General features: G+C 35.7%; 1 protein-coding gene across 5 annotated transcripts; it reads left to right on the plus strand.

The window, feature by feature from the left end:
* Window positions 1-10287: 10287 nt before the first annotated feature.
* kif13ba (kinesin family member 13Ba) lies at window positions 10288-101603 on the plus strand. Of its 5 annotated transcripts, none has more exons than XM_005169867.5 (40): window positions 10288-11415; window positions 21037-21121; window positions 46083-46098; window positions 46225-46285; window positions 47584-47676; window positions 47825-48005; window positions 48098-48185; window positions 51761-51895; window positions 61876-61988; window positions 63480-63591; window positions 65235-65447; window positions 66708-66818; window positions 66950-67084; window positions 67600-67730; window positions 69922-70008; window positions 70105-70292; window positions 72425-72683; window positions 73868-74030; window positions 76830-76976; window positions 77091-77240; window positions 77468-77593; window positions 79976-80149; window positions 80570-80727; window positions 81986-82118; window positions 82601-82747; window positions 82840-82869; window positions 84493-84592; window positions 85245-85371; window positions 86647-86702; window positions 86826-86950; window positions 87046-87222; window positions 87969-88061; window positions 91184-91339; window positions 91894-91971; window positions 92083-92136; window positions 92238-92352; window positions 93306-93439; window positions 95550-95615; window positions 95877-96549; window positions 97672-101603. In XM_005169867.5, exons 1-40 carry the CDS (start codon window positions 11346-11348, stop codon window positions 97878-97880), a joined length of 5469 nt encoding a protein of 1822 aa, XP_005169924.1. In that variant the 5' UTR covers window positions 10288-11345; the 3' UTR covers window positions 97881-101603. The 5 variants fall into 5 exon arrangements, with proteins under 5 accessions (XP_005169924.1, XP_005169926.1, XP_700210.2 ...); XM_005169869.5 differs by having other exon boundaries at window positions 93342-93439; XM_695118.8 differs by having other exon boundaries at window positions 91187-91339.
* Window positions 101604-112779: the final 11176 nt, after the last annotated feature.

Consider the following 112779-nt stretch of genomic DNA (forward strand, 5'->3'; position numbering starts at 1 on the left):
TAAGTATTTCTGTTTAAAACATTGATAATAATAAGCCATGTCTCTGAAATACCAAATCATCATGTTAAAATGATTTCTGAAGGATCGCGTGACCCTGGGGACTGGGGTAATGATACTAAAAGCACTACACTGACATTTAAAAAAGTATATTGAACTGGATAAAGGTTATCATAAATTGTATTGTTTCACAATATTACTGTTTTACTGTGTTTCTGATCAAGTAAATGCACCTTTAATAATCATACATTCATTTTTCTTCAGCTTAGTCCCTTATTTATCAGGGGTCGCCACAGTGGAATGAACCGACAACTATTCCAGCATATGTTTTACACAGCGGATGCCCTTTCAGCCGCAACAGTACTGGGAAACACCCAAACACTGTCACAGTTACACCACTTATACATTACAGCCAATTTTGTTTACCCAATTCACCTATAGCCCATGTCTTTGGACTGTGGGGGAAATTGGAGCACATGGAGGAAACCCACACGAGCATGTGAAGAACATGCAAACTCCACATAGAAATACCAACTGGCACAGCAGCGACTCGAACCAGCGACCATCTTACTGTAAGGCAACAGTGCTAACCACAGAGCCACCGTGCCGCCCTAGCCTTAATGTTAAAGCCAGTTTTTCTAAACAATAGTTTTATGTATATTATATCATTGTGGCTTGACAATTATGGCATTGTGAATTGACCTAATTTTGTTTTTTTTCTGTTATCTTGATAAGAAAACACAGAGCAGTACTATATTCAGTTTATGCAGTCAGTTCATGACCTCTTTAGGACAATGTAAAAATATAGCTTGTTCTTGCATATTGCGAGCTGGCTATTCACTCAACATCACTTATCTTGTTTGTTTTTCCACACATTAAATGCTGCCTAGTCACGGTGATGATTTCGATGTCTCGATCCTAAATAAGATAAACCAATAACACAACAAGTGTAAACACCCGCAATGGGAACTTTATGTTGTCTTTTCCTCAACTTAATTCATCTTTATTATGAAGGGCGATAAGGGACAGTATTCCATGTAGGCGAAGGTCTTCTAGATTACTGGCCCCAAGGCGGCTTATCGTAGGGGTTCGTTAAGATGACACGATTAAGATAATTGTTCCGGCAGCTAATCAGACGGAAGCGTGGCAGGCAGAGGGTTCGATTTCAGGGACGACACTTATCTTAACAGAGAGGGTTCAGAGGGGGTAGTTGGCATGGGTAATCAATTAACTGTTCCCGGCCCTTGGAGAAGTGCTGTCTTATGAATGATCCTGTCCACAGCATTACTGAGAGAAGAGCATCTAAATCTAAAGCGGGACGCTTGACATGAAGCGCCACAGATGCTCTCAAATTGCACAATAATTGCTTATCGCACATGAAAATGTGTTCTGTGGTCTGTTGATGAATTTAACACCATCAAATATGCAGCACACAAAATAGCCAAGTATGAATCGCAAACCTGAAAGGGTTAAAGCCGAAGTTTAAAAAAAGTGGAATATCAGCAGGGTTTTATGAGAAACCTAAATTAAATACAATTTAATATTTGGTTATAAGAGTCATATAGCAAATCCCATCACCAAATAAGAGGTTTAAAAACAATTTTCACTTGTTGCATCATTATAAAATATAGGGCTAATACCAATGCCTCTATCTAAAAAACGATAATTATGGGAGTCCATAAAGAACTGATTCTGCATTTCAAAGACATTGAGAAGAGAGGCATTTAAGAATCGAGAGTTGGACATATTAAAAGAAATAATTCATAACTTGACTCTCTTGCTAATAATGATCAGAAATCACTAATAACACAAGCATAACCATGAACAGATTTGGGTGATTTCCTTGAATGAATTGGTTCAAAATAACCATGTCTGCGATTCACTTATATCATTTCTATGGTATGTCATGCTGCAGTATCTAAATTAAAGACCATATTAACGGATGTGATACATTTTCTTCAGGATTCTTTGATAAAAAAAAGTAAAAAAGAACAGCCTTTACATGAAATACAAATGTTTTGCAACATTGCAACACTTTCGCTGTGATTTTTGCTATTTTAAATAAAATAAATAAGAAATACCAGTCAAAGACATTTTGGTAAAACATATACATTCTCTCACCTACAGTAATAAGATAATGAAAATTTTGTTTGTTAAAACGCAAAAACAAAATGGTAACAAACATACTTTTTATCTACTAATAAGACAATAATCTATTTAATGAAGAAAGGTGTTATTTTTCTGACCTACAATAATCTATTTAATCAGACAATATAAGTAAATAATAGAAAATAAAATAAATAATACATAATAAAATGTATAAAACTGAATAAAATAATTTTTTAATTAATTTGTTAAATTAGTTTTTTTTCTCACCTAAACTAATCTATTTAAAATTATTTTAGGTGAGAAATTCTAATTTGTAAAAAATAAAATAATAATAATAATACCAAACCAAAATATTTAAATGATAACAAATAAAGCCTTTTTTTCTCACCTAAACCATTCATTCATTAATTTTCTTTTAGGCTTAGTCGCTTTATTAATCTGGGGTCGTCACAGTGGAATGAACTGCCAACTTATCCAGCATATGTTTTACACAGCAGATGCCCTTCCAGCTGCAACCCATCACTGGGAAACACCCATACACTCTTGCACACATACACTACTGCCAGTTTAGTTTATTCAATTCACCTATACAGTATATGTCTTTGGACTGTAGGAGAAACCGGAGCACCCGGAGGAAACCCACGTGAACACGGGGAGAAACTCCACACTAAAAAAAATGACAACTGTTACACCTGGCTCAGGGATGTAACATAGTAAGGGAGACGACAAGGAGAAGTATAATCAAAAAGAAGATTTATTTAACTCAATTTAAATTATATAATCAAAATATCAGTATCAGTATGTTCAATCAGTGTGAAATGCAAGTGTATGGATGCGGTAAATGTTGTCAGTGATAATATATGGATGCAAAACAAAGCATAATGTCCAAATTGAAGCGCAGCTCAGGCCAACTGCCAAGTAAATGGACAGCGGCCCCGACAAGCTCTCTGCCGGGGTTTAAATAAGGACGCCGACCAGCATCAGGTGCGCTAAAGGCACGCCCCCAATCTAGAAATCAAATCAACACACAAACACAACAATGCAGTCCTAACACAACTGACCCAGCCGGGGCTCAAACCAGCGACCTTCTTGCTGTGAGGTAATTGTGCTACCCACTGCACCACCCGTGACGCCCTCACCTAAACCAATCTATTTAATATCATTTTAGGTGAGAAATTCTTGTGTTACAAAAATAATAATAATACCAGACCAAGATGTTTAAATGACAAGTAACGTTTTTTTCATCACCAGTTCTACGGTATGTAATGTAATGTGTATTTATATAGCACATTCATTGTGTATGGCCATACACCCAAAGCGCTTCACAATCATGAGAGGGGTCTCTCCACACCACCACAAGTGTGCAGCATCCAACTGGATGATGCAACGGCAGCCACAGGACAACGGCGCCAGTGCGCTGACCACACACCAGCTATTGGTGGAGTGAAGAGACAGTGATAGAGCCAATTCGGTGGATGGGGATTATTGGGAGGCCATGAAGGGCCGATTAAGGGACTTTGGCCAGGGCACCAGGGTTACACCTCTGCTCTTTACGACAAGTGCCATGGGAATTTTCATGACCACAGAGAGTCAGGACCTTGGTTTAACGTCTCATCCGAAAGACGCCGCCCACTGACACTATAGTGTCCCCTTCACTTTTACCGGGGCATTAGGACTCACACAGACCACAGGTTACGCGCCCCCTGCTGGCCTAACTAACACCAACCTAGTGTTCACATGTGGTCTCCCATCCAGGTACTGACCAGGCTCAGCCCTGCTTAGCTTCAGTGAGTAACCGGTCTTGGGCTGCAGGGTGACATGGCTGTGGGGTAATAACATATGCTATTGGCAAATATTATTTATTATTTCTTTGACCTTATGATCAGGGGCCTGTTTCAGTAAGGAGGTTCAAACAACTCAGAGTTTAAACTTGAACTCTGAGTTGATTTACCGAGAGATTAAAAACTCAGAGTTTTCGGTTTCAGAATAGCTGATCTGAGTTGGGTCAATCAACTTCGAGTAGACCAACTCAGAGTTAAGCGCGCACACCGTGACTTTAAAAAGGCATTATCAATGGAGCGCAGACATTACGAGTGACTATGGCAATATCTTATAAAAGAGATCACCATTTCTTTCTCCAGCTGAACTTGATGTTCTCATGCAAAGTTATAGCAAATATGAGTGTATATATTTGAAAAGAAGCAACCATCAGTGAAGAAGAGACAGTTAGAGTGGGAAAACAGCTGCTCAAGTTAATGCCTAATTTCACTTTTTAAGTATTTAAATATTTAAGTATAATAAAATAAGTAATGTAATTTGTGACGTTTATATTTTTTTTCTAAACTTTTTTATACATTTATTAGTTTTAAATGATTTAACAGTGCACTTGTGTGTCTGCCTTTTCTATTGATTAAGTGATAGAGGTTAATATATAAATAATTTTTCGAAAGAATAATAATTCCATTAATCTAGTTACAGTGCATGTCGAAGGTGAATTTAATTTAATTATTTATTAAAAAAGGATAAGCCATTCTAGTACAGTTCTTCTGTGTGTGACTAAAATGTAGGCAATATGTTTCCATCCAAATATATTACATAAATGTATGTGCAAAACTGGAATATTGCATAAAAGATGCAAATAAAATTCCATCCAACGAGTCAAAGAGAAAAAAATTGTCACTTCCTGATTAAACTGGCACCAAATATCAACAGTAAAAACAGAATTTACTGTGGTAGAAGAAGCTGCGTCAATTAATTCTTTATTTAGCCTAATTAATGTACTTGCGCCACGATGTCAGAAGACAATGCTGTCAGAAGACAATGAAGCCATGAGACTCGGAGACTCTTGACACGCACCAGACGTTCGGAGGTAATTAATAATATACACTAATACTGAAACAGTTAAGGCATTTTAGAATGACTAAAACAATATTTAAGACGTGTTACAGTGTGCTCAGCCTGCTGGTTTGTTCATTACACACATTTTCATTATCATATGATCATGATCTTTTTTTTAATGTACATACTGTAATTTGTTCAGTAAAAGTGTTTCCATCGTAGTTTATGCGCACATTTTCTATCGAATAAAAGTTTATCCAACTCAGTTATGCGCGTTTTTTATACATATTTTAAAAAGTTATGTGCATTATGACGTTTCTATCAATCGTTTTTATGCACGTATCCAAAATGAGCATTAAAATAGGTGGGTGGAAACGTAAGGCTAAAGCGAGAAATACCGCTTTATCTTTAAAAAGGGGAGGAGACCAACAGAAACTCTGAGTTTAGAGAATAAAACCTGCTTCTGACCAGGTTAGATTCACAGAGTGAGTTACCACAGTAACTGACTCTGAGTTAAAGTTACCTCTCTTTCAGAAACAGGCTTCACTTACCCTGCTTTCTTGAGTTTAACAAACCTGCCATTTTGAAACGGAAAACCCAGAGTTTCTCTCATTTCAGGGTTAAAATACTCTGAGTTTTCAGTTAACCGCCATTCTGAAACAGGCCCCAGGTATTTGTCTAACCACAATAAATAAACAACCCATAGTAATGCAATGAGCTCATTAAAATTACTCTGAGATGGATGTGGTTTGTTGCTCTTCTCTAATAGTGTCTTCAGGTATGAGAGGAGGTAAAAGCGTAACAGTGGGGTGGAGGCTGCCCGTGTGGAGGGATTCAAAGCAGATGCCCTTTCCCCTGGAAGACCCTCCTCCTGCAGCCACACAGATCACAGGAGTCCTCCGTCAGACCCCTCACGCTCTAACATTTACACTAAATTGCCAAGCTTCAAAGTGCACTGTATGTACCCAGACTGAAATGATTAAGTCATAGATCTTGAAAAAAGAAACATGCATAAGGATTCAATTTCACAGTGGAATTTTGCTTACGCTGTGATTAATGCTTTGTTCAGTAAGCTGATCTAAATCTAATTTAGACTTTATTAGAGCCAATGATTGCACAATTGCGGCGGCCCCAAATTAATGACATAATCAGCAAACGTCAAATCCTATTTACATTTCAACCCTAATCACCACAGACGGCTGTTTAAATTGTAGTTTGTTTTCTCCGTATTGTGACTCTGTGTGTTTTTTTTGGAGCAGACGTATTTTCTCTGCGTACAACTTTTTCCTTTTACTGAAAGGACAGTCAAATTAAACTCACAACAGAAGAGGCACTTCTTCATCTGTAATTATTCTACCTATTTTCAACCTTTATGTGCAGGGTGGAGCATGACATTTCAGTTACAGACAACTTACTCATGTAAGTGCAGTGGGTGTGACTGTACGCCAATGGTGACTCAGCTTTAAGTAAACTCAAGTGAGAGACTTGATCAAACTTTTTGGAGACTTTGTTTTTTTACAGTAATGCTAAAGTATGCAAACTATTTTTGTGAGAGCAAAGAATGTAAGTGTAGAACACCTGCCTTAACTGTTATTTTATAATGCTCTGACCTTAAAAGTAAATTCGAGGGGTTTTATTTAGGAATTCGGCATCCTCTAGTGGGATATGTATGTATTACATAACCAATAAATACAGGATCATTCATTCATTTTCTTTTCAGCTTAGTCCCTTTGTTAATCAGGGGCTGTCACAGCGGAATGAACCGCCAACTTATCTAGCATATGTTTTACGCAGCGGATGCCCTTCCAACTGCAACCCATCACTGGGAAACACCCATACACTTTCATTCGCTCACACATACACGACAGACAATTTAGTTTATTTAATTCATGTCCTTGCACTTGGGGAAACCGGAGCACCTGGAGGAAACCCACCTGAACACCGGGAGTACATGCAAACTGGGGCTCGAACCAGGGACCTTCTTGCTGTGAGGTGACAGCGTTAGCCACCGCACCTCCCTAAATACAGGATCATCATCATATAAAGTTCGCACTGTCACCTCACAGCTAGAAGGTAACTGGTTTGAGTCCCGGCTGGGCCAGTAGGCATTTCTCTGTGGAGTTTGCATGTTCTCCCCATCTTCGTGTAGGTTTCTGCTGGGCAGGGCTGGACTGGGGCAAAAAATCAGCCCTGGCATTTTGGGCCAGAGCGGCCCACTAAATTCAATCAAAATGCTATCTATTTATGCATGTCCAATATTTTTATCAACTCATATTCTATAAAACACAAAAGCCATATATATGAAACAAATAAATAAATAAATACAAACTTTAGTCTCAATTTAATTTCTGTATACTGTCCATAAAGATATTTGTTGAGTTCTAAAAAATACACTATTCATTCATTTATTTTTCTTCGCATTAGTCCCTTATTTATCAGTTATTTATCCCTTATTTATCGGTGCTCTTGTTTCCCCCAAAGTCCCAAGACATGCGCTTTAAGTGAATTGGATGAACTAATTTGATTGTAGTGTATATGTGTGCATGTGAGAGTGTATGGGTGTTTCCAGTACTGAGTTGCATCTAGAAGGGCATCCGCTGTGTAAAGTTGGCCGTTCATTCCACTGTGGTGACCTCTGATGAATAAAGGGACAAAGCCGAAGGAAAATTATTGAATGAACATGATGAACATAGTATATGTTCAAATTACAATTACAACACATTCATTCCATAATACACAATGTACATTCATAGGGGTTTTTGCATTAACAAAAAAGCAATTATTTACAATTACATAACAAAGGTACCTTTTTTAAGGTTTGACCTAAATAAAGATGCTAACAAAATGAGATAGGATAGTAAAAAAGTTGAAAAAGAAAGTTGTATAAATATATTTAATAATATTTAAAATTATAGTCCACTTTCATTTTTTGGAAACAACCATAGACTGTAAAAAAAGAAAAGAAAAAGAAAAAAGAAGACAGTCTTTATTTATCTGTAGAAAAGTGAAGCCAAAGGCTGCATCCAAAATCTTACATAAGCAAGCTACATCTGTATAACAGTATGTGACAAAATAACTATATCTAAATTCACAAGATTGTTTCAAAATGGTGACATCACTCGTAGAAGAAGTGCAAAAAGGTGGAGCTCAAGCTTAAGCTCCCCCTCCTTGGAGCTCAGCTCTTCTCAAATGGCTCTGCAGCGAGCACCACTTGAAAAGTCATGCAGGTTGGTCATTTTAACAACATTGTTGTTCATATTTCATTAGCACAACATACAATAATATTGTAAAATCGTGCTTTATGTACATAAGTAATTATGTATTAAGCTACCTTCTAAAGAGAATGGCGGCTGTCATCTTGTAATTGTCATTCGGAGTGCGAGTCTGCGCAGTCTTGATCATCCGCCGCTGTATCAAGTTCCCGCCAAAACAGAACCAATCACAATCACACAATTATGAAGCCGCAGTCAATTATAAAACAACAACAACAAAAAACACTAATAAAAGTACATAAACCATAAGAACACATCGACACGATAAGTGGTAGTCTAACTGATTAACTGGTTTGAAGTGTAATTTGATTATTCAAATTTTGTCTAAAGTTCAATTATTTTACACGGAGAAAAAAAATCACAAAATCTATCTTTTTTTTTTTTTGAAGGTGAAAAAATGGCAGCACATTCAAAACTGCATTTAGAAAAAGTGAAGCTGAAGTGGTGAACAAAAAATGCAATTTATTTGACAACGATCTGACTTTTTTTTTACTTTTTACATCCATATGCTTTTTCTTATTTTTCAGAGTATATTTTTGTTTGTTTTCACAAAAATATTTATGTTTGTCACAACAAGATTAGACCCTTATAGGAGGAGAATTTTTAAACTGTTCTACAGCACGCCGCCAGGGGGCGGTCAAAGTTTTCTGTAATATAAGTACATGTATGGAAAGTGTGATTTAATAATCTAGATGCGACCAGCAGATGTCGCACAACATGAACAAATAACGGGTTTATGTTAAAACCCTCTGTATTTAACCTCCTAAAATGAGTGGTATGAAAGAATATTGTACATTTCAAAAGCTAGTTGCAGTGCGTTTACGTGAGGACTGGAATGTGCATCATTGCAAATGATATAAAAAGTCTGTACACCATTAAAATATTAGACTAAAAGAGACAATTCTCCCAAAAATGAAAATTTACACACCCCCAAGTGTTTCCAAAACTTAAAAAAAAAAAAATTCAATAGTTACAGGTTTCCAGCATTTTTCAAAATATCTTCTTTTGTGTTCAACAGCAGAAAGAAACTTATAAATGTTTGAAACATGAGTAAATGATGACAGAATTTTCTTTTTTAGGTGAACTATCACTTTAAATGGGAACTACCAAAATGAATCTGACAGCACCACAACTTCCAAATCATCATCTTTTTTAAAAGAGGGTTGTGGGGCTTTCCCAGGAGATCAGCTGATCACAAATAAATGACATAGTTTCAGTTCTGATATTTGGTACCTCATAAAATCTACATGTATTTAAAAAAATCTATGTACACTTACTATTAATAGAGTTATTACTTTAATAATGTTTATATCAACATTTCTTTCATATTTTTTGAAAACCATGACAGAATTTACTTTTAATAATTAATTCATGAGTACAAGATTTATTTTAAAGAATATTAAAAACTTATTTTCCTGTCGTCCTTGATCTATTGAATGTGTCCTATAACCTTTTTTTTAAAGCTTTTGAATATTTAATGTCTAACAAATGTTTTGAACAATTATAATAATACATTTTTTTGAACAGCAAATCAGTAAAACAGATTTTACTGTAGATTAAAAATATATAATATATTAATAATATAATGAATAATATTACTGTTGTTAATTATTGTATTTGTGATCAAACAAACCCTGAGCAAGCTTTGGACTGATAGTGTATAATAATAATAATAATAATAATAATAATAATAATAATAATAATAATAATAATAATAATAATAATAATAATAATAAATAATAACAACAACTACATAATAATAATAATAATAATAATAATAATAATAATAATAATAATAATAATAATTATTATTATTATTTTTATTATTTATAATAATAATAGTATAAATGTCAATAATAACAACAACAATAATAATAATAATTAACATTAAAAATTATAAAAGAATAACAACAACAATATTATTATTATTATTATTATTATTATTATTATTATTATTATGTTTGTTGTCTGTTAGTCCCTGTTTATTTATTTACTATTCATGTTTTCGGTACTTTTATTTTAGGGACTTTTACTTTGAAAGACCAACTTCCGCTGGGCTACCCAGATCACCGTTAACATCAGCGGCTTCACGCTGCTCAGTCATGAAATAAAGCGGCTGCTTAATACGACCGTAACATCCACGCTGGAGCCCTTAAATCGGTCCGATCTTAATTTTCTTGGATTCGTTGGTTCTCTAAAAGCCTCGTCTCCGTGATGTTGGATGCTAACTCTGAAGATCTGCTGAACTGGATGGCAATGTAGAGCAGCACCATTGTTTTAATCAGCTCGTGAAGTTGGACCCAGCCTGAAAAGCAACCAAAATTCATCAGATACTGTTGGATCTCCTAATATTTCATCAATAATTCGCACGGAATTAACTGCCATTTTTGGATTTATTTTGTGTGTGTGTGTGTGGTTTTCTCCTGTCGTTGACATTTAACGTTAATTCTTTTTTGGTCCTTAACATTACCCGGTTTGTTTGCCATTTTGTTCATGTTAAATTGCTGCATTGACAGATCACTGTGTGACAGCCTAACATTAGTCTAATAGTCATGCGAAAGCCAAATCAGGCCAATGATTTTGCATAAACACTTCACAGATCTTAGATAAAAAACGATTTCCTAATTGTAAATATTATTATTTGTTTGTTTTTTAATGCAAAGCCAGCTCCTTCAAGCGTAATGTGGTAGTTAGACAACCTCAGTCAGCCATGAATTATTTAAGCCCTGCTAACTTATTAGTTACTCGGTTTCCTGCCGGACAAAAGTCTTGACATTTGCAGTTTGACCCAGTGTGAGTGTGTCAGGAATCCAGGAGGGAGTTGGCTGTTCTCTCAACTCTGTTTTTGATCCAACTAAAGCTCCAGCTGTCAAGACATTCCACCAAACTTTTCTTTTAAACATTTTTAAAAAGCGACCATGTCTCTACTGTGCCGTTCAAAACGCAGAAAAACAACCCGGTAAGGACAATGCTGGCCAATTTTGGACACGACACGCTTCAGATATCACGAATTATCCGGGACTCCGGTGACAGACAAATCTAGATGAGTTTGATTTTATGAACTCGAGGCTGTCAGCAAGCATTTTGGTCGTATTATAACACGTCTCCTCGTGGATATATCGATACATTATGGGTGACGCTAATTTGAACGACTCCAACGTCAAGGTGGCGGTTCGGGTTCGGCCCATGAACCGGAGAGGTGAGTCGAGTTTCAGTTCTGTCACTTGATATCTCCTTGCTGTCTAATACGAGTGTGACTCTTTCCTAGACTTTGAGATCGTTCCCTTGATGCCCTAAAGGCTGTCTAGGTTTTGTGAAATTGTGACACATCCTTTAATCTTGTGGTCAGTAAAGGGGTTTGGCAAAGTCCATCTGACCAAAATATGCCAGCTGGATTTTCAGTATGTGTTTGTGTTAGGTCACATGATCTGATTGAGTTCATTTACCACTGTCTGACATCTTTTTCCTGAGTATCTGTCTGGGTTTTTTTCTTCTTGACTGTATGTTTACATACCTATCATCTTTTTTGTTCATCTGTCTGTCTATCCATTCACCCATTTATTCATCCATCCATCCATCCATCCATCCATCTATCTATCTATCTATCCATCTATCCATCTATCACCAATTTATTCATCCATCCATCCATTCGTGTCCATCCATCCATCCATTCGTGTCCATCCTTCCATCCATCCATCCATCCATCCATCCATCCATCCATCCATCCATCCATCCATCCATCCATCCATCTATCTATCTATCTATCTATCTATCACCCATTTATTCATCCATCCATCCATTCGTGTCTATCTATCTATCTATCTATCTATCTATCTATCTATCTATCTATCTATCTATCTATCTATCTATCTATCTATCTATCTATCTATCTATCTACCCATTTATTCATCTATCTATCTATCTATCTATCTATCTATCTATCTATCTATCTATCTATCTATCTATCTATCTATCTATCTATCTATCTATCCACCCCTCCATCCATCCATCCATCCATCCATCCATCCACCCAATTTCTTGCTTATCTGTTTGTCTATCTCTCTTTTTCTTGACCATATCTTTGTATACCTGTCTGTTTCTTGACTGTATCTATCTGTCTTTCTCTTCCTTTGCATGTTCTCTGTGTTTATGAAAAAGATCTTTCTGTCTCTCTCCATCCCTTAGTCATCCCATCCATCTTTCTAGATCACAATAAGTGTCATGCATACTTTTCATTTCCTTTCACTTTTTCTCCTTCTCCAAGATTATTTGCATGATTGCTTGATTGTCTCTTACATGAACGCATGGCATTAAAGCAGGTCTTGCCGTGGGAGAACATGTGTCTTGGTAAATCCACCAGAGCATGAAATATTTGCTACATTGTAGTGATGTGGTCACGTGTCCCACTGGAGCGTAACATTCAGTCACAAGACTCCAGCACGGATTGTGTGCTGACAGCCTGTGTGAGCTTTCCAAGTCACAAATATTATTCTAAACGCTTGCATGTCTCCATTTGTAGTGTTCGGGAAGTTATCGAACAGTTAAAATTGTTTTTCCAAATCTAAAGTTTTTAGCTGTTACTTTTGTCCTGTTTTAGAGAGACTGCAAATGACACTTAACTTTCTGTTTTACTTGCACTCTCTCTCTTTCTCTCATTCGCTCTCTCTCTGTTTTGGACAAAGGCAGGAAGGGAGTTTGAATGGACTATTTGCCAAAGTTGCATAAGCGAGCATGTTCCCATGGCCAAATGAGTTGAGTCCTTATAAGAAAATGTCCATATTCAATCTTCAGATTATGTGAGGATCACTTTGGGTGGATAAAATGGCTAGTTTGAACAAGTTAATGATTTACTGGTGCCCCACGTCAGTTGAGTACACAAACTGCCTGATTGTTTTCTTGCCTGGCAAGAAGAATGCAGTCAAAGTTTCATATAACTAACCGAAACATGCATTGTTTATAATTTTACTTCCAATAACTCACAGAAACAGTTATAGAAATGAGCCTCAGGGCAGCGGTGTGCCAACACAATCTCACGGCAGTTCGTAACTTTTTGATTTAGTGGCTAGTAACTCGTATGAATTCGTACAATCTAATTCGTACAATTTAGTACAATTTGCTCATCCCCCAATGATGGTTGGGTTTAGGTGTGGGGATAGGTGCCACGCCTCCTGTTTCAAATCATACAATTTCGCACGACTGAACTCGTACGAATTCTTACAAATTAGCCACTAAACTGGCAAAACGTAAAATACCTACGTTTTTTCGTAAGATCAGGCTGGGTGTGCTGCCTTTTAATATCTGTAGGTGTCTAGGTGATCAACGGGGTATGTTCACGGCCAATGTTTTAAGGTTCCTTTTTCAGCATCTATGTTGTAATGCAATTAAAATTCAACAGTTAAACAGACTTAAGCATTTATGTAGTTTGTCAGGTGTAAAACGAGATGAAAGCCTGGCTGTGTGATTTGGGGAAAATATCTACTGTAATTGCTCTTTTTTTTTTTTTTTTTTTTGACCGATATTGTATTTCAATTTGATTTGCAATTTTGATTTTGATGGTAAAGCTTCAGCTCAATAATCTGTATCATAGCTTCTTAATGCTAATTGCAGTGAGTGTTGGTTATAAAAGGAACAGAAAAGATATTAACTTACTACAACATTTATCTGTCTTTAAATGTTCTGAAATTAAATGCTTATTTTTCTCTAGAGCAAACAATAAACCCAAGAAAAATGACCGTACCCTTCTGTAAATAAGTTGAACTCTAATTAGCGAGATGGTGTTGCTTATTACAAACACAAAAAGACAATAATTATAAAATTAGAGAACATTCAGTAAACTAACATGACTAAAACAACTCTGAAACTCTGTTATCACTGGCAATATTTTCAGTTGACTTTTTAGCAAAACACTCCTGTGTATATAGCCACCTGTGGTGCTTTTTTCAGTACTGGTTGTTGTATTTTCTCATGCTGTGGCAACAATTCTTACAAATTACTTGGTTTTATCCGGTGCCTGTGACTTTAAAACCAAAATATTCCCATATTACCGGCATGCAGTTTTTCTTTGAAAGCGGCAAATGCCATCATCCAACTCATTTGTGGTTGGCTCTTTGTTTTTTTGTTTTTTTTGTTGTTGTTTTTTGTCGCAGCTCTGGGCTACTCTAAATTAAATAATACATATTTCATATTACAGCCTCTTGCAGTTTTTAGCTAATCACAACATTTCAAATGGCAATTGCGATTCGATTTCGATTAATCGCACAGCCCTAAAAGACAGTGTAAATGTAAGCACCATCAGTAGCTGAAAATGAAAATACTACAGTAAAATAAATTCCCATATTTTAAAAACTTGGTGTGAAAAAAATGGAATTTACTGCAGTGCTTCTTGTCCAGTTTGAAACCCACTTTATATCGTATATATTAATCAGGCAGTTAAGATCACAGATTTTTAAAGAAATCAAATCTTAAATGTGCCAATTTTGTAATAGTGCGACAGTTCACCCTAAAGCTTGGGCTGGATGATTGAAAATGAAAAGTTTGTGTGCAGAAATACCCCATTGTCACTTGATCTTGGATGATCTATTAGGTTCAGGATTGTGTCAGTCTTTCCAAGCTCATCAATGTTCCTAACATTACACATGCTTTTCTCTCTCACTCGAGTGACATAATGCAGGAAATTCAGATTTTTGGAATAGCTAGTTAGATTGGACCTTGGCCACCAATGCTGAGAGGAAACCAGTTGTTTCCTGCGCTAGCGGGAAGTTGTTGCAGCTAGCGTGGCTTCGGACTGCATCCTTTCCAAGGAATTCTGAGTCAGCTGCAGATGCTTTCTCTCCGCTTCCTTGTTGTTGTCCGCAGAAAAGTTGTGGTGGTTTCAGGCAAGCTTTGGCCTGTTGTTGGGTTGGGAGTGTTAGCAGTAGGCCAAGCCTTTTAGTTTTCATCTGTCGGTGCATCTCAGACTTTCAGCTGACTGAACCACAGAAGTTTATTTGGTATGCATTTATTGGACAGGAAGCTGCTTTGGGGGAATGCTGGTGCAGGTTGTTCTCGCTGTTGCTGCCAGTGCTCCCAGACTGAAATCTGTGCCAATCCCAGGGATTAACTTTAAATGTCCCGTGAAGTGCTTTGAAATATGCTTTTTTTTTTTTTTTTTTGAATGTAATGTTTGATATAATTTCAACTAAAAAACAAAGAGAGGGCGCGACAGAGTAGCTCCTCCCCTTTAAAAAAGCTACCAATAGCATTTTGTTTTATCACAGCTCTGTCAATGAGGGATTACGCTCAAGTGCATCAAATGAAAAGCAAATGAGGAGCGTCTTGAAGCAGGCGAGGCATGTCTGATGCTAGAGAGCATTTGATTGGTCAATACTTGATGAGAAACTGAAGTGTGAAGTGACAAAAGTTGATCCATTTAGGCGGAAGAGACAAACTGTAAGCTTTACATGTTTATATCAGTTTGATCTCTTTTGTACCACTCTAGTTTTTATATCCTTGAAGACTAACATACTGATACTAACATCGAAAAAACATTATTTTAATTTCACTGAACCTTTAAAGATGGCCTGGTGGCACATGTCCAGTGTAAGAGAGTTTCATGGAAGTGTCACTTGAACTTGACACTTCTGCATCTTGTGTTCATTCACTATATATCATCTTCATTCACTAAAAATACCCCTGAAGTCATATGCAAAATGACACGTATAAAAAAATAAAATATGGGGATATTGTGAGCAGAGATAGCTTTGACTGCCTACATTTACATGAACATCAGTAATCAGTTTATTTACCTTAATCTAAACAAGATGATTAAGGGTTTTATGAGTTGGTTTTAGAGTGTTCCTTTCATGTGCCTGTATTATATGTTATACCACATTACAATATTTCGTTTTCTGCAATATGAGTTCCAATTAAGGTTGCATGATATTGGAAAAAACTGACATTGTGATATTTAATTTTTCTATGATATATATTGCGATTATTGAGTATAATGTCAAATTAATAGCTTTATTTAGAAAGAAAATGTATACTTTTCGATATATTGGATTGATTTTACAATTCACGGCCAATCACAGTCATTTCTGTTGAGCACGTGAACACAAGCACAACAGTGCTCAACAGCGCTCAAATGTTTGCTGGAAATGAACGCTTTAAACATTTTAGTACCGATTGGTATTGAATTCCAGTATCGTGAAATCCCTACTACAATTATGACTTCAGTCGGATTAAAGTACTCTGTTAATATAGTTGGGTGGGTTAAAAATACACCAAGCTATAACCCAATTATAAGGTTATTATCGCACCTTCCCAACTATGGGTCATTTTAACTCCTACTTTTAATTTTACAATTATGGCTCTATGAATAAATAAATGTCTCCGCTAGGCCCTTAAGACGAGAATGACGGCCGGAAATCTCAAATACGTGTATCATTTAATTCCTCCAAAGAAAAAATAGTAGAGATAAACATGGGAGGTAGAGAAAGCGTTTTATGTATTTAATATAGATCAGCTATGAAGCGCCCACTTATATCATCAATAATCAAGAGTGCTGGTGAAACGGGTATAAAAAACACGACACAGAGAGGTAATTTAATGAAAAATTAACAACAATAATTTTGTATTAGAGCTTAAATAAACTTTATAACGCAAAGAATTACGCACGCCTATTAATACAGCTGTTCTGTGTCAGTTAAATCAGTTGACTGCTGAAATTCAACTGGTTGAGTTAATATATAAATAACTAAATAAAGGTTAAAATAACAACAAAGCACTAAATATGTTTAACTCAACCATTGGGTTAAATAAATAACTTTTTTTTTTGAGTGTAATCAAAAATCTCTGTTTATATGGTAGATTCTTAATCAGAGTATTGTCTTAATCATATTAAAACTAGAGTATTGCTGTCTATGTAAACACACTCTGTGTTGCTATATGCATAGTGTCTAAGATAAAAACAGAACATTTCCATTTTTAGTATATCATTGAATTGTAACAGGCGAGGCAGTGGCGCAGTAGGTAGTGCTTTCGCCTCACAGCAAAAGGGTCGCTGGTTCGAACCTCGGCTCAGTTGGCGTTTCTGTGTGGAGTTTGCATGTTCTCCCTGCCTTCGAGTAGGTTTCCTCCGGGTGCTCCGGTTTCCCCAACTGTCCAAAGACATGCGGTACAGGTGAATTGGGTAGGATAAATTGTCCATAGTGTATGAGTGTTTATGTGAATGTGTGTGTGGATGTTTCCCAGGGATGGGTTGCAGCTGGAAGGGCATCTGCTGCATAAAAACTTGCTGGATAAGTTGGTGGTTCATTCCGCTGTGGCGACCCCGGATTAATAAAGGGACTAAGCCGACAAGAAAATGAATGAATGAATGAATGAATGAATTGTAAGCACACTACTAAACATTGTCTGTATTAATAAATTGCACGATAAATCATTTCAGCATCTATTTTGCAACGTGCAAATCCTCAATAGTCACATCACAGGATGTGCAATGTCGATTTAAGATTATAAATGGGCAGATATTACAGATCAGGACATAGTGGAGCCTTTTCCGATATTAAGCTTTTTCATTTGCATTTGTTTACAAGGTCTAAGACTGTTTGAGCATTTTAAACTATAATTTAAGCGATTTTTAGGTACAATAAATGAAATATTTAAAGCTAAAAGATTGATATTATATAAGTATACAGTGCTGTTTTGCATTTGATTACTACATTTCTGTTCCTGATTATTGTTAAACTCCCCAGAAAACCATAAAGCAATGTTTATTTAGTTTGTTTCTTTACTCTGTTGTATGCTTGCAATGTGTTTATTATATTGTATGCAGATATACTTTCATACAAAATCAAAAGATAATATTTCAATGACATAATTTTTCTGCAATATCATGCAGCCCTAGCCTGTAATACCAAAAAGATTATCAGAAAATAAAACAAATGGTTTTACATCATTATTTATAATAGTTACTTATTATAACTCACTTTTTTTTCTCTGCTCTCATGCGAACATATTAGCCCTCCTTACCTTTGTTTATATATATATATATATATATATATATATATATATATATATATATATGTATATATATAAATAAATAAATAGTTTTTGTTGTGCAGAGAATATAATTTTGTATGTATATGGAGAAGAAAGTGGGTCATTGCTGATGAGGTCATTGCATTACATTGAAGTGAATTATATTTTGGACAAATCCGGATTTTAGAACTTGCTGTTAAAAACATTCATTAATAAGATTCCCATATGGCATCTAGCATGTGTACAGTTATTTGGTTTCACAGATTTTGGTAATATAGTTAACAGTCTGTCAGGGGAGATCAATTTGATTGTCCTAAAATGGCATTTAATATTCTGTCTGAGGACATGTGTTTGTAAAACTTTTTTTTGAGTTCTTTCCATAACTCTGCGACTATAGATGTCAATAAAACTCTTTTGTGTCACAATAGGCTTCTTCCAGTGTCAAATTGCACAAAACGATTACTTTAGCAGGTATAATAACCCAAAATTGCTTAGTGTATTGATTTATTGCAAATAACTGTTTAGAGTAAAAAAATATTTAAACCAAATTAAATTACAAAAGGATTATAAAGAACAATAAGTAACACTTTATAATACAATCCTATTAGTAAGCAATAGGTAATGCAATAAAATCAGCTGTTAAAAAAATTGCCTATAGTTATGTTTTTGTTTTTAAATAAAACATAATTTTATTAGATATTAACTCCATTTAATAAAAAATGTTTAAAACTTTTCATTTTAGTTTGCTATTAGGCATTAGCTAAGAAATTAATCTGACCTAAAATAAATGTTATATTGCTGGGCGATATGGCAAAAAAAATCTCAATATTTTTTTCATATCAGTCGATAACGATAATTATCACGATAAATGTCAAGTCTTTATATCTCAATTTTATAGAATTTTCAGCATGCCAATCCTTTTTTTGCAGTGAATGTGTGATTTTAACAAATTTTGTAAAATGTTTTAGTTTTCTGACAATATAAATTAAAAAATAATAAACAAACAAAAAAAGGAAAAAAAACAATCTTATTTTTTAACTAATTTTTTAATCTAAGTTTTTAACAACCAAAGACATTACCCTACAAGTTATTGTATTATTGTTCAACATCAAAACAAAGTAAAACAGGTTTGCAACAATAAAAGGTGACTTAATGGTGAAGAATTTTCAGATTTGGATGAACTGTTCTTTTAATGGTGAGCATGATGAATCTAGGGTGAAATCCTTTAATATATTTTATTTAGGGATGCTAACAATTACTTGCACTGTAAAAAATAAATCCGTAAAATTTACGGTAAAAAAACGGCAGCTGTGGTTGCCATTACCATTAAAAACACAGTACAAACCGTTAAAGTAATTTCTCATTTTATTAATTTATAGAGATAATATGTCTTTATTTTGAATGACCAACATCTACACATCTTTTGTTACACAGTTAGACACGTTAGCACATCCACATGGAGGTGGTGATGAGGAAGTTCAATAATGAGCCAATGCTCATCACAATCAACTTTTCCCACAAGCAGAAAGGAATATCAGCATATAGTAGGTGCTCCGTGTCATTCACACAGCTACTAAACACCACTATCGTAGCACGCATAAAATTAAAGTAATTAAATAAACATTGTTTGTCTACATTAGATGTAACATAAATCTCTAATGTACATAACTGATTGGGAAACAACTAAAAAGATCCATATTAATGTCAACAAAATGCATAAAAAGTTATGTGCCATGCAGGGAATTCTGGGAAAGTCAATTTACGGTTATTCGCCATATATATTAAGGTAACATACCGTTAACCAGGTTACGGATTTGTACTGTAGCATTTTTACAGTTTTTTACCGTTGAAATCGCAGCCATTTTTTACAGTGTGATGAACTATCGATTGTCAAAAACCCTTTAATCAACAGACCTTATTGATGACTGATTAAGCAAAGGGTAAAATATGCTTTGCGCTGTAAAATGCATCCACGCATTACATAATCAAGTGTGTACAGCTTACCTTAGGAGTCATCCTCTTTACATTGCATATTGCAGGACTCATAAAACCCTGTTATCCGCAGATCTTGGTTATATCTGCAGGTGTTTTAACCAATTTCATCTGACAGACTGGCATTAAGGGGCCCATGCAGATTCTTATTTTAAAAATCGCACTTTTTGTGTTGGATTGCAGAAACCATGTAGCTCCAGACTACTGAAGTTCTGTAACGTTTCTTGCCAACAATGTCTGTGACCTAATTTTTTATTGTTTTTACTCCTCCAAGTGCAACTAACACCGTATGGCTGTAAACTTATACTACGTGTGGCATTCGGAAGTGCAGGCTGCAAAATTCCTCCGCACAGTGCGCAGTGTTACGCATAGTACATAAATATTATCGTACACTTTGCGAACTGTCATTATCGTTTTATCAACAAAATATATATTGTGATAATTATCGTTATCAAATTATCGCCCAGTCCTAATTGGTTACGGTATTTTAAAGAGCACACAATATCAATATAATACATGTTATTTAAAACTGAATCTATAATTGAATGTCAGCATGTGTATACTCAGAATGCTGGTTTGAATACACTCCTCAAGCATCTTGTACTGCTGTGAAATAAACACTTGCTATTGATTTCAGATCCTTGTTTTGTGTGTTTAAAACAACAATATCTTAATAGTGTCACTTTCATCTAACAAGACAAACACATTTACGATTGAGTTTATGCTTAATATGATCTGTTTTTGAAGATTTTAAATTGTTAGTGAACGATTGTCTTCTTAAACAGCCTTAATGTGCTTTTTTTCACAGAAAAGGACCTGAACACAAAATGCGTTGTGGAAATGGAGGGGAATCAAACATTTCTGTACTCAACAAATCTGGGAAAAGATTCCAGGTAAGCTGAATTTGAAAGTCTGACACACAGTCCAAAAGTTTGGGGTCAGTAAGATTTTTCAGTGACGTTTACATTGTTTCCAAAAAATCAATTTCAGATAAATGTTGTTGTTTTGATCTTTCTATTTATCAAGATCCTGAAAAATAGATCATCGTTTCCACAAAGATATTAAGCAGTAATGGCTTTGCTGTTTTTAGCAATGATGATAAATATTTTATGATTATCAAATTATCAGGTTTAAAATTGTAATAAAATGTTCCCATTGCTCAATTTTTGATTTAATAACTGAAGCTTTCCAGAGAAGTTACAAAATCAAATGAGTTTTGTGTAGGCCTGTCACAATAATCAATATATCAATTTGTCGCACAACACATGGACATGACCTTAATCATTTTGGTGATGCAATATATATCGCCCATACTTAGCAACGCTTTAGCTGATTGCACAGCCTCTGTCATCTCATCCAATCTCTATTTAAGGTGTCAGTGTGGTTTAAAAACTATGGTATGTACTATGGCAGTGGTTCTCAAACTGTGGTACGTGTACCACTAGTGTTATGCGGGCTTCCTTTTAGTGGTACACGGAGGAATGAAATATGTCATGTACATGCTACATATAATTCAAAATGTATTAAAAATGATGTATATAATATGCCATATATTATATAGGCTATATTTCTGAATTAATCTGCCAGGTTTTTTAACTGTGCAGAGTTGTAGCTGCTTTACTGGGCCTACTACGCTACTGTATTTCAATACTTCTTATTTTGGTGGTACTTGGAGAAACAATTTTTTTCTAAGGTTGTACCTGATGAAAAAAGTTTGAGAACCACTGTACTATGGAATTATTTACTACAAATTATTATAGTATATTTGGGTGCATAACAACTGAAAATCCATCTGGTCGAGGATGTGGCCTGTTCAGTGTCCTGTGCCTCATGTTTAACAATGTCAATTTAGACTTTTAAACACAGTTACTTTTTTCCTAGTTCTTGGTATACCTTGCACTTCCTGTTGGCATATTTTATTTAATTGTTTAGGATATAAACATTTTCACATTCTGATTCTAATGCCTAATTGTTGAAGTTGCTATAATTATATTAAATATTCTCAAGAATAAAATATTATCTGTTCTTTGTAAGAGGGTTCTTTTGTTATGATGCTATTACATTCATACTTGCATTATATAAGAGGTATCAATTGATTTTAAAAGGACAATAATATAATTTATCACAATAAATTGTACAACAAAAATTTGATATCATGACAGGTCTAATATTGTGTTGATGTGATGAATAGAATTACAAAATAAACTATATATTTTCATACTACCTACTATTTATTAAGGATACAGTACACTTATTTTCTGACTTGGCGAACCAGAAATAATATCTACAGCTGTTCATAACATGTTTTGTTCACTACACTCTAAAAATGACATTTGCTGTTTGTTCAAGCTGTTTATTTAAAATGAACTAAATCAACGCAGCTCTTGAGGGTTTTTTGCGACAACTTAACTTTCTTGTTTAATCCACTTAAATTTGTAAAAACTAAGTAAACGTAATTCCTTTGTGTCATCACAACACAAATCGATTGTGTGGAACCCAGCATGTTTTACAGTGTTATGAATGCATAATTAGAGCCCTACAAATTTGTTTTATTTTTTTTTATAAATAATGGAAAAATAATTTTTGTTTTAAAACTCCGTTTTAATGTTTACATTACATTTTATTAAACAAAATCATGTCTAATTAAACTGAAATAATGAAACTTCATAGAAAAAGTAGCCCTGTTTAGGATCTTTAGGCATTTCTTTTAGATTTTATTATTTTGTTTTTTATTCCATTTTAATTAGGGGTAAATCAAAACCAAGTTAATTGAATTACTTAAAACAACTTAATATACAGTGCTCCGCATAACTGAGTACACCCCATTTTGAAAATGAATATTTTTATCCATTTTCTCAGTGAAGATAGGAAATGTATTTTGATGCATTTAAACAAAACAGATTAAACGGATATATTTATTAAAATAATGTTTTAGTCACCAAACATATTTAGAAATAGAAAGATAATACAATTCAATTCAAGGTAAATATTGCAAAAATAAATTGCAACCTACAAAATTTCAACTAAATAAAAAATAAGCAATTTTGCCTCTCTCGTTTTTCCTCTTTTTTTAAAAAAAATTTGTATTTAATATTTTTCTATACCATATAAATTTTAATCCAATAGTTTTTGGACTGTTATCGTAAGTTATTTTGTAAGATTAGCTCCAGATTTGGCTTCAGGAGTGACTGATGTAAATGTACAAATATAATATGTATAGCTTTCTATTAAAAAAATAATTTGAAAGATATATTTGTGAGTGGTGTACTTATACATGCTTAACTTGTACACGCTGTGTATATATTTTTCCACTAGCCCATATCTAAATTAGATTAAAGTGCGTGGACCTACTTTGTTTTCATTCATTCATTCAAAATGTAAAATATTCAGTTATTTTTCCTGTCAAAAGTAAAATCCAAATTTTAAAATGAGTTCTGCGATTCAATCCATGTTTTCTACAACGTGAAAATCACCGCCTATTATAACATTCTATTCATTATTTGTCATGCTCATATTTACTGTACACCAGGGGTGTCCAAACTCTGTCCTGGAAGGCCGGTGTCCTGCATATTTTAGTTCCCAGCGCAATTAAACAGTCCTGAACCAGCTAATCAAGCTCTTTCTTTCTAGGTATACTAGAAAATTCCAGGCAGGTGTGTTAAAGGAAGTTGGAGCTAAACTGTGCAGGACACCGGCCCTCCAGAACCAAGTTTATACACCCGTGCTGAACACCCACTAGTATATATCTGCAGTACAGTGGTGTTTCATTTAATTCCGTCTTTTGGTTTCTCTTTCTGTTTCAATCTGATGCTGCATATTTGGGCCCCTCCACGAGATATCTGAGAACTGGGTTTTTGGGAATGCTCGGTTTATTCGTAGTATGGGGGCTGAGGGAGATCAGGAATGTGGACGTGCGGTTCTCTTTAACGCAGCCTGCTGTTCGCTCCGTCCTGCCGTGTGTCGGGGCATAACTCTCCTCCGTCTGACTTCCTCTCTTTTTTCTCCCCTCTCCGTCGTCACGGAAACGCAGAAGGAGGGTTAACCCTAGGTCATCCATAGCCGAGGAGCTCTTGTGTCGGCAAAAAGGGGAAAATACAAGCTAGCTTTAGCATCTGTCGGCCATAAACATTTCCTCTGACGTTTATGGCGGGTAAACAAGAGAGTGCAATTATTTTTTTGCCGCAGCTTTTCTCTGGTCGTGGAGTGCAAACAAAGACAGAGGTTGAACAGGTTTTAAACTTGGAAGTGAATGGTCCAGCCGCCTGCTGCCTTCACACAACAGACAGTTTAATTGCAGCGTTGAGTTCATGTGTCGTGCTGCGCTGAATCACCGGCCCCGTTAATGGCCCCTGCGATGCAGATGCCTCAAATGGCAAGGTTCACATGACCAAAATAGCTTTGCTTATGCAGATTATTGCTGGCATTTCATATTAATTATGATCTGCCAGAATTGCTACAACACCAACCAGTCTTTTATGATGGTTACAGATGCTGTGTTTATATGTCAGTTTAGACTCGTCTTTCAGTGCTTTGTGCAATCGTACAGCTCTCAGCATGTCCAATGGCATCAGGCACTCTGGCTGAATGAATCTTAGAAAAGAAAATGGCATTTTAAAGATTTTACATTTGCACGCAGCTACTTGGGATGCTTTGGATGAAGATCCATGTTTGAGATGGAAGCTTGAGGACAATTCAATAGACTTATAACTGTAAATGTCACTTACAGTAATATGGAGAAATATAATACACCGCTTATACGAATTACAAGTTTCTCTGGATATCCAATATATAGCTGTAGTAAAATTTAATTGCTATAAGTAAATATTAGAGTAATTTAGTTGACATGTTTCTAATAAAATAGAAATGTAATTAAATGGACAACACAATACCAATGATAAAACTTCAGAAGCATTACGAAAATAGCATTTGGTGGAATATGTATAGGTATGTGTGTATATACAGTTGAAGTCAGAATTATTAGCCACCCTGAATTATTAGCACCCCTGTTTATTTTTTTTCCCCAATTTCTGTTTAACAGAGAGAAGATTTCCTAAACACATTTCTAAACATAATAGTTTTAATAACTTATCTCTAATAACAGATTTCTTTTATCTTTTCCTTGATGACAGTAAATAATATTTTACTTGATATTTTTCAAGACACTTCAGTACAGCTTAAAGTGACATTTAAAGGCTTAACTAGGTTAATTAGGGTCACTATGCAGGATAGGCTAATTAGGCAAGTTATTGTATAATGATAGGTTGCTTTATAGAAAAAAGAAAAGAAAAAAAATCAAAAGGGGGCTAATAATTCTGACTTCACCTGTATATATAAAGGAAAAGGAATAATGATGCAGTCATGCAAACATTTTGATGGCTAATATGCCGCTGATTTGATGCTTCACAAATGTTGCAGACACCTTTATTACCTTTACAAAATAAATTTGAACAGCCAGATATGCCTCACACCACATCATTAGGAAACTTGAATAGGCCTAGGTTACTATAATAAAGAAAATCTGCTAAATTGCTAGATACTCGACACATGGAAGTGTAAAGCCTGCAGCCCACAACAAAGGTGGAAAGTTATTGCGTATCATTTTTAACATTTACTATGGATGTTATTTAATTTTGCTCGCATGAAGAATTGAATATTATTTAGAAGATGTTTTATAACGCTGCTGCACCGTCAGCCAATCGTTGCGTTGCTGATCATGATTTCGAGGATCGATAGATCTGTCCTTCACAACACATGCAGCAATCTCAAATCGGTTTATTCAGACATTTTAATCTTATTCGCAAACTTTTTCGAAGAACCAAATTAGGCAGAGATTGTTTATCAACATTAAAAGATCAAGCGTCTGCCAAATCATCTTAGATCATTTAAGCTATGTATGAGGAACGGACCCCAGTTGTCATTTTGTGATAAATAAATGAGAACTTATTCTGTAAATATGCTCTCAAATTCTGTAAAAATGCTCTAAATAGATTTTTATTTAAAATATTTCATTTTTATTCAAAATTTAGACGAAACATTGACACTTTAATAGAATAAAACAAATATAAAAAATTTCCTCAAATATGCCTGTTTATTATCAAACATACCATACCAGAGAAACTGAAGTTTTAAGCATTAAGAATTTCCATGACTGAAAAACATTCAGATACATTTTTCATTTATGCACACTAATAATTGCTTGTCACTACCGTCTGTTTTTAAATTATTAGCATATTACTGCATAGCTGTGACCTTTCAGGAAAGGCGTAGGTTAGACATCTATCTCTCTTATCGCAGATTATGTTGTGTTGCTCATTCAAGGAGTTGCCAGCTCATCAAGACTATGACCATCCCACACATGCATTAAAGAGCACCTCAGACGTGGGTGTGTTTCTGGCTTGCAGGAAATCAATGAGACATACAGTACACTAGTCAGAATCGGTTCAGGTGTGTTGAGGGCTCTGCACTGCATTCTCATACTTTTAAAATCACAATTGTCATTAATTTACAAAATCTAAATGCAGTTCCAACAATGGGTGGGATGGTTGTGTGATGCACATGGATAGGCATCAAGATTTTGTATGCTAGACAATGTCGCTATAAGGCTGACAATATATTGTTTGAGCATTGATAATGCAGTGTGTGTATCTGCAGTATAGTGGCAGGATTAGATTTATTAAAGATTAACAGATAAAGATATTATTAAATATTATTTTTGAATCTTTTATATAATGATGACCATGTTATTTTACATTTGAATATGTATTTCTGTAGTTGAATACGGTTAGGCTTCCCAGAAAATCTCAATCCACTGTTTATTTATTTATTGATTTATTTTTGCTTGTAATTTATTATAATTTATGCAAACGCACTGCAAAGAAAAAGGCTTGATCATCCCAGTCGATCTAAATAAATGAAGTCTTTCCAAATATAGCTGTTCAACTCATCTGTTGAAATTATATTCATATATTGCAGCAAAACAAAATATTGCAATGTCAGATTATTCCAATATTGTGAAGCCCTAGTCACTAAACAGAGTATGCCATTATATTTAACAATATTAGGCACAAAACCAATGTTTTTCAGTTAAATATTTAAAAATAATTTAAAAATAATTTTTTTATCTAAAATTATTTTAGGTATATTTATCTTGTTTCAAATAATTGTAGATATTTTTAGTAGCTGTAAAAAAAAAATACTATTATTAATGTCTTAATGATTTTTAATCAGCCATGCTTTGAACTGTCCTTAACATTTAAAAATTCCAGACAGGTTTTTGTGTTAAGGGTTTATTTATTCTTGCTTTTTAATTTGATTTCGGCCCCCTGAAACACCTTAACTATACCCAGCAAAAATAATTTGACAATCAGTAGCATTGACATTATTGTCTAATGAAAATAAGTTTCTGATGATAACCTACATTTAGGTACACAAAGCAAACATTTTTGCCATTTAAAGTGCAAAGAACACAAATAATTCTAAAGCCCAGAAAACCTTCACATTTAGATGTGTAACATTATTCACACAATGCTCAATGTAATGTGCTTATTAACTGATAATAATCAAAGCGTGTGCTATTTATCATCCACAAAAATATCTGGTTCCAATTTATATTAAGTGTCTTTAACTACTATGTATTTGCATCAAAAAATAAATGCAATGTACTTACTTTGTTCATAATGTATTTGAGAACACTTGTGGATTCGATACCAGTCGGTACTGAAATTTTAAAAACATCCATTTCCCACGGACATTTGAGCCTTGTGTAGCGCTTCCTTAAACCGTTTCTGCCAACACTTGTTTCTAAAACTCCGGCAGACCAGGTGTGTGTGTGGGGGGGGGGTGTTCGGGGGTGAAGTGTCTAAATACCTCTATGGATGGGGTTTTGTTCAGCTGCTGTGATTGGATACTAAACCGAAGTTGGCGGCTCGGGGGTAATGCAGATTGTACCAAAAAGCTGAGGGCTTGGGGGCATGGTTAAAAGTACGGGAGTTTTCTGGGAGAAATAACAAAATGGGAGTGAGGCAGGAGATGGGTCTGAAATACGGGAGACTCCTGGGGAAAAGGGTCTTAAACATGTCTAATTTGCCATTTTGTTCACATGCTTAACAGAAATGACTGTGATTGGCTGTGAAGGTCATCGGTTCAGCAAACTCACCACTGTTTACTTTAGTGTAACCACAGATACAGGGGCTGTTTCTCAATATGCGTTCTTCAGCGGTCTTGCGTCCTCGTGTTCTCGTGCAACGTCATCATCAGCTGCCTAAGTTCAGTTCCAATACTCAAGACCGCAAGTACGGAGGACGCGTGAAACTTCCCGGATGTGATCTTGATATCGAGGACGCACTGATGCAGACTTGAGCACCGAACTCTCACTGGAAGTCCCAGAAGTCATTACGACTGAAGGTGGGAAGCGCAGCATTTTATTTAGATTTATTATTAAAGTTCAGAGATATCACTTATTTACCTCAGGAGTTTCCCTAAATGACACCGTGAAAGTAAACATTACCATGGACATCTTAATAAAGAAATAAACACATTAAGGGTGTTTGTTTGCTGAAATTCGTATTAAAATCAGTTTTATTTATATTGTGCAACATATATTTATAATGTTTTATGCAATTTTGAAAAGGGGAAAAACAATAAATCATTGTATGAAGGCTGTAATGTTTAAATAATTTACCATTTAAAACACGTGAAGGTCATGTGACCATCAGGAAGAACGCAGCATCTCAATTCTCAAAGGACGCGTCCTCTGCCCTCGCGGTCTCCTGAGTTCGTTCTTCCGAGGACACCTGGCAAGACCGCTCTCCACAAGAACACAAGTCCGTTCTCTGCGTTCTTGGAATTGAGAAACAGCAAGGGACTCTGGAGCGTTTTAAAGTCACATGGATCAGCTGGTTTGTCTGTAAACTGAAATAGTGATCTGCTGATGATTCGAGGCTAGAACGCTTCAGTCTTGCTGTATGTGGTTACACTCAATAAACAGCGGTGAGTTTAGTGAACCGATGACCTTCACAGCCAATCACAGACATTTCTGTTGAGCATGTGAACACAATGGCAAATCAGCGCTGTTTAAGAATGTGCTTAACATCACTCAAATGCAGGAAATGGATGTTTTTAAAATTTTAGTACTGATTGGTATCGAATTCCAGTATTTTGACAACCCTATATGGTTATGGACAATTGTGGTGGTATGGGTAGGTTTAATGGTGGGTTAAGGTGTAAGGGATGGTCAACAGGGTAATTAAAAATGTATTTACAGATGTAATTACATGCGGGTATTTAATCAAATTTAAGCACGATGTAAAAACATATGTACACAATAAGTACATTGTAACAAATGATTAATTTTGGTGTAAGTACAAATTAGTTAAAGCCACTTAATATAAAATGGGAACAAATATTGCGTTTGATTTATTGGTTTAATTATGTGCAATTTGACATTATCAAGGATGACACTCATTTCGTTAAACCAATAAAATCTAAAGAGTATAAAACATTCAATGAGTAATGAAGCTAATCTGATGCTCCTGTAACTCAAGATATAAAATCAAAAACAAAAAAAAAGACAGGCCTAATAAAATGAAGGTGCCATCACAAAAACACACTCAGCAAAATACTTTTTAATCATCGTAATTTGAAAGATTCCCCAAAATGCTGAAATATATTTGTTTTGTTTGTATTGCGCATCCCTAGTTGGCTTTACATATGAACTATTGCATTTCATTGAATCAATCAGTAGCAATTTTCATCAACTCCCTGATGAGTTTGCTTGCGCACATTGTACTTTTCATTACGCTTTTGTTTTAATTACCAGGACAAAGAGTCACAGCTGAGAAAAATCATCTTTTGTTATGTGGAGAATGTGTCCTATAGTAAGCCCTTTAGCCCTCGGCCTGCTGGAGAGCATTAAGTTCAGCCTCGTCTGTCAGTGCGCATACATTCATTAGGGCCATATCTAGAGGTTCACAAATTAGGTCAAGAGTACAGAATGTCATTTTTTCCAGTCACGGGCTGCGCATTTGCAAAACAACTGAAGCGGATTTACATTTTTTAAATGACTCGACCTCAGACCCCGTGCATGCTCAGGTTGTCTTTCCGACTGGCCCGTTATGTGAATGCCAAGCATGAGGTGTTAGACAGTGTTTGGCACAGCCCTCGGTCTCTGGCATACTCACACTGACAGCTGTCACCGTACTGTACATCACTAACCCATGAGAAAACTGCAGTGGACCAGAATGAGGCTTTCGTTCCTTCCTCCCTCTTATTCTCAGACTTGAGCCTCTTCAAGAATGCAGACAAAGACACGGGGATTTACAGTCCTGGCCTTGAGTCGACACTTTTGCTCAGGAGTGGTCGATGCGCTCTCGACAGACAGATTTAAATGGTCCGATTTAAATGGTAGGAAATGCTTCTCCTGAAGCACTCCGGCCTATTAGGAATATTAGGATAGTCTGATGGAGCAATGAGGGAATCCATTAACTTGCTGGAAATGGAGTCGCAAGCATGTTTCTGGAATGCTTCCTGAGTTTGCATGAAAGCCTGATTGAGATGTGGTCGGAATTAAATGCGTGTTTGATGCTGTTTGGAGACCGTTTGAGGCCAGTGGCTATCTTTTACCTAAAAAAAGGGGGAAAAAAGGCTTATTTCTGAAATATTAAGTCATTTCCGAGTGCAACTATAATAAAGGTCATACAATATTCCCATTCGCACCAACAGACATTATAGGTGTGCACTGCATGTATGTAGTCTGTCTTTAATTGATCAGGCTCTTTTCAAATTCAGTAGATTAAATCTGACAGTCAACATTTCTCAAAAGTCTAACGGTATATGATATCATATATGAATATCATATTTGTTGTTTTAAAGTGGACCTGTTATTAAAAAGTCCCTTTTAAAAGGGGTTTAAACACAGTTGTGTGGCAACAGTATGTGAATACAACAAACTTCTAATGTTAAACATGGATTAGTTTGATTTACTATAGCAACTCTTCAGGGGCGAGGCGGTGGCGCAGTAGGTAGTGCTGTCGCCTCACAGCAAGAAAGTTGCTGGTTCGAGCCTCAGCTGGGTCAGTCGATGTTTCTGTGTGGAGTTTGCATGTTCTCCCTGTGTTCGCATAGTTTTCCTCCGGGTGCTCCGGTCTCCCAGACAGTCCAAAGACCTGTGGTACAGGTGAATTGGGTACAGGGCCGGCGTGTCCATTGAGGCGTCCTAGGCGGCGGCCGAAAAGAGGTCCGCGACACCTCACGTCATTTTTATAACTGGTCACTTTCGTTTTCACATTGGGGTTGAGGGCGACGTGATCGTCTTCTGCCTAGAGCGGCAGTTCAGCTTGCTCCGGCCCTGGTTGGGTCCATTTGAATTGTCCATTGTGTATGGGTGTGAATGATTGTGTACTCCCAGGGATGGGTTGCAGCTGGAAGGGCACTAAGCATCTGGCCCCATTTACACTCGTTTTAGTTTTGCTACTGTTACGCCCTTTGTCCACACTAAGCCGAGTTTTCGAGTGCTGAAACCAGAGCAATTTGAAAACGCTGAAGAGGCCATTTTCATTATAAAACGCTTCTGCTCCGTGTAAGTGTGGATGGGGGGGGGGAACAGAGACATTTTAAAAAACAGAGGTGGGGCTGCTGACATTCGCCTATCTGATTGGGGCTTTTCACTCAATATTAAGTGGCCTACACACAGTTCAGTCTTGCATCCTCTCCTTGTAAGTTCAGACTGTGCAAGTTTGATATGGAAAGCAAACTCCCGAGGACACGTCTGGTAAATCTTCAAAGGGAACAGTGTACTTTATAACCTCATTCACATCACCCGGGCTACATTGTTTTACTATCTTAATAACAAAATAAAAACATGATATAAGGAACTGCCTATTTTCATTTTGATATCAAGTTCACAGACACCAGAAATGTTGATGCGTCATGTAGCTACTTATTTATACGACCGTCATCTTCACTGTATGCATAACAAAACAGAGCCTATGTACATAACATAACAGCCTCCTTTTATTCTTATTAAAAATACAAAACATACCCTCTCTTTTGCTGAATATCAGTTTTAATAATCAATAAAGGTTATTCTAAAAGTATAACGTATAATATATACTATATTCTTATATGTATACTATATTATTATGTATAATAATTTATACTATATACTTTATATTATAATTTATAATATAATATAGGAAAAAAAGGCAAACAATCAGTCAGATGTGCAGTTAAAAATCGTTACCTGAGAACAAGTAGTAGATTCAAAAGACCAAAGTCAGGGAATTTGTTGTTAGAAATAGACAAGATGAATTAAATATCACGTTTATCAACTATAGTGAGATGAGATCCAGCGGTAGATCCTTGATGAACAGCCTGACCTGCGCTGCGCTACGCTGTTTTAATTTGGAATTGCTGATATTCAGTTTCAGTAAAAATGGACTAAAAGCAGAATTTAAAAAACAGGGGTGCAGCCATTCACAAGCCGTTTTCTGACTGGTTTTCTGGATTATTGCGTATTGTTTCCTGATTTATCAAGACCCTCTCATATGACAATTATGCAACAGATAAAAAGCAAGTATAGATAATGGTAAAATATGTACAGTGGGGGAAATAAGTATTTTACACGTCACCATTTTTCTCAGAAAACGTATTTCTAAAGGTGCTGTTGACTTGAAATTTAGATGACTTAAAGGCGACTCTCATATGCAGACTGAAGTCGCATGCATTACTAGGTGGGATTTGTTTGTTTGTTTATTTATTTATTTTCTTACAGACTTTAACAGTGTAAAAATCTTGATGGTTGTGTGGGTTTTGTCTATCCAAACTGATCTTTGTTTTGTATTCTCTATTGGATTGAAGTCAGGAGATTGACAGCTTGATTTTATTTCTCTGAAAGCATTTGAGAGTTACCTTGGCTGTGATTTGGATTATTGTCTTGCTTAAGTGTCCACCCTGGTTTCATCTTCATCATCCTGCTAAGGTAGAGACTCAAGCAGCTAATATTAATTCGCAATGAGGAAGGGCAGAGGGTTGCTGAATAACTACTGAGAGATTTCAGCTGCAGTCTGGGCTTTTTTCTTCACTGCTTTTCTACACCTTTCTTTCCTCATGTGTTCTAAACTTTTTTCTCTGTTAATTCATTTTATTATGCGTAACTTAATTTGTAAACTAAATAATATTGTTTTTTTTTTTTGTATATTTGGATTTCTTTGGTTGTTACCAACATCTGGTGACAAATTCAAGTCAACAGCACCTTTTAGAAATATGTTTTCTGAGAAAAATGGTGACAAGTTGGATATATATTTCCCCCACTGTACATGACCATTTAGCATGAATGGTTACATATCATGAGATTTAGGCTGTATAAAGTGGATGGAGATTGTTTTTCTGAAACGCATTGAAAGCAACAGTCTGTACTGGTAATGCACTAATGTAAACTCAGCCTAAAATCATTCACTGTGTGCTGAACCCAATCTGCACTACACCTTGACTCGTATTCATTTTTATTTTAGATATTTCTAAGATGATAAGTTCATAAGATAGTACAGGCATGTTTCTGGATTGCTTCTTGAGGTTTTTTGCTTCATGAAAGCCTGATTGAATGTTCCAGAATTAAACGAGTGTCTGATTCCGTTTAAAGACAGATTGAGGCCAGCGGATTGTTTGCTTGTCTGCAGACTTGAATCAACCACCACTTCTTAGCCTGTGTATGGAGGGTTTTCCCTTTAGTGGTGTCAGTGTGGTTTTTATTTTCCGCCTGTGGTGCTTTGGTCTCGGTTTGATTCGTGTACTGTTATAGCAGCAGGCCAGAGTGGTGATTTCCTCATTGTTTGCAGTGCCAGTGGAGTGATGCAGAGAATGGGGGAGGGGAGAAGACACTGTTGACACAGTCTTTCATAGCAGCCTCCTTCCCGACAGACACTTCCTTGGAGAATCAAAGTGTGACTATTAAAAGTGGAGCCCGTTTGTGGTGATTTTACTGTGGTAAATGTGTGGCAAAAACAACATCTAAGTTTCGCTTTGTGGTGGTGTTTGCCAAAATCTTGCCATAACATGTTTTTGTAAGAATGGTAAACACTCAGTTATTAATTTTGTCATTTGGCTTGTTGTTTTGTGCAACATGGGTAAAAGATTTAATGGCTAACTGTGGGTAGTGCTTGATAATAATAGACATTTGAAGTACTTCTTGTTTGCTAATTGCTTTATTATAGCTTTTAAACATGACAAGGATATGACTGATTTGATATGTATTAGTAGCAAAAAATCTGAAAAACATGCATTTCAATAAATCAGTTCTTGCACGTCTTTGCCCCACAGTAATGAGTTGCAATTTACAACCATAGTTGTGATTTATTGACTCAAAAAAAGTTCACAGAAGACTGCATGGTATTTTAAAATGCAAATGTTTTAGTAAAACAGAAAAATAAGTGTGTATAAATTAATAAATAAAAACAGGCTTTTTAAAAAAATTTTGTTTTTAAAATCTTGTTTATTTTTAATAAAATATAAACATTTTTTACAGTGTGTTTGGATTTAAGATTTAGTATTTAATTATTTACATTTTATTTAAGATACTGTAGTTATTTTCTTATCTTGACATGACAACTGACAAATCGTACAATGATAACAATGTTTAAGAGCTGTTAAATTAACAGTAGCATAGCGTAGCATACTTTGTGATTATGTTTGATCTTTCTTTGTAGGGTGTAAAACCCTCAACATCAAACCTGTAGCTCTTTTATGAAATAGCAGTAAATCGCATTTTGAAGTCGCAATTTTGATCAGAAAAATTACAATTTTTTTTTTTCTCCAAATCGTGCAGCTCTAATCCACAATGTTAATGTATCTGTTCATTTACAAAACATCAAAACATGACCACAAAAAAATCTGCGCGAAAAAAATTAGAAAACTTGCATTGTGTTTTTCTGTATTGCCGTATAGGACCTTGATCTCTGTTCTGAAAACTTTTAAATGTTAATAGTAATAGTAATAATTTATTAATTAGTAATACTTGTAACATGTAAATTGTAGTATAAAAACTGGGTAATGAGTGGCCAGACAGAATCTGCTGACATTTTTTGCTATTTCTGCAGAGAATTTTGTAAAAAATCTGCGGATTTACGGGAATGATTTTAGCAGTATCATGACTACAAACTTAATATATGAAATGCAAAAAATGTATTCATACTTTTTAGTTTAATGTTTACAATGTAAATCCTATTAGATCCACTTATTTCATAAAGCATGTCTCAAATAATATATCCACTAAAAGACAGAAATTTTACTTTACAAACTATGTTGAGAATAAATCATATTCCATTTTATTATTACTATTATTCATGCGCAGATTAGTTTTGTTTTTTATACCATTGCTTGTATGCAATTTTTGCTTCAAACATTGTTTCTTTTAAATTTAAATGTAGATGTAGTAATATAAATGCTCAGCCAGCCCTAACAGCATGCTTGCTTCCTGGTTTGGGGGAAGGGTCTCGTGAGCTCGAGGCTGTGCTGCAAGCTGCCAAACCATCACTCTCTAAATGAATGTTTTTGTGTGTGTGATTGCTAAATAAAGCGAGAGTTTGTGTCTTTCCCAGTAGCTGAGGACTCTGCTCAGCCAAATGCTGCCTCATACCAGGAAGACTCTGACTCAGTCTGACAAAAACAGTGTCATAAAGCACGTCCAGGATTTCTCGCGTGGCTGTTCGATGACATCATGAGAGAAACGGTGTGATTAACGGCTTTAGTTTGGGTATCTCTCAGCGATTGGTCTCACCTGTCACTGAGGTATTTTTGGGGGGTAATAACAACCACATGCCTTCTCCATGTCCTGTTGGGAAGGAAGGCGGAGAGGCAGTGTATGTGCATTTTTCTTTTGTACAGTTGGCTTAGGGATGATTCCAGTGCAGATGTACAGGACAGCCGTGTTAGGAGTGATGCATAGTGGGTTTAATCGAGCAGTGTTTGGAAACCAGACTGGGAACTTGGAAGCAGCTGCCAGATTTTTGGAGTTGGTCATTGGGTTGTCATGCCCGCCATCATTGAATGCTCAAAAACCCTAATCTATTTTTGCACTGATAAACCAAATTAGTATTTTAAGCTATTTCGTTAATCATTATAGCTATTTAGGTTTTATTTTTTTAGTTTTAAATATTTTAAATTTAAATTAATATATTTTTGCATTTCTTTTTATATTATTATGGATGCCATCATTGAATGTTTAAATAACTTAATTTGTCTTTGCGCTGAAACTAAATTTATATTTTAAATAATTGTGTTTATATTTATTTAGGTTTTATTTTTTAGTTTGTTGTTTCGTTATTTTTATTTTAAATTATTTTTTAAATAATTTATTTATTAAAGGGTGCATTATACAAGTTTGACACTCAGTGGTTGAGCTAGGTATTACACACCTTGTTTAAAACACAGGCAAGCGCAGGTTGCCAGATTGATGACACTAACTGGAGCGAGCCTGGCTATCGCGATAGAAGGTATATTTTCTATTTTAAAAGGAGTTTTTGTTCTAACCAACACCTAAAATTTATATTTTAGAAACGACTATTTCTTGCACTGACAATGCTCACCTCAGGTACACCTGCTTTATTTAGTGTTAAATGCTAATAATCCGAGTTTGAATGCCATTTTACATGACATTTATTGCCATACTACTGAAAGCAGCAGCAGATAGTTTACCTCAGATCTTAAAAATAAAGTAAACCTTTTAAAGTTAACCTTTAGAACTGTGACTCAGTGCAAGTCAACACATATCAGTGATTCAGCATATACATTTAATAATGTTAAAGAGGTTTAATATGTATTAATTAGGTTATAAACCTTATCATTTTGTTGGAGTGCAGTTAGTGTACTATTCTGTGCTTCTGCATGGCTTTATTTAAATTTGTCATTTTTCGTCTGTGCAAACACCCAAATTGTATATCACTGCTAATCTAGTCACATAGCTTGTTGTTAGTACAATAGGTTGCAATGGAACCTGCTCAACTAATGTTTATTTTCGTAATATTTATATTACTTGCTAATTAATAACCTCATATGAAACTCTCAATCTGCATTTCATTTCGGAGTCTGCTATCTGATATCTGACTTCACTTAGCATATTTTTAAAAAATATTCCAATATATTTAGGTATTTTTATGCTTTAGAAGAGTCAAAAACTTACATACAGCACCTTTAATTTGTACATTTCTTTTTTTATTTGTTTTAATATCATAATAAATTATCCTGTATTTATAAACTTTATGTCAAACTGTGTTTGTTTGTTTGTTTGCTTATGTATGCATTTATATACACTGTAAAACCCAACAGTCCACTTTATCAAATGAAATGAGTGTAACTCAAAATTGATTGAAAGTTAATACTCATTTGAAAAGAGTTTTGAACTCAGTGTTGAAGGTAATCAGTTAATTAAACTTCAACTCAAATGAATTAAGTTCACAGCACTCATATAGATTATTTTTTCAACTCAAATGGTTTGTTGCAATCGGTTTCCTCAAACGGTTTGAGTTACCTTTACTTTTTGGGTTTTACAGTGTAGTACTGTATGTATGAATATATTTATATAGTTACGACAAAATTCACTATTATTGTTTTTTATTAAAGTCACATGCATGAAAAAGCTGCCATGTATCCATTTTCAAAAGTCAGCCGTGTAGATTGGTACTTAAACAACTAAATAATAGTGCTATAATGATGATGGATTTGACTATAAACATTACATCACTTGTTTAGTATGATTAATTTCAGCACTTTGTCCATTCCATCAGAGGCTATATGTCATTGTATTTGTCATGCTTGCAAATCAGATATGATAAGATGTGGCAGTAGGTGTAGTTGGTATACACTATGGCAGATAGTACAAGGTCAAAGTCACAAGAGCTGGTAACGACTGTTTGAGAAAGGAGGTGCCATCGGGGGAGTGAGTGTGTAGCACACAACACAGAGAACTCATGCACAATTACACACATACATACCACAAGAGAGCTGGTGGAGGCCTCTTCCTGAGAATTAGTGATCTGTACTTTCTATGACTGAACAAACGCAATGCTTGAAATTTGATTAGTTATACTCTGAAAAACCTGTTAGTCACTTTATGCCCTGCAGAGTTGGATAAAAGAAGAGATCTTGAGAAACTGATATCATGGACTCAGCAGAATTTTCTAAGAAAAGCCTCATTTGTTTTACTAAGTTAAGCGTGTGTGTAGGGCTGGGCGATTAATTGAAAAGTAATTGAAATCAACATTCAGAACCTACAATCAATCGAATTTTACCAGATCAATTTTTACAATTACTTTCCCAACCATTTGTGGAATCATGTGACCCTGCTTTGTCAAAGCTAATTTATACTTATTATATTATGATTTATAGTTATTATATTATTCTAATGATATACTTCTGCCAAGCGCACGCGTACCTGCACACTTCTCAAAAAACTACTTATCATAATGTCACGTAGCACAAGCTTTGTGATTGCTTGGTTTGCTAGCGGTGTTGAGGGTGGGCGGCGTGGAGAGCTGCGTTTAAGGCAATGTGTGTTTTAATTTCAGTTGTTCAGCATTGCTGTTCAATAAATAATCATAGATAGTAGATAGTGTGCGTTAATTTCAATTCTTTTAAAATCAAGTAATCCACTCTTCATTCAAAACTCTCTCACTTGTAATATGGGAGCATATTTACTATACAAAATTTGTCAGTGAACTTTGAGGACAATCTTTCATTAATCGTAATCGAGTTAAAATGTTCAATTAATTGAGATTTTGTTTTTTAAGGCCAAAGCGGCCAGCCGTACGTGTATGTGTTTTGTTAGAACTTTGACTGGGTAATTAAGACCAAAAATAAGACCGGAGTTTGAGAAATTAGAGGTACAGTGAAAACTGGATTGGAAATCTGCATTTTAATGTGATGAACTTAATAAGCTACATTTTAAATCAGTAAGTTATTACTATAATTAATTGGTAAACTTGCATACTATAAACACACAGCCAGATTTTTGTAACTGTGCGTTGATGTATAAGCAGCCGAAACAAGTGCTTTTATTGGATTAGCACTTCTTATATTTTAATACAATATATCACCAAAACTGCAAGCAATAACTTATTTTTATTGATATTTTATTCAGATTATTTTCTGTCTCAGACATTGATCATAATACAGTGTTCAGTAACATACAAAAAGGAAAATATACATATATATATATATATATATATATATATATATATATATATATATATATATATATATATATATATATATATATATAAAACCATATACAAGCAGATGAAATTAAAGAGAATAATTGAATAATTCAGTCAAGCTTGGGATGCTCTAAATAACTGATTAATCCATAACCAAAGGGTGCGTTTTAAACAAAATAATAATATCAGATAATGATTAAAAAATATTATATATATTTTTAAAGTTTGGCTGAATAAGGGGCCAATTACAGCGAACACACTTTTTGCACTGAGAGGAGCATGTTTATAATGGTTTACTAACGGCGGAAAGCAAATTGCGCCGCCCTGCGTGCCGCCCGTTTTCACTTGCGCACTGTGTGCACACAGATGAAAAAAGGAAATTCTAAGCGGAAAAAGCATGTTACGTCAGTCGCATTTTTTCATTCTTCAATCAAATGAAAGCAGAGGCAGGGTTTCCGTTGATTAAATGCATATTTTACGTAGAACGATAGATTTGAGGTAGCCTGCTATTTTTATTTGACAGAAAAAAAAATCATTGGACAAACAGCATTCACTGTTTATTTTTTTAAAAGGATTCAGACAGTGTTTTCATTTTGTAATCTGAACTTTACATTTAAGTTAAAAATATCTATGGCAGGACTATTTATTTTATTCTTTGTATTTAGTTGATTTTTTTTCTATACTGTTGGAAACTTTGCAAATGCTTGAAGATGTGCTGTTGTTAATATGTTCTGTATGCTGTTGTTCACATTTTAAAATAAATCTGTATTTTTAATGCAATATGTATGTGTCAGACACAAAATCGACACGTCAATTATTATTTTTTATTAAATGATCATTTAATATTAATCTGACCAGTTAACTGTTAATGAGCATCCCTAATTTAAGCAATTTGTTCAAAGCAGCTGATTCATTTCGAAACCAAGCGAGAGGTTTCATGTTTGAATCGTTGGATTACTTGATTCATTCAAAAAAACTTCTTTCATTCTGGATCAGAAATTTGCAGTGCTGCTCTGAGAGACACAAAAGTTTAACTTCGTGTTTGTTTGCATTATTTATAATGTAACTGTTTGTAATTGTTGAACTGTTTTCTTAAATTCAAAATTACAATTGTCATTGCTACAATTTCGTTGCTTTTGTGATATTAACAAAAAAAGTTATACACAGAAAATGATGTTTGCTGTTTGTTCAAACCACATATTTAATACAGCTGAAGTTTTTATTTTTATTTTATTATAATGTTTTTGGCCTTTTACACAGAGCTACCAACTACCTATGGCGTTATTTCTATGACAAATGTTGTGAGTGCAGTATTACAAGTCGAGATTGCATTCATGTAATATGAACATGCAAATCTCTTTTGTTCGTGCAAAAAAACTTCTTGCACACCCTCAAACAAAACAAACCAACAAAACAGGTTTTCTTGTGCGCTCTCAAATAAATGCTGCTGAGGTGCAATTTAGACCGTTTATGTAACAAGTCTCTAACATTTGTTAGATTTGCTAGGAATGTTTATGAATTACTCCAATAGATATTCTACATACTAGTACTAAATACTATAAAGTTTTATCACCCAGTCAACGCATTTGGACTGCGTTTTTTTTTTTGTACTGTTTTCGAAAGTGAGTGATATATTCCACAATGTCAGCTCAAACACTTTATAAAAACAATGCCATAATTACTGAAGATGTGGCACACCCCTTGTGAGAACTGAGGGTCTGTCACTCAGAAACATTATTCTTAGTGTTACAGATGCCTCCACAACAGCTCTCTGAATATCTGCCATGTGTGTTTGTTCAGCCCGTTTGCTCGACCTCCTCCAGGAACTCGAGATGAAGCTCAGCCTGACACTTCCTTTAGGCGCCAACGTCTCCCCCAGTTCTCAGCGTGGTGTGATGAGGGGGGGGACGTCATCGTGCAACTTATTATACCACAAGTGTGGCATGGCCTGATTTTAAACGACAAGCTGAGCCCGGGGTCTTGGAACTGAATCTAAGCATATTTTTTTGCCCCAGCTTTCCATCTCTGGCTTGTTTATTTGTACGCATGGCATGGCCGTATACGCTTCAGTGATTTCCATAAGCTCTTGTGGATATGGATTTTTCTAGATTGGGATCATAAAAAGGGTCGCCATTGCTGAAGATGGTCATTAAGGCATGGTTTATGTTTTGCTAAATGTGCAAAGAGCATGAATAAATTGCCAATAATTGCACATCATAAAGGGTATCATTAGTTACGAGATTCATTAAGTCAGCTTGAAATAGATCCAATTTATACTTTAGCTTTTTTTTTGTTCTTATTGGGACTGATTCATCCGTGTTTTCAGTTGCAAAGAAGTTTTCTTTATTTTTAGAATCAATAACATAACTTTCCAGCTGACATCCCAAAGCCCTGTTATTTACAGTATTTAGCCTTTTGTGACATTTAAACGAATAGTGTTTCATTTATGTATTAATTATTATTATTACTATTATTATTATGTGCAATTTTGTTTTAATTGCTTATTCATTAGCATTACTGTGCGTTCACACCGAAGGCAGAGAGTGGTATAAAAAGTTTCCTCTGACGACAATGCTGTTTGCCTTTACTGCTCCACCAGCGAGAGCGTCAAAATTTGCTACATATATCTCGTATTTAAAGGAACCGTTGCAGCATATCGAAAAATCAGTTACATTCCCGCAGTTACATTGTTTACATTGTTTTAGCGTATCAAGTTGTTGCTTGTGATGTGGCTTTGCTTCACTTATCCAATATGTGTCCATATGTCTCACATTTTCTAAAGCAGCAATACTGTTTTTCACGGTCTTACGGTTACCATGAGATTCCTGCTTTTTTAAGGAAAAAAAAACATTAATGCACATCAGTAACTTTTGTTAATGTATGTCCCTGTAAGAAAACATTGTAAATAATTGAAAATCCAGCGACTGCAATAATCAAACCCTTGGGAACAACTGTGGTCTGAACCAAAGTTCACAGGACTGTGCTCTCTTGATTCTTCTCAAGCGGTGGACTACTACATTACATTACTCCGATTGCTTGCTGCCGAACCACATCATATCTCATTACTAGGCCCACATGGAATCTGGGCATGACTTTATTTCACTTATTCTATAGTTCACGTTAAACTTCTTTGGAACATTGTTTTTTATTTATCATCCTTATTTAAATGATTTAAATTAGTCTATAAAATATATATTTCTGTATTTCTCTGATAACGATCATGCTCTTGATCTTATTGTAAAAAAATTTTGTGTTACACTAGGAACTTATTTTTTTTGCACAAATACTAGGGGGTGAAATAGTTCAATAGAATTCTTTTGATCTTTTACTACTAAACCGTACTTGATGTATTATCTTCTTTTATTTTGCTTTTTAAATGGTCTCTGTCTTTTATATATATATATATATATATATATATATATATATATATATATATATATATATATATATATATATATAATTTTTTTTTTTTTTTTTATAACCACGTGAAGTGTGTTATATTATTTCCCCCAATTCTGTTCATTGTTTGGTCTGCTTTCTGTGGTTTGGAACAGAGATTTGGATTAGTGTTTTTTTTTTCATTACCCAGAGAACAACACCAGAATTGAATTAATTGGGCTTGGAAAGGCACAGTCCTCTGCGTGTGATCAGGATCCTTCAATTCTCTCTCACAGTCAGTCAATACTGCTTATATAGGTCATTGTGTTCACAGAGTGCTGTTTAAAGCCATTGAGGTGCCCTCTACAGATAACACAGCGTTTAAGTCAGGCCTCCAAATGTGTGTTTACCCTGTAAACGGCAGGGCTTTCTCACCGAGAGACGGCCTGTTTGTGTTCAGGTCCACTGAGCAAAGTACAGCTGATGACATGGATTCACTCAGGATGTGTGATTGTGTGCAGAGCCTGCAGTTCCTAGTTCCCGTTTGAGTGCCTTTATAGTGATGGCATGCTATTTTGGTCAGCCGTGAGTCAGTGGATCCACAGAATTGGAACATTTGTTTTTACGTCCAGGGATAATTAAAGCTCATTCTAGGAAAAAAAAGTGCTGTTTATTATAGAAATAGTTCATCAATAATGAGAATTCTGCTATCATTTACTCACCCTCCTCTTGTTGCAAGCTTATTTGAGTTTCTTTCTTCTTTCTTTCTTGACTACTTGTTCAAGCCCACTGATTTCCATAGCTTTTTACTATTATGAAAGTCATTGAAAACTATCGACATTCTTTTACCGATATTCTCTAAAGGTGCCGTATATTAAAAATCAGGGTATACCAAGGCATAGTAGAATAATAAAAGATCAGTGAATGGAAATGGCAATACTGTGAGCCTCTGTTTCCTCGTTCTCATGTAAATTCCTTAAGTGTAATACCCTGGTGGACAACAGGCCAATCAGAAGACAAAACAAACTGTGACAAGACTCACGGGCCATGCCCTATGCATTTGCATGTATACCAAATTTGGGTGGTTCATTCGGACCTGATGAGCAGCCATGTCATCAAGCACTGAGATCATAAAAAAGCTTTGAGATCAAAAAAATTAATAAGCTTGCCTCATGCTGCACTTGATAAGCAACATTTTCTAGTGATACAACAATGATAATTTTCCTCCCCTAGTTATTTTTAAGTGTACATTTCACTTTCTATGTATGTATGACTTTTATTTTGAAAACGTGAGCACCAATTTTCTTACTGTGCGATACTGGGCAACGACAGCATGAGGCACGTTCAAACTGGCCTCAGGTCGCAAAATGCAAGATTTACAGATTATACATGTATTCATTTCCACTCTGAGAAGGTGGTTTAAGGTATCTTTAGTTACGTCTTTTGTTAATTTTTTGTGTTTATTGTGAAATTTGATGCGTATGTTTCAGCAAACATGTGTAGGCTGCTGAATCATGTCAAATAACTCAACTGTCATCTGTTTATGCAGGCATAATATTAATTCCTAACTGTGTTTTCTTTGACTATAGCTTCAAAATACAAAACTATACCTCTCTACTCTTTTTTTTATTAAGTTTGATTATAATTTAGCCTTCATCCACGACAGATCTGGTTAGCAAAATGGGTTAACATTACTCTGATTGGGTTTATATTTGTCCGTATTCAGCGTACATCATGCTGTGTGTGTGTCTTCTGTAATGCTGGGTTTACACTAGACACGGAAGAAGCATCAAGCGCGAGTAATTTACATATCAAGTCAATGCAAAGATGCGAATAGACATCCTGCGGTGCGATACGTGGGAATGAGGCGGCGCGAATTGCGTGAATGAAGCGGCACGAGTTGAGCGTTTTGCTCAATTGACGCACGTAACTTGTGTTTCGCGCAAATCACTTGAGTTCGAAAATCTGAACTTCTGCAGACATTTGCAATGCCTTAACCAATCAGGAGCTTGCTCTTGTAGGGGAATGATTATAACGTAGCGCCTTTTGTTGGTGTCCCGGGAGAAAATCCCCTTGCCAACACCAAGAGCAGTTCATCAAACTGGGCTCGGCTCAGTAGGAAGCACTGCTGAAAGCTTCCATTATCCAGGTTAAGTTACTGGAGGAGCTCATGAGCTCACAGAGCAGGGTGCACCTCTGAAAGGATCTAGTGCTAGATATTTTCTCAATAAAATCCATGTTAGCCATTTAGCAATGAAGTCACCGGGCAGACAGAAACCCTGCCTATCACACGAAACCGCATCTGTTGTAAAGTGAATTTGATGCACGAATGAAGAGAGTAAACTCAATGTTCACGCATTTATTTATGCATGAATAGCGTCATTTATCCGTGCTTGCTGCATCTGGTGTGAACACAGCTCATTAATATTAACGACATGAGCCATATATGGTCAATCATGGACCTTCTGATTCGACGGGTATTTTATGTAGTAATAAATGATCTTAGAAAACCGTTTCTGGAGATTTTTGGATTTTACTGAAGTTGTAGATATCAGAGAACAATTAAACTTATTAACAAATAAAGTATATGGCACCTTTAAAATGTTCATTTGTCTTCAGCAACTCATACAGGCAGCAATTCAACAGGGAAGTGAATGTGGTGTGAAGGCCAAGTATTTTGACCCATACTCTTTGAGTTTGACCCATCCATAGTGCACATAGTTAATTGTCAGCCAAATTTTATAATCGTGAACTATTAATTGTACTTTAGTTGTATTGTACTTCTGTTTATAGTAATATCAATTTAATGCTATCATTTTATTGTCCCATCGTTTTTTTATTTTACTATTGACATACAAGTGCATTGAACTGTCACTTTTTATACTGTCGTTCTGCAGTTCAATACATAGTACAATGTATGGTACATTTAAACATTGTATTGTGCATGTCTTATTTTTAATCTATTGCATGTTATATTGTTCTGTCTATACTACTGTTAACCTTCTATTACTTTCATTTGGTATACTGTTTTGTCAATTGTTGTACCTTTCATGCTATTCTATGTATATATTAAATTACATAGCAATAGTACTGACATGATATGTTGATAATATGTTTGTTTATTTTTAGTTTTGATATATGTTATGCTTTATCAATGCCACATTGTATGTACTATCTTCTGAAATGCATCCAAAAAAGTTTTTAAACAAGCTCTATTTTCTGTCTTTTTTATTCTATGTGCACTCTCTCTCTCTCTCTGGATCTCATCTTGCAGCAGGGGTCAGCCAAAGGTATGCTTTCTTTTCTTTCTGATATGAACATGCTTGCTTCATAAAAAAAAGAGAGTTTGACATGAATAGGACTAACATAAACACAAAGTAACCTTATTTATCTCACATTCTCTCTCCTTTCTCCAGACCTTCGCCTATGACTACTGTTTTTGGTCGATGGATGAGTCAGAGACAGAGAAGTTTGCAGGTCAGTTTCTGGAAGCGCTACTTTATGCAGCCAGATTGTTTATGTCCTGGTTCAGTACCAAGTATTTCATCTGTATCTTCTTGTTTTGATTTGTTAGTTCATTCCCTGGTGCTGGTGGTGCTAGTAAAGATAAGGTTATGTTTACACATCAAGTTTGCCTGTACTGTGTGTCACCTTAAGGTTGACGGTAAAATTAGAGTCAAAGTCATAGTGCTCGTTCTGCAGGACGAATTTAATTTAAATTAATTTTTAGACAAATAATGCAATTTTTTTAGGGACATTATTTTCACGAAAAAAAAATCTTTCAAGTTTCAGTAGTGCATTCATAGATTTTATTTTTGAGGATTTTTTTTCCTTTTTGAAAAAGAGTTTTCATTGGTCAGGATAACTAGGATAAAGGATTTTAAATAGCAAGTAAAGGCACATCAGGGAAATTTGTGTTTATAAGTGGTCTATGTATAGGAAATAATTGTAGAAAAATAAAATGTTTTTTATATTATTGAAGAAGTGTGTAACACCTTAAAATAATGGTGCTTAAGTTGATGTTAAAAGTATTTACTAACATAAACAAATCATTAGCTGTACGTTGATCATGGTTTTTGTTTAACTTTGTTACGTTAGATAATATTGTTTATGTTGTATAAGGTTAGTTCGTGTTAACTCACTGCGCATTAACTAATTTTCACTAGCACAATTTTAGATTTTAATAATGCATCAGTTAATGTTGAACTTTGGTTAATAAATGTTAGTAAATACATTAACATGAACTAATGGACCATTATTCCAAAGTGTTACCGAAGTTTGAGATGCTACATAAGGTGGAAGTAATGCGTGTTTAGAAGTGTTATAACGCATGAATGTATTCTTTTTATTTAAATTTGATTTATGTTTATGGGTTTTTGTTTATGTTGTGTTATTTTATTTATGTTTTTTTTTTTTGTGTGAACCCCAGGAAGACTAGCAGTGCCTTTGGTCATAGCTAATAGGGATCTAAATAAATACAAATTATTCAAATTATTTTGAAAAGCATTATTATTATTATTATTATTATTATTATTATTATTATTATTATTTTAGCTTTTTATTAACAAAGCCTTGGATGGTTCTACTGTTTTCCCCAGTTTCTCTCCTTTACATAATGAATGTGAAGACACGGTCAAGCTTACTTTTAGTGCCATAACCTTAGTTTAGATTAATTGTCACTTTAGATTGACACATTGAAATGCTCCTCACAGGTTTTCTGTCAGATTTACCCCTCAAGACTAAAATCCTAATTGTCATTCAATCATATTTTCCAGGTCAAGATGTAGTGTTTCAGTGCCTTGGGGAGAGTCTTTTGCACAATGCCTTTCAGGGTTACAACGCCTGTATTTTTGCATATGGGCAGACTGGTGAGTAATGCTTTGTACACGTGACCTTTCAGTGTTTTTTCTTTTTAGCCAATCATATTTTTAACACGCTAGAATCCTAACCATGCCTAATTATTTTTAGAAATAATTATTTATATTAAGCAACACAAGAACGTGTATTTTCCTCCAGGATCGGGAAAGTCGTACACCATGATGGGTTCGGTTGACCAGCCCGGCTTGATCCCCAGACTGTGTAGTTCCCTGTTTGAAAGGACTGTACTACACCAGCGAGAGGAAGAAAGCTTCACAGTGGAAGTCTCTTATATGGAAATCTACAATGAGAAAGTCCGGGACCTGCTTGACCCCAAAGGGTGAAGCCTATTGTGTCATACGTTTAATCTCGGAGCCGTACCCTGCTGTAGACGTCCGTCTTACACAATATCTGTTTGCTTTTTTCCCACAGGAGTCGACAGGCCTTGAGAGTGAGAGAACATAAAGTTTTGGGGCCTTATGTGGATGGTCTGTCCAGGCTTGCGGTAGAAAGTTACAAGGTAACATAATAGGAGGAAAATAGCTTTAATGGTGGAATGACATGCACACACTTCGCATAATCACTGACCTCTTACCTCTTTTACAATATATTCAGTCATTCAGTTGGTCATGTGGCTTATTTATCCTCTCATTGGGCCTGTAGTTGATGCTAAGTAAATCCTACTTGAGGAATGTTAGTAGTCCGCTCACAAGACGGCATGTCACTGTTGAAGTTTTAGGTATTAGGGGACTGTAAATCATTATAGATCAGGGGACGGGAACCATTATTTAGCAAAGAGCCATTTCTGATAGTTTTTTTGTTTTTTTTGGCAATACATTTTTTTATGTGTGTGCGTGTTTATATATATTTTAATCTGTATATCTTCAACTGTAACTTTTACAGTTGAAGTCAGAATTATTAGCCCCCCTAGATTATTAGCCCCCTGTTTGTTTGTTTGTTTATTTTTTTCCAATTTCTGTTTAACGGAGAGAAGAATTTTTCAACACATTTCTAAACATAAAAGTTTTAATAACTCATTTCTAATAACTGATTTATTTCATCTTTGCCATGATGACAGTAAATAATATTTGACTAGATATTTTTCAACACAGTTCTATAGAGCTTAAAGTGACATTTAAAGGTGTAACTAGGTTAATTAGGTTCACTAGGCAGGATAGGGCAGTAAGGCAAGGTTATATAAAAATATAGCTTAAAGGGGCTAATAATTATGACCTTAAAATCGAACATTAAAATTAAAAACTGCTTTTATTCTAGCCGAAATAAAAAAATAAGACTTTCTCCGGAAGAAAAAATATTATTAGACATACCATGAAAATTTCCTTGCTCCGTTAAACATCATTTGGGAGACATCTAAAAAAGAAAAAAAAAAATTAAAGGGGGGGCTAATTCTTCTGACTTTAACTGTATATACTTATACACTATTAACTATAAATAATACTGGTTTAAACAAAACAAAAACAAACAAATATGAAGCATCACATGTTGAGCAAGTCTATGAATGAAAAGCAGCAGTCCTTTTTTCTAAAAAGAAGCACAATTTAATATGAAGAAACATTTTACTTGTTAAAAAACACTGTTACTTCAAATAATTCAAAATAAAGTATTGTTGTAAAAAAATAAATGAATGAAAAGTGATTCCAGTCCAGGAGACTTCAAAACAAGCAGAATAATTTATTGAGACTTGTTGGTTAGTCTGCAGTCATACAGCGTTTTTAAGAAGTCCATGAGTCTGTAAGAACTTATAGGAGTCACTTAAAAGGTCTACAGTCTGCAAGTTCTATCACAAGTGAGATTTGAGACAAAGCTGTGCGGTCTATAATGTGCTCTTAGGAGGAGGGGAGTGGCTATGTGGAGATGGGTAAACAAAGTATGCAAATGAAGTAGGTAGGTAGGTGAATAAAATTGCCAAGCCACTGACCACACAAGTTTATCAACAAAGGGGTTTATTTGGCCTGAAAGTGTCACCTGAAGACATAGGCAGAGTCGTAATAACCCTGCCTATAGTATTTTGCATCACTCTGGCTCAGCCAGTAGTCAGGAAGGTTTAATGTCCCTCATGGCTGGGTTGTTACGGTTTCACATGAAATTATAGAATTAAAAACTAAAGACTATACATTCTTCAGTTATATGAATTTTGAAAATGCACATAAAACCATAAGCGCATAAATATAAACATTTTATTTGATTAAAAAAGATGTGCATAAACTAAGATGGAAACACTTTTACCAAACAAATTCCAGTATGTGCATTACAAAAGGTCATGTGATGTTGTTGTAAGAGATAATGTGATAACAAAATTGTGTGAATAGACAAACCAGCGGGTTGAGCACATTGTAAAACAATGTTGTTTTGGTCATTCTAAAATGCCTTAACTTGTTTAATATTAGAGTTATTAAGGTCATTATTAATGACCTCCAGAATCAAGAGCGTCTGTGCTCCGCGTCTCACCCTTTTATAACGCCACTACATGTTCATTGCGTGTCAGGATTGCCTTCCAAGGCACAAGTCATCTATAAAATGAAGAAAAGATTCACACAGCTTCTCCTACCGCAGCAAATTTTGTTTTTAACCTTTGTTAATATTTGGCGCCAGTTAATCGGGAAGTGGCAATTTTTGTTCTCTTTGACTCTTTGGATTTAAATGCTGCTTTATTCGCTCGACTTTTATTCAATATTCTTGTTTTGTGCATAAAGTTAATTTGCATTTTTGGATGGAAACATAGCTATTGTGACTAGTTTTAAAGAACAAAAATCCTATTTTAGTATTATTTATAAAATAAAGGGCAAACAACGTATGTTTCTGTGGTAATCCTGTGCATATGAATGCCGGTTATTTGCTGTTTTATTGGAGTTGCGATTCAAGTTAATCTACAGCGCCACACACATGCATTGGTTGAGAAATCTTTTTATTGTAAGTTTTGAGTTTTTATTCATCTTGCTGTAATTAATAATACAATTCAATATTTTAAAATATTATTGAAGGGAGACAGCTGGAGAGCCACATATTTTTGGTCAAAGAGCCACATGTGGCTCACGAGCCATATGTTCCCTACCACTGTTTAAATTCTGCCCAGATTCTGCAAAAAGCAGAATGGGGAAATATGGAAATTGTTTTTTGCCTTATGTATAATAGGTATTATATTTAAGCATTAAAATACCAATATATATTGGATTTAAGTTATAAAATATTTTGGGTTAATCTGTTCATCTAAAATTAAATCCTTTTTATGGAACTCCAAAGTGGTGTAATTTTTATTACCATTAATAGTTTTGATTAGTTTAAATAATTAATTAATGTTTTGGTAATTTTATTTTTTCTATTATACTTTTATCGTAGCGATTGTTTTTTTTTTTTTTTTTTCTTTTAAATAACAGGTAAATTTTTGTAATTATATATAATACAGAAACATTTACATCTATCTGAAATAAGTTTAAAAGGTAAAACATTTTGTTTTATTTTAGCTGGAAAAAATAAAAATAAATCTTTTTATGCTTTTAAAGGTCTCTCGAAGTGCTTTGAAATGTGCATTTTTTTATTCAACGTTTGACGTAATCTTAATTGAAACATGAAGATGGGTGGATACTAGAGAAGATTTGATTGGTCATGATGTGATGAGAAACTAAAGTATGAGGTGACGTGAATAAAACTGTTAATCCATTTATGCAGAAGTGACAAACTTAAGGCTTTACATGTTTATATCAGTATTATTTCTTCTAAACGGGAATTTTGTCACTGTTTTGGTGCTTACTAACTGATAGATAGCCTAAAACCTAACAATACTAACTTCTAAAAAACTTTATCTTAGTTTTATGAGACATTTAAATTGTATTTTTAATTATCCATAATAACACTATTCTACATTCAAAAGATGCACAATAAGTCCTGTTTCAGTTCAAAATCTAAAAGCTGTTTCTTTGCAGTAACCATAATTCATTTATTTTCCCTGCCTCATTTTTAGAGAACTTTTTGTTTTCTTTTTTATTTACAAAATATAAATGTGCATACGTGTTCTGTTGTTCTGACCTTTTAAAGCATATTTGAGATTCTAATCATATCCCTTTCTCCAACCCACAGGACATCGAGTCCTTGATGTCTGAGGGGAATAAATCCCGCACTGTGGCGGCCACCAATATGAATGAGGAGAGCAGTCGTTCACATGCGGTTTTCAATATCATCCTCACACACACTCTGAAGGACCTGCAGTCAGGGGTAAGGACACACTTACACACACTGTTCTGAAGCCCTCAGCTGATTTTCATAGATTAAGATTTAGATGCGAGATAGGACTAGTGTAAAATCACTTAAATGGGTCAGACACTACACATTTGAAGCATGACGTCTTTTCAAAGTTCACTTTTAATGTTACTTAAAGTTCTGTCACCATAAAAAAGTCATGGCCATTTTTCCATTTCGATTTTACTACTTTACATTCTCTATGTAAATCATCTCCTTTATAAATGGCAAGTCTTTGCACGGTCGAGGCTAGGTCAAATTTCTAAATCTTGAACAAATAACATGCAAACTTCGCTGGTTATATGTTAATATGCTTATAATTTGGCTACCGTGAACGCTGATTTACTTTTTCATACTAATTTTAGCTATTATAAAAAGTCTTGGAGGACTGTACATGATAGAATATTTGGAAAACTGTGTTTTCCCTGATGCATTATGCTTTAAAGGGATAGTCCACTCAAAATGAAAATAAACTAACAATTTAAACCCTTTTGTGGTTTAAAACCTTCAAGTTTCTTTTTTCTATTGAACACAAAAGAAGATATTTTGAAGAACGCTGAAAATCTGTAACAAATGACTTCCATACAGTGCATCCATGGGATCTTCATTCTTTCTTTTTGGCTTAGTCCCTTTATTAATCAGGGGTCGCCACAGCGGATTGAACCGCCAACTTATCCAGCCTTTGTTTTGCGTAGCGGATGCCCTTCCAGCCACAACCCAACACTGGGAAACAGCCATGCAGGCTTACATTGACACACATATAATACTGCCAATTTAGCTTATTCAGTTCACCATGTCTTTGGGCTGTGGGGGAAACCAGAGCACCCGGAGGAAACCCACGCGAACACGGGTAGAACATGCAAACTCCACACAGAAATGCCAACTGACTTAACCGGAACTCGAACCAGCGACCTTCTTGCTGTGAGGAAACAGCGCTACCCACCGCGCCACTGTGCTGCCCTCTTCTGCTGCGTCTTGCCCTCTTCTGCCCAGGATCTTAAAAAGTCTTACATTAAAAAAAAGTAAGCCATTAAAGTCTTAAATAAGTAACTTGAATATAGTCTTGCAGTTCTAGAAACATGTTCAATTCTTCTATTTCCAACACCCTACGATTTACCAACAATCCATTTAAAAAAAAAATCGTTCTTTTTTTTATTCTGACTCTTTAAAAACAGTCTTTATCTCTATTTACCAATATGCTTTTATCATATTCCTTACAATAATATTATTTGTTTAAAAGTTCTTCATATATGTATAAACAATATATGGTCACGACACTGACCTGGACAGACTGTATAGATCACAGTTGTCAAATTCAGTTCCTAGAGGGCCGCAGCTCTTCACAGTTTATTTTCAATCCTAATTAAACAAACCTGATTAAACTAATAGAGTCCTTCAGATGTGTTTGAAACCTACAGATTAATATGTTGAAGGCTTGGAACTAAAATGTGCAGAGCTGCGGCTGTCCAGGAACTGGATTTGACACCTGTGGTTAAAATTAATATAGTTTTTTATTATAATTTTTCATGCGTAATGGCCTTAAAAAGGTCTTTAAAAGTCTTAAATTAAACTTGGTGACACCTGCAAAAACCCTGTCTATAGTAGGAAAAAAACGGCTACAATGGAAGCCAACGATTACAGTTTTTCAACATTCTTCAAAAGTTTTCCCTGATGCATTATGCTTTAAAGGGATAGTTCACTCAAAAATGAAAATAAACTAAAAATTTACTCACTCTTGTGTGCTTTAAAACTTTCAAGTTTCTTTCTTCTGTTGAACACAACAGAATGGAAGCCAACGGTTACAGTTTTTCAACTTTCTTCAAAATATCTTCCTATTTGAAAAAGATTAAGAAACTAAAACAGGAACATTAAAGGGTCTGAATGTTCAGTTTTGGGTTAACTACCCCTTTAAATGTTTAACGTTTAATTTGGGGATAGTCTTGCTTCTGTTTGCTGATAAAACTCAACTCTTGTAATGTCCTCAGGAAATAAAGCCAAGCACTGCAGGATTTAAAGGTCGAGAGATGAGTCATTGTGTCCAGCCCTGATGATCTCATAGATGCACGTGTCTGAGTGCTTTTTATCAGCTGATGCGGACCTGTGCTGGCATAATACAGCGATTAGTCTCAAATGTTCCTCTTAGCATTTTACACCACCCTTGCTTTTGATCTTTACACTTAGCATTATTATAGGTTACTGCATAATTGGTTTCATGCATGCAACTACCTAGATCTTAGCAGCTGAAAATGTCAAAGAATGTTTGGAAATAGTCAATTAAATAAAATGTGCAATTAAGTGCAGAAACCCTCCCTTATCTGCTTTATCGTGAGCTCATGCAAAAGGCAGGAAAATTGATGAATAAATGATAGAGTGTCCGGGTTTAGATGTCAGCTGATCTCCTCCGGCGCTGGCCTGGTGTCACTGTGCTTTTCTTTTGTGCCGTATGTCACGATCACCTGACTCTACTCGTGTCCAGTCCCTTATCTATTATTCATCAGGGTCTGGATTGTGCTGGTCGCTCAACAGGTTCAAGACTTGCAGCAGAGATCTTAACTTAGCATGTTAGCACTATGTAAGTAAGTCAAATGAATTTATGTAGCATCTTTCATAGACAAGAAGTCACAAAGTGTTTTGCAGTAAAATAAAACATACAGTTGAATTCAGAATTATTAGATTATTAGCCTACCTGCTATTTTTCCAAATTTCTGTGCAAGAGAAAGATTTTTCAACACATTTCTAAACATAATAGTTTAATTAGCTAATTTCTAATAACAGATTTCTTTTATCTTTGCCATGATTATAGTACATGATATTTTACTTGATATTTTTCAAAATACTAGTATTCAGCTTGGAGTGCAATTTAAAAGCTTAATAAGGTTAATCAGGCAAGTCATTTGCTACATCTCCATCCACCTATTTTCATGTGTATTTTGGATATGTGCATAAAACATTGATGGAAAACCAAGATGCACATCAATTTTGAAAATGCACATGAAAAACGTATGTGCACAACTGAGTAGGATTAACTTTTTATTCGATAAGATGTGCATAAACTATGATGGAAACACTTTTACTGAGCAAATTCCAGTATGTGCATTAAAAAAGGTCATGTGATTTTGTTATAAGAGATCATGTGATGATAAAAGTGTGTGTGAATGGATAAACCAGCAAGCTGAGCAAACTGAAATGACATCTGAAATGTTTTGGTCATTCTAAAATGCCCTAATGTTATTTTATTATTAATTACCTCCAGAACTGTCAAGAGTGTCTGTGTTCCGTGTCTCACGCCTTCAAACGTAACCACGGGTTCATTGCATTTCCTCATTTGTCTTCTGAGCAATAGTATCTGGATGCAGCCTCTATGATGCAAGCTGAGATTGCATCACTTAGCGATGCAATGTCAGACACAATGCACTCAATGGAGCTAGTGACGTCACTGTGACGGGTAGGGTTAGGGGTGGGTTTAAGTGAGCACATTAAAAAGCATTGGATGCAGCTCAGATTGCACTGCATCAAGTCTGCAGCCAGACCGCTCTCCTTCTGAGGCGCAAGTCATTTATTAAATAAAAAAAGATTCATGCAGCTTCTCCTACCTTAATAAATTGAAATTTTTACTGTTGATATTTGGCGGCAGTCAATCAGGAGTTGAGGACTTTGTTAGTATTGACTCGTTGGATGTAAACTGCTTTATTAGCATGTCTTTTATGCAATATTCCAGTTTTGCCCATAAATTCAGTTCGCATCACTGTATGGAACCATAGCTAGTGTATAAAAGTGGTTTGTTCTGTAGAAAATCTAACATATATATCGAAATATTACTAAAGTGGGCTTATAATTTTGACCATAAAATGTTTATTTTTATTTAAATAAATAAGACTATCTCTAGTAGAAAAAATATTATAGTAAATACTTACTTAATTCAGTAATTTTAACAAATGTAGGCCTAATCAGGTTTAAATCCAAGTAAAAGTACAATAAAAGTTTACTTTGCCCATTGTATAGTTAATCAAAAGATGTCTCTAAATGTTAAAGAGTTCTCAATGCTAGAAGGAGAGAGCTCCAGAGACTGTAGACTGCAGTTCAGTTGTCTTGGTTCTTTTGGTCAATACAAACAAAGAAAATTTGACGTTTAGTCCTGGTTCAATTAGCGTTTGTTAGAGTTTTTTTATTTTTTATTTTTTATTTAAAGGGACGGTTTAAATCAAAATTTACAGTTGTCATAATTTACTCAATCGTCACTTGTTCCAAACCTGTTTGACTTCCTTTCTTTTGTTGAACTCAAAAAGATAATATTTTGAAGAAAGCTGTAAAAAAACACAGTTGTTTTTTAAAATGTATATATTTTTAAATGTTCAACAGAATAAAGAAGCTCATAAAGATTTGGGATCAATTTAGGGAGAAGTAAATAGTGACGATTTTTATTTTTGGGTGAACTATCTCTTTAAAGATGAAAACAACAACAACAAAAAGGCGTCTATGAATGTACTTGTTTTGTATATGTACATTTGTTGTTATTTTTATCATTTGAGAACTCATGAACAGCTTATACAATATCAAAGAGTCAAAACAGCTTCAGGAATTATAAAAGCACATAGACATTGATCTGCTGCAGCAAAACGTGTTTTTGATGACCGCTCTGACTATGACAATAAAAGTCAGGTTTTCATTGAATTCAATTCAGTTCAAGTTTATTTGAACATTATTGAACATTTTATCAATTATTATTGTTCCTATGCAGCTTTGCAAAAGGCGTGTTTTTTTGCATTACAATCAGAAAAAAAGGAAGGTGTGAGTAGGGTGGACAGTACAGCTGTCAAGAATATTTATATAAATTCATTCATTCATTCTTTCATTCATTTTTTTTTTCTTTTCGGCTTAGTCCCTTTATTAATCTGGGGTCGCCACAGAGGAATGAACCACCAACTTATCAAGCATATGTTTTACCCAGCGGATGCCCTTCCAGTTGCAACCCATCACTCCTTCACACACACACTCATACACTAGGGACAATTTAGCCTACCCAATTCACCTGTACCACACGTTTTTGGATTTGTGGGGGAAACCGAAGCACCCAGAGGAAGCCCATGCAAACATGGGGAGAACATGCAAACTCCACACAAAAATGCCAACTAAGCCAGCCGGGGCTTGAACCAGCAACCTTCTTGTTCTGAGGCGATTGTGCTACCCATTGCGCCATTGTGCTGCCCATTTATATAAATATATATCAATATAATGTACTTTTGAAAAAGCTGATATCTATCCTATTCTTTATTCTATTTATTTTTTTAAATATTTATTTTAGTTACCTTATTGAGACTTTGTAAAATTGATATTGATTGTTTATTAAAAAAAGTTTCTGGTTAATACAGAGAGGAAAGAGTGTTTCCCACTATTAAGTCTTAAAAAAATACTTAAATAGTTTTTCCATGGGAGCAAGATGTCTTAATATCATATGATCATGGCATTGCTTTTTGTGAGAAGTTGTTTCCTTATTCATCTCTTTCATTATAAAGTGATGCGAATGTGTAATTTCTGTGCTTCAAGCTCAGAAAGCCTGTTGAAACTTGCGCTAAATTCACACAGGGTGTCGGCGATCATCGTGAGGCACCGCAGCACAAAACAGCTTAATTTAAGATGCTATTTAGTGTGATTATTTCTGGGTGTAATGCTATTATATTAAAAAATGTCTTACACTCATAAAAACCTGCACTAATCCTGACTCACCTGTGTGTAGCAAGCTGTTAATTGTGCAAAGTTTTAGACTTTACATCTACTTATGTTGTTTTTAGTTGATTTAGACCACTCACTCAAATTTAACTCAATAACAAAGCATTCTCTCAAGGGTTTGTTTCAATTAAACCATAAGTGTAAACACACGGTAAAACAGAGCAATGTAGAAGTTTTAGCTTGTTCTTCATGCTCACACATCAGGCCAAGCCCTTATGTATGAAGTGTTTGTCAGCTCATCCTTCTTTAAGGTTGTGTGTGATTGTGTTTTTCCAGCATAGTCATCAGCGCTGTGCTTTTGCATGCTGTGGTTTCCCATGCAAACAGCTCTGTGAGGATATGAGACTGCTGGAGAGGCAGGAAGGGCAATGCATTACCTCTGATTTCCATATTCTTTTGTATTCAAATCTATTTTTACCACATGATGGAAAATGGCTTGAGATTTTAACATGGTCCATGCATGACGATATCAACTTGATTCTGCTCAACACTAATGTTTTCTTTCAGCGTTTGCTTTGCAATTACAAAAATATTCTTAGAGGTTAATAATGTGTATTTGCGAGAATGATTTGAGCAGTTTGCAGACTGTTGCTATGGGGTTCTGAGGATGATAAGCCATGCATCTGGTGTGCGACTGAGGGAACACTTACACTATGCTATCGGAACCGTGCCCAGCCCTGTGTCCCGATTTGTTTGAGAAGTGTGAATGCTCTGAATCAGGCTCAGGTGTGGCTTCCGGTTGGAAGAGATGTTCCAGAGCGCGGTTTACTTGGGTTCAGCTTGTAGTGTGTGCAAAGTGCGCCTAAGCCTGAAACCGAAGACAAGACGTGACTTTTAAAGGACTGTTTCATATGGACTTATTTATCATTCTTATTGTTTAATGAACTCAAACTGTCGTAGATTAAAGACGCAAACCCCTCACTGCACGACCGCTACACTTTCAGCAAACCTTGTAGTTCCTGTAGCACGAGGACTTTATGATTGTTTATGAGCATCAAAGGTGGCTGGTTTGTTTGGCGAAACTGCGTGTCACTGCATCTCAAACGACTAAAACGATATAAAGAAATGTCCTTTGTGCTGAGCGAGAGTGTATCTTAAACTGAATAGCACATCCTCGATGACGTAAGTGTGCTCAGGCCCGAACGCGATGTGAGTGCGGGCTGTCAGGGAAGACTGGAGGGTGTACAAGCATGCTTCGGCCCGGTTCAAGGCAATTGTACAGTACATAGTGTGAGTATGCCCTGACTTTAGGCCCTGTTTACACCTAATACGGTTTAGTTTCAAACACATACATTTTGCTACGGTTATTTCTTCTGTCCACACTACCCCGGAGCTTCGAGTGCTGAAAATGGAGCATTTTGAAAATGCTGAAGAGGCTGTTTTCATTTTAAAACACTGCTGCTCCGTGTTAGTGTGGATATGGGGTAAAACAGAGACATTTGAAAACGGAGGCATGGCTGCAGACATTCGCCTGATCTGATCTGATTGAGGCTTTTCACTCAATATTAAGTAGCCTACACAAAGTTCAGTCTTGCATCCTCTCCTTGTAAGTTTAGACTTTGGAAGTTTTATATGGAAAACAAACTCCAGAGGACACATTGGGTAAATCTTCAAAGGGAACAGTGTACTCTATAACCTCATTGGCATCACCCATCACTCTTAACAATAAAATGAAAACATGATTTAAGGAACTACCTATTTTCATTTTGATATTAACATCCTAATAGACACCAAAAATAATGAGGTGTTGTGTAGCTACATATTTATATGAGCGTCATCTTCACTTTATGCATATTAATAGACAAACAGAGCCTATAACATAACTACCTCCTTTCATTTTCAGTGAAAAATATGAAACATAACCTTCTCTTTTGCTGAATATCAGTTTTAATGGTCAATAATGATCATTATAAAAGTATAACCCATTAATTATAATTAAAGGCAAGCAATTAGTCAAATGTGCAGAATCGGTGTACGCGGTTACAAAAATTAATATATTAACTTATCTTACCAAAACACGTTACCTTAGAACAAGTAATAGATTCAAAAGTCCAAAGTGGGGGAATATGTCGTTAGATATAGACAAGATGAATTAAATATCACTTTTAACAAATATAGTGAGATTAAATCCAGCAGTAGATTCTTGATGAACAGTCTGACGTGCGCTGCTCTCACCTGGGGTTCTGTGCTTAAAGCACCCGCTAACTGCCTGGAGCTCAGACGTGCACATAAGCTGCATCGCATGCCAGAGTGTGTGCAGTCACGTTATTTGCATTTTAAGCGATGTAGTGTGGACGAGAGTTGTTCAGAAATGCTAGGTGAAATGTCAGTGTGGATCATTTTCATTCTAAAACGCTGATTTAAAGCTAAAGCGTATTAGTGTAAACGGTGCCTAACCGTACATTCACACCGAAAGCGGCGAGAGCCTCAAAGTTGCTGGAAGTCATTTTCAATGAGAGCTAGTGTTGCTAGGCGGCAAGGAACAGCATGGCATGTCTTCGCCGGTGTGGCCCTCGAGGAGAGTTGAAATCAAGTCAACTTTATGGTAATGAGCTATGACACAGTTCGGCGGCAAGCAATCAGAATGAAGAAGTCCACCGCTTGAGAGGAGTTCAGAAAACACTGACCTGTGAACTTTGGTTCCGACCACAGTTGTTCCCAAGTGTTTGATTATTCCGGTCGCCGGATTTCCAATATTTACAATGTTTTCTTACAGGAACATGCATTAAATAAGTTACTGGCAAGTTACTAATTTGCATTAATGTGACATATAATTATCTTTAAAAAAGCGGACTTATTGGATAATTAAGGGGGGTCAAAGCTACACCACAAGCAAATTGATCTTCCATTGTTAAATGAATTTGATAAGAAGTGCACAACATTTTTACGCTAGAAAGCATGTTTATGCAGGAATGTAACTGATATGCTGCAATCGCCCCTTCAAATACGAGATCAATGTAGTGATTTTTGATGCTCTCGCCGCCGGAGCTGAAGGCAGACAGGGTTGTCGCCAGGGCAGCCAGAGCGACTTTGGACGCTCTCACCGCTTTCGTTGTGAACGCACAGTAATTGGATAGCTATTGATTTATACAATGTAGATGATTCAGAGTACCCGGATTAGTCTGTGTTGTTAGTTTTAACAGTTGTTATCTGGGAATAACATACCTTGAAATGTCGTTACTGACCAATCAGAATCAAGTATTTCAGACAGCCATGTAATAATGTACATTTTAGCTTATTCTGCATAGTTGGCAAGGCATTTCTATACGGTTCCTATGATGTTCTACATTGTTGCCAGGGTGTTTACATACAGTTTTACATACAGTTTTTATGGTGATCCAAGGGATTAATGCATGTCAGGGCCTATAGATGTCAGTCACATGTAAGAGTTCTGTAAGGTACAGTAGCAATTACAGCCTGTTTATTGTAAAGGTCAGCAATAGTGTGAAAATGAGTCAAGAAGGATTGTATGTGGAAAATGTAATGCTAACAATGGAGTAAGCTTTTAAACAGTGAACGATTAACGAATGAACTCTATGGCTCTATATGATTCAGTATTCTCAGGCAATGTGCATGTGGAGCCTGCAGCACAAGGAGTCTCTTTGTTGTTTTAATGCACCGTAATCTCGGTCCAGGTCACCTCTCCCCTGCTTCTCTCCCGACTTCCCATATCTTCTCAGCTCCCGCTCGCATCCCTCTGCCTCTCCTCTCAATTAAAGCTCATCTGTGATGCTCAAACAGGGGGATTGTATACAGTAAGGCCTGATGCTGGGATATAATAAAGAACTCCACCCCACACACTGCTCCAGCGCTGTGCAATAGAGAGGAGAACAATGGACACTTGTCTACAGTCCACCATAGCCTCTCTTGCCTTTGTTCCTTCGTAATATAGGACTGCTCACCAGAATTTGTCCAGCCTGGTCATTCATACACAAATTTAACGTTTAAAGCCGTTTCCCTTGGTTTCAAAGGGAGCACCAGCACCGACAGGCTTGACAACCATGGAAATGTTCAGTAGTCTGGGATCATTTTGCTGTTTTTTTTTCCTTTAGTTATTAGTCCTACGTCTGTTTGTTTGGTTTTTTATTTCCAGGATAGCTTGGTTTTGTTCATGGAAATGTGTACGTAATGAAGGGCATGTGCTGCATTTTTGATTTTTAAGCAGTATGCTGGTGATAAAATTTAATGGTAGCATTTCTCATTTCTTTTTTTGTGCTCTCTTTTTACAGACAAGCGGGGAGAAGGTGAGTAAGCTAAGTTTGGTGGACCTGGCAGGAAGTGAAAGAGCTGCAAAGACGGGCGCTGCAGGCGAGCGGCTCAAAGAAGGCAGCAACATCAACAAGTATGTGCACTCTTGACTCATTATGCATGGAGCCTTTTTACGTCTTTTTTTGTTTTTGTTTTGATACTTTTATATGTAAACCTATTGAGGATTTTCCCTAAATCTGACGCCACATGTCAAGAACAAGTCTAGATCAAATTGCAGCCTAACAAAATAATAAAATGTATTTTACATAAAGAAAATCAAAGGCTTAAACTTCAAGCCAAAAAAGTAGACTTAAATCAGAAACTAATAATATTACATTTCTATTTTGCTGTTAGATTAATATTATTATACTGTGTGTTAATGTATTATGGTATTATACCCTACAGGGATTGCATTGTTTGCAGAATGAGGGTGTGCGTGTAATTTTTTATAATGTAACTAACAGTTTTCCAAATATAACACATTATTTCACACTTTCACATTTTTAAATATTATTTTATGTTTTCTAAATTTTATATTTTGTAAATGTTCAATTTTATTTTATATTATATAAATTTTCTATTTTATTTTATATTTTCTGAATTTAAAAATATTATTTTATATTTTCTACAATTTAAATATTATGTTATATTTTCTAAATTTTAAATATTGTTTTATATTTTTTACATTTTAAATACAATTTTATGTTTTCAACATTTTTATTTTCCAATTTTTAAATAATATTTTTCATTTTTCAAATTTTACATTTTATTTTTCATTTTTCAATTTTTAAATATTATTTAATATTTTCAAATTTTTAAATACTATTTAATAATTTCCAAATATTAAATTTTATTTTAGTATTATAAATTAAATGTAGAATATTTTTCTTATATTATATATGATTATATTAAGTTCATAATTATTTCTGTTATGTTCAGAGTAAAATAATTATTCATATTTAAAGTAAAATTATATATATATATATATATATATATATATATATATATATATATATATATATATATATATATATATATATAATTTTTTATTTTATTTTATTTTTTTAAAATAAATAAACATTTTTATATTTTTTTGGAAAAAAAATCTTTAACATTAGGGATAAAATGATGCAACTTGCTTAATTGTGTCTTTGAATGTCTGTCTCACTTTGGAATGTTTCCTATAGCTTGATTTAAGGTGTTTTCTTTTCTGTCTGATGAGTGCTTTACATTTTAACCAGGACATATCATGGAAAATAACTGCTTTGAAATATTTTGACTAGTATGTAGACATACTCTTTACCAAGCTCCTCTCTAATAGTGTGTCTGGACATTGTAGTCATCCAAAAATATATTTTAGGAACATCGATGCTCTTTTTTCTTTTAGTGTCTGAAAGAGGTGTTTTATACTGTGGAGAATCAGACTTTTAATATGGCTTCATCTAAGGGCACAGTTTGTTCTGAGAATGCTTTATAAATCTGGCAAAGGCTTTTGGCCCACCGGCGCATATTTCTGTGTGAAGAGTCTCTCTTTGCTTTTTTGCTTATTTTTTCCATCTCTATCTTTCCTCCTGCCACCGGACAGGTCTCTAACCACCCTGGGTTTGGTGATCTCAGCGCTGGCAGACCAGGGCGCTGGAAAAAACAAGAACAAGTTTGTGCCCTATAGAGATTCAGTGCTGACATGGCTGCTCAAGGTACCAACACTCATACCGTCCCGTAAACACTGGGACAGGGAATTTCCATAGTACTTTAAAATTTTTCCCAAATCACTACCAGACACACACACACCTTTGAATAATATACACTACCATTTGAAGTTTGGGATCAGGCCTTTTTTTTTTCGAAAATTGTCTCTACTCCTCATTAAGGCTGCATTAATTTGATTTTAAAAAAAAAAGTGAAATCTTATTTAAATTTAGAATAATATTTAAATTTTGACATGTTTCATAATCTAATTATTTGTTGTCATTCCAAGCATGAGTGAAAAGTTTTTGTTGTCATTTTATCCTTCTTAAATCAATAAAATATGCTGATTTGCTGTTTTATGTTACTATTTTTTTTTCTTGTCATAGTTTTATGGATGCTTAAAATTTTTTTTGTATTTTTTTTCTTTAGTTTTTTTAGTTAAGTCAAGTCAAACTTTATTTATAGAGCACTTTACAAACACAGAAGTGCTGTAGAGAAAAAATACAACATAATAAGCTTAATAGTATATAAAATACATTAAATTAAACATAAAATATAGCTAAACTACTTAAAAAGCATATGGAATAAAATAACCAGTTAGTAAAAAAAAGAGTTTTAAGAGCTGATTTAAATGAGAACACAGAAGAGGCCTGTCTTATGTGCAGCGGCAAATCATTCCAAAGTCTAGGACCTACCACAGTGAAAATACGATCCCCTCTAAGCTTATGCTTTGTTTTTGGTCCAATAAGTAGAAGCTAATCAGCTGATCCCAAAAGAACGTGTGTGCTTATAGGGGGGAATCAGGTGGGGAAAGACATTTAGAGATTTAAAAACAAATAAGAGAATCTTAAAGGGTATTCTAAAATGAACTGGCAACAAATGAAGCGAAGCTAACATAAGGGAGTTGTGGTCATACTTGCGAGTACCAGTTAACAGGCATGCTGCAGCATTTTGCACTTTGTGCATATGGCAATAGCTAACCTGTTACTTCCCACATACAGAGCACATTACAGTAATCTAACCTAGTGGTCACAAATGCATAGATGACTGTCTCAAACTGTTGTTTTGGAATATATTGCTTTATTTTTTGCTAGTTTTCTTAATTGAAAGAAGCTAGATTTAACTGCCGCTCTAATCTGATTGTCAAATTTCACTCCTAAATTTGTGATTTTTTTTTTTTTTTTTTTTTTTTTTTTAGGAGGAAAGTATTAGTGTTTTGTTTGACCTAAAAAATTGCTTAAATGTTTTTACTTCTTGATGAATAAAAGTAAATATATGTTTTTGATTAGTAACATTTCACAGTTTCCATACAAAAATAAGCAGCCCAACATTTTTCAACTCTGATAATATTAAATGTTTTTTTTTTTTTTTTGAAGCTTCACCTGACTCCGAAGACTCGAGTAATGATGTTGAAAACTGACTTTTAAAACACAGGATTTCATACAATATTAAATCACATTCATTAACATTTTCAACTGAGATAATATGCCACCATTTCACAGCATTTACTGCATTAATGATCAAATAAATGCAGCCTTGGTGAGAAGAATATGCTCTTTTCTGATCTTAAACACTTAAGCGGCAGTGTATGATCTCTGGAAAGTGATCTTTGCACAGATGTTTAAAGTCTGTCCTTCTGATGCCACTGCAGGACAGTCTGGGTGGAAACAGTCGTACGGCTATGGTTGCCACCGTGAGCCCAGCAGCAGATAATTACGATGAGACACTGTCAACATTACGCTATGCAGATCGAGCAAAGAGCATCGTCAACCACGCTGTGGTCAACGAAGACCCCAATGCCAGGATCATCCGGGAGCTCAGAGAAGAAGTGGAGAAATTGCGAGATCAGCTGACGCAGGCTGAGGTACACACTTGCCATTAAAGTGAATATCAGCTGCATTGTACAATGCATGTACAATGGCCAGTAGCATTGATATGAATTATGGATGACTTGCAATAAGATAATGTAAAACCAATTAGCTAGTGATCTTGATTTTCATGGTCGATTCTGTTTGCATTTTTATTTATGTATTACAAGCAAATTTGCTGCTTTAGATAGCAATTACCAGTTTATATATTTTTTCTCCTTCATAGTTTTAAACTAGAAATGTAAAATGAATGCACTGTAATCAGGCTGATAGTGATTAGATTTAAGAATATAAAATACAAATAGTAATGTGATATGAAATGAAATAGTAACATGATAAATAAAAATGCAGTTTCAATCTCTGCCTGAAGGTGGCACTAATATTACAGCAGGATCGATTGCATTTTCTTAGTTGTAAACAAAGCAGCTTTATTTATAGTTATATACATACTAAGCATTTTACAGAGATAGTCAAAGGGCTTACTCACACTATGCAATCCGCAGCCTGTGCTTCCCGGTTCGCTTGGCTCAAGCATGTGGATCAGTGGGCGCCTTTGCCCGGTTGAAAGAGGTGTGCCAAAGCGCAGTTCAGTTGGGCTTTGGTGCGGTACACTTGTAATGTGAGTGCAAAGCACGCCTGAGCTAGAAACTGAAGACGCAACATCACTTTTATGGAATGTTTCTTATGGATTTGTTAATTATTCTTACTTTTCAATTAATGCAAACTGTCATGGTTTATTAAAGATACAAACCCCACACTGCGCATCAGCTACACCTTCAGCAAACCTCCTAATACCTGCAGCACGAAGACTTTTAAGATCATTTATGAGCGTCAAAAGTGCTGAATCTGTTCAGCAAAGTATTTGACTGTGTGTCACTGCATCCCAAATCGATGTAACTAAAGCAATCTTCACTGTGCTGAGCGAGAGCACTTCTCTTCCTGTTAAAATGAATAGTCACATCATCAATGATGTGAGCGTGTTCCGGTTCGCAAGGCAGTCTGAGTGCAGGCTGTCGAGGGAGAGGGGAGGGGGGACGATCATGCTTCGGCACGGTTTAAGGCAACTGTAAATAGTGTGAGCATGCCCTAAGAAGATTTCTGTTTGTCAACATGACAAGTGAAAGCTACTTAGTTGTTGCACTCAATTTTTTGAATAATGATTTGCAGATCATCAGTAAAAGGGATTTTTACCTTTTAATTTGCATTTGCAAAAAGTCAAAATCATTGTGCTAAGAGCATGCAATGTTACTTTGCAGTCTATGAAGGCACCAGAGCTGAAAGAGAGACTGGAAGAATCTGAGAAGCTGATCCAAGAGATGACGGTCACCTGGGAAGAGAAACTTCGCAAAACTGAGGAAATTGCACAGGTAACCGCAACTGTAATTTTGACTGTTTGTTTTGTCTGGATTGTATTGTTTATGTCTGGTTACTCTGTAGTTCATGTGATATGAAACCTTTAGTCAAATGCACTTCTTTTTGCATTTTTTTTTCTGCACAGGAGAGACAGAAGCAGCTGGAGAGCCTTGGAATCTCTTTACAGTCCTCTGGTATTAAGGTTGGAGAAGATAAATGCTTCCTGGTCAACCTCAACGCTGACCCTGCCCTTAATGAACTGCTGGTTTATTATCTAAAGGTAATGGACAACCAGGACTACTTTTAAGATACTGCATGTTTAATAATGTTCACTTTTGACTTTGGCTTGAGCGCCAACTCAGCATCTTAAAATCATTTCTGAAGCATCATCTAACATTGAAAACTATAAATTTGAGGCTGCTGATAAAAAATCACAGGATTACATTGTAGAATGTGTTTAATTAGAAAATTGTTGTTTTAAACTTTAATCTTTTGCTAAATATTACTGTTATGTAATATGTTCCCTAAACTTTGAATGGAAAAAAGGTGGTAATAAGTTAAAAACATAGATAATAATAATGCTAATAATAATAATAATGCTAATAATAATAATAATAGTCAAACAATTCATCATTGTTAGTTATTTATTTTATTATTATTTTAACATATTTTGCCCTCTGATGAAAAGCATGTTGTGTTGTTATAATGTACATTTGGCCTTTAGGATGTGGTATACATTAAGTGTTTAGGGTTCTGGTGTGCAATAGCAGCAGTTAATGCAGAGATGTTTTTCAGGAACACACTAAGGTTGGCTCAGCAGACTCGCAGGACATCCAGCTATGCGGAATGGGCATCCAAGCAGAGCATTGTGTCATTAACATCACACCTGAGGGAGCCGTCTTCATCAACCCTTACAGAAACTCAAGGTAATGCAGTAATGATAGTAGTGCAAGTGTTTGACGTAGGTAAACAAAAAGGTCATGGGTTTAAAGCCCAGAAGGGTAAGTCCATGTTCTAAAAAATCAAGAATTTTAATAGAAATATACTTAACTAATATATATTAATAATCATTTGCCTTTAAATGTGCCACACTTGTTTTAAGAAACAAATCAAATGGTTAAATATAAGTTAAATGAACTGTTTCTCAAAAAGAGCTGAAGTTTCTGCTTAATATTTTGATGTATAAATAAAAACTATTTTCACAGTATTAATATTAAGCAAACATAATGAAGGGCACTGTAGGTAAGTCTTAAAGTTGGCACGAAATCTATAATGGCAATATATCCTGCGTTTTAAATGTCCTTGGCTCGTTCTATGTGGTGTTAACTGGGGAATCTTTTGATGCATGGTTGTAAATAAAAAAAAAAAAAGTCAAGAGAGGATGTATGATCAAAAAAGGAGGAACTGGTTTAATTGTTCAAGAGAAACAAAACACAAAAACAAAACAAATCAATAACAGATCATTATTTGGATAAATATACAATCATAAATTGGACTGGAAACCAAATAGAACAGCTCAAGGTCAAAAAGCTGTGCACTCCCCAGTCAGCCACACCTCCAACCAGTCACCTTCATCTTTATAGAACTTTTCACCTGCAGGGGGCACAAACTCTCTCTCTCTCTCTCAAAAAAAGAAAGACAAGACAAGACACGAAATAAATAAATAGATACAGAATTAAGCAAAAAATATATTAATAGCTCCTTCAAAATTAAAATTTACACTTGTTATTTTTTTATATGACCTGTATATAGAAGTGCATGTTATTAATGATATATCTGTGCGCTTCATTATTTTGAAAAAAATAATGATGATAAATGCCCTCATAATCTTTAAACGATGCTTCCCTTTCCCCTGTGAAACAACTTTTCTTCCCATCTGGTCACATGGAGCACCTTTTGAGCAGGGCTATCAGTCTTTTGGGGTGTGGTTACCAGTTCTTTAGGGCGGGGCTATCAGGGAGTGTCTTGTTTCCTCCCTGCTTTGATCAATTCAGTCAGTCTTCCTCCATTATGTTAGCCATGACCGTCTTCAAATGATCCAATTGGTTCCAAAAGAATGAAATCAAGCACTGCACAATGTTTTTCATGAGTGTTTGAATCGGATGTGCATCATGATATCAATAGTATCAGGATGCAGCCTTTATGATGCAAGCTGAGATTGCATCCCTCAGCGATGCAATGTCAGACACAATGCACTTAATGGAGCTAGTGTAGGCTTAAAGGTGGGGTAAGGAGGGCCTATTAAAAAGAATTGCATGCAGCTCAGATTGCATCTGCACCAGGTCTGATGTGCGTGTGACACGGTGGCTTAGTGGTTAGCACTGAAAATTATTCAAATGTTTAAATACAGTGTTCCTCATAGAAAGATAGCATAACATTGGATAACATCACTGTCGCCACACAGCAAGAAGGTCGCTGGTTCGAGTCCGGGCTGGGCTAGTTGGCATTTCTGTGTGGAGTTTACATGTTCTCCCCATATTGGCGTGGGTATCCTCCGGGTGTTCCGGTTTCCCTTACAGTCCAAAGACATGTGCTATAATTGAATTGAATAAACTAAACAGGCCATAGTGTATGTGAGTGAATGAGAGTGTATGGGTGTTTCCTAGTACTGGGTTGTAACTGGAAGGGCATTCGCTGTTCAGTCTGAATAAAGGGACTAAGCCGGAGGAAAATAATTGAATGAATGAATGTGTGTGCTTCTTATTGAAACAGAATATTGAGTAGGGGGCGGGGCTTTCCTTTTGCTCATCATTCCGTCTAAGTAAAGTACCGGGAAGAGGGGTGTGTTTAAGAGTATTGTGGCTTAAGCTGTCAAACTGACTTCAACACAGCTTTACCGCTACTCCAAATTTAGAAACAAATGGTTGGATCTTGATTGAAGTGAATTAAGTCAATCAGTTTAGTGGATAAACTTGTATGAATTCATTGTTACAAATAATCATTGTAAATTTTAATTTCCTACAAACTTTAATATTTTGACTATAATAACAAAGACATTTTTTTTACAGCCTTCTTGGTTCATATGTCCTAAGGGTGCCAATTGTAATGAGGCCACTCTAGGTAAGTCTTATTTCACCTTTAGTTTAATAAAATAAGCTGATGTTCCCTGTGTTGCAGAACATGTGTGAACGGCTCTCCAGTCACCAGCCGGCAGCAGCTTCACCATGGCGATCGTATTCTTTGGGGAAACAATCACTTTTTCAGGTCAGTTTTTATTATTCCGGACTCTAGAGTGTCACGCAGCGGCTTTCTGTATTTGTAATTGAAAGTGCATTATGAATATCTGTGTGTCTCGCTCAGAATAAACCTTCCAAAGAGGCGCCTGCGGGGTGAGGAAGAGGAGGGTGAGGGAGGGAACATGAAGAGCAGTAACAGCAACGAGCAGCTGGACGGAGAAGGAGACACTGCCAGCGAGGTGTCCAGTGAGGTCAGCTTCAGCTACGAGTTTGCTCAGACTGAGGTCATGATGAAGGCTTTGGGAAGCAACGGTGAGTTTTAGCCACACAGAATACCTTAGAAAGCGAGGTTAAAAGAAATACGACTTTTTAAAACCTTTTATCTATTCTACCGTTCAAAGGTTTGGGGGTCAGAAAGATTTTTTAAAAGTGTTTTTGAAGCTATCAAGGATAAATTTATTTGTTAAAGGAAAACTTTTACATTGTAAGTAACTATAATAGTTCTTATTGCAGTTTAAAGTCTGCGTGAAGCAGGGCTGCATGATATTGGAAAAATCTAACATTGCATAATTTTTTTACTTTACGATTATAAATTGTGAAATGAAAACAATTTCACCAGATGACTTAATATCTCTATTTTAAAATAATTTATAATGTTAGATCGATCGATTGGGATGAATCTGCAGTGGAAGTGCATCTTCATACAATCTAATAAACAATCTATAAACTTTTTGGGGTCTCTTGACACATTTTCGCTGTGGTCTGTGCTATTTGCAGTGTATTTCTCCATTTGCATGTGTTGTGAGTATTTTCATGCATGACAATCTATAAATACAATCAAGAAAAAGATACAATTGAAATGAAGTGTTTTATCATTTCCTGACTCCTAACAGTATTCAAGTACAGTAACTAAATGATAAAAATAAAAATAATTCAATAAAATTAATCGTAGTTAAGATCACAAACGGTGTAATTTATTATCCCTGAATGCTTTTAAGATCATTATACAATCACAGGCAACATGATAAATTATAATATAAACTCAATGTTGCATGTTCTGCGATGTGAATATTCTGAATGAACACATTGCGATATCGATGCTGAAACGATATAATGTGCAGCCCTAGCGTGAAGCCAAAGTTGCTCATACTTATTTCAGTATGTTGATGTATTTCCAACTTAAACTGAATATTGAGTCTGTGGTTTTTGCACGTCATTCTCATAGCAAACTAACAGTAGGAGGGGCGTGGCTAAGGATATTGTGGCTGAAGCTGTTAAACTGATCAGCAGATCTCCTTTAAACAGAAGCAAATGGTCAGACTTTAATTGAAGATTACCAAAACGTTTTTTTTTCAGTGTCTTGCACCGATTAAGTGTCCACTTAACTAAGAATAAACATTTTAAATTTTGACTTGACTTTTTTACGTATTTAATTGTATGCAAATAAATGCTCTAAATAAATTATTATTATTTTATTTGTATTGTTTTATTTATTTATTTTTTTAATTTATTTTTATTTGAAGAAATATTATCTGTTGTTTCGACTAACGCATAACTATAAATCTTAAATTAAAAAAATTCAAAGTAGTTTCTTAATTGATTTTAGTTGTATATAAATTTAGCCAAACCTAAACATTTGAACACTAGTTCATTTTTTCACTAGTTCATTTTGATTCTTGTTTGTTTTTATTTTTCATTCAATTTTTATTCTTGCTTATGCAAAGCACTTTTAATTACCATTGTGTATGACATATGCTATATAAATAAACTTGCCTTGCTTTCGTTTGCCTGGCATAGCTTTAAAAAAAAAACTTTTTTGAAAACATAGACACTATTTTCCATTCAGGTGAGACAAACTACTCATTATTAAACAAAAGGTTAACCAATCAAGACTGCAGTAATTGGCATATTGTTCTTAAAAGCGCACTAGCAATTAGGGCTGCACAATATATATCGTTTTAGCATCGATATCGCAATGTGATCATTCGCAATAGTCACATGTCAGGATGTGCAATGTTAAATCGCTATTAGGATTTATCATTTGCATGTGTTTTTGAGGTCTGTAACTATATAATGATTTTAAAAGCATTCAGGGATAAGAAATAACACCCTTTGTAACTTTAATAAAAATTCATTTAATTAAATTATTTTTATTATTCAATTATCTGATTACTGTTAGACTTGGAAAAACTATATCTTTTCCCTTATTGTATGGATCTATGCTTGTTGATTGCTTTTTATATTTTATGCACATGCTCCACACTGCACTACATCCCAATCAATTTCAAATGATCAATTGTTTCCAAATAGAGATATTAAGCCATTTGGAAATATTGCGAGATATATCCCAGAATGATATAATATCACATTGTTAGATTTTTCTAATATTGTGCAGCCCTACTAACAATAATGTTAAAAAATTACCTTATTTTGTTGTCTTCTAGACCCCATGCAAGCTGTTTTGCAGTCTCTGGAGCGCCAGCATGAGGAGGAGAAGCGAACTGCTCTGGAGCGTCAGCGGCTGATGTATGAGCAGGAGCTGCAGCAGCTGCGCAGACAACTCACTCCAGACAGACAGAGCATGCAAATCCCACAGTCACAGCCCTTACAGCCACACTACCGCAGCATGGAGAGACTGAGTCAAGGAGGAATGTCTTCATCATCCAGTGCACAGCATCGTCTGCGTCAGTGGAGCGAGGAGAGGTGAGCTTTAATAGTTTGGAGTCCGTATGGTTTATTCATGTTTTTAATAGAGACTGTTCTGCTCACCAAGACTGCATTGGTTTGATGTAAGAACAGCAAATACTATAAAATAGTGACATTTATAATGACTGTTTTCTTATTGAATGTATTTTAACATTTTTATTTATTCCTGGGATTGAAAGTTGAAGAGAGTCGCATGATCCTTGGATTTGCTGCTCAAGAAATGTTTATCATCCTTTTTTCGTCATTTGTATTATCAGTGTTGAAAACTGTTGGGTTGCTGTGTGTGTGATTCTGTGATGCACAGAGGTGCCATTTAAAATGTATTCACTTGTATTCATTATCAAGAGTGAAAGAAAGACATTTAATAATTAAAAAAAAACTTTTACAATTAAAAAAGAAAAGTTATAAATACCATTTTAAAAGCCTAAAATGTAAATCAGTTTCCAAAAAACAAGAACAAGATTCTTTTTCTTCAATATTGATAATTATAAGAAACAAAACATGTTTTAAATACAAGTTGTTACGACCCTGGTCTAGGGTCAAGGACGTAACATAAACTGGAGGGATCACAACAACAAGAAAACCAAAGTTACACACAACACAGGAATACACAATCAACACCAAGTACCGCTAATATTATTTTCCTACAACAATTTCAAACAACATGCAATCCAATTCACTCTCACTGACCGTTCCACTTTTTAAAAAAGATCCTCCTTCACTCCAGCCAATCCCCGGCGATGTTGCCGACTTAATTAGAGCGGGAACTGTGACTAAGGAAAAAGCAGGAGAAAGAGAGAGACAGGGGAGAAACGGACACACACACACACAGACTTGTGAATGCAACTAAGTAATAATTGATCATAATAAAATAGCAAGTGAGCATATTATAATCAATTCTGAAGCATTGTGTGACACTGAAAAAAATTTGTAAATTCAGCTTTTAATCCCAGGAATTAATTACATGACATGTATAAACCATGAAAATAAAAAAATAAAAACATTAATTTAAATTGAGATATTTCAAAACAATTGCTGTTTACATTACATTGTGTTTTTGATCAAATAAATGCAGCCTTTTTAGAGATTTCTTTAAAACATGAATAAAAAGATCTTCATCCCAAACGTTTAGCAGTAGTTTATATGTGTGTTTGTTAATGTTCTTATTGTGATGCCACCAGGGAGGTTGTGCTGACGCGAAGCTTGAGGAAACTGAGGGAGCAGATTGTACGGGCCAATCTGCTAGTGCAGGAAGCCAGTTTCATCGCCGAAGAGCTGGACAAGAGAACGGAGTACAGAGTTACTCTACAGATCCCTGCCGCAAACCTCAACGCTAACAGAAAGGTAGACATGTTTTGCACTAGCACACACAGCATCTATAGCATTGTTGGTGTGGTCGGGTGTAGAGCTGCACGATATTAGAAAAATCTAACATTGCAATATTTATGTATTCTGCGATATGTATTGCAATATGAATACAATTTTACTAGTTACATTGTTTGCGAAATTGATTGGGTTTATTCTGTAATGGAGTGCATATGCATAAAATATAAGAAGCAATCTACAAGCATGGATAAAATCAATTAAGAAAAAGATAACAATTAAATAAACAGCGTTTTATTGTTTTCTGAGGAGTTAAACTGTATTTGGGTATACAGCTATTGAATAATCAAATGAAAAAAATTATTATTATTATGTAAAAAATATTGCATGTCACCAATCTCGTTTCTGGAGGTCTGGTGCTCTGCAGTGTTTAGCTCCAACTTGCCTCAACACACCTGCCTGGGTGTTTCAAGTATACCTAGTAAAAGCTTGATTAGCTTGTTTAGGAGTGTTTGAATTGGGTTGGAGCTAAAATCTGCAGGACACCGGTCCTCCAGGAACAAGTTTGGTGATTCCTGGTCTATAGCAATCGATGATTGGCTCCTGTACTAGAAGGTCGGCTGTAATCACCAAATTGACCATTACACTTTTTTCCAATCAAAAAGATATGAGTGACATGTCTTGTGTATTTTATGGTCTTTGGTCATACACAGTGAGATCTGCAGTGAAATGCTTACACAACCGCTTGTGAACTTAAAAATAATAACAACACAAAATAATATCCAATAGCAAGAATCTAAATTTGGAGAAATGGAAGTTATGCGATAGAAACTAAGAGCTATTTATAAATATAAACCATTTAAAACTTTCGATATAGAGTAAGTGGTTGTAGAAAAAAGTACAAAGAATAAAAATATTTGTACAAACTGAAACGTAGAAGTCTTTCTAACAAAGTGCCTGGGTAGGGTTGCACCATCTGTTTGTAAGTTCTTTCTTTAACTGAAACGTAAACTTCGCACTAGGGGCTTAGTGACTACTAGCTAGTTTGTAACTAAGGTTTTCTTGCTCCCGTTGCACCAATTGTTCTTAAGATAAACCGTAATTAGTAGGTCTTAAGCTTTCCTTAAAGTCATGTGTAGTCGCATTGAATGATGTAATATCCAAAAAAAAGCATTTAAATCGTTAAGCTGCTTTAAAATTCTGCAACAAATGCGTCTATATATAACTGTCCTATCAAAGTTTAAATGATAACTTAAATTTTTATAGCACATTGCAGTCAGTCACTAATAACAGATGACGCACACACCTTCATTGCGAGCTGTGAGTGCACACCAAATAAACATTTTATATCCTACATATGAAAGAGAAGAGAGCAGGAAGAAAAACTCGGTCATGAAGAAATTCTCGTTTGAATTGGTGAACACAATTAATACAAAACACTCCTTGATAGAAAATTAAACTCTTCTTTCATAAACTGAAAACAATATGAGATTTGGGAGGAAAATAAGGCTGTTAGTAGAGGGAGGTCATTCTTTATTATAATCGCAAGCTCTTCAATGTAAGCTAATCTCGCTGTTGTTTCTTTTCTGCTGTTTTACATGGGGGGGGGGAGGCTGCCGTAAATATTTAGTTGGGACGTAGCGTTACGTTTAAACTAAGTTTAGTGGTGCAACACATAAATATGTAGCAATGTGTAAGTTGTAACTCAGTGTCTTTTTAAGTCACAATTAGGCTACGTTTTAACTTACTCACTGCTGGTGCAACCAGCCCCTGGTGCATAAGAGAGAAAGGAGTGTATCCTATTTTACTTTACTTATTTAAAGTAACTAAAACCAGTTATTTTTAAGTTTGTAATTTTTTTTTTTGCCCATGGTATTTTTTTGTTTAGTTTTAGTTCTTAGTTTTATTGTTTTGGTTTTAGTTTTAGTTAACTCTAATACCCATGCTTTCCTCAAAAAAAGGTTCCACATCTTCTTTCTTGCAACAAATCAAAATAAAAGCATGAGGGTTTTAATTGTAGGCTGTTTTAACCTTTTATTTGTAGGAAATTTTACACCTACAGTTGAATAATGTATTTCCTAATAAGATAAATATAATACTTAGTATTAATCACAATAAAATCTAAGTTAATTGTTTTATCCAAAATTGCTTTAAAAAGAATGTAAAACTCTGCAAATGTGCTGTTTGGTTAATAATAAAAAATAAAAAAACTAAATTCTGACTTACTTATTCCTAAAAAATGTTTTGCACAAAATAAACAGCTTTAAGTTATAAAAAAAATGTTTTTCTCCACAAAATATTCAACTCTTACATTCTAGAATGAGTATTTATTTTTCATTCATTCATTCATTCAGTTTCTTTTTGGCTTAGTCCTTTTATTTATTAGGGTTTGTCACAGCGAAATGAACCGCCACCTTATCCAGCATATGTTTTACACAGCGGATGCTGTTCCAGCTGCAACCCAGTACTGGGAAACACCCAAACACTCTCATTCACACATACACTATGGCCAATTAATTTAATCAATTCACCTACAGTATAGAGCTTGTCTTTGGACTGTGGGAGAAACGGGAACACCTGGAAGAAACCCAGGCGAACACGTAAAGAACATGCAAACTCCACACAGAAATGCCAACTGACCCAGCCGGCACTCGTACCAGCAACCTTCTTGCTGTGAGGTGACAGCACCAACCACTGAGCCACTGTATCACCATTATTTATTTTTATTAAAAAAAAAGATTAATTCTTAATGTAGATGTTCTAATCGTTCTGTATTTCTTTATTATGCAATGTAAATTAACTTGACTTTTTTGTATTTAGAGAGATGCTGTACTGAGCGAACCTGCTATACAAGTGAGGAGAAAAGGCAAAGGCAAGCAAATCTGGGCTCTTGAGAAGATGGAAAACCGTCTGGTGGACATGAGAGAACTTTACCAGGAGTGGAAAGACTTTGATGAAGACAACTCTGTATGCTTTTTTTTTTTTTTTTTTTTAATAAACATCACCAGAAATGTTATTATCGCATTAAAAATGATGCTGTGACACTACAGTATGTGTGTGCTCTATATCTCCATCTCATAGGTGATGCGCTCATACTTCAAGAGAGCCGACCCTTTCTTCGATGAGCAGGTCAATCACAGTTTAATTGGGGTGGCCAATGTATTCCTCTCCTGTCTGTTTTATGATGTAAAGCTACAATACGCGGTTCCAATCATCAATCAGAAAGGAGAGGTGAGGATGATACATTTTCCTCTGCCAGGCATCTGAGATCAGTGGTTCTTCAATATTTCATAATGGACTCATTTCATTTTCTGAAGAAAATGTTTTTCTAGCAGCATTTAAAATTAAATCAAGTGCAGATTGATGTGTGAAATTGAATGCGACAGAGTCGTCATATCAAGCATGAGACACACACAGTGTATTTGGTTGAAGTGTTGTTGACTTGTTGCTGGTGTCAGGTGGCTGGTCGACTGCATGTGGAGGTGATGAGGATGGGTGGAGGGTTTGATGACAGTGTAGGCGGAGGTGAAGAGAGTGATGGCAGCCCTGACGGAGATGTACAGGAGCGCAAGCTGGTCTGTATGGTGAGTACTGTATGGTGAGCAGTGTTGGGTAAAAAAGTAATAGATTACAAATTACTGACCGCTGGAAAATTGTAATTTGATAACATTACTAATTACTTAATGTAAAAAGTAATCATATTACTAATTACTTTGAAGTTACTTTTAAAACATACCTAAAAAATACTAAATAAACTGCAGCTCTTTCAATATTTTAATATTCACAGAGAAAACGTTACAATGGGTTGATCACAGCAGCATCATATTTAAAGACTTAGTTTGCCTAAAACTTAAAATTCTCTCATTATTTACTTTTTCCAATCATGTTTGTCTTTTTTTTAACACAAAGAAGAAATTTAGAATAAAACTGGAAATCTGTAACCATTGTTGACCTTCATAGTATGAAAAAGCACCACAGTGTTAAGGTGATCTGTGTATGTTTGATGTAATTAGTCTGCTGAAATCTGTATATTCCATATAAAGCTGATTGGTCAATTTTAATCACGTGACTCGCGGTTTTCAGCTGTGTGCACCTGGAAAATGCGAGCGTGCAGAATTTGCGCTTCTAACATGTGAGCAAGCCGTGCACCTGTATTAGAAATAACACACGATATAAGACACGATAAATGAACAGCCCCATAAGCAGCTACATGTCTTCACATTCAGAAGATACCTTCACTCTCGATCCTGCACAAAAACATTCAGTTTAGCCTGTTTAAGGCACCGATGTCCTCCATGGTGACGAGTATTGTCATAGAATGCTTTCTGTTCAAGTGCTTCAAGTTGCTGGTCAACATCTTTAGGGACTAGAAATAGACTGCATTGTACAGCAATAATTTAGTTTTTTTTAACCTCAATGAAATCTAAATATTTTCTGTATTTTCACTTGAAGAAACAACCACTATTTTCAGCAACCATTTCAGCTCTTGTTCTCCAGCATTGTAAAAGTGCATATTTATTAACTGTCTTTGTAGCGGAAAACGTTATTTACAAGAAGCATTTTTTTCTTCCAAAAATCTATATTTTTATCGTAAGTAATGCAATTACATCGACTTTAGTAACTGTAATCAAATTACACAAGTTAAAAATGTAATTCGTTACACTACTGCGTTCCCTGAAAATGTAATTAGAGTACAGTAATGGTTACTATGGAACGCCCAACTCTAATGGTTGGGAAACTGGTTTTGAAATTTAAAGGAATAGGTCATGCAGAAATACAAATGTGCTTTTATTTACTCATTTGAGATCTTGGTGACTAATTTGAGATCTTAGTAACAAAGGACTTCATTTTAAGCTAAACATTTGAAAGGGATAGTTCACTCAAAAATGATAATCTACTCACTATTTAATCTCCATCAAGTGGTTCCATACCTTTTTGAGTTACTTTTTTTCTTTTTTAATGTAATGAAATGTGTATTTATATAACGCACTTATTATGTATACACCCAATTATGCTATGCCCAAAGCGCTTCACAATCATGAGAGGGGGTCTCTCCACACCACCACCAGTGTGTAGCATCCACTTAGATGGTTCGATGGCAGCCACAGGACAATGGCGCCAGTGCGCTGATCACACACCAGCTATAGGTGGAGTGAAGAGACAGTGATGCAGCCAATTTGGTGGATGGGGATGATTGAAAGGCCATGATGCTTAAGGGCCAATGGAAGGAATTTGGCCAGTAAAAGTGAAAGAGACGCTATATTGTCAGTGAGTGGGTGATGTCACCCAATGACAGTATAGTGTCTCTTTCTCTTTTACTGGGGCATTAGGACTCACAGACTGCAGGTTGAGCGCCTCCTGCTGGCCTCACTAACACCACTTCCAACAGCATCTTGGTTTTCCCATGTGGTCTCCCATCCAGGTACTGACCAGGCTTAGCCCTTCTTAACCGGTCTTGGGCTGCAGGGTGATATGGCTGTGGCTCTTTTGAACTCAAAATAAGATATTTTAGAAGTATGTTAGATACCGATAGCCATTGACATTCATAGTATTTGTTTTTTTCTGTTACTGTATGGAAGTCAATGGTTAACTATCCCTTTAATGTTTTACTAAAGAAAAAAAAAAGTCGCCAAATGATTTTCTCATGCTGCTCCCAGGGCTGCATTTATTTGATAAAAATACAGTAAAATAGGAATATTGTGAAATATTATTCGAATTAAGCATATTTATTTATTTATTATTTTTAACTATATTTTTATATTATTATAAAGTGTAATTTAAGCTTGCACAATTAAACCTGAATTTTAAGCATCATTCCTCCAGTCATCAGAGTCTCTTCAGAAATCATTCTATTATGCTGATTTCCTGTTTAAGAAACTTTTTTTTTCTTCTTATCAGTGTTAAAAAAACAATTGTGCTTGTTAGAATATTATCTAATAGTTATTTTTCTCTTGTCTCTCCTACAGATTAAGATCCTGCAGGCTACAGGTCTCCCGCAGTACCTCTCCAATTTTGTCTTTTGTCAGTACTCCTTCTGGGACCAAGCAGAGCCCATCATTGTTGCCCCAGAAGTAGATCCCTCAGCGTCCTTCTCCAGCAGCAAAGACCCCCACTGTATGGTGGTGTTCGATAGCTTGAAGGTACAAGTCATAATAAGTGCATTCACTAGCAGATACTAAATTAAATTAGAAAACATAATGCTTTTTGCCAATACCTCAAAACCTTACCATTAGCAGTTATAATTCACTTTTAATAATTGTCAGCATCTCCTTGTAAGTGCATTACACATGGGTAGGGAATACACTGATGTTACACTCTTTTCCAATACCAATAATTCAATGTTTGGAAGCTGGTAATGGATAGAAAATACTCATTTTGATATCAGTTTTTTGCAAACATACATTAGACAAGAAACAATCCATTTATTCAATCAGATGACCTTAATTTTTAATATTGGGCCAGTAACGATAACATAAAAAAAATCAGCATTTATCATGCGATGCTGATACATTGTGCGTCACTCATTTGGATTTGCTGTTGTTTTTCTGTCTGTGCTGCAGGAGCATGCGGTGAATGTAACAGAGGAATTTATCGAGTATCTCACTGAGGGTGCTGTAGGCATCGAGGTTTATGGACACAGACAGGCTGATCCAGGCAGAAACCCTGCGCTGTGGGATCTTAGCATCATCCAGGCCAAAACACGAACATTACGTGACAGGTGAGCCAAAGACTGAGCTTTAATCTAATCTTTATTTATATGGCCTTATGTAATTGTAGGTTGATTGGTCAGTCATCAAAATTAGTCTAAATTCTGCAATTTAACACATTTTGGCTAAAATAATCTCAAATCATTCGGTTGTTTTGAGATGTTCTTCCATCCTTTGATTTAAAGTTGAATTGTTTTGAAACAGGTTTTCAAAAGTTTGCGTTTACAACCCCCTCCCCCCCAGATGCTGTTGTCCAATGAATGAATGGTCAAAAGATTTGTAAGGGTTAGTTCACAAAATATAAAATCTACTATTGAATACTCACCCTCATGTTGTTCCAATCCCTCAAGACCAGTGATTGTCTTCAGAACAAAAATGAAGATATTTTAGATAAAATCCAAGTGCTCTCTGACATTCTATAGACATCAACAGTCCAGGGCAGGGATGGGCAAACTCTGTCCTGTAGGGCCTTAACCAAACCCTAATCAAACACACCTTCCTATATTGTTCTAGTGATCTTGAAGACACTGGTTCAGGTTTGTTTAATTGTGTTGGAACAAAACTCTGCAGAACACCAGCCCTCCAGGAGCAAGTTTGCCCATTCCTGGTCCAGAGGCATTCAAAGTATGGAAAAGCAACCAAAAACATTTCATGTTACTTTAGGGGTGCAGATATAATTTATTTGAAGCTTTAAGAATATTTTTGAATGCCAAAATACAATTTATTCACCACCTTAGATTAGGGTGCACTTTACTACTGCCCACAGTAAACAAACTCTGACCTGAAGTAAAAGAGAATACATACTTGAAGACATGAACAAAGTCATATCTTCTGTTTTGTTTAGTTTGGCTCACAAAAATGTTTGTGGAGCTTCGTATGATTGCAGTTGCACCACTAATGTTACAAGCAATGTTTTGACTATGTTTTTGGTTTCTTTTCTGGATTTTAAACGATTCATGACTATTGTTGTCAATGGAGGATAAGAGAGCTCTTAGTCTTTCTGAAATATTTTAATCTGTGTTTGAAGGTCTCAGGATTGGAACAACATAATGGTAATTAATAAGAGAATTTAAATTTTTGGGTGAACCAACCCTTTAAGCTTTTGAAATGGAGTCGCCCCAAAATCTGAAAGATTTAAAAAAGGAAATTGAGAGAAAACTGATGAAGGGCCATAATTTTCCAGTAGAAACTTTTTAGAGAACATTGTGTGCAGGGGCATCTGACTTGCTTTCTGTTTTTTGGACTGATTCAGCTCTCTTGTGTCTTCAGGTGGAGTGAGGTGACACGTAAACTGGAGATGTGGGTGCAGATTCTGGAGCTGAATGAGAACGGAGAGTACATGCCTGTGGAGGTGGTGCCAGCGCGAGATGTTCGCACGGGTGGCATCTTCCAGCTCAAACAGGTAAGACACTTCATATTTCTGTATGGTCAATTAATTATACCACAGTAAGTTAATTAGCCTAGATTACAATCAGAATGACTGTATAGCAAAAAAATAAATGAATAAATAAAAAAAATAAAATAAAAAAATAAAAAACTTCAGACTTTTTTTTCTTTAATCACATGCTTTATTGATGACTAATGAAGTTATAGGAATTAATAACCTTAACTTTCTGATTTTGATTGTAATGCAATAATATGCACCTTTTGTAAAGCTGCTTTGAAACAATAATTGTTGTGAAAAGCGCTATACAAATAAACTTTGAATTGAATTGAAGAAGGTATTTTTGACTCCTGGTTCTGTGCAAACTCTTGCTTTTTTGTTGATTTATTTATGACTCTATTTGTGCTCTGCTATCCTATCAGCACAGTGTTTATCATTTTGCTCTAAGGTTTTTGTCATGGCATGTTAACACAGGGATTTTGTGTGTCTTTGTTTCTCAGGGTCAGTCTCGGCGAGTTCAGGTGGAGGTGCGTTCAGTTCAAGATTCGGGCACAATGCCATTAATATCAGAGATCATTCTGGGAGTTTCCATCGGTTGTGTGCAGATCAGGCAGGTTCCGATGACCAAAAACAATGAGCCACAAGAGGTGAACCTTCTTTTCCACTGAACCATTTCGCTGGAGGATGTCTGAGTGTGGTTTGATGCACTGTAACATTTATATATTGTTTTTTCTTGTAGCCTGAGGGTGATGAAATGGACAGTTATCAGGTATGTTCGGCTGTGTTGTGTTGTTCTATTTATTTTATTTTGTTTAACTAGTTAGTAAGTTTAGCATTTGATACAAACAATTAAATCACACATATACATACCCACATATACACATTCAAAGTACCTTATAAAAGAGGATGAGAGCTACAGCTACTAATGTTCTGGGCAATCCGTAAAAGCTGCCTACTATACAGGGATTCAACACTCACCTGTGATTCACCAATCAACCTGCTAGACCACCTAACAACCTGGCTCAGTCTATTCCTGTTTTTGAGAGACAGACCTCCAAACCATGCCACCAGAGCAAAGGATAGAATAGACTCGATAAGAGCACGATAAAAAAAGATTAAGCATATTGGGGCCAATGTGAAAACGTGATAATTTCCTGAGACAATATAGACACCGATGCCCCTACTTGTACACAGCATCACAGTTTGCCTCAAAGTTTAAAGATCGGTCAATAATGGTACCCAAACATTTGTAGTTCTACACCCATTCTACTTTTTGACCCCTGATATTAGTCACCTCAGCTGCTGTATGATTCCTTCTAAATTTAATATTCATAATCTTTGTTGCATTGAGTTTTAGATTTGACTCCTCACAACACTGAACTAAATGATCTACTATAGGACCATAACTATTTTCATCTCCTTGGAGGAGGCTTACAATCACAGTGTCGTCTGCCTAGTTTAAAATGAAATGATTTTAAAATGTGCTCTGACACATGTTTGTGTACAGCATAAATAAAAGTGGGGATAACACACACCCTCAGGCTTTCTGACAGGGAACTGTTTATTGACATATTATATTATATTATATTATATTATATTATATTATATTATATTATATTATATTATATTTTGCACATAACAGCTGCACATATAACGTTGTGTAGTGATATACCTGTACATACTCTTGTCATTTTGTATATTTGTATTCATTTCTATTTTTGAAATATATTTATTATCTGTTTTGTCCTGTCTCTGTAATTGTGTTGCACTGTAAAAGATGTCATGAAAACAAATTTCTCGTATATGTGAACATACAATGACAACAAAGCTCTCTCTGAATCTGATTATATTATATTATATTATATTATATTATATTATATTATATTATATTATATTATATTATAATATATTATAATTACATTGCATACACCTGCTCAGGAGAATCTGGTCTGCTTGGTTATCTGTTCTTGTTACTGTGTTTCCCTCCTACCTGTTTTCTGTCTAAATTCACCGTCCTGTCCATTAAAAGCTTAACCTTAAAGGGATAGTTTCCCCAAAAATAAAAATTGACTCCGTTTACTCACCATCATGTGAATTTTAAACCTTTGAGATTCCTTCTTCTATTAAACACAAAATAAGATATTTTAAAGAAATCTAAAAAACCTTCAAGTATTGAGATCCAATAGGAAAACAAACACTATGGAAATCAATGGTTACAAGTTCATAGCTTTCTTCAAAATATCATCTTTTGTGTTTAACAGAAGAAAGAAAATCAAAATGGGGTATTCAAGATTTAAAACAAGCACAGAGTGGGTGTTTTATGGTAAACCATCCCTTTAATTAAAGAAAAATGCTGTTACATTTGTCAAGCAATCACATCTTTATCCTTTAGGAGCGAGATTTGGAGCGTCTCCGGCATCAATGGCTCACTGCTCTCACTAAAAGACAAGAATATCTGGACCAACATCTTCAGACCCTAGTCAGCAAATCAGGTAAAACAGACAAACCTCATGCTGTTTTGCTCCATATTTGACTAGCAAATAGTTCTTTCCTGACTTCACTTTGTTGCTAATCTGCTTTGTGTTTGGGAGGTCCATGTGGCCATCCATCACAGTCTAGCAGAGTAATTACATACATAAAGCAGACAGACCAAATGTGAATCTGATTTAGCTGCTTTTTTTATATCATATCATGCTCTGGTCCCAATCTTAATTTCTGCTGTTCCTTTTCTGGCCAAAAAAATATATAATTTGGACTCAAAAATGAGTAAAAGAAAATAAGCTAGACAAAAAATGCAATGATTTGCCAGCTTTTAGATCTATATAAAACTCTGCGTGCGTGTGCGCGTGTGCGTTTGTGCGTGTGTGTGTGTGTGTGTGTGCGCGTGTGTGTACATGCACTCGAAAAATATTGCTGCTTGCTCAAACTAATTTAAATAAACAGCTTGTTTTATGTTCAATCCATTTAAATGTGTTTAGTTTGGAACCCTGCATTTTTTCACAGTGTACCCACACTTATTTGGGCACTAATGATGAGTATGTGAGCAAAACATGACAAAATCAGTGCTGGGACTCAAAAATGGGTTTAACTCAGCGTGAAATTAAAAATCGAGAAAACATGAACGTCTTTGCTCTCTCTGTGCAGATAAGTCTGAGGATGATGTGGAGAGGGAGGCTCAGCTGCTGGAGGGGCGTCTGACGCTTACAGAGGAGAGAAATGCAGTGATGGTGCCCTCTGCTGGCAGTGGAATACCAGGAGCTCCTGCTGAATGGTACAACACTGATCCAGCCTCACCATATGCTTTTACACCGAGTAACTACTTCACAGTCCTACCAAAAATGATTGTGACACCAGATATTATTTATATATTAATTTATTTACATTTTGCAGGACACTACAGTTAATTTATGTAAATGATGAAAGCAAAATTAACTAAACTGTGACGCATGTCTAAAAATTTTTTATCCATTTGACTAAAAATAAACAGCAGGAAGTGATGAAGCTGCTGCAGCAAGATTGGAAAATGCAGAAGTTCAGATTTGATGAATCTGAGAAAAAGCTGTGTAAATATTGTCATACTCAAGTGTGTGAATTACACTGGGGATAACCCCCCCTCTATTAATGATTGATCCCTTCTGGAGGACGTCAAAACAAAATGGGTGGGAGTCAGCTGTTTAAATTGTGAGAGATGTTTTTCTCTGATCTTTATTTTAAGTAATAATATTAATTATTAAGATAATAGATAATTTAGGTTTGATCACCCTTTTAACTGTTTATACCATTGTGATGGCATGATCGCAACCAGCAGTCTATGCAGGAAAATATTCAGTCTGATGATCTGAAACCAGCAGATTTAGAGCATCGTAAGCGTTCAAAACACACTTTTTCTGTAAAACAGGTGTTTGGATCTACATTCAACCTAAAAGTAAAAAAAAAATTATGCCTAGTTTGTATTTTAACAGACACCTATGCTGGCACATGGAAGGTAAAGCATGTTTTTACACAGCGGATGCCCTTCCAGCTGCAACCCATCACTGGGAAACAATCATACTCTCGTTCACACACATACACTACGGACAATTTTAGCTAACCCAATTCACCTGTACCACATGTCTTTGGACTTGTGGGGGAAACTGGAGCTCCCGAAGGAAACCCACACAAACACGTGGAGAACATGCAAACTCCACACAGAAATGCCAACTGACCCAGCTGAGGCTCAAACCAGCGACCTTCTTGCTGTGAGGCGACAGTACTACCTACTGCACCACTGTGTAGCCCTTTTGTTATGTTTTGTTATTATTTTCGAAATCGATTAAACTGTGATAATGTTAATGGTGTCTGAATATTTTTGGTTTAACTGTAAGTAACGTTTTGTATGATATTAATGCAGTTTTCTTTTTTTAAGAGATTGCAAAACAATGGGTTTTGATGGATTGATATTTAGATTTGAGCCTTTGTTTTGTTAAATGAGTGTCAGCATTAGTTAAACAGTTTTGCAAATGTTTAGTCAGGAACATTTGAGTTGATTTTATGTCTGCTTTGGCAGGGTACCAGTACCCGGGATGGAAACTCACATTCCAGTGCTCTTCCTGGACCTGAGCGGTATGTTTTCCTCTTGCTAAATGCAACGTCCTCTGTGACCTTTCTTGCAGTTCTCCCTTCTGCAAGCTCTATTTATCTAACCGCTCATTTTCACACTCGTTGTTCCTCCTTCCTTTGCTCTAGCTGATGACTTCAGCTCTCAGGAGAATCTGGACGTCCCTGAGGCAGGCGGTTGGGACGCTACTCTCAGTTCGGAAGATGAGGATGAATTTTTCGACCTTCAGATAGTCAAACACTATGATGGAGAGGTGCGAGTTTGACCTGCGTGGCCTCGGGGGCTCTCTTGGGGTCTCTAGTTGTTGTTTTTTTTGGAGGATTGCATTAAAGCCTATTTTTCTTCCAGGTGAAAGCCGAAGCCTCTTGGGACTCCACCGTCCACGAATGTCAACAGCTGAGTCGAGGAGCCACTGCGGATCAGAGAGTGTACTTGATCGTCCGCACTGTGGTGCAGCTCAGCCACCCTGCAGAAATGCAGCTCGTCCTGCGCAAACGCATCTGCGTGAACATTACTGGACGACAGGTGCAGAGCAGTCTGCTTTTATATAACCTACACTGTCATCAGAGCTGGAGAAAAGGGTCATCTTTGTCCAAATATTTCAGCTTAAAGGGATAGTTCACCCAAAAATAACAATTCTGTTGTAATTTAGTCACTTTATTTTGAACCTTTATGAGCACAAAAGAAGATATTTTAGAGACCGCTGAAAACCTGTAACCATTGACCTCCATAGCAATATAAACAAATACTATGGAAGTCAATGGTTACAAGTTTTCAACATTTTTCTAAACATCTTCTTTTATGTTCAACAGAAGAAAGAAACTCATAAAGGTTTGAAACGGGTAAATTACAGAATTTTCATTTTTTGGTGAACTGTGCCTTTAACATGCTGCTTGTTTTGCATATAAATTCTACACTACTTTAAAGATGCCAACCTGGTTGCACTAAGTAGGACATATTCCTGGATTAACATCTATTCATTCCAACCATCCGGTCCGAATTAAGGGATTCCTTTATTTATTTTAAGTTTAGGCTTACAGTTAGATTTATGCACTTCTACATGAGTGTTACCCAACTTGTATTACTCTGATTTTGGGAATAGTTTACAGTTATGGTTGGGTTAAGAGGTAGGGAATAGGTATGGATTACATTTTTGAACAAAAATGATATTCCAGGATCAACATGGATGTTAATCCAGGATCGGATCGTACATGGCAAAAATATGAGGTGCACTAGAAAAATACTTATTTGTCTTTTATTTATATATCCAGGGTTTCGCTCAAAATTTTTTGAGACGGATGTCAACTAGGAGCACTATTCCAGGCTGTGGTGTGACATTTGAGGTCGTCTCCAACATCCCTGGGGTAAGCAAGCTAAATATATGTAATAAGAATAAAATTAGAAATGAGAAATGTTAATGTGTGCTGGATTTTTGGATATACTATTATTATAGACAACTGCTCGGGGCACTTTTAAGACTGGAAAAATAAACTTTGAGTCACATCCGAATTGTTTTGCTGCATTTGGTCTTTCTTAAGGATTTTTTTAAGGATGATTCATGATTAGCCTTTGTCTTTTCAAATTTTGGTTTATAATCTTTTATTTCTGTTTTCGCTCTTAAGAATTTGTTAATAACTGCTGTATGCAGGGTGCAAACTAGGGGGAGCTACGGCGAACTTGGCTCACTTAAGGCACGGGCTCCCTTGAAAACATGATTTACGAAATTTTAGGGGTCTCAAAAAAATATTGTCAAAGTTATTTTGACGTGCGGTTTCAGTATTGTGTGATGTGATCATGGATTATTATGTGCAAAAGAGCAAAAGTATCATTCATTCATGCATGACAGCGATTTACACCTCACTTTAAAAAAAGAAAACTACTTACTATTCTAGTCATGACCATCAAGGTGTGGGGGCGCTGAGGAGCAAAGTCCAGTCATGTCAAAGACTGACAGCCAGATGCTTTCATATAGACGCTGAGACACTGCTTATTCATTTTCCGAAACAAATCATGTGACGTTGTGTTTCATTTTATTTGCTTCATACAATTGGCTAATAATGTTCTTTTTTTATACACAAAATTATTGATGGGGAAAACGAGCGCTTTTTAGCGAGAAAGTAAACCGAAACTTGCGGTGCTTTTTCTTTTAGCCTACTTAAGTTATATTGCTACTGTAATATTAGTTACAATTATATAAATATTTGTTTTTATATTTATTAGATTATGCTTTGATTATACATTGCTGTTTAAAGACAGGGATCCTGTGTGTTTTATAGCCTACATCATTGTGGCAAGGCACTCTCAAGATGCAAAAAAGTGGGCTTTCCAAAGGCCATGGTATAGTTCAAACACTGGCTATATATAAAGAGAAGAACTGAATATATAGAGTATATAGAAATCAGAAATACTGCCTTTGAAACTTAAATAAAAGAAACTTTAGTTGATACAATACACATACTAAAACGTACTTACAGCACAATAATTATAATTGTGTGTACTTTGCAATCACCTGAAAAAAGCTCTTTCAAAATATGAACATAGTAATAATTTACTTGTGAGTCTAACAGAAATGTTATTTTATGCCTGATCAAACTAATCATCCAGTGATCAACTAAACATTAACATCTGTAGATTAAAGCTACTTTTTATTAGCATAGTAATATAATCAGCAATTTAAGACATTAATTTCTGACAAGACACTTCTAAATACAAGCTTTATGGTACTATTTCAAAACAGAAACTAATATAACACACGATAACCTGCTCTCACACATGTTGCAGAATACAAGAAATGGGTTTATTAGCATGTGAAAGAATGAAATCCCAAGTTTTGTAGCAATTAATGCAATTTCCTAACCTTCACATTGATTTGTCTGACACTGTGAAACTTAGTGCAGCAGTTAGGGTTTTGAGTTGATTTCAGTCCTTTGAAGAAGGGGTTTTAACTCTATCCTTGTCCTTTTTGTTTTATTTCATATTTTTCCTCATGATATTCATGAAATCTTATCCTTAAACTTTTGGGTAACTACCTAAAGTTGACTGCATTGGGTGTTTTTTTTCCTCTACTAGTTTGGATCATCTCTTACAAGGATGTTTAGTTTTCAAAAACTTAACATTTAGATGTGGTGGTATAAAAAATGACAGATCTCAAAATTTGTGATTCTGAAGTATACAACTGTGGTATTTCACATTTTTAAACCATTTCAGCACAGTTCTGTTCAAGTGGGTACTGCCTGATTTGCTCCAGACACCCTGAAGTACTTTTTACATTTTTTGTTTTACAGATTTATGTCTGTTGAGCATCATTTAAGACGACATTAGCACCTGTTAGCTTTAATTGTGGAGAAAAGTGAATAACTTTGAGATTTTGTCAGCTAATTTCATCTTCTGGGTTTAAAAAGATTTTGGGGCGTGATCAAAATCGTTGACGTAGCGCGAATCTTCTAGTGGAGTGATGACGATTTCTCAATATTGTTTATAGCGGAGTTGCCCTATGAGAAGACCCTGCTTCCTAATTATTCATGAGAGCATGTGCTTATATCTGTGCTGCTGTGTTCACCTATGTTTAAAATCCTCCAGATTACCGGCAGGGTTAATGGTTGGAATAGATGGGGCAAGAGACCTTCTGCACTGCTATCCACTGTGTCTGCATTCAGACCGGGGGATTGAGAAGGAGAAAAGTCCTCCTTATTTATAGAGTTTATATAAACATTATTATCTTTATAATGATAGAACAAATTGTGGTTATGTGTATATGAAATTACGAATAACAAATTTAGCAGGGCATTAAATTACTGTTTTTTTTTTTTTTTTTTTGCATTTTAACTTTGTAAACTATAAAATCATGGGTGTCCTCACGGTTTGTCTTATTTTGTGAGCCAACTGTTCGCTCCTCTTTTTCCCCTGCTCTGCTGGCCACGCCCACTCCTCCCTCTGCTCACCCATCTCAGAGAATTTTTAAATTGTTTTATTTCTGAGGTAGACTTGAACCAAAAGAAGGGGGTTTCATGGCCCTTTAAGGTCTTGCTAAACACTATGAAGTATTTTCCAGAAGATAAGATTCACTTGGTCAAAATTAAATGGTTGTGAGTTGTATTGGTATACATGTATAAGTGAAATAAAAACTAGAAGCTTAAAACAAATATATATTTTAGTGCAATACAGTTTTAAAAATTACAATAAATATCATTGCAATTATAAATGTTCACCAATACAACTGTGCATGTCTTATTGATGTCTTGCACAAGTCAAAGCATGCATCAGAGGATTTAAAGTGACTTATTTGCCGGAAAAATTGTAATAGTAGGTGAAATTGTCTTTTAATAATGTATGGATCACTTCAGAGCTATCTACAACTAAAGACCTTGTTAGTAGGCTATTGCTCACAAGACATACATTTTTATTATTGAAACTTGTTTTTTTAAACCAGGTCGTTAACAAGCAAACCATCTCTCAAACCCTACTTTCTCTCTGTTGTGTACGTCAGCAGGACAGTCAAAGCTCAGAGGACAGGGAGATGTTGGCCCGAGTGGCCGCCAGCGCGGAGAACCCCAAATCCTCAGATAATGAAGCTGCCATAGAGAAGTACCTACGGAGCGTCCTGGCTGTGGAGAACATCCTCACACTGGACCGCCTGAGACAGGTCACATCATGTTTTAAAAATCTGAATCCAGCAAACAGATAGATTTGCTTCACCAAAGGCAGTAAACCACTACCTTAAATTTTTATTAGTACTTTTATTGGTAACACAAAAATGGTCTATTAGTTAATGTATTTACTAAAAAGAACAAACAATTATTAATACATTTATTATGGTATTAATTCATCTTTGTTAACATTACCTAATGTGATTTAAGTTATATACCGTAATGTTAGTTCATCTTAACTTATACTGCATTAACTGATGTTAGCAAGCACAACTTTGGATTAGGAAATGTTGAACTATGATTAATTAATGCTTTACAAGATGCTTCAAACTAGGTTAATGTTAATTAATGCTTCAACATGAACTAATGGACCATTATTTTAAAGTGTTACCCTTTTATTTTCACAAGACTTTTTAAATCACTTTTGTTGAGGAGTGAAACAGAGAAGAATAATGTTAAAAGCGCAATATTTACCTTAAAATGATTCTTTAAAATTACTGTACTTCATTGTTTTTCCATCATGTAAATCAGTTTCTGTTTTGTGCTCCAGGAGGTGGCTGTGAAAGAGCATTTGGCAGGAAAAGGCAAGGGCAGCAGACGCAGTCTCAGCTCTCCCAGTGTGCATCGGGTAAGAGCATCTGCAGCATTACAGTCATCCTAATAGACAGAAATATTAAGGACACTCTGCATCATCAGAGCCTGCTGTGATCTCTTCCCAAATCACCTCTTTCTCCTTTAGTTATCTGGAAGCAGACAGGATCTGTCACTAAATTCAGTTCTGGATGACAACAAGGTAAGCTTCTATGGGGAAAAACAAGACACATGGTAGACCACAGGAAATAGGGAGTTAATAACACAGGAAATAACCTTTGATATTCAATTTGCTTATGGAAGAATCGTTGGGAAAGCCAGCAGGATATCTTTGCAACATCTTCCGGGTTTAGCAAAACACTGCCACGACCATCCAGACCTCCTACACCTCCAACACAGAGTCAGGACCCTGAACAAGGTATGACATTTATGGAATAAATGTAATGATTGTTGCAATAAGATAATAGAGATGCATGATATATCGGTTAACGATATCGGCTGATAAATGCTTATTTTTAATTGGATGAAAATAATAATTTATCAATTATAAGTTATGGATTATTTATGGGTTTAAATGAGGTTATTATATATTATAAAAAGGACTTGCTTGTAACTTGCAGATTATATTGGGAAATTATAGATGTAGATGTTTTCTCGCTGGTTCTTTGTCTTCTGCAGTTATACACTGTAAAAAATGCTGGGTTCCACGTAATCGATTTGTGTTGGGTCAACATGAAGAAATTGAGTAGGCTTGGTTTTAACGAATTTAAGTGGACTAAGCATAAAACAATTAAGTTACCCCCCCAAAAAACTGAAAAATTGTGTTGTTTCAGTTCATTTTAATCAAGTAATTTGAGCACAAAATAAACACAGTTTTTTTGAGTGTAGGATTTTAAAATAAAAGCAATTGCTCAGGAAAATGTACATAAAGTTTTGTGTTTATCCATCTACAGTATATATCAGTTATAGGCTTCCAAATATAAAGACCTTTCAGTATCTGCTAAAATCTACATATCAGTGCATCCCTATAAAATATTCTTCCCTTTTCCATGAATCATTCTTTATTTGTCTGTCATTTCAACTTTCAATGCTGTAAACGTGTCAATGCTTATGCAACTTTAGGATTTGAACCTGCAACCTTCTGGTTATCACTTGAAATCTCTCCAAGTCTTTTTGAACTTCTCTTCACCTTGTCTATTTGTAATCTCTCTAAAAAAATGTCAGTGACATTTTTGTATATACTCAACATTTTTTCTGTCTTCATGCACGCCTTTTATATCTTTTCTACATCTGTCCCTGTTTCACCACCATTGTCGTCTCTCTCTCCACACCTCTACCTTGCTGTTTGCCTCCTTCCCGACCCACCCTCAGGTTTTTCAGGGCTTGCTGCTTCTTATATCTCCCCAGTCAAGGCCCTGGTACCACAGATGCCCAAGCTGCTCAAGTCGCTGTTCCCTGTACGCGATGAAAAGAAAGATTTGAGACCCTCTCCACACTCCCAACAGGTCTGGACTCATTTTCGACTTTTAATTTATTAAGTAAACTATGCGCAAAACCTTGCTTTATTTGCCTGGGTGAGTCAATATTATGCATTATAAAAGGTCATATTTTGATTTTAGGGGTCTCGATGGCCATAGCAACAAACAGCAGGAGATCACGAGCAAAACATGCATTTAAATCGATAAAGGATGAAGCACACGTCACGTTTTCATCGTAGTTTTGGACGCAATATGTGAAATAGCCAATAGAGATTTAACCTGAGACAGTACAAGCACTGATCTATAACAGATATCTGATTACAAGCCACGCTGAGCGGTTACAAGTTACAACACACAATTAAATACATATTTTGTTAAGTACAGAAAGCGAACCGTTTTAATCACACTTGTGTAGGAAGGAAGCAGTTAGAGGATCTGGAGGAAGAAGAAACTGGTCCATACAAACTGTATAACAGTTACTGACAATGTCCCATACATTAGTAGTATTTGCTGATCCTTTGTTTAATAACAAACGGCCAGCAAATCCCGTGTTGCAGCGCAGGTTATTGTATCAATCATTCCTGTCATCAAAAATGACAGGAACAAACGCAGCACACGGTTGGCTATACTGTGTTGTTGTTGTGAAAATGAACTTTAACCCTTTATTCCCCTCAGTCGCATGTCTGGCCATATCTTAGTGATGGTAATCTTCGCATCATGATCAGTCCTATGATCCTCGCACTCTGTTAGTGTCTGAAGGAAAAGGCGCATTCATGTTTTACTAGATCAGGTAATTCATATTTGCAATAGTTTCATGTCGACGTCGATACAAATAGGAAAAAATATTCAGACGAACAAAGAATCATTTAAACGACTCTGAGTCGAATCTTTTATTAAAAAAAGATATTTGTAAACCAGGTGTATTTTCAGATTTAACCCTCAGCTGGATGTTTTCACTCACTTAGAGCTGTGTTGCACATTACAAAGAAGGTACTTTTCAAAAACCTATAGTAGGAACTCTTTATCGTAACTTTCCAGATCATTGTTTATGCTAAAAGCAAAAGAATATTTAAAACCTGTAATGAATATGCAAAGAATTTATATGCACGCATAAAATATAATATATATCCAGTAAGTGGACTGGAGTGTTAAAAGTGTAATTTTGTGTTGATGCTGATGTTACAGTATAGCAGATTAAAAAGCTTGAGGTAAAACTTGGTTTCTTGTTGTAACAAAAAAAACATTTTTTTTTCTTGGCATTTTTAATGAGATTCACTGATTTTCTCTAAGTTTGTTGCCATTTCAAAGCTCTCCCTTCATTTCATTTATTCAAAGTATGAGCCATATTTATGCTTACAGACATTTCTGTACAGTAGCTTCATGGTGTGATTCATGCATGAATATATAAAAAATGAGAAGGATCCGTCATAAAAATAGCAGAATTAGTGCCTACAAAGCCTGTCAGAAATCTGCTGCATTTAGATGAGTAAATCATATGAGGTAATCAAAGAGGCATGCAAATGCTTTTGACCGATTTAATTTAAGCCAATTTTAGATGCTAGTGCAACGTTGTTCTCTTCATGCTGCTTCATTTCCATATAGACAGAAATCCCATATGTTACTACATTGCAGATGTATCCATGATATATTATCCACCTCATATGAAGCATATTAAGTCTTTAAATTAAGCCTTATTGCTTGCTGGTGGATTTTTTTGTGTGTGTGAGAAAAGCGGGCTTTTTGGTTTTCCATGATTAAAACAGTGTCCTCATTTTGTCAAAGTAAATCATGTCAGGGAAACCTGATTATATGTTAGACAGGAGTCCACAGATAAACTCCAGTGTTTAATTTCCCCAAGATTAATTGTCAATCCATACCCTTTCATCATATCTCCCAGCATGCTTTCTACAGAGGCGTAGAGAAGGGGGAAAATATGACAGTGATATTTCATCGTCTACATCAGTCCTCCCCTGCATACAGACTTTTGATCTGTCAGTACATTAGATCAAACGTAATCCAAAGGCTCCCAACATAAAAAATGAACCCATGACACTTAAATCAAGCTTTGTGCCGCCTCTCTGAAAACCATTACTGAAATCGTAAAAACAAATTTAATGCGTTCCATTCATCTCCCCAGCATATGCCACGGATAATGATGCAAACAGCCAACAACCCTGATGAAGGAAGAGTAAGAATAGAACCGGTAAGTAGATCTCCACTCTGATCTCATGCTCCGTCTTTCGCGAAATTAAATAAATATGAATGATGAATTGACTTACAGACTTGCATTTTTGCAAAAGTATAGCCTAGGAAGATATTTTTAAGAGGCCAGACTTTCTTTCCTGCATGTGATGTAAATTGCATGCTATTAAATCTGTGGTTTTCCTAGCATGTGAGAGTCAGATGATAAGTTGAGGTGTAGTTAAATATTCCTTGTGGTTTTGGACGTGCTTCCCCCCCGTAGGTTGCAGTAATGGGGAAGAGCCCTTCTTCAGACAGACACTCAGATGCTCCTGATGCCCCATCCTCTATGCATGATCCGCATGACCTGCCCCTGAGCCCCATCAGCGAGGCCTCCAGTGGCTATTTTTCTACTAGCGTCTCCACTGCCACCCTTTCCGATGTCTCCATAGCTTGCGGGGACCTTACCCCTACTCCCAATACCCAGCTGGGTTCTGTAGCATCCAGGCAAAGAGGGGAGGACAGTGAAGAATGTCTTGCAACCCCTGTTAATGCCTCTATTGCTCCTGTAGAAGCTGGGATAAGATCTGACAGACATAAACACGAGGAGGCGGCCCACAGGAATGGCGTCACCACCTCTCAGCAGGAAGCACAGCTACAGACAAACCCAGTGTTGAGTACCTCCACGGACAACCCTTTCTCCCTACAGAAGGTCAAAGCCAATGAACTCAGGTCTTTCAGTAACATTCTTGGAGACGGTGATGGAAAAGCAACCACTAACATCTTGGAGAAGTTGGAGATCACCTTCGAGGATGCAGAACCCAAGGAACTTGCTTGGCTCAAGGTTGGAGGGAGAGTCACTGTCGGAACCAGTAAGTCCGGCACAGTCCGCTACATCGGTCCAACGCACTTCTCAGAAGGCGTCTGGGTCGGCGTTGAGCTGGACACTCCCTCAGGTATGTCAAGTACTCTATTATCTGACAACTTTTTCTTAGAGGTCAACAGATGCTGCATACCAATTTGCTTACTTATGCTACATCCTAAAAGTATGTAATGTTTATAGAAAAAGTATATACTTTCGAGTGTGTAACAGGAGTATGCAAGCTTTCGGATATAATACTTTCTCATTAATGGGGCATTATATTCCTTATGTATACCTGTCAATCATCTTGACACATCACAATAAGCAACTGTACCTCGAATTGCTACCGGAATTAGACCTTTTTAGTAACTTTGGATTATCAACATACTATGACTTGGGACACACTAATTTTATTTTTGACAACCCAAGCTCATTCTGAAAACGTAGTCCCGCGGACGTTTCTGGAGACAGCGGAATACGTCCCGGGAGGTACGTACGGCTGCATTTATTTTTTTCAAGCGAACGCTGCGGAGCGGTGTGACGCTGTTCCCTTTCGCGCTTGCCGGCCGGCCGACCGCTTACCTCCTTGTGGAGGGCTTTTCCGCTGCAACCCGTTTGTCCACTCAGCTCACCGTGTACGTCGACAGGCTTGAGATGCAGAGAGGAGTTGACCACAGTGATCGGTTTCGAGTCCGGGGAAGAGTGGTTCCAGCAATCAGGTAAGACAAAAACAGAATCCCAAAAATTAAGTGAACGAGTTTTATAACAGGGTGAGAATGCGGTGAAATCCGAAAACGCGGTAGAAAAAAAAATCAGGGCTTTTCTTTTTTGGATGGCTTTTGTAAACTGTTGCTCGGGTTTAGGGAAGTGAGGCGGGCGGGTCAATCTGTAAAATTGGTTGGGTTTAGGGAAGGAGGAGGGTGGGTCAGCCGATTGGCCGGTAGCGCAGTCTGCACTCATAACTGCACTCATGAGAGACGTTTGAAATGCGGAAAAGCGCACAACAGCGGCCTCTCGCAGATTCGCAAAAACAAAAACTGCAGCCGTACGTACCTCCCGGGACGTATTCCGCGGTCTCCAAAAACGTCCGCGGGACTACGTTTCCACAATGAGCCTGGGTTGATTTTTGAATTCTATTTAAGATGGATAGTATGGGAATTGGGACACAGTATTGGTCTTGATGAGACCCTGTTCTTCTGTATCCCTTGTCCACCAGGTAAGAACGATGGTTCTGTCGAGGGCCACCAATACTTTCGATGCAACCCTGGTTTTGGAGTACTTGTCCGTCCAGATCGACTGAGCCGCCGGGAAGCTTCTAAAAGACACAATGAAAACCGGCGCAGTGGGGAGTTCAGTCAGCAGCTGAGGGGAGGAACCGGCACTGCCATTCAGAAAGCAGAGAATCGCAAATCCTGGACCAGCTAATTGACTGAGCTGAGCAGGACAGAACCTCCACCTCTATCCATCACTGTGCTTGGGCTAATGGAGCATTCTTATACCCAATTTTGCATGGAGGTGGTACAACATTCCCTTACATCAGTTTCGGTGCTGTGCTAGTGTGTAGCATGTGGGAGTGCTATGGATTTTTTTAACATGCAAGTCTTCTTGGGTTTGACCATAAATGAATCTTCCGGGTCTTTGGGATCAACCCATCATTCTTTTGTTTGTGCCCCGGAGTCTACAAATACTACAAATTATGCTTGATTTGTCCTGTCTGTGCAGTCAGTAGTCGATTACTTGTCTCCTGAATGTGCCTTTTAAGTCAACCCATTCTTTGGTCATCATCCCTCATTGCACCTTGATAACACTAGTTAGAACGTAATAAATGCTATGGTAGACAAACAATGTATCTCAGGGATCTGATCAGAGTTAATGGAAGTGTGTTAAGACACCCTGTTTGGTCTTCAGCTCTAAGCCGCTATCAAGCATATATTTTGAGAAAGGTTATCGCCCTGAGCAGGTCAATGCAGGGGATTGATGTCGGTTTCTTCATGTTGTTGAGTACTACTATTACTTGGCCAGTGATTGCATGACTAAAACCACAAGATGGAATATTTTATTTGGTTTTGGATTGCCTATCAGTATTTTAAGATTAAACTGCCAGCTCGGTGCGTATCCTTGATTGCACATGGAGAGTTTTTAGACTTGACTAAATTGGCACATTCAGGCTTAATTGACTGGCTTAATTAGGCTCTCTCTTAATAGGTTTGATGATTGGAGTGAACAAAAAAAGAAATCATTTTAGAGGACTTATTTACAATCTGATGGGTTGGGGCTCGTTTTAGTAAGCAGCCTTTTAATTGGAATTGGGTTATTGAAACTACTTCAACATAAAATGACTTTGTGCTGCAATTTAGTGACAATTTAACGTAGCTCAGTTTGATTGGTTTGTAAAGACAAGAAGGTCTTTCTTCCGCAAGAAGGTCACGGTGAAAGCACATTCCAGTTTTATGAATTTTTCCCTTTACAGACAATACCCTCATCTTATTTAGTCAAAATCTAAAATCACAAATATATTAGCAGTATGCGCAGAGTGGACACATTTCTATAGTTTTTAAAAAGACGCATGATTCTATACTGATATGACTCTTGTTCACATCAAGATGGATAGAGAAAGACGTGTTATTTCATTCCTTTTATATTCTATTTTCGTGGAAATCATCTTGCGATTTCTGAAGTCTAATGCAATATCAAATTATTCAAATATATTTTAATGGTTGTAGGTATGTACATTGATTTTTATAAAGTGTAAAAATCCCATGAATGGAAAATTAATTTGCACATTTGATTTCTAGTCGATAGCTTATGTGCCCAAAGGGCGCTTTAGTTTTGTTGTAAATTAACTTAAACTAACCAAGGATCCACTGTAAATCAACTTTTCACTGGGTTTGGTGCTCGAAATTTCGTTTTAAAAAATTTCGAAATTTCGATCTGCGAAAAGATGAGTTTCTGCGGCGGTTTCACATTGCTTTTTATTTGTTTTCAAATGAAGTGATGTCCTGAAGTTTGTGTTCGGTCTAAAAACTAAAGGCTGATTTTTACTTCTGCGTCAAGCGCATGCTCCAACGCAGCATTCCCGCGGTCAATCCTCGCCATGGCCAACGCTGACACACACCTCTCAAAATATTTAACTACATGTCGCTACGATGTGTTGCTCAAACTGTGTGATCGGTCGGCTTGGTGGCGGTTACGAGTGTGGGTGGGACCAAGAGCCGAGCGAACATGTTGGAGCGAGTGTTTACAAGTGTCGAGTCCCATGAAGAAATTTAGTTTTGTCTTTACCTTATGATTAAAGTTGTTGCACGTCCGCCGGTTCCTGCCTCAGAATACTGAGTTTTAGATGCTTGTACATCAAGGCAGTGTTCATCAACAACAAAACACCTGCGAAGAAACTCTACTGCCAGTTAGTGTTTCGGAAGTGTTATTGCAGAGCAACACAAACAGCATGCCGAAGCAAATGTGTCTGCAAACTGCAAGACAGGGGCGTAACATAAACGTGCGTTTCTTGTAGTAAGTTAGAAAAGAGGTAACTTTCAGTTATTGAGATCCCATGTGAAATGCTGTTGCCAAGATGGCGGAAAAACTTACCAGATAACATTTTCACCAAATGTTTTCATAGGTTTTCTCCAGATGTATTCATAACCAATTCATTTGATGTATTATTATTATTATTATTATTATTATTATATCCATTCATTTAGCAACTCCTCAATGCAATTTGTTGACAACTTCATCTGTTTTGTCATGACAGTTTGCCCTCTTGGCGTCGCCCCCTGTGGTTGCAAATATTAGTACAATGGCGAGCGCGTCAAGTATGAAAACCTCCGCAACTCGTGGCTGTACGTTACTGTGATGGTTGAGTTCAGGGTTGTTGTAGGTATAGACGTTAATAACTGATGGTTGGGTTTAGGTGTGGAGTAGGTGTAGACGTTAATAACTGATGTACAGCACCATAGTTTTTACATGTAGGTTATGCCTCTAACTTACTACAAGTTACACCCGTCTTGCAGTCCGCAGAGAGACCCTACTTCGCATAGGTATAAACGCATGGCAACGTGCAAGGCATGCGCCGTGGGTCATGGTGATCACACTACGCAGAAGTATAAACCAGTCTTAATTTGCTTAATTTTTTTTTTTTTTTTTTGTATCTCAATCTGTGCCTCATTCATCATGGAGAAAAAAACGAAACAAACGCACACATGGAGTTGACTGTTGCTGCAACAGCAAGACTCTAAGACCTGCTGGATCACGTTAGCAGCTAGTCATTCTCCAAGTATTATATTAAAGGTAATACACGAACTGACTGATTGCCTTTGAACTGACAAGTCTCTACTAGGTATTTCTTTCTAGCAATAACACTCAAAACACAGTAGGAATTTGACAGTTTGAACCTAGCTTGTTTCTTTTGACTACAAAGGGGAAATGAACTTCCTGAAGCTGATCTCCTTCCACGACCCCAGATTTCAATCATAGATGCTTGTAAATGTGTTTATATTGGTATTCTTTCATTTCAAGTGCAATTGACTATTTTTCTAACTCATCACACCCCTTTTCGACAATGTAGTCTCCAGTAGCAGTGATGTCTTGATCTGTCATAAAGTGGCACAGAGCCATATCTGAACAACCAAACGGTGGCCTTCTGAAGTCGATGCTAAATACAGGTGCGGATATTTGTGCTCTTCTTCTGTTTGAAATCCTTCCCGCTTTTTCAAAAAGAGGTTTTGAAGGACGCTCTGGGCCCTGTTGTTTACACAGATGTCAGACGAAGCTCTTGGCAGGAAGTTGCTGCTCTAGTTTTTGTAAAAAAAAAAAAATAATAAAAAATGTCTCCTTCCCTCTTTCTTAGCAGTGAGTGAGTGAACAGCTCCATCTTTCACCACTAGTCTGTGCCTGTCCTGATGATTTCATGTCCTGAAAGTTGTCGCATATATTTCAGTATATGTGTGAATGCTGTTTGTTTTGTACATAGTTGCATCTTGATAGTTCAATCGGAGCACAAGGCTGGGTTTGATTAATTTAATTATCTGCAATTCTATGCTGATATCCAAAGAATAATCATGTATAATATTTCATTTATAATTTCTTTTATATTGACTGTACAATAATCTGGCTGAAAAGGAAAAGACAAATAAAAAGTGAACTGATTAACAGATGTGTCATTACTTTTAATGGTTTATTATACTTGGGGTATTTCCTTAGATTTTAGGGAGCGCAGTCTTTGCTCTATTGACCTTAATTTTAATGGGATGGTTCACCTAAAACAGACAATCGTCGTCATTTACTTCACACTTATTACAAGCCAGTTGATCATATGATATTATATATTGTTTTAACACTGGCTTTGTTGATTTTAGTAGCTTTTAACATGTACTTCGTTTATAATAGGATAAATATTTAGAATAAGTAGTTTTTGGACATTTACTGTAGATGTATCTTTTTTTTTATACAATGAATAAAAGGTTTAGAATTTTCTCCCAAAGGACACTTCCATAAACAATGATATAGAGTTCCCATCTTTTATTGCATTGCATTTCTTAAGTGTGAAAATATTGATAAAATATAATTAAATATTGGGCCATTGATAAGTGCTGTACCAAGAGGAATCCTTTGTTGGCTGTAGCTTCGGTGTGACTTCAGCTAAGTAATTTTGGCCATTGCTAAGAAATGTTTTTCATCCATCCATCCAGCTGTGCAAGAAAATAGACAATATCTGACGTAAGAGAAGTCTTATTCGCCACTGTTGTTTTTAGGTAGAAAAAACATTTTACAAGTAACTTTTATTCAAAATCTTTTAATAATTTTTATTGAAATAGACAAATTCTGACTGAGGAATATTGAACGTGCTGGCTAGTTTGTTATTTGCCAAATAAATGACAATGGGCTACAGTTTTCCATTTAAAACTTTAACATTCCTTTTTTTGTAGTAATATTTGGTGAAATTAATTTGTATTTTTTTATTTCTTTATTCTAAATATTTAGGAAATATCTCTGGTACCTCAAAAAGTGTGGTTATGATAACCCCCCCCCCCCCCCCCCCAACCAAAAAAATAAGTGCTAAAAATGTCACTAAAATGCAGTATTTATATACCTCAAAAATACAAAATGAGGCAAATACCTACAAAAAGGTCCCCTATTTGAGAAAAAAAGAACCACCCCTTTCACCAGGCTGGGTACAGGCCTGATTTATTTTCTGTGATTCTTTTATATCTTGACATCATGCCAAACGTTTTCTGTATTTTAATTGCAAGTACGTATAATATAGTTTTGCTGTTGTTTTGTTGAACACAAGATATTCTGACAAATGTTGGAAACCGCTAATTGTGTTTTTCACACAATAGATGTCGTTACTGAGTTCTAATTTTCTTCAAAATATCTTGTTCAACAGAAAAAAAACTTTTTTTTTCTTTAAAGTCCCCAAGTAACATTAACGTTACATTTTCATGTTTGCGTGAGCTATCCCTTTAAGGTAGGCTAACAGAAAAAATCCAAAATAACTTTGAGGTGTGCGATAATTATTCTGTAAGGTAATATTATCAGTTAAAAAAGAAATTTGTATCATTTTTACCAAAAAATATTGAGTGGCTGAGAATTCAAGATTAACGTTTCACAAAACAACGACTTTTTGATGTGTCGCCACAGATATAGGCTATTCTTCACCACATCCAGTCAAGCCCTTCAAGCTGGCATTGAAATCATCTCATCATCTCTTCTGATTTACAACTACAGGACTAAATAAATAAACGAGAATCATAACGTAGGCCGAAGAACTTACCGAAATTCACGTCATGCTTGCTTCGTAGACGGAAACAAATTAAGAAAGCCTGGATGGGATATTTAGCTCAAAAAAGCAGTTCGGCAAACTAGAGGAAAGTAGGCACTGCATTACATTTTCACTCGACTTCATAGTTGGCTTAAAAATTGTAGATATACGGTGCACTAAACCAGCCAGTGGGTAAAAGTAACATTACAAATACTCAAGTAGTTTTTTCCTCAGAAATTGTAATTTACTAAGTTTTAAAAATGTGAAACTTTTACTTTCCCTTGAGTACAATTTTAGTGCAGTATCGTTATTTTACTCCACTACTCTCCTTCAACCTGCAGTTACTATATTTTTTTTCTTGTTATTAGAAAAATCAGTCCTGTGAATTCTGTCCAATCAAATCACGCCTAGAAAGTAAATCTCATCATAATGAACTACCTCAAGACATTGGACACTTTATAAATGCAGCAAACTGTTTGGAAGTATTAAAAGTGTCCAAGAAGATGTCCGAAATCTTTATACGCAATGACCCAGAGACTGTTTAGATCAGGGGTCACCAATCTCATTCCTGGAGGTCCGGTGCCCTGCAGGGTTTAGCAACTTGCCTCAACACACCTGCCTGGGTGTTTCAAGTACAGTATACCTAGTAAGAACTTGATTAGCTTGTTCAGGTGTGTTTGATTAAGGTTGGAGTTAAAATCTGCAGGTCACCGGACTTCCAGGAACAAGTTTGGTGACGCTTGGTTTGGATGCATGACACTAATGAGAAGATGACGGATGTTTATTGTATGATGACCGAAATTGCCTTAATGATCCAGCAGGACATCAACTGGACGTCAGAATGATGTTCTACCCAATGTCTTGGGGACTTCGTATATTTTTATTTTTGTTCAACCTAAAATCAACCAAATATCAACGTCTAATGATGTAATAGCTTGACGCTGTGTGGACGTTACCACTATGACGTCTATCAGACGTTGCATTTTGGTTGCGATACCTGATGAATAAATGTCAGTATTTGACGTCAATATGATGTGGGTTTAAGATGTTTGCTCAACATTGGATTTTAGTCACTTTCCAACACAACCTCAAATCGACCAAATATCAACGTCATTTGACGTCATTATTGGAAAAAAATAACGTCCTTAGACGCTGGCTAGACATTGAATTTTGGACCCCTGACATCACGACTTAAATTTAACCTATTATTAACATCTAATGACATTGTGTGCCTGCTGGGCAATAACTAAATGCACTACAGAATGTTAAGTTTACACATCCACAAATTACATGCAAATGCATCAGCTTTTTACAGTGTAATACTCACTGCTCACTACTCTTAAATACTTTTAAAAGGGCTACTGTTTACTCATACAGTGAGTAATATTTACAACAGGTACTTTTTATCTACTTGCACTACATTTTTAGGTAAGTAATGGTACTTGGGCTTGATTTTTACAGTACAATTTGCTTCATTTTAAAAACATAATTGTCATTAAAAGTTTGCGCACTATTCATTATAACTGTAATTTAAATGAAAGTACCTGAATTTAGCCTTTGCTATATTGACTAGGGTATATGTACATTTTTCAGCATTGTCATTTAGGCTATAATCAATGCATTTATTTATTCAGTATTTTATTTAGGAAGATATTTTGCTGGATGGATCTGTTTGAATCCTTAATTGAAAGGCAAGATCATGAATCGACAAATAAAAACCAAGTCACCATGTTTCAGCTCATTAAATCTTTATTCTCTAGAAGGTTTACAGTTCTAAACTAAAAACAACTTAAGAACGAACGAAACAAAAGTGTCAAAACAAAACTTAAAAAAGTAACAAAGCATATGCGTTTATACTACATATTAATTACAGAACAGTCTACTGTCCAAAAAAGGCACTAAATTCTGTAATAAGAGATACATGATTAGACTATTTCAAGTTAATACAACAGTGATATATTTTTATACTCATAGAATATAATTATATATTTATATATATTTCATATATTCACATATTGAACATGGACAGATTAAAAACACAGTCGAAGTGTTCCCTCATTCGTTCACAAACACATTCCGTCACTAGCTTAACAAAGACTTCTGGGTAAGTGAGTGAACTGTTTCTGAGAGAGGGATCTGTGTTAGTACACGTTATATCCTATCAGAAAATATACAAGACTACAGCACTGCTGTGCAAGCTCAAACTGGGGTCTGCAAAGCCTCAATTCAGGGACCATTCTACACTTTTCTGAGCTCAGTGTTTGACTGGCAGTTTGCAATCCTGTTTATTGGCTTGCTATAATAGTATATAGTTAATGGAAATAAAAATAAAACTCAGAGACTGGGGCTAGTTGTCACATTCACAATAGCTATATATTTTGACCATTTCTGCACTGAAAAAAATGTTTAATTGGATTTTTTTAAGGTAAGTGTTTGTAGACAGTTTAAATGGGCTGGATTTAAACAAATTAAATTCAGTAATGTTCAAATTATTTACTTAAATTCAACTTATGTAAATTGTTTGCATTGTGCTTAATTTCTCCAGTGATAATCGAAGTCTTAAAATTAAAACTGGAGAGAAAAAATAAGTTGCGGAAATTTTTATCGGCTGTAATTTTATAGGAATGCTACATGATTTGTCAAGTTTTGTAGGTTGTAATTTTAGTACATGCATTGTGATCTGTTGGCCAATAATGTAAGAGATGGTATAAAATTCATCTTGATTTCTGTTAGCCAAAACTTTTGTTGTAGTTTTATAGATGACATTTTCAGAGACAATTGTAACGACAGCAGATTTTAATTTGTTTTAAAAACCAACTATTTTTTCCAGTTTCAAAAATGTGTGCAAATTAAGGGTTGCTATTTTATAAAAAATATAAATTTTTATACCAAAAGTAGATTTCTCCCCTCTGGTTGGCCAGCCTGATCTCACGAGGAAACATTACTATTTACGTTTTGTCAGTTTAGTGGCTAATTCGTAAAAGTTCAGTTGTACAAAATGTATGAATTTAAAAAAGGAGGCGTGGCACCAAACCCTGCTCCTAAACCCAACCATCACTGGGAGAAGAGCAAATCATTCTAAATCAAAGGGCTCAAACATGTAAATTCTTAATCAAAAAGTTACGACTTGCCGTGGGATTGTGTTGGGTTGGCGGAAGCCGTTTAAAATTTGTAGGTTGTAACAAACAAACAAACCAACAAAATCTCATCTTAAAATGATGATAGGATTTTATTTATTTATTTTTGCTGGATAGTTGTCTTTAAAAATGTAATTTTCAAAAAAAATCTAAAGCTGCAGTCCCACTAGACTTTTCGCCCCGCTAGACTTTTTATTCATACGCACGCGAATGCATCAGACCCGAAACGCAAGGTTGTGCGACAGGTTTCATGGTTTCCGCTACATTCATCCTTCTTTGGCGAGGCGCCAAGCCAAAATTGATCCCGCCACGGCTACATTACAGCTTTTCATTCAAAACGATCGTCTTTTTTTATAGCGGGTGATAATCGCACCAAAAAGTATTAAAAGGTAAGTGAATTATAACAGCACAAACTTTTCTGTAACCGTAGTGCTGTGCGTCATTTGTTTAACCCTTTAAGGTGGCGTGCTGACTGACTGACTGACAGATGCGTGAGTCCAGCAAACACGACGTATAGCCATTCACTTTACTTCAGGATGCATTAATACCGCTCTGTAGGTCTATTGGAGACATTCATAAATATTCCTAGCAAATCTAATAAATGTTGGAGACATACTCGTTACATAAACGCACTAAATCGCACTTCAGCAGCGTTTATTTGAGAGCGCACAAGAAGATCTGCACTTGAGCAGCGTATATTTGAGGGCGTGCAAAAAGTTTTGTGCACGAGCAGAGGATATTGGCGTGCAAGCAAAGAGATTTGTATGCTCGTTGGCTATAAATGTGTTCTCGACTTGTATTACTGCACACACAACATTTATCGTTGAAATAACACCACAGGTAGTTGGTAGATCTCTGTAAAAAAAAAAAAAGGCCTGCCGCCAAAAAATCCTGGAGGAGACACACAGTTTCGAAGTTCACTGCATTGCAAAGTTCAAGCTTGGTGAACTTTGACCTTCGAAATCGCATCACGACAACGGTCAAAACATAACCTCTGGCCAGAAATTTTAAATATGGACCAAACGCCTAAAAGTCTAATCATGTTGTTTAATCCCGCCCCTTTTTGCAGTGCCTTACAACAGAATTTTACACGCACAGCTTAATTTTTAATGAAAGTAGATTTGAATTGAATTTCTTTTCAGGTTTAAAATTATAATTGAGTCGAATTGAGGCCTTAAGTTTTTATAGTTTATAGTTTCATAAAATTCATTAAAAAAATTTTGATGTCAACCCAAACAGTTTAATTATAATATTAATATTGCTGTTTTTATGTAAAACATTTAAACGCATTTGCATCAGAATTGATTATTGTTATTTTTATGGAGTTTTCCTTAAAGTCCCCAGGAACTGGAAGCTGTGACCATTTTTTTTTTTTTCATATTGTGACGCAATCCTTACAAACTTGAAATATTAAATAAGAAACCAGTGGGCGTGGCTTGTTTTTCTACTGTGAGCTGAATGGATGTAGCAAAGTATCCATTTCATTTAGAAAGATGGAGAAAAAGGTTTGGGAAGAGTTATTACAGCTTAACAGACACCTCCTCCTCACTATTTCTGTTTGTTGACAAAACTGACCGTTGGAGCAGCCTGGTTAAATATGTTAGCCACCCCTAATTACTAAGACTTCCATAATCTGACAACTGAAGAAAACAGAAGATTTTAAGATTTCAATAAAGTTAGGAATGGCATTTTTTTTTTTCTTAAATGACATACACAGATGAATTGTTCACCACAAAACTAGTTTAGCCGGGTTAGTTTTGATTTCTTGGGGACTTTAAAGTGGCTCTTTTTTGTGACATCCTTACTTGGCAGTGCTTGGTGTCACACTACACGGGGTGTGTATAACTTCAAAAATTTCAGTCAGACAAACAATCTCAAAAGTGTGTGTCAAAAAGCCCCAGCCACATTATCAAGCAAGACATTGTGTGTTTAAGTCGAATGAAAACTCAACATTTCAACAAAACATAGGTAATTCAAGTCCCATTTAATGGGCTTACAAAACAAGAAATTGAATTTCTAATGACTAGTCCATCCTAACATACAATACATTTGACGGCACAATGTTAAGCTTATGCAGATTTAACATTAGCGTTAACTTAAAGAGTTCATTTTCACAGATATGTCGTCACATGTTAAGTGCTTAAAAATACTTGCATTAAGGCTGAAGCTCATGATGGATGTTTAAAACTCACGTTCGGCTTGTTTGCTAGCTAGTGTGCAATCGATCCACGCTCAATAGGAACAAATGAGTGTTTATGAGTTGAAATGCTCGAATTTCAGACAGTCTGAGAGAACTTTTGAAGCAGCTGATCATTTTCACAGGTTTGTCATCCGATAGCTGTTTTGAGAAGTCTAAAAAAAGAAAAGCTTATTTGTGACTGCGATGATGTGCATTTCACACAGAAAGCAGCTTCCTAAAAGGCAAAGAGGAAAGACTGTAAAAGAGGACGTGTGGTTAGCATCTCCTTTCCTTTTTTTTTTTTTTTTTTTAAACAAGCACCATATTTCAATTCTGAAGCACAAAGAAAAATAACCTGAACGAGTCCATCCCTCTTTTCGCTCTCTCAAACAGTACCAGATACACAGGAACAAAATAAAAGGTACAGTCAAGTGAAAATGTTTGACACACTAAGACATTACACTTTTTCCATATCAAGGTATTTTTTGATCTTTGGCAGGTCCTAAACTTTAGAAATTATAACCTCAGATGAACAACAACGTCTGACCCTCGACCACAAAACCAGTTAAAAGGGTCAATTAAAAAAAATAATAATAAAATTGAGATCTAAGTGTCATATGAAAGCTGAATAAATAAGCTTGTTGGGATGAAAAATTGGGATGTAATAATTTTCAAACAAGTGCTTAGCAATGTAAATCACTAATCAATAATTGAGTTTTGTTATATTTTCAGTTGGGAATGTACAAAATATCTTTATAGCACCTAATGGGGACCTATTATGCAAAAATCACTTTTACTTGGGGTTTAAACACAGCTGTGTTGTAACAGTGTGTGAATATAACCAGCATCTGAATGGCAAAAAATGAACTGATTGTATTTTTTTTTATAATCACACCATACACAAACATTCTGCAGAAACACTTTGATTGGCATTCTCCATTTGTACACGTCAGAGCGGGAAAGCCCAGCCCATTTGTGGCGATCTCTCCATCATTAACAAACAGCCCTAGATGAGAAGCAATCGTCCACCATTAGAGTTTTCACCCACGGAAGATAATGTCAGTTTTTCACACAGATAACATTAGCCCTGTTTTGCATCTGCCACAAAGCTCCGCCCTCTTTTGAAAAAGAGGCCAATCTCATTTGAATTTAAAGTGAAAGGGGCCATTTAAAAGAGCTAGAAAGCATTATTAGTGGGGTGTTCAAAGCTGAAACTACATATACACACTACAGGAACATCAGAGACTAAGGGTGCTTTCACGGCTGTCGACCGATTGTTTTATTCTGAAACAGGGATAAGAATTGTTATAATGTTGCGTTTTGTTGTTGAAGTTTTTCAGAAAAAACAATCTCTGTCATTACAATACAGTCTAAAATGCATGGCTCATGGCTAAAACTCATTGGGCATGCGTGTATTTTGCCAGCATCTGTCTACTGGTTGTATAATGGTCATATGTGAAGTTTATTTATAAACTAATTTTGACAGGATCACGTACTTATGATTCCTTGCTGCCGGCCCTGCATTATTCAATCTAGAATCAGTTCATTTTTGTTGTAAACTTCGTCTACACTGACACTAAGCACCAACGTTTCCAAACAACAACAACAACAAAAATGAGCTTCTCTTTTAGCATTTTCAAAGCAACCTTTTTCCAGGTTTAAAACACCAGTGTAGTGTGGACACCAGGTGTAACGATATGGTTTCAAAACGGTGTTCAATCTGCGCTTAGTGCTACTGGCAACACTACAATGCCACTGCTCTGTGATATCAAATTCATGGCAAAACATGCCTGTTTTAATTAGGTGGAAGACAGCATGTTTACATCTTTACACATGCAAGGGATTAATGCATAAACACACAGGCATACATGGTTCAAGATGGTTGTGAAAACTGAGAGTTGAAGATCACATTCTCATAGTAGTTTTCATGTAAGTGATTTCAGCTCAACAATCCAGTTCCGCAAACACTCAGAAACATGTCAACATCTTGCCTTGCCTACTTTTCACAGTGATTGGTTGCCACCTGGTGTTTTTCACTTGATATTTGCATAAGGAAAACAAAGTCTGCTACTCTTAATGCTTTCCTCATGCCACTTTCAATCCCCTAATGCATAGCGTGACAGTTTACGCTCATCTTCCATATGAATGATTGAAAATACTCGCTGCACTCTCAGTGTGCTAGTGGAAATGTGTCGTAACTTTAACAAAAGTGAAACTGTGGTGAGAGCTGTGCATAAGGATTGGAGACTGAGGGGCATTTACACTAGTGCATTTCTGTTGTAAAGTCATTTTAGATTGAAAACACTCCTCATCCAGACTAGCGTTTTTAATTGCATTTTAGAAAAATGATCCCCGACAACATTATACAGCCTAAAAGAGATGACATGTGACATTTAAGCTCACTGGTCATGCGCATATTTACCGGCATCAGTACCTGCAGTCTACTGGTCGTGTAATGGTCATATGACCAGGACTTGCTGAATATGGAAACGATACACAGTAGCCCGAAAGACCAGAAACAGAACGTGCAGCATTATTGAGATGCTGGAGTAGGAAATGCATTAGTGTAAACGCTACCCGATGAGATCAAACAGAAAATCATTATTTTTTTAGGGTTTCATAGTGTCACCCATGACTTTTCTACGCTCAAAAAAAAGTTCTGCTGCTTGTTCAAACTACTCATTTACAATTAGTGAAACCAACACAATTCTTACGTTTTTTCAAATTGTTTTATGTTCAATCCACTTAAATTTGTAAAATGATGAAGTTAATAGATTTGTGTGGGGACAACAAAAGAACTAAGAACTAACTCTTTAACAGAGTATCACGACTCTTTTTTTGTTAAATACATGATGACACATTAGTAACAAATATTATACAAAATACAGATCACGTTAAAGGAAAATGGGAACTAGAACTAAATACCATTATTGAGGATAAGGTCTGGATTAAGTTATGTGAAGGATGTCATAAAGGAATTAATAGTCAATTATGAAAGAAATTAGATTGGAAAGTAAAAATGAGGTACTTTAATACTCCTTTTGTAATTTCTACATATGTAAAAGGACCATCTGTTGCTTTGTGTTGGAGAAAATCTGGTAAAGATGATCAGACCCACATTTTTTGGGACTGTCTTAAGATTCAAGAATTTTGGAAAAATGTTTGAAAATAAATAGTTAATGACTGCATGTCTACAAATGAAGACTGATATTTTTCTGAACAGGTGGAAAAGTATAACGACATATTTAGATATGTATATTTAGAGGTTAGACGACGCAGTAGGTAGTGCTGTCAACTCACAGCAAGAAGGTTGCTGATTCGAGCCTCGGCAGGGTCAGTTGGCATTTCTGTGGAGTTTGCAAGTTCTCCCTGCGTTCGCGTTCACTGGTTCATTCCGCTGTGGCGACCCCGGATTGGTAAAGGGACTAAGCCAAGGAGAAAATGAATGAAGGAATGAATTTAGAGATTACTTTGCCTATCAACACAGTAATTTGAGGTAATTACATTGTAACACAATGTAACTTGATGTACAAATGTATCCCCTGAAAAGTAATTATGACGCAATACCTTTTATTTATTTATTTATTTTAATTACTTTCTTTTAATAGATTTTTTATAATTTCATTACTATTTTATCTAATTCCTCCTTTGTAAGGGGTTAAATGGTTGGTAAAGGGTTCAGTAAAAAAAAAAACTTTGAAAAATCTTAAGTAAATTAAATAAAATTAAAATTAAAAATTAAAATTAAAATAAATACATAAATAAATAAATAAATAATGACACATTTTTTTATGTCCTGCGATATCGTTCATCTCAGGTTTTATCTTTTAAGTTTTAAGACATGCCAAGCACCCTATACTTTGTTTGTTTTACGTCCTGATATGGAAAATCATCAAATTTAATAGGGTGTCTTAACATTTTCACTTGACTGTATGTTAGGGCACAGAACCCAAAGCACCAAAACCCTCCCCCTTATATAAAGTGACATTATTCAACAAAAACAAACATTACATTGGGATATTTATTAGAGTGGTTAAATCCACTTTAATTAGGGAAATAACGCTCATCAATCCCTATGGAAGGACTTTTAGTTTATCATCACTTTCTAGAGCAACCCCTTATTTTCAACACGTGGGCAAACACCAACAGGCTTTTCTACTGGAACGTCGTCACCCTGATTGTCAAGTGTTTTTCCCGTTCGCTGAGACAAAAGAAAAACCCCCAATGCTACAATGTTTTTGTTTTTTT

The sequence above is a fragment of the Danio rerio genome, chromosome 17, assembly GCF_049306965.1.
Source record: "Danio rerio strain Tuebingen ecotype United States chromosome 17, GRCz12tu, whole genome shotgun sequence".
NCBI lineage: Eukaryota > Metazoa > Chordata > Actinopteri > Cypriniformes > Danionidae > Danio > Danio rerio.

What these genes read in the sequence shown, in the direction of transcription:
- kif13ba (XM_005169867.5), top strand. Translation starts at nt 11,346, where the DNA reads ATGGGTGACGCTAATTTGAACGACTCCAACGTCAAGGTGGCGGTTCGG. An exon ending in TCGGCCCATGAACCGGAGAG is followed by an intron (nt 11,416 to 21,036) that starts GTGAGTCGAGTT and finishes TTTTTTTCACAG; the next exon opens with AAAAGGACCTGAACACAAAA. An exon ending in ACTTTGATGAAGACAACTCT is followed by an intron (nt 76,977 to 77,090) that starts GTATGCTTTTTT and finishes TCCATCTCATAG; the next exon opens with GTGATGCGCTCATACTTCAA.